The sequence below is a fragment of the Tinamus guttatus genome, unplaced genomic scaffold, assembly GCF_059628265.1.
Source record: "Tinamus guttatus ecotype Peru unplaced genomic scaffold, ASM5962826v1 Tinamus_guttatus_pri_ptg000050l, whole genome shotgun sequence".
In the NCBI taxonomy this organism is placed as follows: domain Eukaryota; kingdom Metazoa; phylum Chordata; class Aves; order Tinamiformes; family Tinamidae; genus Tinamus; species Tinamus guttatus.
Genome location: NW_028288584.1, coordinates 1 through 144,179, shown reverse-complemented (window position 1 = coordinate 144,179; position 144,179 = coordinate 1). Strand labels below are relative to the sequence as shown.

The window sequence follows — 144,179 nt, the reverse complement described above, 5'->3', positions numbered from 1 at the left end:
GTAAAATCCAAGCTTTTTCTGCAGCAGGAGCGCTCTGTCACTGCAAATCCCAGCCAAGGATGGGGCTCTGCCATGCTGCTCACTGCAAACACAGCCTGTCCCTCCTATGCAGTGTAAATAGACAATGTAGATGCTGAGTAGTGAGAGGGCAGGCGTTGCAGCAGCTTTCCTAGGGATGCATCAAGGATTCGTGAAGGCACCTGGACATGTGTGTTCTCTGCACATCATCTGTTTTCAGCAACCAGCAAAGAGTTTATTAACAAACGATGATAAAGACGAGATGGAGGAATTTCAGAAACAGCCAATTTATGATTAAAACCTCTTAGCAAGGCTGCACCTCGTTGTTTAGTCGTGATGGGTGCCAGACCAAAAGCTACCTTTCTTGATGGCATGCTCTTGTATGGCCACGGGGATGGGGGATGTCATCACGGCTGCTTTGGTGACGAGTGTCACCTGCAAAATGTTACAAAATGATGGTTAGCGCTGCACAACATGTTAGTGCATTTGGGTGCCCTCAGCTTCACACCGGACTGTAAAGGTATCAGCAGTACTGAGATAAAACTGGATATAGAGATAAAGTTGGTGGAAACTGCACAGTGATGAGGGAAAGAGCCTTTTGCTGGATAAATCTGATTTTGCGCTACACAATCTCCCTCCCAGGTTAAAGACATGCTGCCAATGTGTGGCCTGGCACACAAGGCCGGGTGTAGCAGAGACTGCATCTCTCTGCTCTGCAAGAGATGTCTTTTGAACAGGGTCTGCTCCTCTTCCCCTCTTGGCTTCTCCCTGGCATTCGTCCTACACTTAGGGAGCAATAATCTCATGGTATGTAGTTTCTCTTTTCATCCTGAGCAGCATGGCACTTAGCCAGATCTTAAGGAAACAGAGGTCCATAAAGTTCGAAATATGCTTCTATTTTTTGCACAGCCTTCTGTCCATTTCTGAAGATGGAGATAGGGAGATTAGCTGTATATGCCCCAGGGAAACACGTCAGTATCACATGAAACCTTGTATCCAAACTATGGGAGAAAATCTTCTTCTCTCAGCCTCAAGTCCCACCTTCACACCTTCGTGTATTCAGATGCTCACACGTAGGATCATTAGAATCTTTGCTAGAACATGCCTTGGGGTCCTGAGAGGCAACAAACCTCCTCCAGAAATGGCAGCAACCCTTGAAGAGGAAGATGGAAAGATGAATCCCTTCATTCTGAGGAGATCCTCCACTCCTAGACGTGGCTGACTGTATTTTCTGTTTTTTCCTCTCATTTCACTTCTCCAATGGCAGTTCAAAGTTCCTTACCTGTGAAAAACGGCCGTTTGAAAATCCTCAGAGCCCAATTATTTCCCGAGGTGCACTTGGCATTGCCTTTGCAGCATCCTGTGCTTGGTCAGACACGCTCCTGTTCCTGGAGGACCCCTCTGGGTGGAAGAGTCATCACGCCTGCTCAGTGTGCATCCTCCCGGACTGCTGTTCAAAACCACACAAATAATAACAATCATTTGTGCGAGGTGGCACCCCATCCTGCTCCTTTCAAAAGGCACATGCAGAAGTGTCAGCATGCGCTGCCGCTCTCATGGCTTAAACAGGCACCAATGCTACCACAGGATCCAGCAGCATCCAGCAGCATGTGGGCAGGATGGCTCATGGCAGGTCTGCAGCTTTAAATCTTCATTTAAAAGCCAGTTCTCAAGACAGTTTCTAATCAGCTGCAAAAGCATCCTCATGAGGATTGTGGCAATTATGAATTAATCTTTGTTTGAAACAGGAAAATATTTTCCACCAATGCATCAAAACCCGAATGTGAACTAGGCAGCAGGTGGAGGGATTTATTTTAATGACGTCTCCATTTCCATTTGCTCTTTGCAGGGTATAGCATCAAAGAAAATCATGATTCTATGAATCACACAATTTACAGCTACTATAGAAATTAAAATTTGCCTCCGCTATAGTGTAGACAAACAAGGGGGTGAAATGAATAACCGAAACTCTTCACCAGAGGTGTATTAAAGTATAAGAAAAGATATTGCTGGATTAGTGGGATCCAGAGAGGCACAAAAGCCTTCACCACAGTAGATCTCACAGACCATTTACCTTCTGCAGCTGAGATGTCATGTAACAGCAAGAACATAGCTACACTGATAGATAAAATGCCAACAAATATGTCCTTGGTAAGAATTAACAGGGAAAATGAGGCTTGTGCTAGTAAGTAAGTATATATGGCAAATTTCTCTCTCTACAACCTGCTACTGCCCAGAGAAATGTACTTATATTTAATCCAGCTCTGCTGCACAACAGAAACACTGCAGCTGTCAGTGATGTTATGTACTGCAGCCCCTACACATCCATTGTAAAACTGCTCATTATAAGGAGCAAAATACAGTACCTGATTCCTAACTGAAGTATTAATAATGAAAATGGATTATGTACATCCTGTTTGCTGAGCAATTATCCCAGGAATGACATTGATTTTAGATCTTGCCTCTGAAAGGCAGAGCACGACTAGACAGAGAGGTATTTGCAGAGGATCTCTGACCTGGAGAAAATGCCAGAAGTTTAATAAGTTTTAAAAAGAACTTCAAGTATTTTCTTTGTTTGTTTTAGATGCATGCAAATATTATCTGTTGTATGAACAATTTTATTTCTTAGAAAAAAATAAGCTGAGAAAATGTAAATGTAATACAACTTAATCAGAAACCTGTATAATCCGGAAAATTCTCTACGCTGGAATGTGGCACATTTTTGGATGTGCATCATTTTCAAGTCTGACGAGATCTTGTTGATAGGGCTGTGGATGAGAAACCTGACTCTTCACAACAGGCACAGGTTAAGGTGAGGTATTAGTGCCTGCTTTGACTCTATCCCTCTGAGTTTCAGTTGCAGCCTGCTTAAACCTCTAAGAAAATAAAAAAGAAAGAAAGAGAGAAAAATGCTTTTTTAGCCATTATGTGTGCAGAAATCTGTCTACTCCTATCTATGTCTGCCTCTGGATCTCCATCCAGCCTCTGGTATCAGAGAGGTGACAAGCTCCACGTATATCCCAGCTCAGCAGTGCCTCTCCATCAGCTGCTGCCTCGGGGTTAGGGGGCTGAGACTCTCTTTCTTGGGGTCAGCATCTCGGCCCATGAACAGGCAGCTGTAGCCATGGTGACAGGTGGTTCAGCTTCCAACTTTTCTGCACATAAAAAGGGGAATTACATTATTTCATACTTGATATAATGACTGTCTAGCTGGACACTTATGGCCGATAAATAATAAGCTTTGGGTCAAGTAACTCTTGGCAGTTAAGGGCCACCTGTGCAAAAGCTGTCAACGCCTGCAGTAATTCATCAAGTGTGATGCATGCCCTTTACACTGGTCACGGTGACATCAGTAGAAAAGTTTTGTTTCAAATGTAATTGGCTTTATTAGGCTAATGCCATTTCCGCACAAAGCAGCCTAAAAGGCACTATGACACACAGCCAAATTTACCTTTGGATGAAATGCAGTTTGTGTGAACGGTGCTCATAGAAATTAGTTACAGAGATGATTTTATTAGTCACAGAATATTATAAATAGTCATAGATATTCTCACAGTTTAGCTGACCACATTTTTCTACATGTAGGATCAATAGCCATCAGGAGTCCCAAATTTGGTGTATGTCAAAAGGTATCAATATTAGGATTTTAATGCATGCTTACTGTTCATTTCCATACACAACCTGTAAATATCTAATAATTTATATGCAAACTGCAAGTTGCAAAACAGAAGGGAGAGAAGAAAGATCATTCTCTACCTCTTTGTCACTTGGTGCCTCTTCTGCACCTTGGAAGTGTCCATGTTGACTGTTGGTGCTGGCCTGGAGCTCCGTTGTTCCATAGCACACTTTAAGTGAATCAGGGAGTTCTTGAATTGTTTTAGTTTGTTTCTGTTTTTGTTGTTTGCAAAATAAATATGTGCAAACTCACTCGTATTGTAGAAATTCCTCTTGGATTTACTAATTTCTGCGGGACTTTTTCAAAGTCTCTCATGTCATTGCCAGCAATGATGATTCCAGTCCCTGCAGCTTTTGAGATGGAAATGGGGTGAATGGTACATGAATTGCAGTGTCTTTCAAAGCCTGCTGAGAGCCTAAAGGAACAAAAAAACCTTACGAACTTCACCTAAAAGTGACAATCTCTACCTTGTTAAAAGTGAGGACAGCATAAAATTAGATAAAATATCCATAATTATGAGACTCACTGAGTGCATAAATACTCTATGGCAGTAGTTCTGCATCTTCTTCAGTGTTTTGCAGACTCCAGAAGTCCTTGAATGAAGGTAGAACTAGCTGAAAGTGGAGCATACTCAGACCTGGATGTTTTGCAATTACTGACAGATAATTTTCATCACTGCGTAATTTACTGCTCTGCTGTACTTAGGCTCACTGGAAATTGAAACCTAGAAGAAAAAAGTGGTCACATATTCATGCTTCTTGTCCCCTTTAAAATGATGTGCCACGTACCATTGCAGAGGCGTTTTAAAAAATCAAAGAAAAGCTACTCAGACTTGGCATCAGTCTTGATTTCTTCAGGCATAAAAAGGGACTTAAAAGATCATCTCACAGAGGCATAAATCATCCCATCAGAGACAAAAGTGATTGAAGAAAATTATAACAAAGTTATCACAAAAATCTGAGGTCAAGAAGTGTGAAAGTTGTGGAAATGGCTTCTGTGTGAGTCATTCAAAGGGAATTTCTTTTGTCTGAAACTATGGAAGGAATGTAAAATGCCAGGTTTGGTATGTTTTTCTTAAAACTTCTATAAGATACTTAGTTTTTAGCACAGATAACGAGTAATGTTTTACAAGAGGGAATATACAACTTTCCAACTTTTGTTCAAGAGAAATCACTAACAAATAAGGTGAGCAGTGATTTTAAAGCCATTAAAATGGTATTCCACAGAAAATCTTTACCTCTCCTTACCTCTTTTCACTCCTTTTTAAGTTCCTGTCTGTAATTTAGCTTTATCCACCTCCAGAGATCAAGCGAAAACCCAGTGAATGAACACATCTGATGAGAAGTAAATCAGCACATCTGCAAAAAAAAAAGACTATTATAAGATAAGGTGTTTGGATTAATTCCATATGAAGACAAGTCTGGCAGGCCCATCTGTGCTGGACAAATAAAAATTAATTCTCAGCAAATGAATCCTTAAATATTTTTAAAGAGGGAAGTCATATTTTGGAGACAAAAATGAATCCTATGCTACCTAATGGACATTTTGTGGTACGTAACTGGTAAAAATTGGAAGAGGTTTGAAATCTCCCAGGTCACTGCTCGTTGTTTTTAGTGTCAAGAAGTCCTTCTTTCTTATATCACTGTTATCACCAATTTCACAAAGAAATGTAATAAGAGTCATATTGGACAGTAGATAATGAAAGCATTGGTCTTGATTCTCACTTGTTCCAGAACCTCTTTGCACCATTTTGGGCGACGAAAGAGCCCTAAAAGCAGCACTTTGCCAGGTATTGAGCAACCGTAATGAACACGAAAATCAAACCCATTATACAAGAGAAGGCCTAATAAAGTGCCTGGCTGCCAATAACCCCTGTGCAGGTGCCTCACTGCCTGGGAGACCCAGCAAGAAAAACATCAAAGTAACTCGGAAATTGTTCCATTAGCTGCAGAGTCAGAAAAGGAATTGCTCCCAAGCAGGGCGATGCTGTGTCCTTGGAAAGAGGGAGAGCCTTTCTCTTACCATGCAGACAGTTTTACAGAGGGGAGGGAAAGAAAGAAGAAAAGAAAAAAAAAAAAAAGGGAAGGTTTACGTGAGGTCTTTCTAAAGTTTGAACGTCATTGGTCCTTTGAAGTGTCTACCAGCTTGGCAAGCGGATGCGCTTGGCAGAGAGACTCAGCTGAAGATACCTGGAGAGATGGGAGATTCTCCTTCTGCAGGATCCTTCCCTTGGTTTTTGCTGTGTAAGTGATATCGCCCCTGCCTGTAAAGGACAAGTGTTTAACAGGCCAGCTGCCCACGGTCTGCTCATGGCTTTGCTGTGTTCCAGGCAAAACAACATGTCCCACTGTATCTTTGGCTCCTTTTCCATCCTATCTATTCAAGAACTGTGCATGAGGTGTCAAAGTCTTGGTGCAAGAGGTTGGGACACAAACGGCTGCAAACTGGAGGGGAAGGACACGTATTTCTGAAATGGCAATAACCATTACTTTGCATAATGCCTGCCCGGCCCCAGGTTGATGTGGCAGATGGAGGAAGGGAAGCAAGTTACATGCCTGCAGTGTCAGGGCACTGTCACTGCCAACTGGCTCCGTGACTCTACACAACTTGGCACCCCTCTGCCAGAGCGGCTTCTTAAAGCACACGGAATCACATTTTAGCCTGTAATTTATGAGTGCTTTACGTTTGAGAAGAGCCTGCTGAAGCACAGCTCTAGCTGCAGGCATCAGCCCTTGGGTTACAAAAGAAACGGTTTTGCAAAGGCAAAACAAAATTCTTTATCCTTTGCGTAAAGAGAACAGTAAACCCTGATCTGAGTCTCCTGATAGGAAGCCTTTAGAAAAATCCTGCAGTCATGTTACTTGCCACTTTGTCATTTAAAACAAAGAAAATTCAAATCAGAATGTTTTACTTTCATTCCTCTGCAAGGGAAAGTCACCATCAAAGGTACAGGTGCCCAGGTGGTGTTCTCCTCCATTCTGCCAACGAGGGGAATGGACTCAAGGAGGAGAAGGCGAATATGGCAGCTTAACAACTGGCTGCGCCGCTGGACCTGGCAACAGGGTTTCGGCTTCTACGACCATGGGTCTCTGTTTGATGACCAACAGCTAGTGGGGAACGATGGTACTCATCTTAGCAAGAGGGGCACACGTCTCTTTGCAAAAAGGCTGGCCAACCTGGTTAGGAGGGCTTTAAACTAGGCAAGAAGGGGGAAGGGGAGTGGCACACTGACGCGGCAAGCAGTACCGCACAGCCCAGGTCAGATGGCATCCAGCGGGAGTATGGTAGTGGGGAAGTGAGGATAGGAAATGATCACAGAGGGTCCTCTTTCACCCCTCCTGGGAAACCTGTGGCCTCTGTTGCTTCCCTGAAATGCCTGTATACCAATGCGCGAAGCATGGGGAATAAGCAGGATGAACTGGAGATCTGTGTGCGGTCCCAGCGTCATGATCTCATCGGAATCACAGAGACGTGGTGGGATAGCTCGCACGACTGGAGCGCTGCCATGGAAGGCTATGTGCTCTTTAGGAAGGACAGGCTGGGAAGGCGAGGTGGTGGAGTTGCTCTTTATGTGAGAGAGCAACTGGAATGCATGGAGCTCAACCTGGGAGTCGAGGATGAGCGAGTTGAGAGCTTGTGGGTAAGGATTAGAGGGCAGGCTAATGTGGGAGACACTGTGGTGGGTGTCTGCTACCGGCCACCTGACCAGGACGAGGAGGTTGATGAGGCCTTCTATAGGCAGCTGGATGTTGCCTCACGGTCACAGGCCCTGGTTCTCATGGGGGACTTCAACTACCCCGACATCAACTGGGAGGACAACACAGCCAGGCATAAGCAGTCCTGGAGGTTCCTGCAGAGCGTCGACGATAACTTTTTGACGCAGGTTGTGGAGGAGCCGACGAGGAGAGGTGGGCTACTGGACCTCGTGCTATCAAATAGGGAGGGCCTAGTAGGAGATGTGAAGGTGGGGGGTAGCCTCGGCTGCAGTGACCATGAGTTGGTGGAGTTCAGGATTCAACGAGGAGGAGGAAGGGCTGTAAGTAGCCTTGCGACGATGGACTTCAGGAGGGCCAACTTTAGCCTCTTCAGAGACCTCCTTGGTAGAATCCCATGGGCTAGTGCTCTAGAAGGCAGGGGGGCCCAAGAGAGCTGGTTAGTTTTCAAGCGGCACTTCCTCCACGCCCAGCAACAGTGCATCCCTGTGTGTAGGAAGGGAGGCAGAGGGGGCAGGCAACCTGCGTGGATGAGCCGGGAGCTTGTGGCAATGCTCAAGCAGAAGGCAGCGGTATACAGAATGTGGAAAAAAGGACAGGCCCCCTGGGAGAAATACAGGAACGTAGTCAGGGAGTGCAGAGATGTGACAAGGAAAGCTAAGGCACGTCTGGAAGGCAAGCTGGCAAGGGACGTTAAAAATAACAAAAAAAAATTCTTCAAATACATTAACAGCAAAAGGAAGATCAGGGAAAACGTGGGTCCGCTGGAGGACGGGATGGGCACCTTGGTTACAAATAACACAGAAAAAGCAGAGTTGCTCAATGCCTTCTTTGCTTCGGTGTTTACCAAGGGCAGCCCTTTAGAGCCCCAGGCCCTAGAGGCAAGAGAAGAAGCTGGTGGAGAGGAAGACTTGCCCTGGGTAGAGGAAGATTGGGTCAGAGAGCACCTAAGGAACCTCGATACCCACAAATCCATGGGCCCTGATGGGATGCACCCCAGAGTGCTGCGGGAGCTGGCAGATGCCATAGCTAAGCCGCTCTCCATCATCTTTGAAAGATCCTGGAGAACGGGGGAGGTGCCGGAAGACTGGAAGAAGGCCAATGTCACGCCAGTCTTCAAAAAAGGCAAGAAGGAGGACCCAGGCAACTACAGGCCAGTCAGCCTCACCTCCGTCCCCGGAAAAGTGATGGAACGGCTCATACTGGCTGTTGTCTCCAGGCACATGGAGGACAAGAAGGTGCTCAAGAGTAGTCAGCATGGATTCACCAAGGGAAAATCTTGCCTGACTAACCTGATAGCCTTCTATGATGAAATGACCGGCTGGATAGACGAGGGGAGAGCGGTGGATGTCGTCTATCTCGACTTCACCAAGGCTTTTGACACCGTCCCTCACAACATCCTCCTGGGCAAGCTCCGGAAGTGTGGGATAGATGAGTGGACAGTGAGATGGATTAGGAACTGGCTGGATGGCAGAGCTCAGAGGGTGGTGATCAGCGGTGCAGAGTCTAGTTGGAGGCCTGTGGCTAGTGGGGTCCCCCAGGGGTCAGTCCTTGGTCCAGTCCTGTTCAATTTATTCATCAATGACCTGGATGAAGGCACAGAGTGCTCCCTCAGCAAGTTTGCTGATGATACCAAACTGGGAGGAGTAGCCGATACCCCAGAGGGCTGTGCTGCCATCCAGAGGGACCTGGACAGACTGGACAACTGGGCGGTGAAAAACCTCATGCAATTCAACAAGGCCAAGTGCAAGGTCCTGCACCTGGGGAGGAATAACCCCAGACACCAGTACAGGCTGGGAACCGACCTTCTGGAGAGCAGCTCTGCGGAGAAAGACCTGGGTGTCATGGTGGACGACAAGTTGACCATGAGGCAGCAGTGTGCCCTCGTGGCCAAGAAGGCCAATGGGATCCTGGGCTGCATTAAGAAGAGCGTCTCTAGCAGGTCGAGGGAGGTGATCCTGCCCCTCTACTCAGCCCTGGTGAGGCCACATCTGGAGTATTGTGTCCAGTTCTGGGCTCCACAGTACAAGAGGGATGTGGAGCTGCTGGAGAGAGTCCAGCGGAGGGCTACAAGGATGATCAGGGGCCTGGAACATCTGCCCTATGAGGAGAGGCTGAGGGAGCTGGGCCTGTTCAGCCTGGAGAAGAGAAGGCTGAGAGGGGATCTAATCAGTGTATATAAATACCTCAAGGGAGGGAGTGCAGAGGACGGGGATGGTCTCTTTTCAGTGGTGGCCACTGATAGGACTAGAGGAAATGGCCGGAAACTGAAACATCAAAAATTCCATAGGAACTTAAGGAAAAATTTCTTAACAGTGAGGGTGACAGAGCACTGGAACAGGCTGCCCAGAGAGGTTGTGGAGTCTCCTTCTCTGGAGATCTTCAAAACCCGCTTGGATGCAGTCCTGTGCCACGTGCTCTAGGTGTCCCTGCGTATGCAGGGGGGTTGGACTAGATGATCTCTAGAGGTCCCTTCCAACCCTAAGCATTCTATGATTCTATGATTCTATGATTTGCTATTTTGTGATTTCACAGGCTGTTTTATTCCCGACACCACGGTGCAGAACCGGCCAACCCAACTTCCTCTACTTAAAATCAGGTCTAAAGACTTTTGAAAGAGGGTGATAAATTCTTCTAAATCCATGCTTACTTAGGCATGTGCATAAAAAGATATTTTTCTAGTATTTTAATTTAAAAAATGTATTTTCCATTATATGATGGCAGATACATCAGCAGATAACTTTGTTTCAGAAATAGGTGTGAGGCGCCAAAACTGAGGGCTGAAGCTGCGTGAAAGAGACAGAAATGCAACCTGAGTTTACAGAATATTGGCCTAAATCATGATGATTTATACCTGATGGAGTCTGTATCTGAGCACGTAAAATTCACGCCTTTTAAAGGTGTGAAGTCTAACTAGCCAGAAACCAACAACCATTTTTAAATTGCACTACTCAGTGCATTTTCTAACAACAACAACAACAAAAAAGTCACTTGTATTCCAAACAGGCCTACACGCTGCTGCTAGGTGCTCTCTGCACCATCCTCCAGGACTTGTCTGTACCGCTGTGTGATGGAGCAAGGAACACAACATGTCCTGAGGCCCTGAATTTCTTAAAGGTTCAATGTGCCCTAAAAAGCCATATTTTTTCCGGTGCGTTTTGGAGGGATCAACACAGTTCGCACACCTTTAGCCAGCTGCCCGTTTAAGCAGCACAATCCTTTCGTGACATGATTTGAATCAGCACCAGAAAGGACCACATGCCTGTCCGGCACCTAAATCACTTCCCCACACTGGCAGGGGCTTTTGGCCAAGACCTGTGCCCACTTTGCCACTTCTCATTCCCCACAGAGGTAGACACAGGGGCTTGGAGGCTTTTTTGCCCATTTTATGAAGGATTTACAAGCCAGCGCTCATCACTTCTTTCTCCTGCTGCATTTCTCCACCTCTGCCACCGCTCCACACGATAGGACTGTAAAGATGATAAACTGTCACCCGCGGGACCACAGCTCAACCTTTTCATCTCGGTTAGTGACACAGTGTAGCCTTGCCACAGTCGCTGCTATTTCCCCCTCATTACTGTTGCCTTCTCTGATTCCCGTGTCGACTCTTTCATCAGTGTCACTGTCACCTTTGGTGACATGGTGCAGCCAGCAGCCTCCGCGGAGCTGGAGTGCATCCCAACCTCGGCTTCCCCAGTGTGTCGCTGTCGGGGGGCCACATGCAGAGGAAGCGGAGCTGCATCCGATCCCTTGCATGTGAGGGGACACCAGCAAGGGCTGCGACACCAGCTGGGGCTAAGCAGGCAGTTACAAGGAAGCAATGCACCTTGTCCTTGTCTTTGCACAGCCCATTTGGCTCCTTTGTGTATGTTCTGAAAACCTTTTAAAATGATTTATGTATATATGTGTGTGTTTATATTATACAAAATACATTAAAACACAAGACATACGTGGGCCCAGGCTTCTGCACTGTCACTGCAAAGCAGTAGGTTGCACTCTTTAATTCCCTTCCACCCGCTCGCCTGTGACGATGCAGCCAAATGGAGCTTTTCTGCTCGCCTGGTTCCTGCGGTCTGTTATTTGCCAAGGGTTCGACCACAGCTCTTTGGCTCGTGTCCCCGTCTTTGATGCTGGCGCGGCTCAAGCCTGGCTCTCAACAGGTCCTAGAGGAAAAGGGATCTCCCTGGGGCTTGCTTTGTTTTTGCAGAGGTGGATAAGAATCTTTGCTGATGTTCTAATGATTTTTTTTTCCTCGGGATCATGTATAATATTGGTGTTCGCATGCTTGAAGGTGCTTTTTTGAACAGGAAGATCAAACAGGGACATTTTAAAAGGCACGCTGCTGCAGCAAATGTATTAAATTATGAAAGGGTAAAAGAAATTTAAAGGGATTTTAAATTGTCTCCAAATAAAAGGATTTCACTGCAAACAGAGAAATACAAAAGAACCGACTGATATTTTTTGGCTGCATCCGCACCAGCATTTTAGTTTGGATCACAAGCGTACTTTAGAAGCAAAAAAATTCTCTGTCGTCTCTGCTTTGCTCTGCATCTCAGGAGCCTCAGAGGCCACAAGTCACGTTCCTCTTGGCCAGACTGGACGATGCTCCCTAGGGCTCCGGCCCCTGTGGGTGTTTGGTGTTTGATGGGGCACATATTGCTGCCTAGCTGGCACCGAGCCCACATTGCAGCACTGCTCAGGCCCTGCAAACTCATCGCTATCCCAAGCAGTGAGTTAAAAAGCCTGCTGAGGGATCCTGTGTTTGCAGAGGGAGCATGACAGGGGAGAGGTCACTGCTAGAGCCCCTGCCCCCCCAGACCAGGGGTGAATTGGGTCACGGGTGAAAAGCGACTTTGAGCTCACCCAGAGTCAAGGTCATCGCTAAAGCTGCAAATAATCCGGTGCAAACCAGGCCAGCCCTGAAAAGCAGAACTGCTGCAGGTCGGGGCAGATGCAGGGGCATCTCGCACAGCCTCCCGTCAACACTGTGCCTGTTTTGCACCAAACCCACCCACTTTCCAAAGCGCCCCATCCGCCCGCGGCAAAAACCCAAAGTCTTCAGCTTGCACGGGTGGATTTCCAAACGCCGTGTGCGAGCGGCACCGCAACGCACTGGAAGCAGATGGCAGGCACAGCTGACACGGCAGCAAGTGCAATAAGCTGCAAGTGCAATGGGAGCTGGCAGGGAGAAAGGGTGAGAAGCAGGGCTGGCTCCAGAAAGCAGCGTGTGGAAAGGAGCTCTCACTCTGGAAATGCAACCCAATGATGCAGGCAGGTAGGGAGGGTGTGGGGCGGTGGGAGAAAAGCATCTGCTCTGCTCTCCTTGGAAATAAACAGCAGTGGTCATTTCAGAAACTGAGCATCCAGCCCTGGGATAAAGGCACATGGCAAATCCCAGTTCCCTGGGACATCTCCTTACTTCTGGCTCAGGTGACAGAGTTCCCTAGCCGGACAAAAAGCTCATTTTTCCTAAGTCATGTCACAAAACTGAGTAGCTGGCATTTATTGGCTGCTCCTGGAGATGCTCCCTGAAATCATCACATCTGCACTGCAATTCTTGGGTGACACTTTCTTCATGAGGATGCACGGGGCAATGTGGAGCCATCCACAGTGCTAAATGTCCCTCCCAAATGCTTCCCTTCTCACACCCTGTGACAAAGAGAGATCATTTCCCTCCGTCCCTCATCTCAGGCTGCTCCTAAAGAGTTAACTCACAGAGAAGAAATCTCAAGAAAGACACTTAGTGCATCTCTTCTCTTCCTCTCCCCCCCCTCATTTTTTTTAAACATAGCATACATCAAAGTAAAAACTGACATGCGGTGCCCTGGAGCTCTCTGCAGCATCCTTTTAGTTTTGAAAATTTCATTTTCTACCTTGAGATGATTACATGAAAGAGGATGAAATGCTTGCTTTGAGGTTCGTTTTAGACAGAGATGTAATAAGTGTTGTGGCTTCCCGCTGCAAAGGACCAAATTCTTTCGCAGATGTGTTGCAGAGGGGAATATGTGGTTTAGTTTATATCTGAGTGCTCAGATATTAGTGGGGATGCAGTGTGGCGAGTATTTGGAAGAGGGAAAGAGGAGAGAGAGGAAAGAAAAGGAGGAACTTGTGTCTTGGCCCATGATGTACTTGTTTCTGCTCTGAATTCAATCAGTCCTAATTTGGTTTTTATCTTCATGGGCAACTGCTGTTCATAAGGAGCTACACTGAGGCCGATAAATTCGCCTTACTTTGGGGCTTCCAACTGCTATGCAGGAAAATAGCTCCATGTTGTCCTGATGTTCCCTTCCTACAGTCTATAAAAGGCTACAAATAGTCCACATCTCAGAGAGGTGCAAATCTGAGCAAAACCTCTGATTCCAGCATGCTTTCCTGACCCTGCTCAGCTTTACCTTTCACCATGGTGTATGTTGCTCCGGATCTCTCTCAGAAATATCTTTTGAAAGGCCAGTGTCCTACCACAAGCAGCAGGATTCATGGCAGGCTTGTTGTGACTACCAGGAGCTGCCATTCACCGAATGCTCTGCTGCATCTACTGCATGGGTCTGGTGGGCATCCATGTCAGCATCACCCAGGTATTGCGTTTGGTGAGAGGTATGGGTCAATCTCCCAGCCTATCCAGTTTATGAGACCTGTTTTTTGAGAGTTTAGTGGTATTTCTTGATGCGGTTTGGAGTGAACACATTGCACTTTCATTGTGCAGTTAGCACGCTCAGTCACAGCTTGAGGGTGGAGGAAAGACAGAAATAAAGCACATTTAAGACTGGATATATTTCTGTATTTCAGTAGTTATTGAGCAGGTAAATGAGTGAGTCTTCTATGTGAGCAGATCATCTTGGAAAGACCTTGTCAAGTGCAAAATGTCAGAGAGAAGGGTTTATTCGAAGGATAATTGACCTTTTTATCAGTTCTGCTGCAGCCTATGGTATCACCTTTTGAAGAATCACAACATACACTGATTATGGCAGAAAACTGAAACCATGGTTTCTACTCAGACAATTACACTGCAACACACAGAAAAAGGCAGCAAAGCTATTCTTGATGTCAGGATATCACAAGGTTTTAAACTCTGATCCCACAGTAGTTTGTTGCACATTAGGAAAAGTGGTGAGTTGCGTTTTGCCTGGGCTGCGTCTGATATGGGCCACAAACCATTGCAGTTCAGTTAAGTTTGTCTTGGAAATAAAAAATAAAAAAAATAAATAAAAAAATGAAGAGGTTAGCAGTTTACTTGACTGTAAACACTAACGAATCAGGAACAGTTTTACACACAGCTCAACTCTCCACAGAGCAGGAATGGGATGAGTAGCTGAAGAAGATCATCTCACCAGCCCCTGTGCTCATAAACGGTCCTTTCACACTATTCATCCTCAGCCCCTGTGTACACGCTCTATGTTCTGATTTTCTCATTTCAGTTGGGACAGTGATTTTTCTACAGAGACAGTTTAGTGAGTACAGCTTTTATATGGATTTTTTTTTCTTTATGATATGATGTAATAACTGTTTGGTCTGAAGCACCTTAACAGACTAATTTTCCTCCTCCCCAGCACAAGAATCCAAATTAAACATGTTTGCTTTTTTTCTGCCGGGGAGTAGGATGCACGCAATCTCAGCTGGCGGTGCACAGATAAACGATTCCACCTTCCTCACCTTAAGATTAATTTATCCACATTCCTTCCAAGAACAGGTACGTTCCGGCAGAGCAACATCCCCGGCAGGAGCGCTGGGCAGGTAGTGGAGTGATCTGCTCCGAGCTATGCCAAAGAGGCTCCGTGGCATATCTCTGCATTAGAACATGTTTGAAAAACAGACAACTGGTTGCAAAACAGAATATAACCTAGAGAGCTTGCTTTACAAATAAGCTGCTGCCTTTTTGAAGCATAGCGGCGTCTTATGAATGGAAAGGTTCTTCGAGTGCAAAGGCAGCCATGATCCAGGCAGTCATGAGCAGCCTTTTCATGACACTAACGCTTTAAGGAATCCAGACCTCAGCACAGCCATCATTTGAAAGATATTTCTGCTTTCCCTCTTACACTGACTTCCGCATCTCTTTTCAGATGCCGCAAAGCTTTCAGGGGGTTATAATTCAGTCCACACAATTGTTACAATGTCTTCAACTGTCGCCTTTTTTTGCTTTCAGCTACAGCTTGTGCTGTCAACTTCAAAGCTGTTTCTTCATTTTTGGAACTAGTTTTGCACCCTCTCCTAAAGATTTAATGTGGGCCATATTATGAGTAAAATACCTCAAATATGGGAAGAAGAAGAGCAGTTCAGTATGGTAACTAATCCTCTACATATTCCACCCTAATGCCACCATCTGACTCCCCTGCCTGGATCTCTCCTCACTCATTTCGAGTGCATAGGCCTGCTTCCTATTCAGATGCTAATGAAATTCAGTAACCTAGCAGTAATATATATATCCCTCTTTTGTCTGGAGAGCCTTCATCTAAAACCTAAAATGTTGAAGAACAGTAAATATTGAGTATTATATTCCCACTGTAGACCTGCTAGAGTCATTCATATCAGGGGGGAAAAAAAGGTAGAATTAGAAAAGCAAAGTTTATGGCTGACTAGTGTGTCTCCCCCCATTACCTCACCTTTACTCTGACACCATGAGGACAGTAATAGACTCTTCTTCTCCATTTTCTGTGTTTACCACTGCACAACAGTAGTATTCTTTTTTCCACACAGTCCCTATATATTGTATAGCGCAATGGAAGTAGTAATAAGGAAACACTACCTAACAATTTCCTGCTTCACTTAGAAGCTAATACTCACGCTAAATGCCTTGCAAGAAAGTAGAAAGGAAGTTCACACCTGATTTTTCCCTCTGTCAGGAATAAATGCATGAACAAGACAACTTTCACATTAACAGAAGATGGATACCTTCAGTGCTAAGAGAAATGTGGTGTTGTTTACTGCATTAATAATTTTTTCTCTCTTAAAATTATATCCAGAATTTCTAGTCAAAGTTATTCAGTATTGGAAATTAGCTGACGTGTTTGCTCATTAAAGTATCCCAAAGTATCTTCCCTACATTTCAGTCATATATGCACCTGTTATATGCCATTATATGCCACCCATGCAACTCATACACATAAACACACACTCATGTGTCCTTGAGACTGTCTATTTTAGATGCGAATACAAGGACCAGCCTAATCCATAGTTTTGTTTTTTGGGTTTTTTTTTTTGTTTTTTTTCACAAGTGAATTTTCCTAGTAACTTCAAGTGTTACATTATGTTCTTGTGCCAGGATGTGAGGAGCATAAATACGAAAGGAGTTCTTATTTGTAATAATGTGCTTGCAAGCTTTTTGAGTGTCCTTCCTGCATGTTGCTCATGTGCCTAATGGCCAGAATTTAATCATAAGGTTTTCTATCAAGGTAGGAATATTGCAAAGAGCCTTGCTTAGCTGAGTGCAGTCAAGCTCAGTCATTTAAGTTGATTCCTATTAGACACACCAGGCCTGGGACTTGAATTAAATCATCTCGATGATATAGGAATATCTGAAAAAGAAATTGCTATAAGGAGTCTATTGACATATTTCCTATGGAGTATGTGATTTCTGTATCGTGTTATTTCTGAGCCCAATACAGCAACAGCTATATTGAAATAATGCATAATGCACTGAAATGATGTAAATCCAAATCAATGCCAGTTATTTAAATATTTCCATTTAAATATGTTTTATTTAATTTTAAAGCAAAGAGAGAATACATCACTTTTAGAATATTTCACCAGCACTGCTTCCTATTTTGTCACAAGCTCCATGTTAGTCAGACATCTTTGCTGACAAATTCTTTCAAAACATACTTTTCTTATAGCAGAAATCCATGCCAAACAAACATCAGCACTGAAGCACAGGCCATTCAAGAAGTGTCTTCAGATGAAGAAACCGACCACAGGCAGTAGCTTTGGATACTGTGAAGTGCTGAAGCGTTTGCCGTTGGACTCGATGATCTTCAAGGTCTTTTCCAACCATAAAGTTCTATAATTCTATGTTAAAGGGAATCTGGGAACCAAAAGAGGAGTAGGTCATTTCAGATGTCTGTCAGTAGAGACTGATGGAGCGTCCAGCCCTCAGGAACATTTACTGAAACCATTTTTCAATCAGGAAGAATGAAGAAGAAAAAGTGATAGGAATATCAAAGAAAAGAATGTGATTTTCTGTTTCACTGATAGGAACTTACAAATCTTACTTATTTAAAATTCAGAAGGATCATAGCTTCGGCTCCTGGTTATTCCCTCTACAACATGCCCTCCAAACCTGCGTAGGCACCTTGCAACACTCCTTTGGACAAGTTTACAAAACATTCTCATCCCTAACATGGGTAAGAAGGTAAGGTGATTTCATCCATACCTTGTTCTTATACAGTTACAAATAACTACCAATGCCTTCATTTCTAAAATGCCTTTGATGAATTAAATCTTTTTCTGACATTGTGAATGTGCATGCTGTTCCCATACCTGAAAAGAATACAAGCTTTTTGCCAAATATTTTTGTCATCTGACTTTCATTTGCCTGGAACAGCACTGATTCTCCAAAGCTCATGCAAAGAGTAGGGTAGACATGGACCCTGAGAGTGCTCATTGCTATGCAGGCTGCTCTGAACAACGATGGACATCACTGGTTTGGTAATTTTTCCTCCATTTTGTCATTTCAATATGCCTCTGGTGTTGCCTGGAAAGCTCTACTTCTCAACTATATTTATGGCTCTTCTCAGCTGTTTGCAGTCATTGTGCAGATCTGATTAATACTTCCTTTTCTCTGACACAGAAGGAGCTGCATTCTAATACTGTCTTTATTATTTTCCAGCAGATTCCATACTTCTGCATTAAAAAAAAAAAGTGTAAATCAAGGAAGTAGTGTTGGAGGTCTATAAAATGTAAGACTATGAATATGTCATCACTGTACATTTTATTTTCCTGTCCACTTTGAATGTCCCAAATGTTGTTTGTTTATTTATGGCTGTATTGTTCATTGGGGATATCTTACTGTTAAGAGGGAATCTGGCCCAGACCTGCAGCTCCATTTTCATGTTTTAGATTATATTTGAAATGGTTGTTTCAATTTCCTTCTTCAGGTGCAAGCTCATGTCCATCTGTCAATCTCATTTGGAGACTTAAGTCATGCACTGAGTACTGTAATTTTGTTGACTCTCATGTCTAGTGAATTGACTTGCTACTATATCTGGGTTTCATTACTTCTATGTATTTTATTTTTCTTCAACAACCTGTGCTATTTCGCTTTGTCTAAAGTAGCCAGTAACAGGATTCTGTAGCAGACCTGGGCAAAGAAAATCACCTCATACAATTAATTTCAATTTCAGCCCTGTATGACTGATTCGTATTAATCAGCTTGCCCTGCAAAAAAAATGTAGCAACCATCACCATTTTTAATAGCAAAATTTATATCGATTAATGGCCAGAGAATCCTAATCTCCGCTTACTGGGAGGTTAGTTAACCTTCTCCAATTGTACCACAGAGTGCAATCAATATAAGGGCTCTAAACATAATTCTTCCTTCAGTTTGCAAAACTAATAGCAATTATACCTGTGCATTTCAGTAATAAAATAATATTGCTTTATATTCTATTATATTCAATGGTCCTGAGCTTAATAACAGCCTCTGGGACTTGTAATTTCTGCCTGTGAGTCCTTCTTCAGAGGTAGAAGAAATAATGCAAACCAATTCTAGGAGCTCTGTGACAATTCCATGTGCTGTTTTTAGCACTATTTTATTCAGATTTATGTTATCTTGTATATAAAAAGCAGTAACGCAGCTGCCTTCAAGGGGTATCACAGATTTATCATAGAAAGAAGAAAAGCAATTTTTGTCTGCTTCCAGCATGAGTGTGCGCTCTCTCAGGAGTGAATAGTAGAATATGTGTGTGCTAGTGTCAATGAAATACAAATAGGGTGTTGTGTACTTGGAAATCCTTCCCCAAGGCCCTGCCCCCTGCACAGGTGATGTGTTTTGTATATTTTGGTGGCAACTGTAGATGGGGAGGAAAATGAAGGGAACAATTAAATCAGATGGATAGAAGGTAGTCCTACCACGCTGCTCTTCAAGAGGTAGACGGACCCATTAATAAAGCACTCGAGCGATTCTTCAGAACCCATTTATTGAGATAGCCAACACAAATGTCACAGCTCATATCTAGCATTTGAAAAGTCAGACAAAATGAAATGATGGATTAATAAGGCCAAGGAAATAATAATAGAGAGAAAATATAATATAGAACATGATCCAAGTGGAAGAAAAAGAAGCAGGAATGGAAATACAAAGAAAACATATCATACAGTCCCAAACTTGAAGCATATCAGGGAGAATCTATCCTGCTGTTTACCATAAAAAATAGTGTTTCCTGAGTTCTTTGCTGGTGATAACAGTGCTTCATAGAATGTTATCTTCAGACAATTTGTGTTTTCTTTTGCTATCTGTTCTGTAATCTCTATTTTAGTAATAACTGATCAAACAACAAACAAAACATACTATATGACCCTCTATAACTATAGACTATAATATTCTGCATGCATTTATATCCTCCTTCCTCACTGTGGATATATGAAGTTAATCCTGCACTTTCTGCATGAACAGCTGTAACACACAAAACAACAGTAAATACATGATAAAGCATGAGTATGCTGACAGAAAATCTAGCATTGTAGAGTTTGTTTATAATGCTACCTCACATGGTGGGTGGTGTAACTATGGGAGAAATTGTGACACGGGTACTTGTCACACTGTCAGAGTCACGTCTGATCCAACACGCCGTGTCTGAACTGCAAGGAGTATAAAATAACAACGAGTCACCCTTTGAAAATCATAATAGAAAGGATATGAACGGGAAAGATTTGCATCATTACCTTAAAAAATAATCTGTGCCTTATTATTCACGGTGTCTTGACATCTCAAAATGCACGTTGTAGAAATGTCTAGAGAGGAACAAGCACTGCTGAACACAAGAACCACAGGACAGCAGCCAGGGCAGAACCGTCTGTTTTGCAGATGTGTAGGGCGAGAGGTGATGGGTAGGAGCAACGAGGAGAGAGGCCAGGCATCAGCACTTGGATTTTCCAAGAGTAAATATCTGCTGGCGACCCTGGCAATACCTCTGGCTCTCGGCATCCATGCTGTGCTGGAAGGGATTGCAGAAGCTCCGTGCACCTCGAGGCATGCTGGGCTGCAACGTAAACCTGCTCAGACGTTTAGGATCAGGCAAAGGAGACAGCTCATCCAGATGCGAGCTCCATCCACCAGTGTGGAGCACATTTGCACATTCTCCTGCAGGAGTGCTGTCTATGTGGGACTAATTTGGTGCCTTAGCATTAGCATTCAAGGAAAATGCCCTTGCTAGGCCAGCCTGCAATGCTTAATTTGGTGCATGGAAATATCTCAGATAGATACATCATGGCTGCACCCTTTCCAATGCCACCTACCTGAAGACAATTATCCTTCAGTTACGTCTGAAGCATAATGAGGACAACTGTATTTCATCATGTTCTTCCAACAACCTGAATCTTGCGAAGACAAGGAAGCACCTTCTATTTAGTGGAGCAGCAATCAAAACTACACAGCTTGGCTTGGAAGTCCTGAAATCTGACAGTCATTAGCTGCTTTTCTTGGTGACTCAGATTTCTCTGCTGGACTCCCTGATACCTTTGCCAGGTTTGCCAACATGCTAACCTTTTCTGGAAACACCTACTGAAACAGCCAAAAAGCATGGAAAACCTTTGTGTGCCCAATTCCTCATATCTGCTTCATGACCAATATTTGACAAAAAAAAAAAAGTAAATTAGAGAGAGATCCTGGAATGCCAAGTCGTGCCCTTGAATCTCATTTATAATCACAGCAGGGGACAAGATACCCATTGTTTAAGATGCCATCTTTGAGGATATTGTCTTCTCATTTTCTGTGTGTCATTGGTGTAGCAGCTTCTTCACAAGCAGGTCCAAAGAGCATACGCCTTAAGTCTCACTGGATGTGGGAGGATGTAAATGTACACTTTCAGTTAAACACATGCAGTGTCAAATCCATCACTTCTGTAAGCAAGTATGCCTTCATTATAATAAAATAGGTTTGCTTTCAATAAAGAGGGATTTGAAGCTGCAATTTGTGTTTCTAGTTCAAGGTGTTTTATAAAGAGTGACTGGTAAAAACCCTGCCATGCTGGAAGTGGCAGTGGCAGAAAGGGAGTAATAAAAAAGACCTGAATCTGTACTTACCGGCCACCATGCCTGGGGGGTGAATTCCAAGTTGGAAACTCTCATGAATGGGCACAGATTGGACACAAGTGCCTCAGCTGATCTATTGCAAAAAAAATCATGCAACATAACTCACGTAGGACTGTAATTTATTTATCTCCATTCAGCTGCACAGAGTCCTAGGATTATTTCTAATACTGTCTGATAAGTGGCAGTCTGAGTAACTGCACTCCACCACATCAAAATAGTCACCGGTATTAACCAACAAATGTCTTCAGCCACAAAGAGGCATTTCCCATACTCATTTTCTGCAGACCTAAGCTATTCATATTCCATCTTTGAGCATGTGGAAACGTGTATTTACCACACAGAGACAACCCAGTGTTACCAGCCTTCACATGCTGGTTTGACAGAACATGGAGCAGAGCACATTAATTCAAGGACGACAGAGGTGATGTGATTTCCCAGCTTTTCCGGGGAGAAAACAGTTAAATTTTAGTGTTCCCTGTGACAGAGTACACTCACGGTAAAGTGTTAATTGCCAAGCGTGTATCACAACAAGGTAAGCACTTAATAGGAAATGCTTCTTTAAACAGTGCTTTATTAAGGTAGGATTGCACTGTGGTTTGGCTTCTCTCCAGAACTGGTAGCACGTAGCTACATTTCATAATTTGATCAAATTTAGTGCTTGAGTCTTTAATAAATTACATCAAAAATATTTTACTTAAAGCTAAGTTAGTTGTATCCACTGATGCTGATACACGTTTTCTCTATCAAAGAGGAAGTAAATATTCAAAGACTCTAATAATGTGGATATCTTGGTGCCTTTCAAGATAGCAATCTGTTAGACATATAATAATTAAAAAAAAAAAACCACTACAGTGACAGATGATAGCAATGACTCAATAGACAAGGTTTCAAGCAAGCTCTTTTCTGAAGAAAAAAAAAGGTAAAATTGGTACTGATCACTGGATAAAAAAAGCTGATTGGAAAACATCAGTACAAAAGTAGTTCTGTAGATACACAAACTAAGATTTTCTTGTTTGTTTCAGTTGAATATTACAGAGTTTCTCCCTACCATCCTTTTCCTCAGAAGGTTTAATGTTCATCTCTTTTTTGAGGCCTCTTTTCAACAGACAATTTTCCTTTAGTAACTTCAAGCACAGGAGTAGAAATCAGTGGTTAGATTTATGAAATTAAGCATGTACACTGAGTTCTGCCTGGCAAGGGGCACAGTTGTACCAAGGATACATTTTCCTTAGCAGTGTATTTAATCCTGTATTTAATCCTTAGCAAGTACAGTTCTTGACATTGTAGCCATGTCCTGCAGAACAGAGTGGCTCTGGCTTTAAGAAAAGTTCATCAGAACAGCTTCTTATTGCAGGATCACATCCTTCAGGAAGGACCATTCTACAAATAACATTCCCTTCTTTCTTCACAGCATTTCAGGGGCATACCATTTCCTCCTGCAAATGATTTTGTACCCCAGATAAACAAAGTAAATATTCTGCATATTTGATATTCAAAATGATGCTTATTAAAATTTTCCCCCATTTTCATCCTTCTCTGACCAAGGAAGATAACTCTTTCGTGAAATGTGAAAACCACAGAAAGATATTAAAGCTTTTTATAGATGGGAAAGAGGACACGACAGATTTGAGACAAAGTGTGTTTGTACTGAAGACCATGGAGGGGTCTTCATCTCTCTTGACAGGTCCTATGTCAAGATAGTCGCAGGTTAAAGGCTGTCTTAACAGTCAACACTATCAAATAATGAAAAACAACGAAAAACAAGTGAAAGACTATAGGGACTACTTTACCCTCGGTGGTCCCCAAGCAACATGGGAATTCTCTCCACCTGTTCAACTGCACGTATTTTATATGAGTATTACGGCACGAAACTGACCCAGGAAAAAAGCACTTCAGCACCTGTTTAAATTCCACTATTTCAGGGGTTTTGAAACACACATCTAACGTGCTGTCCTGACAATGGATATTTACATAAATTACAGTTAAAACACTTAACATCAGTACCTATCCACTGCTAGATAATCCTGACTCTGGCCCACCTGGCAGATGCATGAATCCTTTCAGCAAGGTCATTCATAGCCACATTTCCACTGCTTTTGTATGCAACATTGTGAAAACATTTGCTCCCACAAAAGAGCCTCTTCTCTGTCTATGTGGTAACTACGAAATACACAGTTTTTGCAGTGAACAAATTTAGAATGCTTGGAAATATTGTTCTTGTATGGCATTGGCCTGCTTTCCTGAGTAGGTTCATGGACAGGCTCCATAAGGATTTACCATAATGGAGCCACTTCTAACCTTAACATCTTAATTAAACTGAAGTTACATATGCATCCTGTCTTCGGTTCACTTATCATAACTCTGACAAATAGTTTTAACTTGCCCAATTAAGTTCTGCCCAACAGCTTCTCCCTAAGTAATTTGCACTTGATAGGAAATATTCCACTGACCTGAAATAACAACTTCAGTCAGGGTGACGGTGTGCCAAACTCCTTTGAAGTCATTGGAGTTGCAGTAGCTTACACAGTCCCAAAAGCTTGACGTAGCACCTAGTATTTATCAAAATTTTCAAGATCTCAGTAGCTCTGGGCAACTGGATGGCTGAGGGGTTTGGGTTGCTCGCTGTCTATTTATAAATTGGCAGTTGCCATGGTATCTGAGCACCACTGGCAAGGCAGCCTGTTGCTGCAGGCCTGCAAACCAAACCCAGACCAGCTGAGATTACACAAGTACTGCCAAGCCTGTCCTGTTTAACACCATGTATGCACTGGACTAGAAAGAAAATGAGCGAATTTGAACTGCCCTCTGTAACCTGTCGTTTCAAACCTCCTGAAGTTCCTGAAAACTAAGAAGCTGGTTTCTTGTTTGCTGGGCAAGAGCTGTTGCAAAAAAAGACAGCTGTTACTCTGACCACTAGTCATGTTTAAGAACGAAAATGACTGCAGTCACTCTCATTCTGGATGATGCAATGACAGTGGAATGGACCCAGGCACAATTTTAGCACAGCCACAGTGTTGGGTCCTTTTGGAGATGAAGGCACTGTGTCACTTCCTGAGGAAATAATAAGTAATATACACGAGTGTGTGGGACCTGGTAGGATACACTTCGAAGCGTTAAGGGTGGTGGTCATGTGACTGGAAGGCCAATCTTGAAAGGTCATGGTGACTGGGAGATGCCACCTCCTATCTTCAAGAAAGGCAGAAAGGAGGATCTGGGCAACTTCAGGCTGCTCAGCCTGGGAAGGTGGTGGGGTAACTAACCCTGGAAACTATTTCCAAAATTGTTAAGAACAAGAGGGTGATTGGGAATATTTATCTTGAATTTATGACGGGGGAATAACACCTAACCAACCTCATAGTCTTTTACAGCAAGATGGCTGGCTTGATGGATTAGGAGAGATCCATGAATATTGTTTATCTTGCCTCTAACAAGCATTCTTTCTCATAACTTCCTTACAGACAAGCTGATGAAGTACAGAGTAGATAAGTGGACAGTGAGGTAGACTGAAGATTGACCAAACCGATAGACTTAGGAGGTTGTGACCAGCATCATGAAGTCCACTTGGAGGCCAGCTACTAGTGGTGAACCCCAGGACTGGCACTGGGGCCAATGCTGCTTACCAGTACCATTAGGGACCTGCTTACCACTACCATTAAGTCTAACAAGCTCTGCACTTGAATCTGTCAAAAGCTTAGCCGTTTTATGCATCATCTCTGGGAGCAGAACCTCCATGGATTATTTTTCCCTGCTAAGGAGGATTTTCAGCATGATGCATGCCCAATTTATGGCACTTGCAGGCTTGCCAGTATTTTACCTTACAACTTGTTTATGCGTGTTCCTTCCTCCAAGCACAGCCTAATCTGTCATAAACAATGGAAATAAGATGAAAGTCTGTATGTTTTCCTCTGCATAGTTTCCTAGCTCAATTTAAATAACCTCATGGCAGGGGAGGGAATCTTAATTTACCCTTGAAAATGTGGACATATGAATTCTGGTCAGCTTCAATTTCGAATCCAGAGCTTCCCAAGAAATTTTACTGCTAAGCTTCTGAGTATCTTTCTGGTGGCTGAGGTGAAACAGGTCACTTGGAAGATTTGTCAGTTTTTATGAATGGGTTACTTAAGGAAACATTAGAAATAATGTAAATGTAAGGGGAGAAGTGTAAAATCATTAGTCACGTGCCTACAAATAAGCCTGAGAGATAGCAGCACCAATAAGTCTAACAGCTAAGTGCTGGCAGAGATATCTAATTTTTAAAAGAAACTTTGGCCTCACCATTTTCGTCTTCTGGAAAGTCATTGTTTTGAATTGCTGAGAGAAGAGCGTATCAACCACAAGGTGCCTGGCTGCTGAACTCAGCCAAAAAGCTGTTAACTTCTCCAGCAGATGTTTCTGCTTTTTAAGCAATAGGATTCCGTTACCTCCCCCCTACACTCGTTCTTTTTTTTTTTTTTAGAATCAGACTGAATTCTAGAATTCTCTGTACCAGCTGTTACTGGGGTGAAAAAACACTAGCTAGTCAGTGGTCATACGACTTCTGTGCACAAAGACACATTGATAGCAAAATTTCATCCTAGGACTGTTATTTTAGCCAAGAAAACTCACATGGTGAAGAAGAATGTAAGGCCACATATTTTCATGACTAATAGTTTTCATTCCTAAAAAACGGTGATCTTGAATGTGAATATTAAAAAGATGGCTTAATTTAAATTTACTAGCTATTGTTGAGCACACGTCCATACATCTGACAACTTTCTCAGAAAATAGCATGTGTTCACTCAGGCTCACAACACAGTATCACTTCCTTTCTTTCAGGACCAGATGGTTTTTGATGCTCTGGCGTTCACAGCCTGGAATATTAGAAATGCACTGTATAAATACTGCCACTTCTCTACTCTGCGCAGCACTTAGTGTACAAAAAGCAAACTTTGACACCGCAACAGTCAGACACTTACTGTTAGCATTTTTGTGCTATTGTGAACCCAAAATCTTAAATTGAATCTCTGTTCTATGCTTTTTCTAGCAAGAAGGAGGAAAAAAAAGATTTAAAAAAATCTGTTTCCTCTTCTAGGAGTAGAGAGCTTAACAGACATTCTTTAAGCAAGTGATACTGACCAGAAAAATACAGGCATCAACATATTCATGTAAAAAATGAGTGTCGTACGCTTCATATGCTCAAACAAAGAAGCAGTGTTTGGATATTTCAAGAAACACCCCCAAAATGATTGATTGCTCACTCATTATGCATTCTGCTGTTATTTAAACAAAAAGAAAATAAGAATTATCCATGCTCAGTAGTACCTCAGAATTCACCAACCAAAGTGCTTGGACACAAGCAGGCTCATTTTATAATATTCTCCCAGAGGTGACAATTGCTAGGTTTTCAGTTTATTTTTCATATACATTTTCCTAAACTACACTTGCCACCTAATTCTCACCTGCCAAACTAAGTGAGCTTTGCATATTTGTCAGAAAAGATGCTAACCACGGAGGTGCATATCTGCTAGCAGAAATTGTGGGACTCGTAGCCTCAGCACCGCAGAAATGGCTGTTTTTTCTTTTTTCATAGATTCCTACAGAGCAAACTGTATTCAGATAGGTCCCAGTGCCATTAACCAAAGTCTTATGCAAATTAATATTCTTTGCCATGATCACACCAGCCCTAAAGCTTCAAAAAAAAAAAAAAGTATGCAGCTACAAAAACTTCTTTTTCCTGTGCAATAGCAGGTTCATCAGAAAAAAGGAGATAAATTTCATAGATTTCATAATGGACCAAGACCTACTACTTCAGACACATTCAGTTCTCTGATTCACTCAAAATGCTTAGGAAAAAGTTATGGGGAAAATACTAAGGGACCGAGAGTAGATAAAAATAGCATAGATAGAGATCTGTATCTCTAGTAGTGCTGGGAAGTGTAGTTTATACCTCAAAGTTGAAAAACCTTAATCTTTGAGAAAAATACAGCACAAGATATTACAATTTCTTACACAAGAGTGCAAATCCAGCTTTGAAGAAATAGGAATTTCAGGTTCTGGACAAACTCTGAACTTGTTAAACTACCTACACCATCTGCAAAGCATTTTTTGCTTTAAATAGTTATTTAAATAATTGTTTGTGAAAAATACTTAGCTGCAGTAACCACGAGATGCTGGAATTCATGATCCTGCGAGGAGGAAGCTGGACAAGAAGTAGGATTGCAACCCTGGACTTCAAAAGAGCTAACTTTGCTCCTTGGAGCAATCCCCTGGGCTCTTAGGATCTTAGAGGGAAAGGGGGTCCAGGAGAGCTGGCTAGTATTCAAACACCACTTCCTCCAAGCTCAGGATCGGTGCATTCCTACAAGAAAGAACTCAAGCTAGAAGGGCAGGAGGCCTGAGTGGATGGGCAAGGAGCTGTTGGGTAAACTTAACGAGAAAAAGAGCACATGCATAATGTGGAAGAAGGGCCAGGCCATACAGGAAGAGCATAGGAACACTGTCAGAGAATGCAGGGGTGCAGCAAGGAAGGCCAGGGCCCGTCTGGAATTAGAGTTAGCGAGAGATGTCAGGGACAACAGGAAGGGCTTCTATAAATACATCAGCAGCAAGAGGAAGGCTAGGGAAAATGTTAGTCTGCTGCTGAATGGGGAGGGTGCCTTCGTGGCGGAGGATGCAGAGAGGCAGAGTTACTAAATGCCTTCTTTGCTTCTGTCTTTACTACTAAGGCCAGGCCCCATGAACTACAGAGCCCGGAGACAAGAGAGGGAACCAGGAGAGAGGAGGACTTTCTGCTGGTCGAGGAGGATTTGGGTTAGGGCCTCTTTAGGCAAACTGGATACCCCTAAGTCTACGGGCCCAGATGGGATGCACCCAAGGCTGCTGAGGGAACTGGCAGGGGTTATTGCTCAGCCGCTCTCCATCAGGGGGTGCCAGAGGTGCCAGGGGACTGGAAGAAACCAGCGTCACTCCAGTCTTCAAAAAGGGCAAGAGGGAGGAGCCGGGAAACTGCAGGCTGGTCAGCCTCACCCCCATCTCTGGAAAGGTGAAGGGGCAGCTCATCCTAGAGACCATCTCTAGGTATGTCAAGGAAAAGAAGGTGATCAGGAGTAGTCAGCATGGATTCACCAAGGGAAAGTTGTGTTTGATGAACCTGATAGCCTTCTATGATGAGGCGACCGGCTGGATCATAGAATCAGAATAATAGAATCATAGATTGCTTAAGGTTTGAGCACAGGACTGTCTAAGCGGGTTTTGAAGATCTCCAGAGAAGGAGACTCCACAACCTCTTTGGGCAGCCTGTTCCAATGCTCTGTCACCCTCACTGTTAAGAAATTTTTCCTTAAGTTCCTGTGGAACTTTTGATGCTTCAGTTTGTGGCCATTACCTCTAGTTCTGTCGGTGGCCACCAGTGAAAAGAGGCCAGCACCATCCTCCTCACTGCGTCCCTTGAAGTACCTATAGACACTGATTAGATCTCCTCTCAGCCTTCTCTTCCCCAGGCTGAACAGGCCCAGCTCCCTCAGTCTCTCCTCATAGGGCAGATGTTCCAGGTCCCTGATCATCCTTTTAGCCCTGCGCTGGACTCTCTCCAGCAGCTCCACATCCCTGTTGTACTGTGGGGCCCAGAACTGGACATAATACCCCAGATGCGGCATGGATGGATGATGGGAGAGTCATGGATGTTGTCTACCTTGACTTCAGCAAGGTTTTCGAGACCATCTCCTGTAATATCCTCATAGGAAAGCTCTAGAAGTGTGGACTGGACAAATGGACAGTGAGGTAGATTGAGGACTGGCTGGATGGCAGAGCCCAGAGGCTGGTGATAAACGGGATCAAGTCTGATTGGAGGCCTGTGGCCAGTGGTGCCCCACAACGGTCAGTACTGGCCTGGTGCTCTTCAACTTGTTTATCAGTGACTTGGGCAAGGGCATAGAGTGCGCCCTCAGCAAGTTTGCAGATGACACCAAACTGGGAGGAGTGGCCGACACTCCTGAGGGCTGTGCTGCCATTCAGAGGGACCTAGACAGGTTGGAGAGTTGGCAGAGAGGAACTTGATGAGGTTCAGCAAGTACAAGTACAGGGTCCTGCACCTGTGGAGCAATAACCCCAGACACCAGGACAGATTAGGGGTTGATCTGCTGGAAAGCAGCTCCATAAAGAGGGATTTGGGAGTCCTGATTGACAACAAGTTAACCATGAGGCAGCAATGTGCCCTTGAGGCCAAGTAGACCAATGGGATCCTGGCCTGCATCAGGAGTGTTGTCAGCAGAGCGAGGGAGGGGATCCTGCCCCTGTCCTCAGCTCTGACAAGGCCATACCTGGAGTGTTGGGTGCAGTTATGGGCTCCCCAGGACAAGAAGGACATGGAGCTTCTAGAGAGGAGCCAGCGGAGAGCCACGAAGGTGATTAAGGAACCGGAGCGTCTGTTGTATCAGGAAAGACTAAACGAGCTGGGCCTGTTTAGCCTGGAGAAGAGAAGATTGAGAGATCTGATCAACACGTTCAAGCACCTGAGTGGTGAATATGGAGCCAAGCTCTTCTTGGTAGTGGCCAGTGACCAGGAGTAATGGGTACAAGTCGAAACACAGGCAGTTCCACCTCCATGTGAGGAAGAGCTTCTTTCCTGTGAGGGTGACAGAGCCCTGGAACAGGCTGCCCAGAGAGGCTGTGGAGTCTCCTTCTCTGGAGACCTTCCAAACCCGCCTGGGTGCTCTAGGTGCCCCTGAAGCAGGGGGTTGGACTAGATGATCTCTAGAGGTCCCTACCAAACTCAACCACTCCGTGATTCTGTGAAAAATCAACAGTAGTTCTATTTCACCAGTGCTTTGCCCTATATCACCTCAACAATATGCAGAGTATCACAGGCAGCCAAAAATCTGAAATAATCTGAAGCAAGCAACTTGTGCTTCCATCCACAGCTTTCATAAGGTGAAGGTACCATAAATGAAAAGGGGCTTACAGGTCAGCTATTAATATTTGATACATAAATACAGTTTCTGAAGATGTCAAAATCTATACAAGTACCCATCATGTATGAGAGGCACCTTCGACTTAACTGGTTGCATGTTTGCATTAAAAATGTAGCTACCTGATTTTCTTCTTTCAATTTTTTTGAAGATCAAAATAGGCAGGTTAAAATAGGCAGTACTTCTTCTAAATTCCAATGTTTTTTTCCGAATATTTTAGCATATTACTCAGAACTGTTTCAATTACAGTAGATGAGTAGCTGACTGAACTAAAAATAAATCAGTCAAAAACTCATACTGAAAATAATAAGTTAAATATAAAATTGATTATTTTATGATTAGATAGGATAATCACAGGAAGATTGACATCTCTTCCTATAGCATGTTAATTATACGCAGTTCCTCAGATCATATCTGTGTATTTTAAAAGAATATTGAGCTTTTATTCCAGCTGCATAAAGAGATTGCTTTTTACATCAGTCTTATTTATGAAAGCAAAGGAGAAAAACAAGATCTTCCATAACTTTGCCAAGAAATCATAGGAGGTTTCCCCAGCAATTTCCTATGTGTTGTCTGATTGTGCTCAATAAGCCAGTCCCCAACTATCCCTGCCTGTGGGAAGTCTCACATCTTTCTTGCCTGGACCTGTCGACAGGTTCTGAATCCTGATTACTCCATGAGTGCATCTATCAGCTAGGAAGAGGGATCTGAAGTATTGATTTCTTCATTCTTATTTCTAGAGAAATTGTGAGATAGAAGGCAGATGAACAAACGGGGAGTATTGTGAATAGCCAGACTTTAGCTGAATGTCAGGTATCTTTTGAAAAGAAACATTTGTTTGGGTGGTGCTAAATTCCATCCTTTCCAACAGGTCAAACACAACCACAGCCTCTGAGTAGGCAGTCCTTGATGAATTTCTGATGCACATACTTTACATTCATTAGACATCATTCTTCATTGCAGAATACACAGCCGAAACACTTTTGTCAGTGATCTCAAGGTCTCTCTACTGCGTGAGATTCAGCAAGTCTATTTGCACTTGAGTACTTTCAATAACATATAATAAATAAATCTGCCACATCATAGGCCAAACCCACCATGATGTCAATAGTACCATTATTCCTGTTCTCACTCATGACAAAAGGTGTCCCCTCGTTTCCTGAGAGCTCCTTATCCATCCTCATAATTCCTGCTTGCAATCTGTGTGTCAGGGGAGCGTTCTCAAAGGAACACCATGTAAATGTCAGCAACCAAAGTGGAATTCTCAACGCACTTGTCAGAATCAAAGCCGCTTGGCAATCATGGCCTTACGTCATTAATATACATCTCTTAAGCACTCTCTGGTATTAAGAGTCTACAAATGCTGGCAATTCATGGGTCAGTTTGTACAACCAGCTCTGAAAGGCCGTTCTTTTTATTGGGAATCAGCTGAAGAGTCACCTGCAAAAACTAAAGCAGGTGTTTAATACAGTCATCAGAAAAACAACGTTGTAGCACATTTTGTTGTTAGGTCAGACCTGCAGGTCAGACCTACAAGTATCTGCCTCCTTTCTGGCCACAACACCTCTGAATATAGGATGGCTGATCATATGTCTGACAAGAAATACCTTGTTTTAGAAACTACTTTAGTTTCTAAAACTAATAGTTCTTCCTAGTGAAAGGTAATAATTAACGTATGGTTTTAATATTGAGTGGCATTTGTTTTAGCTATATTTAGATGCCCAGAACTGGCTGTTCCTTGGCTGTATGACTGCAGGTTAACCTGCCCACGTAATTTGGCTGTGGCAAATCCACAAAGTAAAAGTACTTGGAATTCAGTCAACATGGGCAAACAATTCCTAAAAAAGGACACCTTTTCTTTTAGCTTGCAGATATCTGGAGTTAGATGAGGGGTTGCTCAAGCATACTTTTCATTATTTATCTCAACTAATAAACGAAAAGTAGGCTGGTGATATAACTAAGAAAATCCTTTAGACAATGCTTGTCTAAAGGATTGTATTATATTTTGCTCTGTTTTGATTTGCCAGCAGAGTTGCATCAAATGAGCATTTTCCGAAGACGGTATTTCAGGAAGCTCAGGTGTCTTTCTTTCTTTTTTTGAGAAGAATGCTCTCTAAAACAAAGAGGAAACTTTGCAAAAAAAGTGTTTTTAAACTGGTTGTTGATATTCATTTGGTTTAATGTACAAGCAAATTATACAAGCTTGGAAATGCTTACAGAGTGACAAGGAAGTACTAGAAAGTAAGTATAAAGCAGTCTGTTGCTATAAGATTTCGGCCTAAGCATGAGGAGATTTAAATTCTTCTTTTCCTCTATATTACATCTGTGCATGCTGCTCTTCAGATGGGCCTGCAGCTGAGTGTGTTGTCAGTAAAAATCACTGCTATGGTTGCTATGACAGGCAAGCCCATCCCCTCCTGGAAAGGCTTTTATTAATTTTGTGCTCTTGGCTGAGTAAGAGGCATTAGAAGTGTTAAAGGAGAGCGCTCGTGAGGGTTATGGTTGAGACATCATTAATTATCTCCTCTCTGTCACCTCGACTCTTGCGTTGCCTTGGCCTCTGACCTGCTTCTCCTCTCCTTTCCCCGGCACACCACGGACCAGACTTTGGTGACATCAGCGATACTGAGATCAGAAATTGGCTCCTTGCCTCTGTTATCCCCCCGTCTTCCCTCCAGTCTGCCCTTCCCGGCGTCTCTCGTTAAGCCTCTTTGCGGCAGCTCCCGGCGCTGTGCAGGTATCCTTGACTACAGCTCGCGCTCCCCGCGCTCCGGCCCGGCGGAGCAGCTCCCTGCTATGGTGTAAATGACATAAATCTGGAGCAGGTGGCCCATCGTCAAGCGAGCCGCTCGCTGGCACGAAACAGGGGTGACTCAGCCACTGTTTGGTCCCTTCTTTTCAGGCTGAGATTTGGCCAAAAGCAGTTGTGACAGCTTGAAGAGAGTGAGTCACGAGTGACAGTGAGAGGTACCAAATGGGGAGTAGAAATGGCTTTTCTGGAACTGGACGCATAGTCACAGATTGATCTAATCAGCAGTCCAAATGGAAAGCCAAACGGACACAGCTTGTTGCTGCAGCAGATTGGCAGTGTAGTTCGGAGATGGGACCACTAGAACTTTGTAATGCAAGAAATCTACATTCAGACAGACAGTGAAAATCCCATGGCATTGGAAAGAAAATTGCAAGGTACCTTAACAAACCTTTGGAGACGTTTATTGCATAATACTGCTGTTGTAGCATGAGGTTTGTATTCCGGCTACATAGAGCCCATCTCGAGTAGGTTCTAGGCATAAACAAAGCTGTTCTGTGCACAGCCATTTGAACATGTTTATAGAGCACTATTTGTATTTGAAGATAAAGGACATCCTCCTACAAACCATTACGCTTCTACAAAGTTACACAGCAAATTGCTTCAAGGATAACATAAGCCACCTGTTTATTTTCACTTTTATCTCAGAAGGCTTGTTTTTTAAAGATATTTTTATTAAATGATAATAGAATTTAAAAACACAGGTGTTTAAACATACCGGTGATAACTTTTGTTCACTTGTTTGAAGCAGTTTTATTACAGAATCCCCAAAAGATGTCTTTTTTCTTCCCATCAAGTAATTCATACAATTCTAGGAACTGAGAGGGAGAATTCACAATATCAAAGATTCAACATTTCCACCAACGGGATCGCAGAATAAAGAATTAACCTTTGTGTGCTACCCACATGTTTGCTACTAGATTACTATTTCTTTTAGGGAAGTTATTTACTTTCATCGTGCTTTTAAACTGAGGGACACCTACCTTGCAGCATTTGGGGTGCTCGGCCAAACTACACAGGTAACATGCGAGCGTTAGTATCTATAATACACTCACAAACATATCGAAATACTGGAGAAGGGCGGTGGAAAATTACCTCTGTGGACCTGCTGAGCCAAAAATTCCACCACCGTGTGTGAAAACGGCTCCGTAAGGCAGGTGTGCCAGGCAGGAAACCCGGTGCTGGGACTAGACAAACTCGGCCTGTTTGCAGACTGCCACTGCTGACGCCAGTGCCTCGTAGGGTTGATGGTCACAGTCACTTTCTCCACCAGTTTTCTGCTCTTCAGTGTCCAGTGAAAGCCAGGATGGTTCCTGAACAAGACTACCCTGTAATATGGAAGAAACAATCCAGCTGTAACTTGAACTAACATGCTTGAAAAACAGCGCTTTCTTATTGATTCAAATCTGAGACCTTCTCTGAAGGCTTATTTCCCCACGTCTCAGTCTATCTGTAAATTCTGCAGACGTCTGTAAATTCTCCAGAATCCCTGCTGTGTTCCTTTTTCCTGAAATTAGCTACCATTGCTCTTAATAGTAACAGAAAGCAACAAAGGCAGTACGTCAAGAGGGTTTCTTATTTACACACTCTGTGAAATTCATTTTATCCCTCAGGTGATGCTCTATCCGATACAGTTATAAGAGCCTCCCCATGAAGCCACTTATGCAGGATGTACCAAAAAGCACCTAAAAGATGAAGCAATGCATAGAATTCTAAGTATTACTACACCAGATGCCAGCAAAAGCAGTAATAGCTATGAGGAGACAAAAGCACTGGCTCAGTTGGATGCTCTTCCCTCTAGCTACCAGGAACCTTTCTTTTTCCTTCCTTCACCAGAATTTCTCCCAATGATTGCTGCTAACTCCAATACTTTTAGTCTCTATATGGCTTCTTTTGTTCTTAATTCCTCTCATCATCCTCATTGTCTTTCTTCTTTCCTCCAAAAGAGGAACAAAATCTTTGCTTTCTCTTAAATGCATGATACACAGTGGCTAAGAGCAGAGAAGCCAACTAATGGGCATCAAGTGCATATGAAGGGAGAGGAGAGGAGAGGAGAGGAGAGGAGAGGAGAGGAGAGGAGAGGAGAGGAGAGGAGAGGAGAGGAGAGGAGAGGAGAGGAGAGGAGAGGAGAGGAGAGGAGAGGAGAGGAGAGGAGAGGAGAGGAGAGGAGAGGAGAGGAGAGGAGAGGAGAGGAGAGGAGAGGAGAGGAGAGGAGAGGAGAGGAGAGGAGAGGAGAGGAGAGGAGAGGAGAGGAGGTCTCAAGGAAACCTCACTGGAGTTGCCAGAGACACAAACACGTCTGCGGGATGTTTTTCTGCAGTGGGTGATGATTACACAGCAGTGGGACACGCTCTCTCCAGTGTATTCGGGTTGTTCCTGGCGACTCTGTGAGCTTGTTAGCAGTTTTACTGCCAAGTTGTTCACTGACTGACATGTTTTGCTGCTGTTGTCTTTGCAGATGTGGGCAGATCCCTACCTCCCAAAATCCTTTAGGTGGTGCCAAATGCAGGTTTATGGCTCTGCTGCACAAGACAACTCGCTGAAGAGCATAAGTGGCTTCAGGTTAGTCCAGCAGCCAATTCATTTTCAAATGGGGAACTTCCATTTAACTTTTGGGATGGTTTCAGAATCTAACATGCTGCCAGGTTTCATTTTTTTCAGCTGCAATACATCCTACGTGACGATCTGAGCTCTCGGGGATGGCTTGTGAAAGTCTCTCATACACAGTTTTCAGAAGCACTGATGGCTGCAGGTTCTCTTTTCTTTTGAATTACTCTGAATTTAGCTCTTTCCTTGGCTCTAGGATTCGGTCTGTTCAAAGGTGAACAAAACTAGCTTTTTTGGCTTAGGCAAAACAAGCAGCAGCTCAAGGCAGCTGCCTATTTACTTTGTCTATGATAATAAGGCAGGAATCGGCTGCTTCAGCAACCTATGTAACCTGAAGAGTCAGTTTTCACCTCCTACTTGCATAACTCTCGCTGCTGCGGAAAACTCTGAGGGATGCAAGATGGCAGGAGAAACAGATACCAGCAACAAGGGTAGATAAATCTCCTCCTGCTCCTGGCTGTCTTGCACAACCCTTCATGCACAACAGAGGATGTTGTGAACTTCGTCCTTCTCACCAGCCTGCTGCGCGGGATGTCAGTGGGGGCAGGAAGGAGAAAGCTGAAAGAGGGAAGAGAAATGTTCTTCTAACCACAGACCCGAATCTTTTATTTTTTTCCTGCTGCAACTGCCCTTATCACTCCCTGCCAAGCAGGAAGAGAAGGTGAGGATCACAAATCCTAATTTATTAATTAACATTACTTACCACCCGTCTTTAAGTACAAAATAGCTTCACCTATTTACTATGGTGCAAGATAACAAATAGTGTGAAGGAGAGATTTCTGGAGATTTCTGTATCTTCTATGCCTACCTCAGGCACTCCAGATGCACTGTCACTGGTCTCACTAATCACACTTCACTTTGTCATTACTCATGATAAAGACAGGGTTGTATTAGGTTGTTTTCTGTAACTGGTGACAGTCCCTTGTTGTTGGGAGTCTCTCAAAACACGTTAGTACTGTTTTCCACTTGTGTTCTATATATCATCTTATATCTTCAGCTAATGTAGGGAGAGCTGCCTTTGCACCGCTTCATTGCAGACTGCTTACATCTACCCACTCAAAAATGTGTCCTCTTACTTCCTAATTTACTTTCAGTGCATCTAGTGCATTGAACCTTAATGGAAGGTCACTGTAAAAATGCAGCTTCTCTTTGCTTTTTCGAAGACTCTGAACTAATTGTGAAGTTTGACACAATCACCTACCTGTGCTGCTTAGCAGCTGGTGTGCTACCTGCAGTAACATTAAAAGTGAATCACAGAATGGACACGTCTGAACCCAAAACTCAGAGCATACTTATGCAGAGGCAATGTTTGCTCATAAAATGATAGCAATTTCTTTGAGTGTCCAGACCTCAAGCTGCTGCTGAAGCAGGCCATTCTACACAGTTTTTCATAGTATATACATACAAAAATCATTCTTCAGGCCGTTAGAGACAGGAGGCCTAGGCTTTTTCAAGAAATGGAAAACAGTCAGAAATTAAGGAAGTTTCATTAACTACATCTGCTTTATGCAGCCAAAAGGAAGTGAAAGAAACAAACCCCAAATCCTGTTTCTTATCTGTTTCTAATTGAAGTAGTTGAACACCATGAATGTTTTATTCTAGTCCAGCCTGTTACACAAAACTGAGCACCTGTAGTTCTTTTTTTATCTTTTTCTTTTTAATTAGACATGGGTCATTTTCAAGTTACTCAAAACCAGAATCCAGTTCTGCTCCCCTGTTCTCCACAAGCATAATAATTGGCTGTTGTAACTGTACTAATAAGATTTTTTTTCTTTTAAAATATAGCTCTGGCAATTCTCTGTGGGAGAAAAAATAAAGGTGGACCAGCGGCCAATGCTTTCATTGATATAATGAAATGCCTTCTCATATATATTACCTGAGGATTAAGAAGTGCCTGGAAGGAGATATAGGACTCTGGCGCACAGACATTGCTGCAAACAGCGGCAGCAGTTGAAGACTTCCCCAACACACAGACTGTTCTGCCTCCTGCCAGCCGCGACAACGGAGCGTCCCAGCCACCGTGGTGCCAAGTCTCTTTGGCAGGTTTCGTTTCCAGCTCAACAAAGAGCAGAGGGGCTTTGTGAAATGGGCAATAAAACAACTTCATCTTCGCGCCTGGCAGCACCGCTCTTTTATGCTTTTCAGAAGACTATTTTTTAGCTATAAAACTGTTGTGCCTATTCGTTTTTCTAAGTCTCCATCACATACATCCAGGTCCATCGCACGCTCAGCAAGACACCTATTTAAGTCCGTCAGCAGGATCTCATAAGTCTAATTGATCCTCAGAAAGAGCAGCCCTTCCACATCCTTGCTAGGATATCTTGGCTTGTTGTACATCCCCAGACATGCACGAAGCCCTGTGAGGGCTAGAGCTTTGCTCTAGAGCTTTGGTTCAGAAGCAGTGATCTAGTCCCTGGAATGAAAAACAGAACAAAACAAAACATCAGCTTTCCTCAGATTTGAAGGCAACACATAGCTACATCTGTTTGGAGAACTTTCTCTACCCTCAGCTATTTGCCCTTAGTTTTCTGACTTGCGGTTGTTTTGCAAGACAAACCATCAACATCCCACCTTCAAGCTTTCAAGCACATCATAATGATTTGTACAAGCAGGTTAGTCATGGAGACCAAAATATCTTGTATTAAAATAGCACTTCTCAAGTGTTTTTAAGTTTATGGAGTTTTAACAAGCATAGACCAAATGGTGAAGGCTGAACAGGTTCTATCTTATTGTCAGAGACAGAGAAGGGAAAGTTGTGAATTAGCATAAAAAAAAAACCCTTGTGAATCAACATAAAAAACCCCATACAAGCTACAGTGGCAGAATCTGCCTTGATACACAGGATACATGCATAAAGGTCGAACAACTCACAGGGTTCCCTGATTTATCCCTCATTGCCACCTTTCTTGTTAGGACAGCTCCAAGTTCTCTATGTTGGCCTGAAAATGGAGTCTGCAATGGCAACATCTGCTGGGCTGACTCACACTATTTACATTATCAGATAAAATTGATCCGATTTTCCTGAATCCCTGGCATTCAGGACTGATCCTACAAACTGCTCCATTGGCAGATCAGTGGCTGTTGCGAATGCAGTGAAAGACACGTGACAACATCCACGTTTGAAAGGACCCCTTTCCCCACCTCCCTTTTTCATATTGATTTTAATTATTATCATACTCCATTGGGATGACTTTTGGTAAAAATGTATTTTGAGATATGAAAGTTAACGAAAAATCTGCTTAATTCTGTACTTGGCTAGAACTCAGATGTTCTAGCTTCAGGTAGGAGGGAGTCTCAAATAAGCACATTTCTGCTACTTGTTGTAAAATAGTTTTTTAATTTGGTTGACCTATAACATACTCTTAAGTCTTATCTGATAAATCTTATATTTTGTTTGCTATCCTCTATTGAATCAGGCAAAATAAATAATAATAAAAAAGCGCCAGGACATGCAAAATGTAAATATATCCTACTCTCAAGGAAGACATTGGAAATGTACTGATGCAACCAGACGCTTGTTTGTGGTTTTGTCACTTCTTAGTCTCACTCCTGAGTACACATGAAGCACATCACAGCATTTCATAATAGTAAGTGAAAACAGGGGAGGAGACCAAAGGAAAAAAAAAGAAAAATATCAATGCATTTTTTCTTCAGACAGCAAGATTCAGATTTGGTTCTGCCTGTGATTAGGTTTTTTGCAGAATGCTAGGACAAGGATGTCCCATCATTGATGCTATGAAGTGAGATAAAATGCATGTTTAGCAAAAATACAAGTTGCGTTAGTGAATGCAGTTTGAGAAGATATTTAAAGAACCTTCCAATAAATCCTGTATTTACTCTGCAGAGTAGAAATTGTTTGACCATTTCCAGTGAAGATTTAGGGGTCAGAAATATTCCCAACGTGGAAATGGTGGATAATTCTGAAAACATAAGAAAAGATAACTGGCTGCTAAAACCAAAACTGTCGGGTATGCAGGAATCCTCAATAACTGAGGATATTTCAAAAAGAGTCCTAGAAAAATCCATTTGGGGTGTGCTTCTAGTCAATCTTGTTTTTAATGACACAGAACTAACGGGTTTTGGCAAACACTCTAGGGGGGAGGATTAGAACTGAAAAATAATGTTGAAAAATTGCAGAGAGGCTCTGAAACTAAGGTGAAATTCAATAAAAACAAATATAAAGTGATACTTTTGGAAAAACACATACATAGGACTGGGACCACCTGATTAGGCAGCAAAACAGCAGCCTGAAAAACAAAAAGGAGAAAAATATGATCGACAAAACAATTTCTTCTTCTCTCCCTTAGAACGAGAGATCAAATCCAGCTCTGCAATTTTGCACAGTACAAAAGCAGAATATTATTTTTTGGTCATCACACTCACATAAACACACCTTGAGAGTTTACAGCAAATCAGCTCCTTTGGAAGAATCCGTATTCTTAAACCCACAAGGAAAGCCAGATGTGTTTGTCTTTAGGAAAATAAAAAAAAGTGAAAAGAAAAAAGAAGACCAAGGTGTTCCAAACACAAAGGCAACAGTACACATTACAAATGTCATTTTAAAGCAGAAATGTTACATCAAAACTATTACAATTTATGGGGGGAGGGTGGAAATCATGACCTGCTGTACACCACTCAGCTGCACTGTTGCAAACTGTCATCCACCCTTTCAATGCAGTCTGTCAAACTCATAATATTACACATTAGAGATCCACAGAACGATGAGTAGGTAGGAATATCTGCACTTTAGGATGCATTTACTTTACGAAAGAAAAAAGCACACTCTTCCTGATGTATGATGTAAAGAGCATGAGAAGACTTTTGCAGAATTTATCTGGAAAACGGATACTTTCCAGGGTTTCTGATCTCGATGTCTACTGCCTTGAGTAACTAAGCCACGTGAACTTTCTTGATTTAAATGATAAGACATTTCCACTTTACTACAGGCGTCCTGATGGAGGTCAGTCCCATCTCCCCAGCAGATCATGATCTCAGTGAACTCCTGTCTCTGCAGATCTGAACTGTGTTGTCTTCCCCACATTTTCATCTTCGAGAGCTTGCATGACTTAGTCCAAACAAGTAGGTATGCTCTTCCTCTTCTTTTTCACTCAGAGCAGCAGTCGGCATAATCAGAAATGCTACCCATTTTCCTAAGCCAAGTCTTAAGTTCACTCATCTATCCCTTTCCTGTAGATATATATGTGTGTATATATATATATAAACCCAACCAAGCAGTCATGCTCCTGCAGTGTTTTAGTGCAAGCCCATTTTCACTGCCCAGTCAAGTTAAGGAACCAGACCTTGCCAGGAACTGTCAGAGACACTAGAAGTTGCTCCTTTCTGCCTCTTCACATGGTGCTACTTTTACCTATTCTGAAAATTTCCCGTTCAATTGCACTGCTGATGGCAGCACCCAGGCTATTTTCTCTCTGTGTCCTTCCTACCAAAGGGAACATCCGTTTGGTTGGAGTCCTGCAGGGCCCAAGCAGCAAGCGAGCTGTCTGGTGAGTAACCGTCCCCCTTGTTTCTCTCCTCTCTGACTTTATGAGAGTTATGGTACAAAAAGAGAGAGTTATCACACAAAAAAACAACCCCTCTCACCTATATCACCCTTCCTCCAGAACGCTTGCTGCCTTCCTTTCTCCAGATTTAAAGACAGGCTTTAAAGCTATGGTTTAAGATGCAAAGGCAAAAGCAGAACTCTAGATCATTTGCAGATTAAGTATCGTTGTCTCGACCAGTTTTAATTGGCTCTTTCTGGCGGACAGATTGTATATATTCGTATCTAGGATGTATTCACCACTTTCTTCAATTTTGCTCCTAAGTGCTTTGGTGAACTCAATATGTAGCCTTAGGAAAAACGACAACAACAACAACGCATTACCTGGTACTGGGAACTGTCCAGTGTCAACACTGACTCTTGAGCACTCTCTTTCTGCATTTTTGGTACTCAATATTTAGCTCACAAGACAAAGCCGGTGGCAAGCGGAAAAAAAAAAATCATGGAAAAAAAAATACAGAATGAGCATAAGTAGCATATAACATGGATAAGCAGCAATACAACAGGGTAGTTATTGATCGGAATTCTACCACACAAAAAGGCTCAAAAAACAAACCATGTAAGTAATACATCACTTAATGTCTGCACAGAGCACTTGGTGCTCCCAGCATTTCTCCAGCTATTCTTTAAATCCATTTTAACTTCATTTTAACCACTGTCACGCAGATGTGTTAATTTGGCACTGAGAAGTCTCTTAGTTGGAAAATTTTACTTTATGGTGAAAAAATGTAGTTTTTAACAAGAACAATCCAAGCTATAGTGTGTTTGCTGTATCCACCATGCCTACGGAAAAAAAAGAAAAAAGAGGAAAAAACAAGAAAAAAGAGGAAAAAGGAAAAAAAAGGAAAGGAGAGAGGGAAGGGGAGAAGGGGAGAGGAAGAGGGAAGAAAAGGAAGGAAAAGAAAGGAAAAGGAAAGGAAAAGGAAAGAAAAAGAAAAAGGAAAGAAAGGGAAAAAAGAAAGAAAAGGGAAAAAGGAAAAAAGAAGAAAGGAAAAGAGGAAAGGAAAAAAGTATGAAAGAAAGGAAAAAGGGAAGAACAAAAATAGGGAAAAAAGAAAAAAAAAGGAGAAAAGTAAAAAAGGAAAATTAGGAAAAAATGGGAAAAAGGAGGGGAAAAGGAGGGGAAAAGGAGGGGAAAAGGAGGGGAAAAGAGCAAAACCCAGGTCAGGTCGCGGCCGCCCGCGCCTTCCAGCACCTTCCCCACCTGCCCCACAGCCGCCGCCGCCCGGCCCCACGGCGCGCCGCGCCCCGCCCCCTGCTCGGAGCGACGGCGCCGTGACCCAATGGGACGGGGGCGCCGGCGCGGCCGGGGGCGGGGCGTGCCGGCGGCGGGCCAATGGCGGCGCGGCGGCGGGGGCGGCGGGCCAATGGCGGCGGCGGGCGGGGCGCGCTGTCAGCGGCGCGGTCACGCCGGGCGCGGGGCCGCGCTGCGCTGCGCTGCGGGCGGCTCGCGCGGGGCGCCGGGGCCAGGCCGCGCTCCGCTCCGCTCCGCTCGGCCGGAGGTGAGTGCGGCCCCCGCGGCCACTGCGCGCTGCCCCGCTCCGCCGCGTGCTGCCGGGGCGCTTTGTTGTTGGTCCCGCGCGCTGGCACCTCCTGCGCCGCCACGAAATCAGTGTAAATAAATTAAACCCCGCCGCCGCGCGCTGGCCCCGGGGAAGGGGGGTGTTACGCGACCTCCGCGCTTGGCCGCCGTGCAGCGTCCCCTGCGGAGGTAGCGCTGTGCTCCCGCGGCGGGCGCGGGGAAGAAAAGTTTTGCTGGGGTATTTCTGCGGTCACCGTAACGCGGAGGCGCCGCGCGAGGGGAGCAAGGGGGAAAGGAGAGCGAGCGGCCGCTGCCGCCGCCGCCGTGTGAGTCAGCGGCGCTGGCGGCGGGAGGCCGGAGGCGGCGGAGCCGGGCGTGTTGGGGTTCGTCTGCGCGCGGCTCGTCCGCGCCTCTCGCTGCGTGTCCGTGCGCGCAGGCCGAGCCGAGGGGCCGCCGCTCGGGCCTCCCGCTCGCCGAGGCAGCGGAGCGGAGCCGGGCCGCCACGCCGAGCAGGCGCCTGCAGCTTTATAATCGCCTTCCGAACCATATATATATATTCGGGCGTGCGCGGATTTTTTTTCCTTATGCGATGGGACCGAGGAAGGCAGCCGCGCCGCAGGTAGAGGCGGGTGGCGCGGAGGGTCGACCCCGAGAAAACTTGGCCGCCCGGGGGAGGCGGCTGGGCGGGCGGGCTCTCCGCTTCCTGCTTGCGCGCCGGGCGGCCGCCCGCCCCGCCGCTGCTGCTCGCCCACCTGCCGGCCAGGCCGCGCGGCGGCTCCTCGGCGGGGGCGAAAAACTTTCTAGAAGGGCGGGCGGGGAGACGCGGGCCCGGCCGCCTGCGCCCGCGGGGGGAGGCGCCGCTGAGGCCTGCGCGTCCCCGGCGCTGCCGGAAGAGCCGCGCGGGCGCGGCCGCCCGTTAACGGTCGCGCCGTGGCGGGGGAACGGCCGTTAACGCTCGGGCGGCGCGGCGGGCAGCGGCCGTTAACGGCCCCGCCGTGAGCGGTGGCGAAGGAGCGGGCGTTAACGGTCGCGCCGTGAGGGGACGAGGGGGTAACGGCCGTTTAGATTCGCCCGTCGCTGAAGGCCCCGCTACCCGCCCGCGATCCTGAGAGCCTGCAAAGAGAAGAAAAAAACCCAACAACCCCAAAGTTCCCGCTCCTAACTGCTTTATTTATTTATTTTTTACTCGTGAAGTGTGCGTTGTTCTCGAGTAAAGGCCACAGCTGACTGTCGGTGCCCCCCCGGGATGCCTCGTTGTGGGCGCTGAAGCTGCCCGGAGTTAGGTGAGCTGCTTTCTTTCCGGGTGCCTTTCGACGGATGTTTTTAAATAAGTAAGCAGTTACCTACCTAAGAGTTGCAGGTATGTTTATGTGTGAAAGGCGCATTTCACCTCTTGCTGTATTAAGTGCTACGCCTGCTTTCTGTTAGAAAATGACGTGGGATCCGTGCCGTTTACTTGGGTTTCTGCCGCGTTTCTTGGTTTGAGCCGTGGCCCCTAGGACCTCGGCAAAAGAGCGTTGTACCGGGGTTTAATTCCTGTAGTGATAGACGGGTTGCGTTGTCTTTGCTGTCTAAGTTTGGGTATTGTTGTGCAAATAAAGGCACACTTTCTCTTTGGGGAACTAATGGCTCTGTAATGCTCCTTGACTTCTGTTTCTTTTGTTCCTTTGTTTCTCTAAGGAAAAAAGCGATGTAGCTAAAAGAGTAGGATTAGAGACAGGTATGAGTTTTTGTGTCCATGTGTAATAATATATCAGTAATCGGAGGCAAAAAGATTGTATGGATCGTGAGCATTTTAAAGTAAGCTTAAAGTTGGGTGCCATGTAGCACCAAACAACCATGTGAAACATGACAGAGATGAGGGTAAAGCATCTTTAAATGCAGTGTTTACAGAGGTCGCAAGAGTGCTGTCTGAGCTTTTAGTACTTGTATTTCTGTGGTGCTTCGTAGAACACAAGCACCATCAGAGTGTGTTCAGGACAGGCCTAAGTCTTTTGTTCCAAAGTGCCCTGTCAAGTCCGAAATGTGCCAGCACCTGAGGCTTGAAATTGATGAGAAAAAGGAGGTCCAGCTACTATTCTCACATTAGATATATTTTGGCAATTAATAGTAAAATACCTGCAGATGTATTTTCTCTGCTTTTATTGAACTTCGAAGCTAAGGTCAGAGTGTGCACACTAACAACTCTTAAGAAAAAAGTCTACACTTCTTCCTCAAATCTTGTGGATTTGATCTTGATTATGAACCTGATAACGTTGATATGATCTAGGGATCCTTTTCAGAATGAGATTTCTCAGAATTAGAATATTTTTACAAATCATTAAACTAAAATGCTTTTTTTTTTGTTTCCTCTGTGGTAGTTCAAGATCTCAGCGTATACAAAATGCTTCCTTGACCTCCATCTCTTGTCCAAACCATCAGTTTAGTTTTTTTTGTTTGCCTGATCCTCGAGTGGAGTAGTAAACACAATGTTACGACATAGAGATCCCTTGCAATAAAAATGGTAGTGCCAGAGAAGTTTATTCTGTATTTTACAAAATAAAATAACTGAGTATGAATAAGAGAAAGAAGTAAGCCCTCCTTTAAGTGCAGCTTCAGTAGCTTGCAAGTACAGCAGGATAAGAGATTGAGACTCAAAACTTTTGTTTTTTTACTGACATATTTTAAATCGTCACTTTTTATATATAAACATTTTTATTTCTGCTTCCACTTGAGATAAATTTTTGTATTTCTTGCTGTAGGCTATGAGCACAGATTGAGAAATTATTTTTTCCTTTAGGAAAAATAAATGTTAAGAGTAAGTTTGTTGTCCTGAAAATTATGCTATTGTATCATCTTCAGTGATATTTTAAGTAACCTGCTTTAAGAAAAAACTTTTCTGTCTCTGTCCTCTAAGTAAAGACAAGCCTTGTCAGTAGTACAATTAATTTATTTCTTTCTACCCACCCCTAATTACAGCTTTTGTTTTTCAGAATCTAATGTAAAGATGATGTTCAATAACTGTGATTAATGCAGTAGAAAAGGTCACAGCATGGAAACTTAATCCATAACCAGTCAGCACTCTCATGAGTCAGTTTTGTGTCCCTAAATGTACAGTAGGTTCTGCATGCGTGGCACTGAGCAGTGCCAATCCAAACGTGGGCTTGATTTTAGGCACGGGTAGCTCATGTGTGGTGAGCATGGCTATGGGGTTGAAAAGCAGCTCGCTGAACCCACCAGCTGCAGCGCTCTGCTCTGGCCTGTCCTGGAGACTGCAGCTTCCTGAGGGGTTTGTGTGCCTATGCTTCGGCTCCCTTTGGGAAAGGTTGGGTTGCGTCTAACTTCTGTGGACTCTGACTTGCGAGGAATTCCCTTAGAGTTACCACAGTAGATCCAGCCCCCAGGTTTTCCTTGGCACTGGCTTTAGTCTTAGGTACTAGAACTGTACAAAAGTAAAAGCTGTCTTGGCGTGCGATTGCATTACATGACTCTGCGCAGAGATGCCTGGTGCCAGCACAGCCCGTGCTGTGCTGTGGGGGAGGGCAGCAGAGTTTGGCAGAGGGCTCGAGAAACCCATGGGGCTGTGCCCAGAGTTTGTTGTTGCTGTGGTTTGACTGCAAGCCATCTTCCAAAAGGAATCTTGAAGTTATAGTGGAGTTACATGCCTGGATATGTGAGGGCAGATCCACAGCTCTTAGTGTGTTCCACTTCTTTTATGTAAGTTGAATAGCACTGGTTTATGTCAGCTGAGAATCTGACTTCTCTGCTTTGTGGATTTTTATGTTGTTTTATATAAACTTGTTGATTGACTAAATCATTGTTTGATGAAATGTCAGTAATGAAGCCCTAATAAATATTAATACACATGTCCTATGGGACTGTAAAATACGGAGCAGAGACTTGCTTGTAAATAATTATAAGTTATTTGTTTTAATTATAATGAGCCGTGGTATTGATCAGTTCTTAAACTTTCCACGTCTTCGTTTAGTTATTTTCTGCAAATAAAGCAAGCCCCACAGATCACTGCCAGTGTCATTCTGTGTTTCCTGTGGTAGCCTGAGAAAGGTAACCCGGAGTTACCCCCTTCCCAGGAGTGTGCTTTCACAATGTTTCTTTTCAAAACCATCTGTGACTCATGACTAGTTGGTAACAGGAGGGGGGAAGTGGACTGTAGTTAACTGTCTTCCGGCAGAGGTACAGTTGTGGGGAGGTGGTCTGCTCTGCACTGTGCTAACGGCATCTGGCTGATGCTTGGGTCAGCATTGTTCTTCAGCAAATTTAAATGGTGCAGTTTTCTTGCTTTCCACTGCCTGTCCAAAACTGAGGATCTGGCTGAAAACGCACTGGTCTCAACTCAGTGTGGGTTGACTCAGTCTGGAAAAGGGAGAAGTTATATTGGGTGGTGAAGGGACGCAACTACAAGAATTATAAATACTGCACCATCTGTTCCTAGTGTAACTACCCTGTGCCAAAGCAGTCCACAGTCTCTGGAACTTTTGGAGTGTTCAGCTTGTCTTGAACTCCTGAGTAGTGGTGGTAGATTATTGCCTCTTCTGTTTTGGATCTCCTGATGTTGCATACTTTCTCCCACATGATGGAAATCCATGCCTTTGTTTACCTTGGAGTTTATAGCAGTATTATACTGAAGTATGTGCAGCATGCTTGGATACTGTGGGCACCAAAGTATCTACACAACTTAGTGTGTATAAAGGGAGAGTAGAGAGTGCTTGTGCTTAAGGAGTACCCTGGCATCCTAGTTATAATAGCATAGTCAAAATCTTTGTAATGCAGCTTTGTAATGCAGGATTCACAACCCTGAATATTTTTCTCCAGAGTAGCTGAGAATTGTGGGCAGATACTACATCTCTTTAGTTTTTCATGTTGAGGCTCTTTTGTCTGGCTAAACAACCTTTACAGTGTTGTGAGATATATATTTATCTATATGCATACCAGATTTACTGGAAATATATATATATATATATATATATATATATTTTACTTTCTGAGCTCTGTATGTCCAAAGGAGGTAGGGGAGATTTTGGGGGGGCCTCAGGAAGAACTGCATGATTCGCCACAACTGCCTGAGTCCATGCTTGTTCCCTGGCATGGCCCCAGGAAATAAAACGGTTTGTTTTGAAAACATATTCTACCTCCAGAAAGAGCTGCCAAATGGGGGGCCAAATAAAAGAGAAAATAAAAGGAATGATATATAGTAGGTATCTTTGCTCAAAGCGAAGAGAAGAGGATGGTGCCTTTGAGGCTATTCGCAACAGAAATGTGGTGATGCTGATGTATGTAAATCTAGGCAGTTTTTGTACTTGCAAGCTAAGAGTTACCTCTTTTTGGAAGTCATGTAGACTCTCCCGTGAGTTGTGAGGAAATTGAAGGATTGGACACTTAAGAAACAATTAGACAACATATACATAATACTTCTGAGAATCTGGGTCAGCAGGAGCATCATTTGGGACAATGTGATGGAAATTAGTGTTTTCATTTTGTTACAATCCATAAAAGCATGCTATATGTGTTTACACTTTTTTTTTTCATGATTCTGAATGAGCGGTCAGTAACTCAGTACTCCAGGCATCTGACTTGTGTGGAGAAGTGCTTATGTATTGCTTATTTGAATACTGGCACCAGAATTTACTAAAGCTATGTGAATATTTAGAGCCTGGCCACCACTGCATCTGGATTCTGTTGGTAGACTTTTGCCGTTTTTTTTGTAAGGGCCTAAAGGAATTAGGTATCTGATGCTTACCAGTTGTCTAATTTCTGCAGATGTTCTGTATAATCTAAGTCATAAGCTTTTTTCAGCAATTCTGCTTTGTAAATAGATCCTGAGTTGGGAGAGTTATGTGCCTGGTTTATGGCAGTGGCTTTTCCTTTTGCCTGATAAAACCACCTACTATCTTTAAATCTTTGAATGTTCTTGGGCAGGACTTGTGGGCAGGTGTTCAGGTAATATATTCTAATATTTTCTATTGCCTTGAATACATTTTTTTAATAAAAAAATATTTCTTTGACAAAATCTTGGAATACAAATCTGTTTAAGAAGATTCACAGTGTTCTCATAAAATTGGGGGAATTTTCCTTCTTCTAACAGAAAAGGAAAAAAAGGACTTGATCAGGAGTAAGGAGTGCAGCATTCCCCTCCAGTGATGGTTTTTTGAATTTTACAGCTTGGGCTCTCACAAGCCCATTACCCTGTAAAAGGAGTTTTAAATCTTTAAAACTTGCTTACTGTAACTTTTTAATGTATACAAAAATTGCAACCAGTGAAGTGGAAATTGAGAACAATACATTTTTCTGAGAATCACAAGTTAAGTTTGAAGTAAGGGTATGCATCGAAGGTGGGATTTTGCTACCATTTTATTTAGGCAAGATTGTTTTATAGAATACCCTTACACTCTTATTTGTAAAATACATTGTGTGATGTTGTGCAGTGATAGCAGTTATTGTACTTAAAAACTGATTGCATTCTGTAATCTTTTTTTCTTTATAGTGGTATTTTTGGTGCTAGGTCCTGTGCGGTTAAACTGACTGAATAAGCTATAGAGAGATTCCACTGTGAGAGTGCAGTTTTAGTGTACTCTGTGTTCTGTGACACAGTAATCATCTCTTATAAAAACGCCTTGTTTGGTGGAAATATCTGTTGTCCTACATGGAGTGAAATTGCTAATCTGTTAGACGAAGGCATAGAATGAGGTATGCATAGAATGAGGTATGAAGTCATGATGATAATTTAAAAACTTGATTCCTTTTGTGATGGTGTTGTGGGATTGTGGGGGCTAATTAGTGACTTGTTGTCTTGTGTTTTGAACAGAGAAAACTCAAACATACCGCCCTGCCGTACCTTGTGATGGTACAGGATCCCAAGGTAGTTTATTTTAGGTGAGGGCATTATATTTTGAGTGATTTAAAGAGCCGTTGTTGTAGTTCGTTGTCTTGAATCAGGGGAGAGTAGCAGCTATTAAAACATAACAAGAGGGAATTTATAAGCAAGTGATATTAAACATTTTTTTTTTTATTTTGACAGGACATGTGGGTAAGTGGGGGAAAATAAACAAAAATAGTCTTGATGTAGTAGCGTTTTGTCTGCTCATTTGTTCTGATATTTATATACTCTTTTTCTCATGGAAGAAAATGAGTCGTCAGTTCTGTAGAATTTAAACTGCCTGACTGCCAGTAATAGGCACCAATACTTTTTTTTTTTCCCCGATGTTATTTTTTTTTCTTCTCTGTTTTGCTTTGCAAATAGACCTCTTTTTTGCCTTGATAGGAATGTTGGGATCTGTGCTTTATTTTTCTTAAGCGTTGCTCTCTTAGTTTGACTCCTACTAGCCAAGATGTTGGCAGGGTTACAGTGTGGGTTCATACAAGTTGTCACATAGCAGAATTTATGCTACGCACTCTTATCAGAAAGTAACTATTGCTAACTATGCATAGTGGTAAACCCAGAAGACAAAAGTGAAACATTTTCTTTTACTCTAAGTTCTGTAAGAAGAGAAGTTGCGTTTGGGGAGATCTCTTAGGTCTTACAGAATGTACTCTCAAAATATTGCAGAACAGAACGCTTTTTAAAAATACTTCATTTTCATTCTGCTTGCTTTGTTATTTTGAGACAAGTACCATGGGCAGGTACGCCTTATTATAAAACTACACTTAAGGCAAATTAAAAAAAACGATAGTCTGAGCCTGCCTAATGGTCAGCTGCTTCTGGTTATGGCGAACCAGCTTGTTTTCTTGTACCGTCACTGAGACTTCTGTGTCCTAACAGAAAGTCAGTTTAGAAATCTAAATGAGCCGGGATTCTTTATTTGTTTGTTTTTAATAAGGTTATTTACCTGCTGCTTTGGCTCCTCATATAATGAGATCATTGTATGATCAAACACATCAAAATGCTGCTGCTGGAATTAGGGATTACTGAGAAACATGGCTGGTTTTGTTGATAACAGCAGACCATGGTTTTTGTGAAAACTATGGCAGATCTGTTACTGTGTTGCTATACAGACACCAATGATAGAACCTGCTAAAAGTTTTCAGAAGGTTGGAGAAAATTAGTGTTACAGATCTGTAGCTTACCTCAATTTGCTCTTCTAAGAATGCAGAAATAAAAAACAGTAAGAGCTGTGTCTTTCTTCCCAGTCTATAATTCATTATCTGAGCTTGTACCATTTTACAAGCCACTCAAACTGCATTCTTATGGCTTGTGACATCAGCTACACCCCTCAAGTGAATTACAACTGGGTTCAGTCCAAAGCAATTTTTTGTCTTTTCCATTGTCGTCTTCATTCGTGTTTGTGATTGTATGTAGCGATAACCAGGGAGGTCCTAAATTAAATATTTAATTTTTAAAGAGTCATAAAGGATTCTTAGAAACATTTTTAATACTTGTTGTGGTATATTGCTATGCATTTTATAAATAAGAATTTCACTATATCTGATTATTTGGGCAGAGATTTCAGAATGAGCGTATGTAAGTGAAGATGCCCAACAGTCTCTGCGCCCTTAGGAGTACTGTGCTTGACGCCTTGGGATACAGTTTGATTGCAATTCAGCTGAATTCGTATCCTCTGGTAGATGCTTCTCTTAGCCTAGAAGCTACTTTGTTATGTGGATGATGTGTAAGCATTCAGAAATGGACTGAAATGGTAACTTCCTTGATCCATCTAGGGGGCTTTTTAAAGCATGGGCATACTAATGCGTCATGTTAAGTATCACTTAAGCATTTTCTGCTGATGACAGATTGCAAGTGTGTGTGTGTGTGTAATGCTTACCAGCAGATTTTCTTCATTACATTTTTTTTTTTTAGTGCCCCTAATGTCAGATAGAAATTCTGTTTTCATTTTGTTTTGTTATTAGAGCTATTCTGCTATCTGAGAAGGAGACAGAAAATAGATGTCCACGCCTACAGACTCTGGCGCCATGCCTCATCCAGGTCCTTCCCCTGGACCAGGACCTTCCCCTGGACCGATTCTAGGACCTAGCCCAGGACCAGGGCCATCTCCTGGCTCAGTGCACAGCATGATGGGGCCAAGTCCTGGTCCACCCAGTGTCCCGCACCCAATGCCAACAATGGGGCCTGCTGATTATCCACAGGAAGGCATGCATCAAATGCATAAGGTAATAATAGCTTTTTTACAAGTGGACCTTTCTCTCCTAAAGTTTTTTCCCTTGATAAAAAGCATACTTATACAGTGTTCAGACCTGTGTAAGATCTACTCTGCTTCATGTATCACCTGCAAAAATGAAGCCACAATCTAATATAGTCCTTTCTTTATTACTAGAGCTAGTGTATATATCAGACTAAACACAGCTTGCTTGTTTTTAGTAAACTAGTTTGAACTGCAGAGTTAGCAGTTTTACAAGTCTCCAGTTGTCAACCGTGCACTTTTCAAAAGGGTATTCTTGCCAGAGAATATGTTTGTAGTACTGTAACAACAGTTACAGTCTAACAACTGTTTTTATAATTAAATGAATGTTCTTTTAAGTTTCTTTTTTTTTCTTTCTTGTGGTCTGTTTTGAAACATCTTGATACCATATTGCATGTTTTTCTGGTTTTTTTGTTTGTTTTGCATGAAATTTCATCTTTTAAAAATTATTTTAACTCTTAAAAAATCCTTGTGTTTATGAATCTGTTTAATCTTCTCAACTGATGGAAAAGTTTGTTTCCAAAGTTAATTTGCATATGCTCCATCTTGACAAAGAATTTTAAACTATGTAATTTAGAACATATGAATAATCTGGCTGTAGGCATTGTTGTTAAATGCTTAAAGTTACTTAGATAATCGTCAGTGTCTTTTGCTTTGAGGAAGTACTTTTCTGCCTGGAATATTTATTTGAGAACATTCTATAAATATTCATGTTTTTATATGATTATGAAGCAAAGCTTTATGAAATATGATATTTTCACTGAAAAAACATGCAATAACAACTTGTAAAACCAAGCTATTAGTTCATAGCATTTCTGTTACTAGTGTCGTTGCTGTTTGGTATTGTTATGAACACATGTTGAAACTTCAAATAATAATAAAAATGAACTTTAAAATATGCCTTTTTTAAGTTATGAAAGCATTTTTATTTTTCTTCTGTATTTTTCTCTTCAAGCTGCCACTTTCATGTCCACATTAGTTTGTTAATAAAACAATGGTAGTTGTGTCCTGTCAGTGACAGATTCAATAGTATCATCATCTTCATGAAAAACTGCATTAGAACTTGTGATAGTACAAGACAGCTGAGGTGATGGGTAACCATGGCAGCTCCTGCAATCTGAAAAGTCAGCACATTCATTACTTAAAATTTTGATATGAATCTTCATGCATCTAGTTTATCTCTAGCCGTATTGGACATTTGCATTCGTTGTTTATGCGTTCAGTTACAGTCCAAGTTGCCAGTAGTCTGGTGAGTTCCTAAGACTTCAGAGACAACCAGGATACAGTATACCTCCTTCACCTCTCTCAGTTCCTTCTGGTTCGAGAGATTCTAAGGTGCATGAAAGGAAGGCAGCACCATGAACAGTAGAACAGATGAATATTTGGTACAGTAAATCTTGAACTGCTGTATCCTATCTTACCTTGTGTGTTCCTTAGCTGACGTATGCTCTGTCAGGATTAGAATAAGAATAACTAATAACATCCTGCAAAGTTCTTCTAGAAAGTGTAGGAATATCTGAGACAGTCTAGTAGTTCTCTCATCACAATATAGTAAGGCGTCTACAAATTTTGAAAAACATTGTAGGTTTGAAGAGTCTGGATAGGTGACTCGAAAGGTGAGCAAAACTACTCCCCTTGTTTTCTCCTGTGATTGTGAGAATGGGGTTAATGCTGATGTAATTGCAAAAGTTTTCAGTAGCAATGTTAGTTTGAATGCTCTTGTTCTCCTTTGGGCACCAGCTTCATTTGTTCCTGTGTATGTGTGTGAGAGGGAGAGAGAACGAGTGTGTGCAAAGCACAGAGTAAGTCCGTTGAATTTTTTTTTTTTTTTTCCTGTGTAGCGCCACAAGTAGGGTGTTGAAAGAGCTGAGGGAAGGACAAGGGGAATGGTTTAAGAACTGCTGTCAAAGCATAGCTGTAGAATATTTTGCAGATAGTCTCCAGTGTTGTTTCATGTAATTCAAAAAATGGTCAGCCCACTGCAGTTTACAGTTTGATTAGGTAATTATTTTCTTTCTGACTAGTGTTATGTAAAACAGGTTGAGTTTCAAGTCATGATGCAAGACTGTACACTTTGTTTCTAACAAGAACAAACAACAGACGTGGGAGACTGGGCAAAGTGTGCTTCAGTTATATAACTACTTGTAGGATGTATATGTATCTTTGCAAACATATGCAATGGGATGTGGCTCTCCTGTTAAAACGCACAAGCTAAATAGGAGAGAGGCTTTCATTTTATATTGGATATTTGACTAGATTGCAGAAAATAATATATGTATAGAATTAAAAGAAATGCAGAAGTATAAAGGTGAGCTAAGACAAGTTCGTATTAGTAAATCGTAACTCCCAGAGTTTAACGACATTCAGTAATCCTGATGACAGTAATCAGATGACAACCAGAAAGCTGGTTCATGGGAAAATTTGCTATTTGTTTATACAGCATTTGCAGTTATGACAGAAGCAATAAATTGACTATCTTTCTTGCTACTTTCTGAAGTAATCTTTTAAGTTTACCTATCAAGCTGCAAGACAGCTTGCCTGGTTCAAGGAGATATACTTAGAAGTCTGGTGGGAGAGAACAAACCAGAACAGCCTAAAGGTCTTCTAAGCTGAAGATACTTGGAAACTGCAAAGATAGTTGAGGGGAGCATTTTTATGTGGTTGATCCAGCCTTACTCTTCATGAGTATCCACTTACAGGACCACTTGCAGGAGTCATACTGTAAAGATAGATAGCTTTAGTGTGAACTGCTTTAGTTGTCTGTATGTACTTACACAGCTGGACCACATGAGTTTAAGTAATTAACTGTTTTAGTTATGACAACAATACATCTATCTAATTTGCATAGTTTGAGAGGTTGGAAAGAGCTCTGTGGGCTGTGAGTTTATTTTCTATTTAATCATAACCTGAAACATTGATTTTCGTGAAGTTATAATTGAGTGTACTGTAAATGATTACTGGCTCTGGGAAAATGGTTTTGATATCACAGACAGTGTTCTTATTTTGTCAGAATTGAGTGACAGAAAAAGTTTTCATACAAAAATGTGAGTTTTTGTCACTTTTTATTGTATTATTTGTTCTTTCAAATGTTCCATTAATAGAGAAAGGTGATGTTTTTCACTTTCTTGGTTGGTTCATAGGTCTGTGCCTGAGCCCGTTAGACATGCTTTAAGGAACTGTTTTGGTCATCAAAATAGCACCTTTCAGTTTGCCAAATATGCTCTGTACCTTACCTCTGTTTCATTTATTTACTTTGTTGAGAGAATAAATAAATAAATAAATAAGGTATTGCTTTCAGCCTTGGAAAGTTAGCAGTGCCCTAGAAAAAGAGAAGGAAAAAAAAAAAACCTCAACATATTTTAGTGATTTATGTATAACAGACAGAACTGTTCGCTAAGTCTCTACCATAAGGGCAACCAGAGTCAGTCCCACTGTCCATTCAGTTTGTCCTTCAGTTATACTGTGTAGTTATGCGGCAATAGACTGCTGTATGTTCCGCTTTCTTGTTTGTTTATATATAAATATGTACACAATGTTTTGTTGTTTATATAGAGAATGCATGATCTAGAAGAAGTCTAGCTTTATACTTAGCACTTGGTCTCTGATACCAGTGTCAGTGGTCAGTGGAGGCTGGAAACAGGAAACAGACATCTTAATCTGATAGTTTTCCTAGAAGTAGATCAAATAGTGATTTAATGCAGTTTGTGAAAAAAACTTAGTTTCTTAATGAAGAGAAAAAGTGGTTTAGATAAGAGCTTCCTAAAGTCTCTGTTCTTTTCTGGAAGAACCATTGCATTTGAAGTCTGTTCTGCACCAATTCTTGTTTACATGGAACAAGGAAATATAGTAATGCATGCTCAAGGTTGAGTATGTCTCAACTTTGTATTTCACTTCTGTTCTATGATAATATCAGAAGAAAAGAAACTTTTGGTGATGTTTTGGTGTTAAAGATTATATTTCTTATGCCAGTGTCTTTGTCAAGGCATCGTTATTTTAATAATTCATGCAGGATTGAAGGATTTACAGAATTTGCATAGACATAAGGTCCGTTCTGTATGCTTGCATTTTTTTAACAAGTATGTAGATTTAATGTTACCATGCAGCTCTATAACTATACAATGATTCAAAGAGGTTATGAAAAATAATAATTTCTCAATTTTTATAGTCCTCTGCTATTTTTTTCGTCTATGTAATAGAGTTTTGCTATGAACAGCAAAGATGCTTTCAGGTTAAAAACACACTTGAAAGCACAAAGCCTTCAGCATAAATTAGCAGTACTATAATGATTGAAACTAATTTTATCCTGATATGGAAAAATTTATGCCATTTTTATCTTTCATAGCTTTGCCAATAAAAACAGATTAATAATTTACCTTTTCTGATCTGTTTCTTTCACTTTTGGTTTCTCACAGTATAATTTCTGCAAACGAATGGAAGCAAACCCTTTTTTGCTGTATTTAGGCTCCCTTCCATTAGGCTTTTAAATCTTTCTCTTGAAAAAACCCTTTTCTTAAGCGTAACTCTTTCCATAGAAGCATTTCTCCATTGGAAGTTCTGTGTATCACCACAGAATCACCACACATTGTCCTTTACTTTTTTTTTTTCTTCCTTTTTTTTTTTTTTTTTTTGTCTTTAATCCTGTGTTTTGAAAAGGCAAGTCTTCTGTATTTGCTTCCTTCCTCACTGCTGCTCTTTGGTAATGTCAGCCCCATCCCCTGCCCAGGGTGCTAGAACTCTGGTGCCCTGGCTCTGTGCGCTGTATCTTAGTCTGTTCAGAGCTGCTACCTGAATGGAGGCTTTGCTGCTGCCATCCATCAGTGCAGTGACCTCTGAGAGTCCTGCACTCAGGAAAGGAGACCTGATCTTCTGCACAATCTCTTCCGCTTTTTGGAGGATCTAAAGATTCGGTCCTGGAGATGTACTGTGATGAGATAAGGTACAGCTCCTGCTTTACAGGCATTCTGTTCCTTAGCTCTTGGCATCTAGCTTGGCGGTGTCCTGTCAAATGTATGTGCAGTGCTGATTGTAAGCAATGGTGAAGGGAGAGGGAGTGGTCGTCTTGTTTCAGAAAAAAGCATTGAGTTCAGAAAAGAGCATTGAGTTTTGCTTGCTCTGCTTTCCATGTGTAAATTAATAATCTATCTCTACATCTCTACTCCATACCCCAAGTTTTTGTAATCAAAAAATAGCTTCTCAAATAGCAGATTTATTTTTTATTTATTTTTACTGGTAAAAGCTTTTTTCCTAAGTGTTTCTTTTAGTTGTCTTATTTAAATGGTTTGGTGAAAAACAAGAAATGTATGTTACTTTCGTATAACTTATCTCCTTTTAGCCTAGAGTTTCTGATAATCAGTGAAATCTTTAAGAAGGAATTATAAACCAATGAAAGAAATTAAAATAGGAAAATTGTATGAAGGATTTATAATTTAAAATACAGAATTATTTTTCCCTATTTGTGCATAGAAAGAATGGCCAGTGTTTAGTTCTATATAAATTAATTTGTGCATAACAGATTGCACAAACAGAAGAAATGCAAAGTCTGTTTTTATAAATTCATCTAGCTTCTTTTACGTACTGTCTATTAATTTTGTTTTCTATTGTAAAATTTTTCCCAATTCTCTTTTTTTTTTCCCAAATAGTTCTCAATAAATAGATATAGTAGTCTGTGTTCATAGGAAGGCTTGAAAGATCAGTTAGTATTTGGTATACGTGCATATATGTATTACAAAGAAGGGCAGAATTACAGATTTTAGGAGCGAGAAGCAAAGTGAGTCTTGTCAGCATTTTTCTTTCCTATACAGAGCCTTGCAAGCCTTTTAAGTCAGCTGTTAATGGGCAGAATCTCTCATGTTTAGGGACTTGACCGAATTTTTGCTTTCAGGTAAACATTTTTTGGTTTAAGACCTCCTTTCCTTCTCATGATATTTTTCACCTATTTTCATATTCATATCCCTGCAGTTTCTGTTAGGAGCCTTTTCCAGTGCCCTTGCTTTTAGAATGTTTTTCTGACCCTACATTCTCCTCTCTTTACTTTCCTAGGGAGGCACTTGGGCCTGTTTCACTTTTGAAATACGATTTAGATTGTCATTTTTGAGTAGTAAATTAGGTGAGAGGAACCGTAGGAGAGGTGAGTGTTCCAACGGAACTAAGTCTTTTTTCCAGTGCCTTTCCCTGTTATTTTATTTTATTTTTTTCCCCACAAGGAGTGCCTCCTGCAATGGAACCATCATTTTCGAAGAGAAACAGTGTTTGGAATGTTTCAGTAGAACAGTGACTGAAGGGCAAAGTTTGGGTTAAAAATAGCTTGGGCAAAGCCACAAGCTGTACTTTCATGAGTTGGTATGGGTTACACTATTTTGTAATGTGAGGCCAGTATGGTTTATGTGTTTGTATTTGGACAGTTTGCCTCTTTGGCATTGATCAAAGCACATAAGGAGAGTAAGGGGAGAAAAAAAAAAAAAAAAAAGAGTGGCCAGCCTTGCAGTCCTTTGCTTTCCAAAATGTCTGATCTTAGAGGTAAAGTTTCAAATTGTATTTGCTTTGAAAGTGTTAAGAGATGTTTGTACATTTTTGTATGTACATGTGTAAATTGTATTAGTCTCTTAGATTTCTAAGTGCCTTCTCTGTACAAATACGTGTTTTGTTTTCACAGACAATTGATGGTTTGCATGAAAAAGGAATGGTTGAAGACGTTCATTGTAGCTCCATGAAGAGTATGCGACCTCCTCACCCTGGAATGGGCCCACCTCAGAGTCCAATGGACCAGCATAGTCAAGGTTGATACATACTATGCATGCAATATGATTTTGAGTCCTTTTTGTGCCATAAAGTGTTAAAAGTAACATGGAACAATTTTCCTGTAATTTTATTTCTGCCTTGTTTGGAAAGGATAACCTGCAATATCAGAGGGTGAAGGGAGTAACTTAATCCCCTTGCTATCTAGTGTGCTCATCAGTCATAGACTAGAGAAAAGCTAATCCTTTTGGATCTAAGCCTACGTCTTGGCAAATAAGCAGATATAGGTTGCAATTCACATCTATAAAATATTTTTTCTGATACTATGTGGCTGTCATAAATATTGAAGTATTACAATATCACCTCTTTTAAGTGTATTTGTGAGTGTATGGTGAAAGAATTGTAGAAGACAAGAATCCAGTCAAACCTGGATTGGCTACCTTAAATGTTAATCATGTTTGACCAAGAGCTAAAAAAAGTTCTTGCCAAAAATTTTTATTCCAGAAAATAGAAACTCATTTCATCAGAATTCTGCATGTCTTCTTTATGCCACTTAGCTTGCCACATAAAAGGATGTGCATTCTTTAAACAGCTCAATATTTTGGAGGTTTAAGTGGACTGGTAACCTGCTAATATTAGTTAGCCGAGCAAGTAAGGTTTTGTGTATTATATAGTTACTCACTTTATGCCAATACCTGAAGATACCAACAAAAAAAAGGATCTAGTTTGCATCTCTCTCTACAAATTTATTGATAGATGGCAACTATTTGATGTTTCTATGTGTTTATAAGACTGAAAAAGAGAAATGATGGGCAAGAGAATACAGATACACATTAGCAGAATCACGTTACCTGACTTGTGTGACTTTTCAATATCAATTAAGTGAAACAGAATTGATTTGAAGGGGCAAATTTTTCAGATAAAACTTTTATCACCGATTACAGTGGTAAGCATAAGTAGTCATCTGAGAGCAAGATTTTAACTGACTTTTCATTGAGAGGCACAGGTTTTCTCATTTCTTAGATCAAGTAGAACAAAACTGATGAAAACTGAGGAAAACTGGTCTGGTTTAAACATAATTTGCTGTTAATACAAGAATGCCAGTTGCATATGCTTCCGATACTGATAGCTCCATTCTTTCGTGTGTTTGCTGAGACCCAGCTTTGTAATTGTCTTGCTTTGCAACAAATAATATTAGAAACAGCTGTAGCGGGCTGAAGACTGCAGATCTTTGCTCTCCTTTTAGTGTATGTCGGGAACTGTTACAAGGTAAACAGAGAATCTTGGAGCTATAATGTAAGCAGTCTTTTTAAAAAGAAGTGGTAAAAATATATGTAATTTATGTATTTCACTTCTTACTGTGGTGGAACTACCTTGGTTGATTTGCCCTTAGGCTTCCTATTTGTTTCCTGCTTATCTTCTCAAAAGAGAGGGTGGGCAGAAGAGGCTTCTTCTGAATGTATTGAAGAAGGTCTCGTCTGTTTACCTAGTAACTTCTGTAACTTCTCGTAAGTGTATTTTTCCAAGATAAAAAGCTTGTTTTCTTAAAAGCCTTTTAAATTATTGGATACTTTCAGTCTGATTTACCAGGGGATTATGGGTCTAACACAATCATACTCCTGCAAATTTTGAGCAAATAGGCAACATAGTAAAAGAGAGTGATCATGTCAATGCTTATACCGGGAGGAAAAAGCCAATATGAGTTTTCTGAATATTCATTTTGATCTCCTAATCTTGAAGAAATTTCCTAAGCATTTGATTCATGATTACAAATCAAAACTTAGTATAAAATTACTTTCCTTGTAGATTCTGTGATATCTGATGGTTATGTTTACATTGCAGATATATAAATATAAATATATAAATATGCATATTATATATAAAATTTTAAATTATACAAGTCATTGGATAAGTTATATCTTATTAGTTATTATCTTATTAATTGTATTATATCTTATTAGTTCTGGGTCTCTAAAAGTTTTTTGTTAATCGTCTATTTTTTTTATAGGACTTGAATTGAAGGAGGTAAATACATTCAGTGGAACAGGTTGCCAAGAGAGGTTGTGGAGTCTCCTTCTCTGGAGAGGAGGAGACCAAACCAGCCTGGACACAATCCTGTGCCACATGCTCTGTGTGACCCTGTGTATGCAGTGGGGTTGGACTAGATGACCTCTAGAGGTCCCTTCTGACTTTTAGAGAATTCTATGATTCTATTCACTAGTTAAACCTGTTGTATTCAAAAGTTCATTGGAAGGTAGCTGAGGAAGTTCAGAACCCCAGAGAATGGATGTTCCTATTTTTGCACCATTATTTTGAAAGTGTAAACAATGTCCACAGGCCAAGAAATGACTGTCAGCATAACTGAGCTGATTTCTTACAGTGTTATTTTGTGTATTTGTACAGTGCTTATGAGAGTGGCTCAAACATGGGACCTCTCTATGCTAGATTACCTCTCAGTGCTAATATTAGTATTGATAGACACAACTTTGTCTCCCAAGTAGACTTGCAAAAGGCACTTGGCTTGCATCTGTATGACATTTCAATTTAGGAGAAAAGTAATACTAAGTAAAAACAATATAATCTATACTAAACAGATTCAGTTTAAGTGGCAGATTATAAACAATGTAAATAAAGGATGGACATCTGTTATATTTCTAGGTAGACTCTATTTTAGGTAGAATTGTATTCTTGGTTCGGTGTTATTCAGTATATTTAGTAGGGAAGAACAGAGCATTGCTTATCAAATTTGCAGGTAGCACTGAGGTTTACCATAAATAACAAACAGCTGAATTACAGATGCTGGTCAGGATGCTCAGTAGAGTGGGTTTGTTTTACAAGATGTATTTTTTAAAACAGGGAATAACATCATATGTCTAGAAACAATGTTTGTGTAGGTAATATGAGATTCAAAGCAGTATTCCTGAAGGGAGCTTGTCATGTCGAACTTAAGTGTGAGTTGTCATATACTTTAGCCATGAGATGGAATGTACTACCTGCATTCATAACCAGGGTTTTATTAAACGAAAAGCTGTACTACCTTTATTAGTGAATTAGTTGAGAGCTTTGTGGTAGTATTGTATTCTATTCTTATGTCTGCACTTTAGGAAGGTATTTGAAAATTGTGCTCTGTTTAGAAGGCCCATATATGAGTGATTTGCAACTTGGAAGATGCGTGCTCTTTACTCGAGAATGTTAAATTCAAGTATTTATTCTGTCAGTGAGAGTACTAAAAGATCTTTGTAATCAGTTGCCACATTCTCAGTAGCTAAAAAGACTTGTAATAGATGGCTTCTATATCTAGCAAAAAAGTGCAGCGAGTTTTTATGCCTGCAAGTTTAAATCAGGCAAATTCAGACCAATTCAGATATCTATATCTGACAAAATGAAGATAGTTAACCTTTGGGACAGGGATTACCTGAACATTTGGGATATCTTTTCTACCACTTGACATTTAACACAATACTAATTATCTTTCAAAATTATTCGTTGTAAAAAGTAAAGCTCTTTGGTCTCTTTGAGCAACTTATATAGACTGTAGTAATTGTGGTGATCTCTTACTACAAAAAAAAAAAAAGGAATCTGTAAAGATTGAGACCCTGACAAGCAGTAAGCTAGAGAAGGACAGAATGTTTTGAATTTTTGGATACTGGAAGATGATCAGTCTTCAGGAAATGCTGTCTCTGATTAGAACGTTTGTGATGCATACGCAGCCAATAGTCCATCTACATGTAGTTTACAATTAAAAGTGGGCAGAAAAATCATTTTAAATGTTGAATGTTCTAATAATGTAATCTTTTTGGTATTTTTCTTTCACTCGTACAAAAAGGTCTTGCGAAAGTGTGTTTCTACATAATGACATTTTTAAATAAAAAAAGAATATCAGAAAATGTAGTAATAAGTTATGGATGTAAAACACATGCTTATGATTGTAGGTGAGTAATTAGAAATGATTAGACCAATTGCTCATACTGATGTGGATTTAATCTATATAAAGTGCACACAGAATTATGTTGAATGGTCTTGAAGATAGGCAAACTTCCTAGCTGGAAAAGAGTATTTTCAAGGAAAACTGATGCAGGATTCAGAGTAATGATTCTTGCAGTCTGTAATAAGAAACAGTAAGCTGACACTTTTTGTGGTGGTGGGGCTTACTTTGATCAGCAAATCAAAGGCAGGCAATAGAAGCTAAATCTGCAATTACTTTGTCATTCTGCTGGTAGATGTGTGTGTGTGTGTGTGTGTGTGTGTGTGCTGTCTCAGTAGCAGTAACTCTTCTGAGATTATTTCTTTTTTTAGCTGAAGATGATTACTAAAATAAGCTGTGTGGCTTTATTACTTAGATATTTTTTCCCTTTATATTCAGTAGTATGCTAGTCATGCAGAAGATTTCTCTCAAACTAGTTGAGGCACTGTTACATTTTTAATGCAGCCCTAAGCTGACAGAATGGTTTTACAAACATCTGACGTTGATTTGTGGAGGGAAAAACTCATGAATTGGTATCTGTCTCCTCAGCAGTTCTTCCTTTCCTCTTTAGCAGTCAGATTGAACATTGGGTGATATTTCTGACTACTTCAAGTGACCAGTTGTCTTTTCTTGAGCTCATGCACAGTGATTCTTTTTAGTCTTACTACCTTTCTTTCCATATTAGCAGTTTAATTAGAAAGGAGAACCTGTTGCTCTAAGTTCATATTTAGCTATTTAAATAATAATCTTACTATATTTAACTGAATTTGGACTGCATTAGAAACAGTGTTCATCTTCTATAAAAGAACTGTGCTGAAAATACCTGTATCGATGTCAGATATATGGAGTTTACTGCTATTTTCTAGACTGCTAAGAAAAGTTATCCTGAAAATGAAATTATATTTAGCTTTGTTATTAAGTGGAACGGGAGGAAATTACAGAGACAGGATCCTGAGCCACTTGATAAGGCTTGGTCTTTGAGGCCTTAACATCTTAGCATTCAGTGTTTTTGCTGTCTTCTATTTCACAGACTGAATGGGCTATGCAGAATTAAAATCAAGATGTTATGTTGAAAATCTAGAGGAGAGAAGTTTTTTTTTTCTGAGCAATTATTGAACTTTGTCTTTAAATATTTGCAGAATTGAGGGAATTTCTATATGTAACAAAAAACAGATCTAAAGTATTTCATGGTAGCAAAATTAAGAAAGAAGGCTGGATTCTCCTTGTCTGTTATCTTAAACACTATTAAGCTTTTTCTTTTCCTTTTTTTTCCTCTTTTTTTCCTTTGACATATATTGCTTAGTGTCTTTCTTCATAATTGCATGTTCTTATTCAGATGCTTTGTTGCATTCTTACCTCTTAGAGGATCTTTTCTCATAAATATGGAAAAAACAAGTTATGTAGAGACTTTATTAGGACTGGTTTGTGGCTGTATGTCATATGGATAAGCCTTCTGAAAAGATTTGCGCTTAAGGAAAACTTTCATATAGCATCACACAATTTAGATTCTTTAAAATGCCAGTTTTAATCTGCGTAAGTTGGAGCAACTCTGCAAAAATAAAAGTTGGATACTGTTGTTTGTGTGCTGGAGATTACTGGCAAAGAGGGCCTCTATAAATGAACGGGTGTTCCTTGAAGTGTGTATATCAAAATAATGCACAGTATTAAACTCTAAAATAGTTAGATTTCATTGCATGTGTTTTGTTATGAAATATTTGTCTGATACGCTAGTGAATCAGATAATGATACCCTATCTTGGTATTTCTGGGTACTGTCCTTCATGCTTTAACTTGTTTTCTAAATCTGGTGGCAGTAGTTATTTTTAGAAATTATTGGACGATATGGTCATAGTTCTTTACAAATAATAGCCCATGTAGCTATCTTAATATTCCAAGAAGTTTAGATAACATTTCTCTTCTTGCAGAAAATACTTCAGCTATCCTAAATTGATAGACATTTTTACATTGCAAGTTGTGTTAAAGAAAACTAATGGAATTTGGATATGACTAATATGAAGCTAAGCTTGCGATCCTCTTCTCTATTCTAGGTTATATGTCTCCACACCCATCTCCCCTAGGAGCCCCTGAGCACGTGTCCAGTCCAATGTCTGGGGGTGGTCCAACTCCACCACAGATGACTCCCAGTCAGCCAGGACCCATAATGCAAGGAGACCCACCAGTTATGAGCCAGCCTAACAGAGGTCCTTCACCCTTCAGCCCTGTGCAGCTGCATCAGCTCCGAGCTCAGATTCTAGCCTACAAAATGTTAGCTAGAGGTCAGCCTTTACCAGAAAACCTCCAGCTTGCTGTTCAGGGAAAGAGGACTCTGCCTGGCATTCAACAGCAACAGGCTCCCATTGCCTTCAACAGGCAGTCTGGTAAGTAATTCTGACACTGTGTCATTGCCCAGGTAATTCTTTAAATTGTGTCCACGAAAAATTATAGAAATGTGTGGTGTGAAAGTATATAATTTGAGACTGTATTCTGGCATATGTGTGAACAGGGGTCTTTGGTTTTAAGCTCGTGAAAATGAATAAAACGAGCATATTACTAATAGAGTATTGTCAAAAATGAAATAAAAGCGATTTTACTGTGATACACAATGTCCACCCTGATTATGCCTGACTTCTTTTGAATGTTCATCATACTTCACCAGTTAAAATCTCAGTGTTTTTTTTTTTTTTTTTTGGACAGGATTTTCAGTCCCCTCCTGCTATGTAGAAATTGGATATGGAATCTAGAGCAAGTTGACTGATTATGCAGGTTGTGGAAAGTAAAGCAAACTAGATATAGTGGGCTGACAAGTACATAACATAGGGAAAAGGGTTCTTACTAGTAAAAGTATTCTTACTTGGTTTCTCCTGGTGGTAGTAGATATTATGGTATAGTAGGCAGACACACCATGGTCTTAAGAAAACTGTGTTGCAAATACTCTGTACGTGCTGTGTTGTCTGAACACTTCCCATACTGAGTTAATATTAGGTATCGGGCATTAAGTTGATCCTGTTGTGGAATCTGCTTCTCTGGAGAGATTTCACCTGTACACGATGCTGTACAAGGTGCTCTAGGTGTCCCTGCTTGTGCAGGAGATTGGACTAGATGATCTCTAGAGGTCCCCTCTAATCTCAGTTAGCCTGTGATTTTGTGATTCTTGATAATATTGGCTTTAATGATGCAGACTGGTCACTCCAATGCGCATACTTTTGCTACAAAGTGGAGGGTTTGTTCTTGGGATGACATTATTTTAATATGCTTCATTATTTTTGACAGTAGAACACAGAAGTACTGCTTGTCTAAAAGGAGTAGAATGCTGGAAAGCAGTGATTTTTGTGTACTTAGAAATGCTTTGTATCTTAAGTTTCTTTCCTCTGTCAAATTGCTGGTATTGGGTTACATGCAGTAAGTGGTCCTGTAACTGGGCCAGGGCCAGCTCCAGGAATTCCTGGACATATATCTGCCATTATCCCTAAAACTTGGGCTGAAGCTAGAGGGGAGTATAATGCTAATTTTGTATTATTCTTAGAGTTATGGATAAACTGTGTGGGTAGGGATTCGGAAAGAAAGAAGCAGGGAGAAGGATTGGGAAGTAAAAAGGCATAGAGGAGAAATAGTGTGACTTAAATATCAAGGAGTTTCTTACCATTTATTCAGCCATAAGCGACTTGACCAGATGAAATTATTGCAGCTGCTATGCAGCCTGAACATGCAGCACCTCTCCACAATCAGAGTGAAATGATCGTTGGCTGAGACATATGTTATGTCCTGAGCATGCTTAATTCGGCAAGCTTGCCTTTCTACTGTATTTTTACTGTAAATAAATTTGCATAGCCTGGTAGAATGAGACTAGTTTTTATTGTCTTGCCTTTGAAAGCACAGTGTAGTCTTTGAGGTGTAATAAACAGCGTAACTTTTTTTTCTTCCTTTAATATTTTTTGAATCAGATCATCCACATGTGGATTTACAAGTTAATATTGTTATTGAAAGGAAATTGAAGTTTCTAACACATTTTTGTTTGAAAGTTTTTCTTTAGAGCCATTTAAAAGTAGATACAGTATCACCAGCTTGCAGATAGCACAAATCCCTCATACTGTAAAGATCTTGTACTGTATTAATGTTTGGGAGTAACACAGTAACTGATCACTGTCATATTTGGTGTCATCAAATTCTTTGTTGTCAGCAATTTGCAACAATATAAAAAGAATAGTAGTGTGTGGTAAGTTGTGGAGTTGCATTTCTTGGAGTACTCCAGCAAATGGTTAACATTTAAATAGGATAATGAGAAGGAAAAGTGTTTCTTGAGAGATTGCATGTGTGAGTTTGCTGGCCTTGGTGTCTCCTAGCTCAAATGCTGTTACTTGGAAATGCTGGCAAGAGTACAGAATTACTAGATGGATGGTTTTATCTGAATAATCCATTATGGCATAATAATACATCTGTCATTTTCAATTATAAGCAGCTTACTGCTTGGCTGTTTTCATTGCTGTTTTTAATAAGAAAATTTGTCCGTTATTGATGTATGTTTTTGCAGGTTTTATTTGGTGTATTTTTAAAAAGACTATGCTGATATCTTTATTTTTCTTTCGTTTTGAACTTTTTCTTCATAATGTTGGTCTTGTAGGACAATCTGAATGATTTCTGGAAAAATAGGACAACACAGTCTTTTGGTGGGCTTTCTTTTCCTTTTTTTTAATAATATGAAATGGTGCTAAACAGATTTCAAAGTTTGTGCTTGTGGTTCCTTTTCTGTAGTTCATTGCAGATGTGTGAATGACAAATGATGGTCTCTGGACAACAGGAATCTTTCGACCTAGATTTCAGGATGTTGGATTTGAAGTAAAGTTGTAAAAAAGAACGCAGGCATGCTTTGTAGTTGTTTTTCCTAATATTTACTTATTGCGACTGCATAGACGATTAAATGATATCTTTATTTTGCAATGTCTTTTTTTGTTTTCCACAACAGTTTTTCTCTGTATCTGTGTGCATTGGGTGCCTTGTTGACTTAATAGGATACTGAAATCTGTGACCCTTGGTATCTGTAGCTGATGGATGCTATAATCATGTCAACTGAGGAGCTAATTTATTTTCAAACTGATTAGAATCTTCCAAGATACATGAGCAATCAAATGCCTGGTATTTGAAACATTTAAATGCGATTAATTAGCAGTTGGGGACAAAAGAGGCTATTCATATTTAACAGGTACTTTTAAGTACCATCATAAGAATTTTAATATGACTGTCTGGTTCTCACAGAGCTCTAGAGGCAGAGATATTCGTGCTTGCAGTGAGGTTGTGATTATAGATAGATTCTTTTAAGTTTTAAGCAAAGTTTAAGCTCTCCATGAAAAATGTCAGTAATTAAAAGTTTAATGTGTTTCTGGATGGCTTCCTGCACTATTTCAGTGTGTTTTTTTAATAGTGAAGTCTATCTTGTCTTTTTTTTTTTTTCTCCCCTCCTCTGGTAATTTTGAATGTTTGTCTTAGCTTCATGTTCTGTCTTGAAAAGCCGCCTCGAACGACTTGCTGTGTTTCATATTTCATGTTACGAAACCAGTGTTGTTTTTCTGGTGCAGGCCAAGGCGCGGACATGAGCGTTCCCAGCGCGCCACAGAAACTCGCCGCGCCGCCTCCCAGCGGGAGGCCTTCTCCTGCTCCCCCTGCCGCACAGCCCACGGCTGCCATGCCTGGCCCTTCTGTGCCGCAGCCACCGCCTGGACAACCTTCACCCATCGTGCAGCTGCAGCAGAAGCAGAATCGCATCAGTCCTATCCAGAAGCCACAAGGACTGGATCCAGTTGAAATACTCCAAGAGCGTGAATATAGGTAAAAGGAAAAAATAAAAAGGTTCAAATGCTTATGAATTGTTACTTCTTACTTTCTCCACGATACTCTGTGCAGTTAAAAGTGATATTGAAATGGCCGTAGTTCAGTGTTTCCAGAAAGAGACCATGTTAAAAACAAAAACAGAAACCTCTACCTGTAAACTATGATTTAATTCCAGACCAAGTTATGAACTGGCAGAGTACATTGGCAGTGTATTTGCAAACAGCCTTAAGTTTAGAACAGGTTAAAGGATTTTGCTGGATTAATGTCTTACTTGGATAAAAATCAGGAAACCATAATCCTTTTAACGTACACAGAAACCACTTTAGTGCAGAAATCTTTCAAAATGATGAACACAAAGGGTAGTAAGAAGGGAAGACTGGAAGCCCAAAGACTGATGAGCTGACAACCAAGGTGAAGACAGGATTTAATCATTCTTTTTCTATGAAGTTGTTCTTCCTTTTAAGATGCAGTAGGGAACGTAAGTGGTATGGACTTTGGTAACATACAGGGTGTTCTAGGATCTAGCGCCATGTCCAGAGTCCAGACCATAATCCATGTAAAGCTCTCACACTTTTGTCAGATCATCCTTAAGTGATTTCATGGCGTACGGTTGTGGTCCTTCAGTTTGTTGCAGTGTGTTTATGTAGGGCTGAATGGCCACAGCTGTTTCAGTGTGAGCAGCCACTGTGATCTGACAGCTTTTAAAGAAAATTTGAGACACATACCACCATACGTTTTCACTGGTTCTCCGAGTGAAAGGATTTATACCATTAACCTGAGCCAGAAATCATGTGGCCTAGTATAGCATAACCATTGCTGCATCCATTAACCTCAGTCTGCTCCATGCATCCTTGTTGCCAGGCGGTTATAATCTAGAATGCATAGATGGATGGAAGTGAAGGTTTGAATAAAATAGTTGTGGTATATATACTAATGTGTAGAATGGGTTACAGCTTCTCTAGAGTCTAAATAATCTAGGGTTTAAATAGCCTGAGCTTCTTGACAGAATAAATAAGGTAGACATTTCACAGGGATCTGGTAATAGGAGGCTAATACGTAGTGTTGAATATTGCTGGAATTTGTTGAATATTGCTGGAATTTGGCCAGAATTCTTGGAACTTCTGGAGGTGTTCCCCCCCCCCATTATTTCAAACTGTGAATAAAACCAAAAAGAAACCGGGGTGGTGAGGGGGAAGCATGACTTTATTTGAACTTTGGATGGTACTACACTTTGTATAAGAAGTTTTAGTGTAGCAGCATAAAGTATTTACCCTTTCCTAGCCATCCTAGTAAAATGGTAACAGAAGGAAATTAATAAAAACATTTGCATCCTGATCAACCTGTAAAGTTAATGATAACTTTATGGAACAGTTGTCTCTGTGCTGTTAGCAGTAGTTTATTTTTAAAAAAAGAACTTTATACTGTGAAATACTCAGAAAACTGGCTGAATTATTCATCTCTTCATGAAAAGACAGAAGTATCACATGACTATTTGACAGTTTCTCAGTTCAGGCATATAGACACAAAAGGTAAAGTGTTTGTATATTGCCTCATTATGAGAAATCTGATCAAATTAGGAATTTTTGAAGATGGCAATCTGTGTTTGCTCTGTAGCTTTAAGCATGGTGTTTCTTGACTAAAGATGTAAAGCATGTTATTGAGGACCCCATCTCTCAGTTACTTCTGATTTATCTGCTGCACAATAAGAAGCTACTTGATGGATTAGTTGGCTCTTTCTTTCAGTGTAAATAATTAATACTTAGTAGTTGTCTATGGGGGGGAAAGATAAAATTTTGATATACAACTCTTTTTTTTTTTTTTTTGAATAACCTGCATGATTTGTTTATTAGACTATATCATAAAGGTGAAATACTTAACTTTTTGTTGTTACACTGAAGAAATTGCATCTTTCTTTTTCCAGTGTCAAAGCTCCTTTTTCTTTATACCTCCTGCTATCAGGAAGTTACATAGGTTGATGAGATAGGCTGGTAAATGCATGGTATAGAATCTTATCTATTAATGGTGCGTAAAATAGACCACTGCATAGGAAGAAGTAGTAATGGAGCTACTAATACATGCCTTTGTCTGAAAAAGTTGTGAATCTGATGACACAGTCATAGACTAATTTTTCTTGAAAATCTTCTTTCTTATTATAGAAAAGGTCTTTGGAATAAATTAACACTGAGAAAAAACAACAAGAAAATGAATGTTGCTGTCAAATTCACATGGTTGTGCCTAGTAGCTAGTGACAGCATATGTTGTTTTGAGGTGGGATTATATGATAATTGTTCTTAATTTCTATGTGACTAAATGTGGGTGATTAAAAACCTTACATATTTAAATGTTTTACTGTTTTAAGAAGTTTATTTCTATTTGGAGAACTTTTCAACTTCCTGTGCATCTTAAAATCTGGCCAAAGTGGTCAGTGGCTTATGCTCATAGCATTCTACTCTTACAAAATTTTCCTTAACACTTTCTTGAAACTAAGCTATTGCTTTTTAATCGTAATAAATGTGCTATATAATTTAATGTCATTCCAGTATATGGAAAGATTTTTCCCAACTTCTCTAATCCAAAAAAAAAAAAAAAAAAAAAAAAAACCATCCCGTATAGTGTCAGTTCTTTTTGTTCTCTGAAAAGTTGCCTTTTATATAGGTTTATTGCTTGCTTCTTACCATCCATGCTACAAAAGTTCAATTATGAAAAAGCATAACCTATGTAGCTGACTGAAGTTAAAGAGGAGATAGATGTTCCTTGGTTATTTTGCAAAGGGATCTATGTCTTTCACTATAAATGCACTAGCTACTTTCTGCATGGATGAAAATAAATTGCTGAATTGCAGAGATTGATTAGATGTATCCTTTAAACAGGATTGGATTATATCTTTCAGGTGACTGTAAAAAGCATCTAGAAAATCTTCTTCTTTGGATTCTGTGTGATTTATGTAACAGCTATTAGTATCTTTCCATGAAGATAAGAATAGTCCAGCAAGTTGGCTTTAAAGATTAGAAAACAACTATAGTTTTAGAATGCCTTAAGTGATTGCACTCATGTGAGGTGGGATTTCTGTAAAGAAATTCTTTTAAAAATACTATTACTACTGAAGAAAATAAATAGTACTGTGAAAGTCTGAAATAAAGCTGCCGGATCTGTTACTATTCTTTTGTAATTTTTTATGTGCGAGTCATCTGTCTGCCACATCTCATTCTCTCTGTCAGTATTTAAGCAGTGGATTTGTTTGAGAAAGTGATGGAGTTTTTTGAGCATTTACTGAGGCAGTGTCTGTACTGATTTGTACTGTTGTCTTTCTACTTCTTTCTTGTGGCTAGAGGGAAAGGGGAATTAAAAGAGGAATTAAAAACTTTGTGTTCAGCTGCCTCATTAAGTCCACAGTGCACAGAAGAACCTTGGGAAAGTTGAGACTGCTCCCCTCAAGTGTTTCATTAACTTCAGTGAAACTGTGATTTGCCCTTAACTGTTCTGTAGCTGGATCACTTAAAAGAAGCATCAGAGCTATTTGGAAATCTACATAGATAGAAAATCACAGTTGTGGTCTGCGTTTACATCCGTATATGAAGAAGCAAAATGGCAGAGCAGCCATTTACAATTTAGAACAATATTCTCATTGTACGTCACAGCCATGTTTTCTGTGTGTAGTTATGATAGTAAACCTGATCTTCAAGGAAATTCCTAGAATTTTGTATCTCTAGTTGCACTAAGATCTCAGTCACTGGGCAGTCCAGTTAGGGCTGAAATTTTACAAAATGCAATTTTGTAAAGGAAACAGTGTCCTGTTCTCTTCAGGACACTAAATGAGCCTTCTGTGGTTACATCTTTTTTTGATGTTTTGATGTTTCAGAAGCCTTTCAAGGAAGGCTGAAAATTAGTAGCTGGGAGATCTTGGAAAGAGTGCTGTTACAGAACAGATACTGCATGCAACTTTAATTCTAGTTTTCTTTTAGATGATGCATGCATTATTATGCGTATAGTTGCTGTGAGCCACTAATATTCTGATCTGTTAGCAAGTTATTTATCAGAATTTCTTGATATTCTTTTATGCAATTAGTAGGTTTCTTTCATCTGTTCTGCCATGGTGGAATGATGGTCTGACTGTGAACTTGTCTGTAAACATGAATTGTATCAAGCCACTCAATTCTCATACTAAATTCCTAAATTCCATGAGGAATTTATTTTTTTGTATGCATACGTGGATTAGAACTTGTGTTTTCAGAACCAAAGTTGTGTGTTTATTGTCTCGCTATAGCATCTCTGTGTTCTGCATCTGGTGGTTCTGGTAGTATGCTGTGATCAGAGAAAAAGTGTCTTTCACTCGAGCTCCTTTCAGCATGGGTACCGCTGTGAGGAACAAGTCTTTGTAATTGCTGCTCTCTCTGCACGCTTAGCAGATTAAGTGTATTTTGTTGTATCTTGCCTCACTCAACACGTTCAGACCCTTTGTCTGATTTGTAACCGACCTTTCAGCTGCAGGACTGACATGTTCACTCTTTTATCCGATGTGTTAGAGGGAGAATTGGGGGACCACTAAGTGCAAAGAAGCCCAGTGAAGACTGTTTTTCTTCTGCCTTCAGGCTAGTTCCAAAGTTCTTGCTGCGGGAGAGCAGCAGCAGACACCCACTCCTGATGAGGTCTGATGTTCTATGTGCTCTGAAAGTAAAAATGGAGGCTGTAGGTCATACAAAGTGTAGGGAGATGAGCCCTTCTTCGGCCTTTAACTTGGGGAGAGGGGGAGAACTTTCATTTTTCTTCTCTTTTTTTTCCACTCTCTTTTATTTTTTAAGGTGTGTGAGAAATAGAGGGGTCTCATTTAGCTGAACTTAATATGTAGCACTTAGATAACTTAAATTTTGGAACTCTCACTGTAATGCCTTATCAAAATTTGCTGTCTACCAAAATACTTGTTTGTGAATAAAAAGGCTTACCAAAGCTAGCCTACTTTCAGCTATATGATCTTGGTTTTCATTGAAAAAAAAATAAAACAAGTTCTTTCTGGCTTGTACATTACTGTTTTGATTTGAATGGGCTTGATTTAGAATCCTGTAAAGGAAGAGAGAGGTAGATCTAATTTACAGTGTAAAGGCTATATTAGTGCTAACAAATCTTTCAATAAAATAATTTAGCAGAATTATCAATGTTGAGAGGGAAGGGATTTGCTATACCAGAAACTTTTTGTATTGTGCTTGGTGGCTGGCTACGCTTCTCATAAAATAAAACTCATCAAGAAGCCTAAAGCGAGAAGTCCTTTATATAATTAAAATAAAACGGAAAGCTTGCTTTTTACATATACTTATAGCCAAAATTCAAATAGGAGAGAAGAGAATTTTTATTATTTGGCAATTTATTCTCTAAATGGAAAACTACATCTAATTTTGTCCCCGTCTAGGCAAAAGCCTCTTAGTTCAGAAGCAAGTAATAAAAGATGAATAGCTGAGATAAATAGCCTGTTTTTACTATGCAAGTGTAATAACAGTGATAACCTCTCACAGACTTATCCTGGTCTCTTTTCTGATACTGTGTTTATTTAGGCTTCAGGCTCGAATTGCCCATAGAATCCAGGAACTGGAGAACTTGCCGGGCTCTTTGCCTCCTGATCTGCGAACCAAAGCTACGGTGGAGTTGAAGGCACTTAGGCTGCTGAACTTCCAGCGCCAGGTAATGCCTTTTGCGTCAGGAAGTTTTATTGTCAAATGTGGGGGTGTGCCAATGGATGAATTGGCAAGAAAGTTTACAGGAGCAATGAGCCTCACCAGGAAATTTTTGCATGAGTTGATGATAAGAAGCATTTTACAGAACTTACTGTTTAACTTGATCTTCATTTTGTTTATTTATTGGAAATACATGTCTTCTCCTTCTCCTGCTATATCCTCCTGTATAAAGTACAACCCTAGAATTGTGCATTTTGTGTAGATAATGGCAGTAACACAAAGAGAAGAGCAGCATAGGCTGCAAGCCAATTTTCTTCACCAGAGACAATATACACCTCTTTCTGGATATTCTGTGTAATGGCTCTTCTTGTTTTGGAAGAGTTGAATGCTGTTGTTGTTTGTCTTAATTCTTCGTGACCTAAGATTTTTTGCTGTGGCACGTTTTTAAAATCAGGGTTAACAAGATCATGTCTAAATGATGGTATCATTTGGATGTTGAGTGTATGTATAAACATATGAATTTCAGAAAGGTGACACAGCGTCAGACACTTTTGGGCCCCTTGCCATTGGTTTTCCTAGCTAACCTGAAGGAACAAAGATGTGATTTGGCAGGTCAAGCAAAAACAGATCCTGACATTTGGCATCACTTGTGTTACGCTCTGTGATCCTGCCCTCCCACTCCCTGGTACTGCTTTGTAGTGAGGTTTTGTCGAAGGTCATATGAAAAACAAGAGGCTCCCCTGCTGCACCTCTGGGACTCTAGTTAGACTGTTGAAGCCTTCACCATTTCCTACTCCCTGCTGTCTCTTGTGCAGCTGACAGTGAAGACAGTTGTCAGCTGCATTTAGCACCAACTCTGCAGAAGTGTGTTGTGTCTGTTGTTTACTCATGCTTTTTTTGGATGGCATGACATCTTGCCTAGTCTCTTGTATTTCAGCGGAATAGTCATTTTTTCCTCAGTATCTTGTAAGGAAAGAATGTGTGATATACCTCCAGTGATTGGCCATTCTGTGGAGACTTGAAATTTTCTTAGGGAGGGAGGCAGGCCTGCACTGCAACTGTGAAGCTATGGAATATGTATTAGCGGAACAGGAAAAGGAGACTGGGGCATCTCTTAGATTGTTACCATTTTACTGCATCACATTAATGATTAAAAGTGTTTCATATATTTTTTTTTAAGTGGTTCTTTTTCTCACTGGTAGCTAAGACAAGAGGTAGTCGCCTGCATGCGTCGTGACACAACGCTGGAGACGGCGCTCAACTCCAAAGCCTACAAGCGAAGCAAGCGCCAGACCCTCAGGGAGGCCCGAATGACAGAAAAACTCGAGAAACAACAGAAGATAGAACAGGAGAGGAAGCGTAGACAGAAGCATCAGGTATTCCAACTTACTGGCTGTTTGCCCAGCAACGGAAATGTGCCTTGCTTTGTTGTGCCAGTCTTCTCTGTTACATGTTTTGTCACCTTTGGACTTTATAAATACAAAAAATGTCAAAACACATAATAAGCAATCAGACCACACTAAAATTCAAAGTTGGGTGCTTCTGATTTGAAATCCTGTGCCTTGTCAAATGTCTGCACTATTTCTTTTTTTTTTTTTTTTTTTTTTTTTTTTTTTTTAGGAGTACCTAAACAGTATATTACAGCATGCTAAAGATTTTAAAGAGTACCACCGGTCAGTGGCTGGGAAAATTCAGAAGCTTTCTAAAGCTGTGGCAACTTGGCATGCCAACACTGAGCGTGAGCAGAAGAAGGAAACGGAGAGAATTGAGAAAGAAAGAATGAGAAGACTGATGGTAAGGAGTAGAGGAAGGGGTTTTGTTTTAGCTAAAGTCATAAGACTATTTTTTTTAATATCTAATACAGATTTTCAGGTGTCCATGTGTTTCCTAAATGAATAAAGCCTCTTCAATCCCCAAAGTACAAATCTAAAATTGCTGCAGTTTGGATGTGGGGATTTCTGTCATTGATAGTGAATTTGACTATTCACTTCAAGCCATAGCTGTTACTCATTTCTAAGTTTTGCTATAAGGTTGTTTTATCTACCAGCCTAAAAACTTTTCACAGGCTTTTATGTATAATACCACTTGGTTTTATTTCATATATTAACATTTTTACAAAAATGTAGGAATATTTGCTTTTCTTACAAATATGGTATTTTACTTCTAGCTTTTAAAGTTTTGGAGACTGCATCTAATCAACTGGTCTGTGTTAGACAGCCCTAGAACTGTTAAGCAACTGCTGAGGACACTGCTGCTCCACATTTAGCCTTCTAAGCTGAAGATTTCACCAGCCTGCTCTGTAGCCAGGGACTCCTCTTTTTGAGGACTCTGTGTTGGTTCTTCGAGGACTTTGTGTTGTTTCTTGTCACCTCAGTCCACCTGCCTGTCTGAGTCTTTTTGAAGTGCAGCCATACCAATCTAGCTGGTCCCCAGTTATGTAGTATCTGCAAACTGGACAAGTGCCCTTTGTCCCTTCCTTCTGGGTCACTGAGAGAGATGTTAAACAGGACAGGTCCCGAGATAGGTGCCTATGGTACCCTCCTTGTTATCAGCCTCAAGATGAGTCTTACCAGTTAACACACATGTATGACTCCCAGGACTGATACTCCAATTTTTTTTTTGACAAATTATTTTTCTTCCCGCACAGATCTTAACACCTCAACTGAGGTGGCATGTGATTATTGAGACAGGAGTTTAGATGCTTCTTCTGAAGCATTTCTGTCATGGCTGATGTTTGTTTTGTATTGCTAGGCTGAAGATGAGGAAGGCTACCGTAAGCTGATTGACCAAAAGAAAGACAGACGCCTGGCCTACCTGTTGCAGCAAACAGATGAGTATGTGGCTAACCTGACTAATCTGGTGTGGGAGCACAAACAGGCACAAGCAGCCAAAGAGAAGAAGAAGAGGAGAAGGAGAAAGAAGGCAAGTCATTAGAGTTCTAGGCTGTCTTGCCTACAAATGTGATTTTACGTTGGTTTGTAGTCATCTCCAGTTGTCTTGATATGATAATGCCTAGTCATCTACACTGACACATTCTTAACACTAGGCGAAACCCCTTTCCCCCACCGAAATCTCTAAGAAACCTGCTAGCATTTATTCCAAAGGGATCAAGAAGGAGGTGGGAATAGAAAACTGTGAACTGATAACATTGGATCGATGCTGATAAGCTTTACATAGGCAGCCTCCTCCAGCCTCCTCTTCAGCTAGTCTCACACATCTTTGTAGCACTCATGAATGGAAAAGTATACACCAGACAAACTTTTCAAATAATAGGCTAGTTTAACTTGCTGTGCGACCTTTCACCTTTTAAGAGTTTTTATTGTCATTTTACTAAGCATCAAGAAATTGTAGGCTCCTGCTTCTTTAAAACTGATATGTCCTCATGCATATAAGAAATCTTAGCATCGCTAAAACACTAGTGTAAGCGAATCTACTGTTATTTACACTTGCCTTCTTTTAAAGTATGTTTTATGGTTTCCGAAATCTTTATTGACTGTAGATTGTAAATGCTTATGTTCTCACAGCAGCAGCTGATCATTGCACCGTGAACAGCAGTAAGCCTTAATGCTTGTTTGTTTGTGGTTCTGTGTTTGTTTTTTAAGCATTTTTCTAATGACTGTGGTTGTAAAACTTGTGTTGCATTACAGAACATTTTTATCTACAAGGGGATGGGTCCTGTTCGGACTTGATGGACTTCTAATAAAAAAAAACTATCCTGGAGGTAGCCTCTTCATATGAGGCTCAGTCTAGATCTGTGCTGTCCTGAATTACTCTGCCCCTCTATTTGTAAAAGCTCTCTAGTTCTGGCACAGCGCCATCAGCAGATGTACTTTCTGCGCAGCAATCCTGAAACAAGAAGCTTTCTAGCTCATATGGATGACTTTCTTGATGGAGCACCAGCTGTTTGTGCATTGAATAGGATCTGTGATATCTCTGTAGCATGCTATAGTGTTTATAAGCCTCTCAATCAAGTTATTTTATATATACCAAGGAAAATTGTAGTTAAATATTCTACACTTTTCTGGAATTCTCCTTTTGCTCAAGCTAGCGGAAGGGAGCTGAATAGAGACAATCAGGCAAGTGTCCTAAAGAACTAATATAACAGAAATGAAGATAATTTTTTAATGTTATATTGAACCATGTCTCATCCTGCACAGTCATCTGGAATTCATGCCTTTGGAAATGGATTTGAAGGGCCATTTTGGGGAAGGGATGCAGTGGTTGAGTGGAAGCAGATACTAAGGATCATCTTAGTATTCAGAAACGCTGCTATTTCTGCAGTATACTTTTTAAATAGCAAACTATGTTACCTAATTTTTTCACACTCATTAAATGATCCTTGAAAGTTGTTTTATCTATAAGCAAAATTTAGAAGGTTGCTTATGTTTTCAGTCCAATCTATTTACATTTGTAACCAAAATAAAATCATGCTGTAATACATCAAGTCCAGTGCTGGGACAGGAGCAGAAGCTGATTTCTAGCCTTTCTAGTCTTTCTTGCTCATTAACACACTTGTTAGCGAAGTTTCAATTTGGATGCAAATGAAGATTTCCATTATTCTCATGTTGTCCTGATGTTTTAAAATAGAATAAGATTTGACAAAGAGACTGCTTATTACTGGGAGTGGCATCTGGGAAGAAAAAAAAAATCAGGTTATTTTGGGAAGTTTTTGTTCCTGTCAGCTGAGCCCCAGGGGTCTTTTGGTTTGCAGCTTGAACAACAGTGGTCTGGAAATAATTGAGCAAAGAGCTTCAGTGCCACTCACAGATAGCTCTGAGGCCAGAACTGAGTTGTGTATGTAACTGGAATAAAAATGCCTGCACAAACATAGAATCTGTGATACTTGGTGAGATCTTGTGAAATGAGATTAAGGCAATGTAGAGAGAATTAATAGTAAGTCAGATTAAAATTATTTACTGTTATATGTGTACTATCGCAACAGGAACTAGCATTTGAAAACTGAGGCTCCGCATATGACCTATAAGTTTGGTAGGGAAGTCACTTTCTAGGCCCAGATTTCTTAGCATGTTTATAGATGTTGTAATGTGCGCCATTCATGCTGCTAAGTGCTTTGTATTGGCAGAGGTGACTCTGTGCTCTTAATAACTTCCCACAACTTTAACTGTATTGCTTTCAGACTGTGTAGGAATGGAATGAAATCCTGTTTATGATTCAAAATGTTTACTTCATATAAAGTACCCCCTTATACTAACAAACTGTCTGATATTTTTCACATCTTGATTTGTTGCAGAAGGCTGAAGAAAATGCAGAAGGAATGGCATCTGGTCTTGGTCCTGATGGAGAGGTAAGAATTTTACAAGTTGCTTTTAATTTTTTTTCCCTTAATATTGTTACAAGTGGTGTGTCATTGCCACAGCTTAAAAGAAAACAAAAAATCACAACTGTAAATGTTATAAGAAAACTTGCTGTTCATAACCAGCATAAAACTTTTCCAGATTAATGTCCGTGATGACTTGTTTAGAGACCTGAAGACTAAAACAAAGGTGCATTGAATCTGTCACTGATTATACTGAGAATTCCCTTTCATCTTTGGTGGACGCTTAGAAGTAATCTCTGTGTGTGTGTTATTCATGTGTAGAAATGTAAAAAAATTAAAATCCCGTGACTGTATTGAATTAGTATGTATGTGGCTGCAATAATGAAACTTAACCGCTTGTTCAGGTTATTTTTTTTTCAGGTGCTATTAGTTCTTTTTATTATAGATGACGAACAAGCTCAATGATCCTATACTGTAATGTATCATTTGAACTTTTAGCCCATAGATGAAAGCAGTCAAATGAGTGACCTTCCAGTTAAAGTAACTCATACTGAAACTGGCAAAGTTCTTCTTGGACCAGAAGCACCAAAAGCAAGTCAGCTGGATGCATGGCTGGAAATGAACCCTGGGTAAGTAGCTAGTGTACATGTAACTGGTGTGCTTTGTGTTTTTGGTGGGTTTTTTTGTTTGTTCAGACTGGTATTTCCCATGGATTCTCTCCTTTTTTTTTTTTTTTTTTTCCCTCCCTTTTTTTACGTATTCCATTCTCCCTTAAATTTACTCTTTTTAAAACTTACTCCTTTTTAAATTTGTCTCCTTTAAGTTTATTCTACTCTCCTTTAAATTTTCCAATCTTCTTAAATATGCATGTAAACATAGTAGGAGTTGTTCTGAACCTACTCGCTTCCCCCTTCTGTATCCCTAATTCGTATACTTTTTGTCTACTCTGTGCAGCTATGAAGTTGCTCCCAGGTCAGACAGTGAAGATGAAAGTGGCTCTGAGTATGAGGAGGAGGTATGTATCCTCTTAAAATAACAAAACAAAAAAAACTACACAGAAAAACAAAAAAGAGGCCAACACCTCTGTGTCAGATGAGTAGACAAATAAAACAAGTTCATATCCCATGTGACATTTTCCTCTTTTTCATAAGGAAGGAAGGAAATGCAGTAGCAAATATCTAATCGTTTTAAGTATAATACCAACAGGAAAAATCTTTTTTGTCGGATTGTTCAGTTCATAGAAGTTGTCCTTTGTGGCAAATGCTAGGTAATCTTGGTAAGGAAGAGCAAAAGTTTTACGCTGGTCATTAATAATCTTAACCCAGAGTATGTAAGAATTGTCCTCTGTTGAAATACACCTTAGGAAAAGACACACAGTGACTTTCTGCTACAGAAAGTTAACTTTAATCCTTTGCAATCCTTCTATATACATTATTTAATATTTTTCAGTGGAAAGCACTAGTTTGTTAGCGTTGGCACAGAAGCATTGCCAGTTGAGGTGATGAGACAAATTTTATTGATTGTGGTGTACTTCTGACTCAGGTGGTGTTAGAAATTCAAAAAGTTCATTAGGATCATGTGTTAGAAAACATGTACTGAGAACCTAATTTGCCCAAGTGCATGCCAGTTTTTCAGAGATTTCGGGATATCTTTTTTTCCTTCATAATTCTTCAGTGGAGGCATGAGACTTTTAGGGGAAGAGGGTGTGTGAAGTGGGCCAGTGCTATAAGACCTTCTTATATACATTGATTTGTCCGCTTATCTCACAGCTTCTTATATGTGTTTCAGGGCAAGAATATACATATTGAGGCTTATTTTACTTTTGAGCATAGAGACAAATTTATTTTACATAGATTGGTATTTTAAATTAAAGTAAAGCTTTTTGGGTATATATTGGTGGTGGAAATGCTCAAGACGGTAGGATGTGCTTATGTAGTAAAGTAGCTATTTTGAATGACAGTATTGTTATATCTTATGCTAATTAAAATGTTAGGGGTTATGTCAAGGCCTAGGCTTAAACTATTAAACCTAGGCTTATTTGATTCAGTATTTTATAGCTGTTGAAATACTTTATAATAAAAGTTCTAACAGAATCTTAAACTAATTTAAAAAAAGAACAAAAAAACACTGAGGTGACCTGTGTCGAGTCATAATATTAGATAGTCCCAATAATCAATGCCGATAGGTGACAGAGCATTTTTCAGCAGCGCACTTTCTAAAGGAGTGAAAGACTGAGTACTGGAGAAGAGTGAAGTTGTTGGGTTTTTTTTTTTTTTTTTTTTTTTTTTTTAGCATTGGTTCTTTAGAGCTGGGGAAATCATTATGAGAAAAATGCACCAGCAGAAGTAAGCACTGTTTTGTTCTGCTTTTGTTGATGAGAGTTTAAGCTGTTGAACAGTACACTTTTCTTCAAGTGGTTCAGGTGCTGTTGAAGAGCCCTCAATAGAAGGCAAAATTTATTCACTTGTCATACATTGCAATTGTACCAGAAGACAAACAGTTTAAAAGGAAGTAATGACGTAATTATTTTCAAAAAGCTAAACCAAAAGGCTAAAGCGGCAACTTGTGACAGTTTTCTATGCTGTATTAAAGTATGGCACATCTAGAATGTGATATAAACATAAACACACACACAAAACAAGAGGAAATACTTTCTTTTTCCCTCCAAAATACTGTCACTTGCTCTTCGTTAGCCTATATAAATAGAATATCTTTATGTTGTGTTGCAGCACGATTTTGTTGCAGGATAGGTGTCAGCTGAACTTTGGTTTTGGTTCCTATCGTCACAAAACATTCACCAATGAGAGCTACCCACAAATACGTGGATGCCGGTTGAAGGTATCCTTTAGGAAGATGGTGTACTCTCCAACTCTCCTGTGTTTTTTTTTTTTTTGTTTCCTTTGTAGGATGATGAAGAAGAATCAAGCAGGTTAGAAGCAGATGAGAAGATACTTCTGGATCCTAACAGTGAGGAAGTTTCTGAGAAAGATGCCAAGCAAATCATTGAGTGAGTGTTCTTTAGTTGCTGCTTTTTGTTAGAAATTAATATTTCTTACAATGGGATTTCCCAAAAATGATCTCTGAGTTGTAGTAGCTTCTCTGACATGAACATCTGCAGGAGAAGGAAGATGATAATTTGGTGTTAGCTGTGTATTGCTTAAAAAGTAGCTTTCATGCTCTAGACATGCTCACCACAGCTGGGGATTTCCACCTTTTTTTTCCATTTAAAAATGTGTGGTCAAAAATACATGTGTGTGTTTGTGGAAATTTACTTTAGTTCTTTGTGTGATTTCCAGGACAGCCAAACAAGATGTGGATGATGAATATAGTATGCAGTATAGTGCTAGAGGATCTCAGTCCTACTACACTGTTGCTCATGCAATCACAGAAAGGGTGGAGAAACAGTCTTCTCTTCTTATAAATGGCACACTAAAACATTATCAGGTAAGAAATCTACTTGGAATTAACTTCAAAATTTGCACCTCCATTTCTACAGATGCCTCTTGTGTAGCAATGTTAGGCTCCTGGTAATATGTCTTTCATAGAGTAAAACATGTTAAAATATCCAAATGCTAAAATATCTAAAATGAGTGTATTGCTAAACATTTCAGTGTGGTATGTCAAAACCTGTGATAAATTGAAAATTTTTTGAGAGACTGCAGATTCTCTAGTAGGTTAGAAATATGGAATTAAATGGACAAAGTGATGATGCTTATCTGTGATATTATCAATGATAATATTTCTTTCATGCTATGTGAATAATACTGGCAACTTTTTACTTATACCTATAGCATTTTTTTCATTGCAGGCTAACTGCTGTCCTTTTTGACCTAGGCTTTAAATTTTGCTTATTGTTTTTATTTCTAGAGGTTTCTTAATGATATATTTCTTCTTTAAACTTGTAGGATTTTGGTTTTGAAATAAAATCGTGGTATTTCAGTACACTGAGAAAACATTTTACTATGAAAGCTGATATCTTGTACTCTTTAGAGACTTGCAGTAGGTTTAGCAGCTACGAGCTTTTGTCTTCTGACGTAAGTTAAGATTGTACATCACTGAGAATGGTCTTAGTACCTTCTTTCAACACTTCTGCGGTTCTCTAACTTTCTAGGAAGTCACTGTGACCTGCAGCGTTTCAGTGTCTTTTCACTAGTCAGGACAATAAGTTACTTCCACATGAGAGAAAAAAAAAATCTTTCACTAACATGATGTAAAGATAGGTTTCTATTTGTACTTGCAGGGAACTAGGAGTGCTTTTTAATCATGCAGAACGTTAATGATTACAGCTGCTGCTTTCTCAGTTCTTCAGCACTGGCTTTTATTACAGTAGCTTGTTAAATCAATTAACATTCAGGAGTTATGCTGATTTTTTTCAAAGCACTTCCTTATTTTTATATCAGGCTCTTCAGAGTGATGCACAGCGGGAGGATAAGAGACAATGAGCATAAGTTTAAACAAGAAGGATCAGTCTGGATATGGAGGAAAACATTTTTTTTAATACTATAGATGTGCAGTGTTTCTCCCCTGCTTCTTAGTTAATCAGACCTCTCAATTTACTTCTGTCTCCACATGAGACTCTTAATTTACTTCACTACACATGAGACTTACCAAGCACTTGAGTCTTAAAAGCATAAATGTGTCCTAGGCTGTACTTGTATGTGTAATGTAGTAAAGTACGTATGTAGAAAGCTGCATTACAGGGGAATTGTGTCAATACTAGAATGCAGTGGAGAGAGCATGCACTGCCTTGAGTTTGTAGCTCAGCTATGTATATATCCCTTGGCTACAGTTCTCTGGCTTCTTTCTAGCTCTGGGATTTTATACACATGGTGTAGCTGGACAGAGGGTATCTTCTCCGGCATGTGGAGTAATCAGAGAATCACAGAATGCTTAAGGTTGGAAGGGACCTCTAGAGATCATCTACTCCAACCCCCTGCACACGCAGGGTCACCTAGAGCACGTGGCACAGGACTGCGTCCAAGAGGGTTTGGAAGATCTCCAGAGAAGGAGACTCCACAACCTCTCTGGGCAGCCTGTTCCAGTGCTCTGTCACCCTCACTGGTAATAAATTTTTCCTTAAGTTCCTGTGGAACTTTTGGTGCTTCTGTTTGTGGCCGTTTCCTCTAGCTCTGTCAGTGGCCACCACTGAAAAGAGGCCAGCACCATCCTCACTGCCTCCCTTGAGGTACTTATAGACACTGATCAGATCCCCTCTCAGCCTTCTCTTCTCCAGGCTGAACAGGCCCAGCTCCCTCAGCCTCTCCTCATAGGGCAGATGTTCCAGGCCCCTCATCATCCTCATAATGGGCGGTAAACACTGAACAGAAGTTAATGGTACGGCTTATATAGTTGCGGAGTGTAAGGTGGACCAAAGTGTGAGAGGCAGAGACCTGAAAGGTTTATTATGGGAAGTTTTGGTGGAGTAGGTAAGTGTCATGAAATATATTCAAGATTTTTTTATTTGACAGTGTTTAAATTGAAGAACATGCTCCTGTAGTGACAAATGTTAAGCAACCCTAAGTATCAGTGCCTGTGCTTGTTTGTGTACAGTACAAAAAACTCTTCTCTATGTATAAACTGTGACTTTGTATTAGGGGCTCTACCACCCCTAGTATGAGCAGTGATTTTCATGTTGCTCTTATTAGAAATAGCTTTGTTTTCGTTGTGGAGTGGTAGTTGATTTTTTTTTTTTGATTATTTATTTATTTTGTGGCAATGTTATGGAATCACCAGATCCATGTGAACTTTTGAAGAAAATCCAACATCTAAGTAGGTAGGGGCATGAGAAGCTCATTTCTGTGGTATTAACTGGTATTAACTACTTGTGTGGCTTTTACATAACTGATATTATTTTCAATTTCAGCTCCAGGGCCTGGAATGGATGGTTTCACTCTATAATAATAATTTGAATGGAATTTTAGCGGATGAAATGGGCCTAGGAAAAACTATACAAACCATTGCACTTATCACGTACCTGATGGAGCACAAAAGACTTAATGGCCCTTATCTCATTATTGTACCCCTTTCGTAAGTAGAGCATCTCATTCTATTGCTATCCTTCTAAGCATTGTAGATTGGCTTTTTAGCAGCACACATTTGTTTTTTTCACTTAATGGCAAAAGAGGTATCTGGTGGGTTTATACTAAGCCTATTTTCAGTGGTTTTTTTTGATCACTACCTCCCAACTGATTGTCTGGCTTGGGAAGGGTGGCCAGATGGCTGTGAAAAGCTCTTGACTTCATCAGTTTCACTGGCCCATCTTTTGGCAAACTGTGTCATGTATTTACTGTTGGACTTAGTCCACACATAAAACACAAGTGTGTTATCATATTTTTTCATGTTGCACATATACAGTTTTCTCCATTGAACTTTTAAGTGTGATATTAAAAATCAATTTTTTTAGTTCTTCCATCAAACATTAATTAATCATGGTTTAATGATATTGTATAATCTTTCAAGTACTGTGTAAGTACTCCTCGAGGTAGAAATGTCTGTGATAGTCACACTTCAGTGTCAAAAATCTATCCAGGTTATGATTATTTGTCATGCTTGCTGTTCCATTTTCCTTTTCCCTGTTTTTCCAAGATACAGCTTCTTTTATATTTTTAAATATAAAAATCTTATGCGAATAAGATGTGAATATTAGCTCTTTGAAATGCTGTGGTTTAAATGGATGCTGTCAAGCAGAGTAAAACTGATTCAGGGTTTGTAGGGTTTGTTTTGTTTCCTTATTTCCGTGTGTCTGTAGTGTCTTGCATTTGTGTGGAAATTCTCTGCCTTTTAGTTAGATAATTCATCTACCAATCTTACAATCAACCAACTGTGCGTAGTTTGTGGATGCACAGTACAAATGTATGTAATTTATTAATGGTCATTTATTAAAATTACTTTTGAGATATTGTGCCTTCTGGCTCCGCTACAGTAGTTGCTGACTAACTAACACAAATACCAGAGCTATCCCTAATAGTTTAAGTAAGGTGATGAGCTCTAGTGTTAGAAGAAATGGATGGGGAAACCCTTTTAATTAAAACAAAGTTAAAAAGTAAAGGCAGAGTGTTACTAAGTCCCAGATTTCCTAGGAGTACAATGGAAAGCTTTTTTCAAGTAATCTGTGATGTTCTTGCCTATGTTTCCACAAGAAAACAACTGAAACTTAAGCCCTTAGGCATTTTAACATACTTCTTCCTTTGCCCACTCCTTTCCCCAGCATTATTACAGGTTACTGCTGCTGTCACAGGATGAGTGAGCTTAGAAATGAAAAGGGTATTTTCTGCTTCTCTTTCCTACCAGCCAGCTTAGCCATTTTAAAAAGTGTTGTGATCACACTGGCAGAATAAAGCTGCAAAGGGGCACTGGGTGTCCATATTGTATCATTACAGCAGAACACAAATGAATTCTGTTGAGGCTATATCCAAAAAACATGTGGTCTCATCTTACGGGAGATGGGTCGCTAAAAATAACATACAAGTCTTTTTCAGTGCAGTGCATTTTCCTTCATATGTCTGAAAATATAAGAGTGTATGTAAAGCACTCTTCTGAATTGGTTGCAAAGAGGCCCCTGAATATGAGGTGAAGGATGTTTTTCCCATTTCTTTCTGCTTCTCCTCTAAAACATACAAATATTTTGTTACAACATATTAAGTTCTTTTTAATATGGTGTTAATTGAGCGTTGTTTTTGTGAAATAAATTGAAAATTCAGCAACCACTGGGAAATGTGGCGTATGCATAAAGTTTAATGTGCTTATACTGAGCAAATAATGAAATATATTCTTTTCTTAACAATTTCCTTAGGACCTTATCAAATTGGACATATGAATTTGACAAATGGGCTCCTTCTGTGGTGAAAATATCTTACAAGGTTTGATTCGTTGTTGTATATGAGTAAAAGGGAAGGAATGAGAAGCCTACTTCTCTGTGTTTATACGTGTTTGTAAGCTGTTTGCTTGTAAAGTTTTGTCATGTATATCGTACTAAACGCTGAGAGTTAATCTTACTAAGATGATCACTGTAATAGGCTGTAATTACTTTAAGATAATGAGATGTAGAAGAAAACTCTCAATGATCACATTACAAGACTTCTGGCTAGTCTAGTATGGATGATAAATACTTCATGTTTGTACATAGTTGAATGTCTTGCTGTTTAGCTACTGTAGTTTTAGTAAGGCAAACTAATCACTAAGGAGACTAGACTGCCTCATAAAAAGAACTTAACAGTTCAAGAGCAGTGGGGGAAATCAGTCTGGGGTATATTAATATCTTGTACGTTCATGTTCTTCCTCTGCAAATTTGTGATTGTAAAGATACATACATTTGCATATACATGTATTTATTCACTTCTTACCTGTTTAGGGCACACCTGCAATGCGCCGCTCACTTGTTCCTCAGCTTCGAAGTGGAAAATTCAATGTTCTTTTAACTACATATGAGTACATAATAAAGGACAAGCATATTCTTGCTAAGGTAATAATGAATGTTAAGTCTTAAAAACAACACCTTTGAGGTGCCATTAAATAATGCAGATCACAAAACATAGGTTGTTGCTATAGAGAGAAGGCCTGTATTAATTGTTTTGTTTTCCTATGAAAATTAGTCTTTCATGGACTTTTCTATTCTTCTCTGTGTAATTGTGCTTCTCAGTTACCATTTTTCCTGAAGACACCAAGATTCTGCAGAATATGGCTAGTGGGCTACTTTTTTTTTTTTTTTTTTTTTTTAATGCTGTAGAACCCTCTGCCTTAAAAATGGGAGTTTTTGTGTCAGATGAGTTTTAGAGTTCTTCTGCTCTTTTTCAAGCCTGTTAAAATGTATTCTCATCTTGAAAAGCCAGTCACCTGCATTCCTCCCCAGAAATGGGAGGAATCAAGTATTTATTGTTGTCAGTCACAGATGCAACCTAACTATTTTTATTCCTGTTTTTGTTGCATGTGAGGCACTGATGCTTCGATACTGCCTAGTCAGTTTTTTCTCATAAATGAGAATGACACATGTTTCAAGTTTCAAATTTTCCTGTTTTAAACATGTTGGGAGTAATACAAATCTGTCCTGCTCAGACTTTACCAATTCTTCTTCCTCCAGATTCGATGGAAATACATGATAGTAGATGAAGGCCATCGAATGAAGAACCATCACTGCAAGCTGACTCAGGTCTTGAACACTCACTATGTGGCTCCTAGGCGGATACTGCTGACTGGGACTCCATTGCAGAACAAATTGCCTGAACTTTGGGCTCTTCTCAACTTCCTCCTTCCCACCATATTCAAGAGCTGTAGCACGTTTGAACAGTGGTTCAATGCTCCGTTTGCCATGACTGGAGAACGGGTACTGTGCCTGGTTTTAAAAGCATAAAACAAAAAATAGTTTTGAAAAATAAAAGATGAGTTTACACTTAAAAAGTAGTGTTTGAAATCCCCCCTTGTGCATAGGGCATAACTAAAAGCTACTTTCATAATGTTTATAGAGCTTAATTAAACTATCTTTTTTGCCACTGAGTAAGTTTGTATGAATAATTATTGCAAAAGCTTGTCTTTCGTATGAGACAAGACATTACATAATACTCTGACTTGAGTAACTTTTATGCTCTTCTGTAGGTGGACTTAAATGAAGAAGAAACTATTCTCATCATCCGTCGTCTACACAAAGTTCTTCGACCTTTCTTGCTGAGAAGATTGAAGAAAGAGGTTGAATCTCAACTGCCAGAAAAGGTTTGCAATGGGAGAAGTTATGGAAACAGTTTAATACTTATTTTAAAAAAATATATTATGATGCTTCTTTTTCTGGCAAGTTTCAGGAGAACTGAAATTTCTGCAGCCTGAGGTTTCCTCTTCATTCCTACAACTTTTAATTCTCCTTCTTGTCATCATGCTGTAAGACACAGAATTTATTTCCATAGTGTTTGGTTTTGAGAGGTAACTGAGTTAGCTGTACACTGAGAGCTAGATTTTGTCTCTCCTACTTGTGGTGAATACAATCCTTGCTGCCTGAATTATTTCACAGAAACTCCTGCAGGGCTATTTGATACTATTAGCAGGCAGAATTTGGTCCTCAGTTGACATTGCAGGAGTTTTGAGTTCTGTGTTCTGTGGAAATTCTACATTTTAACTAGTGGCTGCATCTTAGATCATAAAATTTATCTTTGATTTGAAAGATTGCCACTTCTCATCTTTGTGCAAATCATCCTGTCGCAGTTCATTGATTATTAAGTTTTGTTCTCATCATTATAATCTGGTGAACTTCATGATGGTTGAGACTTTCTGTACCTTCAAAGGTCAAAATCATGGTACCTTCCTATACAGTAATGATTTCAGAACAAAACATACTTAAATTTGTATATATTACTGTAATTGATATTCAAATTTCTGCCAACTGGAAGATACTCTATTTCTTAAATCAATCGATAGGTATTGGACGAAAAGGACTTACAAGTCCCATAGTTATCTAGTAGACTGTATTACATTCATTTCTGTACTTTGCTTAGAAAAAAATATTAGTCGAAGCAAGATTATGGAATTGACCAAAGCCTGATAGTGAATTCCATCTGATCTGAAAAGTCCTGATAAAGAATCCATTAAATTAATACACACACTTCTCTGAGCGTTCTCCTGTCTTTCTGTAAAAATAGTAACAAATTGTTCAGGTTGTTTGTTAAACATTAGGCAGTTTTTTTAAATCGACATTGGCAAAATGTCCAGCTATTAATCTGTCTATATTATGTCATTATTTTACATTATTTATACTCTACCTTTATATAGAGAATAATTGTAATCTGGAAATGAGGTAATAGAAAAAAAAAATTCTTAGTGGGATGTGAAATCTTTATATTACTGGGTTTAAGGACAGTGTGCGGTTAATACCCGCTGCAGCAAATACGTTTGTATCAAGCTGAACAACAGCTACTGTACTGAGTACTGTAACTGTACTGAGTTACAGTACTTACTGTAACTTACTGAGCTGGGGGGTTATATACCAGTTCATTAATTCCCCTTATTTGGTATTGATATGGAGATGATACTGATATTGAGAAAATAGCATTTTTCCACTCTGCTTTTAAACATTCAGGGATTTTTTAATTGCATAGTAAGCATTTCGCTTGAACATTAAACATGAAAATAAAATATTTTGTTAAAATTATAGAAAGCAATACAAAATACTTGTGTGTAGCATAAGAACATCAAATCTGCAGTCATCTTAGAATTCAAATATCTTGTAGTAACTGCGGTTCTCATATCTCTCTAGTAGCTACACGTTGCTTTGCTAGCTGTGTTTCTGCTCGCAGAAATCAAAGGTGCTGTCAGGATACAGATAAAAGGTCTTTTTGTTTCCTGTTGCTTGATGAAAAGAACTTGCAGTTAGATCCTACCAATATTATGACATCATCGCAAAATTTTACAGCTTATTTATGTATTGTTTTTTACTCTAGGTGGAATATGTGATCAAATGTGATATGTCAGCTCTTCAGAAGATTCTGTACCGTCACATGCAAGCCAAGGGAATCCTTCTCACAGATGGTTCTGAGAAAGACAAGAAGGTAAAAAGGGAAGGCTGGAAGACCTGGGAAACAGTATGATATGATTACAGGTTAAGTGTATGTTTTCCATACACGTTATAAAATTGGTATGTAGGTTCTTACAGTAGATATCTCTCATGGGAAAAGAATCTCCTCTATCAGATACGCCTTTTGTTTTTAAAAATGGCAGTTTGTGATCTGTATTCACGAGGAAACAATATTGCTTGTATGTGCTGTGATTACAATGCAGAGAACAATGCTGAGAACAAACAGTGCTTGAAACAGCAGCGTTTATTTTGCCTGAGTTTAATCTATTAAGCAACCCAAGTAATGATGATTGTGGCAGTATTGAAGCAATGCTGGAGGTTATCCATTGTGTCTTTCAGAATTATTAGCTAAGTATAAATCTTGTTTCAGCCAGACAGAGCATTTTCCCTGCCTTCACATATTCTTATAAGATCTGTTGATAAAAAGGTCTTCAAAGTGAACAACAACGTTCAAAGTCACATAGTCAGATATTAGATCTCGCCAAAATAAATGCTGATTACATCACTGTGGTGTTTGATTTATATCTGGTATTTGCTTAAGCCTAATGTAGAGAAAACAAGCTCCTATTCATCACCTTATGCGTTTATACACATTTAGCCTGGGAGACAGCCTGAATCCACTGTGAGAGTTCTTAAAGTAAGGACACACGGACAAGCAGAACAGCTTGTCTTTGTGATAGGCCCTTAATACCAGCCCCATTCTGTTTGTATGAATCCTACAACATAATCAAGACCTTTTCCTGATGAGAATCTTTATCCATTTTAACTTCATTTTGTGCAGTCAGTTGTTCTGTCTGCTGTTGGTTATTCAAACTGATCAAAGCTAGTGCTTTTCTCTCTTTTTCACACTTACCCCTGTAGTCTGAGTACTTTGTAAGCATTAATTTACCTTATTTTGTTGCAGTTTTAATGTAACTTGGTAGCTGCCCTTCCAATTTCATTTTGCATTCCAGAATGCTGCTTGTCTGGTCTCTTCCTGCTCACTACCTCAAAATCTTCTATTTTTCCTTACTTGCTCCTCCAGCTGGGTGAATCAGACCTCATTGTCTCCACTGTCTTCAGGACACCTCTGTCTCCAGACTAGAGATTTAAAATTTTTGCATCCTCCCACTTTCTTTTTCTTAAAGTGTTTTTTGTTTTTTTGTTTGTTTGTTTGTTTTCCCCCTTTCTGTATATCTATTTCATCACCCTCTCTTATGCGTGCTATCTGGTGCCAGCAGAGGGGGGTGGAGGTTGCTAAGCATTCTTGGCTTCAACTGTGCAACAGCTACGCTGTTAGGAAGAAAATCTTGTCATTCTGTAGCTGGCCTGGAACCAACTCAGACAAGTGAGATTTCAGTAAGCTGCGGAGCCCTACGAGTTCTCCTTTTTGCATTTTGGAGCGTATTGGAGGGATTTTTGAAAATAAAAACACTGTTTAGATGTGTAGACTCTTCAATGTGGCAGTCCTTTGCAGAGAATAAAATATTGCTAGCGTACAATATGAAAAAATAGTGTACTTCCCCTAGTTTTACCCTTAGAAATTGCTGAATTATATTGGCTGAGATTTTAAAAGGATATTTTAATGATTCAGATACAATAAGCTTGGAAAATTTTAGTCACTCTAATTTCCTGGTGTTACAACAAATAAAAATGGCATCTGAAGGATACAAATCTGTATGGTTACAATATAATTATCACTAGCAGAATCTGATCTGGTAACACCATATTACTAACTTTGGCAAACCACAGTCAAATGCCTAGTTTATTGTTTTAAGATGGCACAAGATTGACCATTGTCTGAACTCAATCCTGCATCCAAATTTATTTCACTCCAGAGTAGGTTTTGAGTGTTTTTTTTTTTTTTTTTCCTCTCTTAGTTAAATATCAAGATGATTCATGTGGTGTGATCATTTCTGCCTACCTAGAGCTCTGTGTTTTACTTGTCCTGGAAAGAAAATCCCATGCATTCGGTTAACTGCTGGGAGAAAATACTAGAGAATTGAAAGGCATCTGGTTAGTATCATTCCCTGCTAGGAGTATTCAGGTCCAGTGCAGTTTATATGGCTTCATACTAAGCTGTATAAATATGCAGTAAGCAGGATGCACGCACTATTCTTCCCACTGTGACTATGGAAAGTCGATACGTGACACTTTGCACTTAAGCTGCTGTTTGCAGGTCTTCATATTCTTTTTCTTTGTGTGCCATCTTCGTAGTAGGTGAATTTGCTCAGCAAGATAACTACTGTATTATACAGCTTCTGGTATTCCTTTCTGGGTATTTTTATTCTGTTCTATGAAAATGTTTTTTTAAAGTTTCATTTATGAACTAGGAAAATGGATTAGTTGAATTTGCTGTGTTTATTCCCCCAGGGAAAAGGTGGGGCAAAGACCCTTATGAATACAATCATGCAATTGAGGAAGATATGCAACCATCCGTACATGTTCCAGCACATTGAAGTAAGACTGCCATTTCTAATTGTAGGAATCTGGTTTTGTTTGCTTGTTTTCAAATAGTTAATATAATAGAAAACTAATGGAATTTATATTTGTGAAAGGGTATATATCTGTCCAGATTATCTGTGCAGGAAATGAAACATTTGGAAAATGTAGTCCTTGCAGTCCTTTATATTAAGGAGGAAATGGAGCTGCAAGTGAATTATTATAGTCAAGATGGAGTTTATTTTTAAAATGTTTATTCTTTTTGAGGCATTGGGTTTAGAGAAGGAGGATTTTTGGATAAAAGATATTCCAGAGAAACTTTCCACTTCCTGTTGATAATTATAAACCTGTATTAAACCTGATTTTGCAAGAGCTATTATTTCAGAATTCAGTGTAGCAGAACCTTGCAGACTAGTAGAATGCTGATCTTTTAGAATATCTATTATGTTTTTTGTTAGTTCTGTTAAATGTCAATTCATGGAATTAAGTAATTTGCAAATGGATGTTCCGCTGATTATTATAAATTAATTTGCCTCTACAGTATTTTTAATCTAGTAAAATGCATGCTGAGAGAACCTATAAACAAAGAAGAGCACTCATGCTACAAGGCAGATTCTAAGGCTAGAAGCATCATGAAACTCCAACACTTAGTATTTAACTGATGAAATCATGTATAATCAGTGGCCACCATACAGTCTATCTCCAATAATCTTTTTATTTTTATTTTTTTTTGATAACTCTACAGGAGTCCTTTGCTGAACACCTAGGCTACTCAAATGGTGTCATCAATGGGTAACTCTTACTATTTTTCTCCTTTTTGCATGTGTTCTGTTGAAGTGTTGAAATTACCATATCGCATACTGCTTCTGGATAGTACATGCTACCAGATTTATGCAGTTTTTAAGATACATGTAATCAGTCCTAGAAATGCCATGCTTTAAAATAAGCCCAATCAATTTAAAGCTATTGCTCTAAACCTCTAGTCTAAGAGGGTGCCTATACTTGAAGCTGTATTTCCTCTGACTTAGCAACTTAATGTTGTTACCATCTTCGTGGTTAACCAGGATCACCTGGTATCTCCCTTTGAATGATGCCAGATCTGTGTTGTTTCGCTAATTTCTGAGCAAGAAAGTTGGTTGGCTGGCTGATGTGAAGGAATCCAGCATTAATATTCAGATAAAGCAGATAACGATTAGGAGAACTTAGAAAGATACTGAGTGATTTTCATCAGCATCAGACTAGTGATTTGTATGTTGTGCTTTCAGAGAAAGTACAGTTCTTGGAACTAGATTGAACATGGTTTCAACCATGTTCATGGTCTCATCCATGAAAAATGGTTGAAGCAGGTGCTTATTGCCCCTTTCTGCTGGAAAGAGCTGGACACTCAACATGCTAGTCTTTGCCAAACTGCAGACATTCACAGACACAAATGTAATATTTTACCTTAGAAGCACTCCCGCAAACTTAACATTAGATCCCACTGGTGCTACCAGATACACCACGATCATCCAGTGTCTCTTTTCCATAGAGGATTGCTGTGTCAGGGTAACATTAGCTGAAGGGAGATGGCTATTTCAGTGGATTTTTTCCATGATTACATTATCCGCATCCATATTTTACTGCCTTGTTCCCTATCTACTCTGTTTAGTCCCTGCATTGCCTTTGAAATTTTAGTAAATATTTCAGTTAGGAGAATGGTTTGTTATTTCCTTATTCTGAAGAAGGAAAAGAGTATGTTCTTCCAGCCTGAATCCAAATGCATATTTCATCCTCAGTGCTTTATTACAATATTTGTCTCCCTCATTCTCTCCAAACGCATCACTTTGGTCTTGACCTGCACAAACAATCTCCATTTCTTTTGTTAAAGGAGATTTTTTTGTATTTTCTGTACAAATTGGTCAGTATCAGGATATCTGCTTGAGCATTCTCCCCACTGTTACAAGTTCTCAGAGTGACATGCTGTAATGACACAGAAAGCAATGGCAGAACTCATATCTGAATTACCTGCTGATCAGAGGCAATTGACAGCCTTGTATTTATATCATCATTTTCAAACATCTTCTCTGCTGTGGGCTCCAGTCTGTGAAGAAACCCAAGGAGAATTCCCAATCATGTTATCCTTTACGTGCTTTTGTAGGAAAGCAGCGGCAGCACAGGACACAAACCTGAAGCCAGAGATTCAGTATTAAAAACGTTACATAAAGGTTTTATGACCCTCTGTTCCCTGAAGGAGATGAAAAGATGATGGTTAACTGATGTGTTACTTTCACCTTGTTTTAAAACATCATAGATACTGTAAAAGTGGAAATAGACTTAAATTTGTTCATGGCACTTTTTTTGTAAAACGCTCTAGAAATGGATTCTTTCTAGCTGGAATAAGAGGTGAAAAGGTTGTGTGGGGATTTGATCTTCTGACCTGATTCCCTCTTTCTTGAAGTATTAATGTAGTAATGTCACTTTGTTTTGTTTTAATTAAAACTCTCAGTGTACTAGACCCTCCATCTCTAAAAGAGTTTTGCCCATTCCTGAGCATTCGTGCATGCACATCAGAAAGCCATGTATGTTTTGGACTAAGTACATAGAGACTAATGGTAAATTATATTTTCCTGGTACAGAGTCAGGATTAGAGGAAAGTTATATGAAATTAATTTTTTTCTAAATCATGTAACTGTCTTGCTGATTTACTCATCCTGGTTACTGCTGTTCTTTTTCTCAGTTATGAATAAACTTAAATGCTATGAGTATTTGTATGAGTATCTGTAGCACAGAAAAGAGAAGTAGTAATCAGACCAGTGCTGGACTGCCAACTGTATGTGATTAGACTACATCCTCTGTCAAAATCTCTGTGTATTGGCCTAGTTGTGATTTTCATGTGCATAGTAGTTGAATGGAAAGGATGTTGATTTTAATAAGTGCCTGATGAAAACTTATAGCTGCAGTAAATACCATTTCACAGCAAAACCAGCAGGTGAATGTCTTAACTGAAAAAGTGCTTATCTATTTCAGCAATAATGCTCATTTTGATAAATAATGAAACAGAAAGCTGGTTTCACAAAGGAAGATATTATGTGTGGTTGGGTGTCAACAGGGTTTATAAATTTTTCAAAAAATCTTACTGACAAAAGGCTGCACACAAGTAATTTATGTGGGTTTTTATCTTCTTATTTTAACGAACAGAAACAATTTTAAAGAGTGGAGAGTGCTAGTAGTCTTATTTTCCTTGGGTAGATTAAGTTTCCTATATTTATATTCTGATGTGATAATGGCTAAAAACCCTTCTAAATACAGGCTCATTTTGGCATTTACAGTGTTTTTTCTCTTCAACAGAGCCGAACTATATCGGGCCTCAGGGAAGTTTGAGCTACTTGATCGTATTTTACCAAAGTTACGAGCCACTAACCATCGTGTGCTTCTTTTCTGTCAAATGACGTCACTCATGACCATTATGGAAGACTACTTTGCCTTTCGAAATTTCCTTTACCTGCGTCTTGATGGTAAGCTAAGTGAAAACAAAGCATAAAAATATGCTGGAATGCAGCATGCTTCATTAGCTTGCTAGTATTTTCCTCATTTCCTACGGACAAGATACTCCCTACAGTGTGCCTATCTCAATAGCGCTGATTTTAAATATTTCTTTGTCTCCTTTTTGGCCTTTTTTTTTTTTTTAGTATGTTTAACCTGTAAACTGTGCTAGAGTAACTATTTTGGTAGACAGTGAGGTCTGTTCCTGGAATGCAGATATTCTAGAGATTTGTGGGCAGATCACTTCTTTCTCAAGAGTGTTGACAATATTCTTCTGACTACTGATGTTGGTAGTGTTTTTGCCAAATTCCAATGAAATAATGCATTCTTAGCTATTTTAAGTCCCACTGCAGTTCTCCACAGGATAGCTGTATGTCAGTGACATGTGAAGAGCCTATAGAGTTTTGCCTAAATTTCACACGTAGCTCAGTTGCCTCCATTAGTGTATGTGTGTTTTATTATCTTTGAATGAAAAGATTATTTAGAAAAATAATGAAAGGAGATATATAGGAAAAAGATCTAAATGCAAAAACAGACTGAAATGTCTATGCTCAGTGTTTTATTCTGTGTTACGGAGAATGGGGCTGCAGTGGCAAAGAACAAGTGAGCTATAATTTCCCTTCAAACTGACATTGTGTCCAGATTATTTCAGTTAGGATATCTGTTATAAATCATAATTTTCTTTTGATTTCTTCACAGGTACAACAAAATCGGAAGATCGAGCTGCTCTGCTGAAGAAGTTTAATGAACCTGGATCACAATATTTTATCTTCTTGCTGAGTACAAGGGCTGGAGGCCTAGGCCTGAATCTCCAAGCTGCTGACACGGTTATAATCTTTGATAGTGACTGGAATCCTCACCAGGTTATCCTTGTTTACTGGTCTTCATATAATACGCAGTGAATTTGTTGTGCTCTTTTTGGTTGCTTTTTACATAGAGTTAGACTGAAGTGAAAGGAACAGATCTTGGTATATTATAAAGTGCTGCTTTGAGAGACACTAGTAAGAGAAAGTGATACAATCCAGTGACATTTTTCTTTGGAATAGTAATTTTTTGTCTCTGCATATGTTTAGCCTCAGTGTAAGGGAATTGTCAGAGTTACAGCCCTACAGACCTGTGTCAGTGGTATAACTGTATGTGTCCTATAACATCAGGGCACTACTCAGTGACTCTCCATTTTGAAGCTTTAAATAGGTTACAGTGTTTTAGTAAAGGCATTGCCTACTAAAAGAGCATTGCCTGTCTTAAGAACTCAGTGTTTATGTAGCAGTCTTGGCCTGAATCAGTGTACTTGCAGTGTTGCTATAGGTGGATAGTAATGTCTACAGGAAATGATCACCAGCAAAGAAGATATCAAACCATGTGGACTTAGCCAAAAAAAGACAAAATAGGTCATTGCAGTCTGTCGCTTCGCACTTTAACATATATATATTTATAGGAGGGAGGGGACACGTGGCAGTACATTTGTTTTCAGTTATTGTGGAAATACATGCACAGCACCCGGTAGTCAGTTGCCACATACAAAGCTAAAGAAAGTGAGACCAAAAGTCCAAGACAGCACTCCCATAGGTGCCATGATGACCAGAAAAATGTCAGATTTAGGAAATTTGGAGCAATTATGTATGGGGATTTTAAAATTAGCTCAGAAGGCACTTTACTGTTTTAGGTTTTCTTTAGGTTGCTTTTACAGACCTTTTTAATGCAATGTATTGTATATTCAACATCTGGAGAGGAATAAATCCTTGTAGAAAAAAAATAAATCCTTGTAGAAAAACAAACAAACAAAAAACAGAATATTTTCTGGAGGACCCAGTGAGCAGAGTTGTAAAATATACTCACTTTTTCGTCTTTTTTTTTTTGGGATAAGAGTGATTGGTAAATTTATAATGAGATAGGAAAAGAGGAGACTTTCTTTGCACTTAAAACATTTCCAGAAATAAAAATTTTCATTTTCTCAGTTTACCATTTCCTGTGCTCATGCCCATAATTTTATAAACAGAATTAATATTGTAGCTTCATCTTCACTGTTAATCAAGTAGCAGTAAAACAGCTGTGTAATACTTGGGAATGTGGCAGTGGGAGGAAGGAGCCGTTTTTGTTTGTTCCCCTGTCATCTCAGCCTGTGGTAAAAGAGTTTGTATCTTTATGAGAAGGCATAAAACTGTGATAGCATTTTTAGGTTAACTGCCCTACATTATCTTACTATATTGAAATACAGTTGTATGATTTTTAAGCAGCACATGGCTTTTTATTTTTCATTTCTTTGTGAAAGAAAATTGTGCTTACAAATAACAGATAAAAAATGCTTCAGGTCAGAAGTGAAGAACTTTTCATAAATGTAAAATCCTATCCTATTTTCTTTGACCTGACACCTGATCAAAAGAGAATTTCAGTGATTCAGAGTCTTCTGAAAATGAATTTAAGTTTCATATTAATCAAGGTCATGTTTAAATATTTTTAAATTAAAAGCCTATGCAAAAGATCAAATGATTTTTAGTTAACATTTAAATATATCTATGCAGATTTATAACTGATCTACGTATCTAAACATATCTAGTTAACATATCTAGCGACTTACTTTAGCTGTACAAGTTTGTATCTGGCTTTTGTACTGCTACTCCTGTTTCCTTTTTGTCCAGGAGCGGAGACCTGTTTTCCTTTGGGGTTCTTTGTCTTGGAAGTCTGAGCTTAGAGCAGGAAGGTAGATCCTTCAGCCCTTCTCAGTCACTTACTGCGCATATTTGCAGGAAGTGTTTGGCTTTCTGTATTTACACCGTACAGATCATGTCTGCATTTTTTTTCCCCTTCAGTTTTCCCATTGCCTGGTTCTGATGAGGTCAGGAATGAGCAACATGAGTTGTGGTGGGGCTTAGGCTGGATTTTTATGCCAGAAAGAGTTTGGCTTTATACTATCCAACAAATAAGCTCATAGGACACATGTTACAAATCGCCATCTCTGTTCTTTGCCTAATAGGACTTGCAGGCCCAAGACAGAGCTCACCGCATTGGCCAACAGAATGAAGTTCGAGTCCTGCGACTGTGCACTGTGAACAGTGTGGAAGAGAAGATACTTGCTGCTGCAAAGTATAAGCTGAATGTGGATCAGAAGGTTATTCAGGCTGGAATGTTTGATCAGAAGTCTTCAAGCCATGAAAGGAGGGCTTTTCTACAGGCCATACTGGAGCATGAAGAAGAAAATGAGGTAAGATGATTAGAAATGATCAAAAAGGAGATCTTTCAGGATGGGCCTACTCTTATTTTTCATCAGTATCAGAGAATGTCATCTCTTTCAAAATCTTCGAATAAGTTACTCTTATTATACTGTCAAAGAAACAATCTCATTTATCTCCCTTTGGCCATATTAATACCTGTATTGTTTATGATCAGACCTTAGTGTAGAATTAGGTATTTTAAACTGGACTCATTCTACTCTTCCGTAAGTTAAGCAAAAATTCGTTCTTCAAAGATTATTCCAAAACAGATTGTTAAACTATTCCCAAATCCTGACAGATACTCAGAAATGCTAAATAACCTGCACTGTCTAGGATCAGTCATGAAAGACTTTGTTCTCTTGCTGCTTCAGAGGAGTCTGTGGTTGAATTTAAGGTTTGCCTTCATGTGCTTTGGGCTTAGGGCCAACCAGCAAAATGACTTTCTCTGTGATTGTGTGTCCAACCAGGATTCCTAGTTACTTCCTCTTGAAGAAACAATTAGCTGTTTCAAAACAGCTGTTAAACATTTCTTTAATGATGTACAAGGTTACGGATTCACCATTTATCTGTGTCTTTCCATTGTGTTGTTCTCTGGAACTGCTGTCTTTGAGTGAGGAGCCCTTTCTTTCGCCTGTCCCTGCAGATTGTTCTCTTCATGTAAACAGATCTCCTCATTTGGATAAATTCTGCATGAGAGAGAGAGAGAGAGAGAGAGACCATGTTAAAGATGGACAAAAACATCTATTCTCTAATGACGTCCTTTCACATTAAGAATATATCCCATAGAGTGAAAGAATGGAGAGATTGAAATTTAAAGTCTGTTTTTTCTCTGAATATTCTGTAGGTCTTGAACATGGTGTGCACTAAAAGCAAAAGAGGTTTTGCAGGCTATGTTTTACAAATATCCTTACTATTGTTTTGCTTTTAGAAAAAAGTAGTACCTCTTCAGTAAGGTACTTGTTATTTTACATTGCTGTTTTAGTGTTTTTTTTTTTAATCAGAAGTGGAAGAAATATCATAAGATGGCTGTTTTATAGGGAAGGATGTTTTATTTAGGTGGTAAGCTCTGAATTGTAGTCATCATTATGCACCATTTTAGGTGAGGCAAAACTGGAGGTCTGACCTAGGCAGCACCATCTACGTGAGCAGGTGAATCAGCTTGAAACCAACAGAAATCTTTCTCAGGCAGCTTTTGGATTTGCTTTGGAAATTCAGAGCATTCTGTCAGGTTTTCAAAGCCCGCTGAAATGTTTACTTGAACATGCTTCAAAGGCCTAGAGCTTAAGCTGAGGCTTAGTTAGCATGCTTCATTTGATAGGTGATGTTGGAGGAATCTGCTTTCTGTACTTCACTGAAGTACTCTTGAGGTGCTGTCCTGAAGCATGCCCCGACTTAGTCAGTTCCCTTGCCATAACCCAGTGTCAGTCTTTAAAGCAAACAGTGGTGCTATAATCCGACTCCTGGTGAAAAGTACATGTAGTAATACTGTACCAGACACAGTAAACAGGTTGTCTATGTATATTTCAAAAGATAACTTCCAGTAATATTAAAGTGTGGCCGAGGAGATAGGTAACATTCATAAAGGCAATTTTTGTGGGTGTTTACAAAATCCATTCCTGCCAAAGGCACCTGTTTTGCAGCGTGATTATTCAGACTAACCACAGGTGGTCAGCCTCTTCTGTTATAGTTTCTGCTGTGGGATCCCTTTTATTTTTAGGTTAGAAGTTGCACTGTTTGAAGTGATGGAAAGCTTGTGAAACTTCCATGAGGTAACATTATTTGCTGATTATAAGAAATGCCAACCAGAGCTCTATTCTTTGTTCTGTGTGTGTGTTTGTGTGTTTAAGAATGTAACTTCTTGTATGTTGAAGAAGCACTGACTAGGGTGGGAAGAAGTAACTCTCCTTTTGCCAGCAGCATGTCATGATTCGGTTAAAATTGTATGTACATTTAGTTACACAGGTCTTAATTAGGAATTGTAACAGTAAGAACCCATCCTTTATGCAGTGCAAATCTTACAAATGGAGTGAAAATAGTATATATGGATATAAATGCAGGAATTATAATACATGGATATAATACATGGTAAATGTTGTGGATATAAATAATCCTTTGATTATTTAGGAAACAAAAGGCTGCAGAGAGTTTTGAGGCAGTATATGCAGCATTCTACGTTTTTGAATTTTCATGAAAAAGTAGAGGTCAGCAGTATTATGTAACATAAATTCAGTCTTTTAGACTGCTAGGAACCAGTCAGTAGTTTGTGGATTTTGCTGGACTTGTTCTGTGGTCAGATTTAGAGTGCCTTGTGTTTTCAAAATATTTTGGAAAGGGAAGCTGAGCACTGTGCAAACTGGTCATGTTAAAAAGGGCATTAATTTCAGCATTATTATTTCTAAATTGAATTCTAGAGTTATAGTTTGTTTTTCCAATTAATGTATTTTTTTATAACTTCTTTTCTGAGAAAACAGAGGTTCAAATCTCAGTTTGTTAGCAGAAAATGGTCTAGGCAAAGTGGGATTCAGCAGGCATCACTTCCACTATAGCTTTTTTTTCCCCTCCCTCATGTCCTTTAAAAAAAAAAAAAAGACCTTATTTATTTATTTATTTTTTCTATATGAAGGATCTCATAATGCAGAATGGTATTTCTGGGGAGGTACTATAGAAAAGCAGAACGGAAATGCATACATTTTAACTGAAAAATGATCTGAAAACAGACTGTGCTTGTGACCCAGGAAAACCACAAGCCAGCATTTCATGGTTGCATGTTTGCTCATTTCCTCATTCTCAATTTATGAAGCTGATGATAAGTCCCAGTTGTCTCTCTGATGGAAGCCTATTCTGCCTTATTACTTGAATCACACTCTAAACCCTTGTATGGTCTGAATGTTTCACATGTGCCTGGATAGAAGGAAGTTCAGTGCAACATTGACCTCATGCAGGCTGTTGCTGTAGGTTAGATACTGCTTTTTTCCTTCTAACGCCTTTATCTATCTTTGTAACTAGGAAGAAGATGAAGTTCCGGATGACGAGACGCTGAATCAGATGATTGCTCGACGTGAGGAGGAATTTGATCTCTTCATGGTAAGGCCTGAAAGATCATAAGTAGAATATTCCTTTTAATAAAGGCATTAACCTCATGTGATTCAAATGCTGGAAAACTCTGCTGGGAGAGTGGGCTTCATTTACTCACATTGTTAATCTGAGTAAAGAGCAGCAATCTATTTAAAGACAGGGTTCATCACGTGACACTGACTTCAGAGAGCCTTTGAGACTACACAGTGAAACCGTGCCAAGCTAGAGGAAGAGGTGGCTAGAGGAATTTAGACAGTGGAAAATTGGTAATTACGGGCTGGCTTGCTACTTTGACAGCATTCTTTCATTTTTAATATTTCTTCTGATTCTGCACTGTGTTGTTTAGCTACTTAAACTTAACCAGATAGTGAGGTGGTAGACAGATAGTGCTCTTTTCTTTGGGAGTTAACTTGGGTTTGTGATTGTTTTGTCAAGGGTGCAGTTAGCTGCATCTGTACTGCTAGAACTGCTGAACAGTTGGCAGAACTACTTATTCAATTGTGAGCAATTCATTTACATTACTGCTTCCTTTCTTATTAATACTGGTTACAAAATTGTAGAATAATTACTTAAATGTCAGTATATAAACATGGCTCGCCTTTTAGCAAGTGTGCACTACGAAGATTGCTGGAGGACCTTTAAGAATCACTGGAACAGTCAAAGAAAACACTTAAATAGTTGTTGAGGGGAAACCTCCATCCCCTCTCATTCTGAAGAAACGTTTTTGTTCTGCAAGATAAACAGCACTGACATTGTCATAGGTGCTTGAATATGAAAGTATATCAGGAAGTACTTACAGAGAAGGTCGTTATTAGGACCTCTAGTATTTAGTCTCACACCATCTCCTGCTTAAGGATTTTATACCTCACCTTTATACAAGTGAACATAAGCCCTTTTTCTGCAAGTGGAAAAAAAATAAGGTGGACGATTGGCAAAGGCCTTATGTTATTGCTGATTTGCCAGTATAATCATTCTGTGCTTTTGTGTTTTATTTGATGTTGTCTGAAAATACCTCCAATTCCCACAGAAACAGCATTTCATGCAGCTGTATCCATCTTCCCTAGCTGAGAGTACAAGAGGTATAGTGATCATTGTGAGTGCTTTTGTATCAAAAATTATGGCTCGACTGAAATGCTTAGTTTTGTGAATGCAGATTGGCTGCTTGAAACATCATTTTAGTGTTGTTCCTTCAGACTTAGAAGGAAAAAAACAGTCCTTGAAAAAAATAGTTGAATTTATGGTTATTTTCCATAAATTTGTTAAATTTTGTCTTTCCAGATTAAGTTTGAAGATTATAAAAGCCAATTAGTAAAACAGTTGAGCTTAGAGGCAAGATAGTTTTATATTGTTTGTGATTAATTTATATTTCTTGGATTAATCTATTTGAAGGTTTCTGAGCAAGAGTAAGGAGCTGATAAGATGTTGGGAAAAAAAAAAACAGAGTAATTGTGCTATGAATCCAGGGATATGTGAAAACATTTTATCTAGAAATGATGATGTATATTAATAGCTAATATATTTTAATTGTTAGTAAACAAACTGTAATTGTTAATAAAGAAATTTATTTTTCATATATTAGTGAACTCACCGAAAGAGAGCCTAAAAAATAGGTTTTGAATTCAGTTATTTCTCTTCCTTTTCTTAATATTATAGGCCTCATATAGGCAATTAAAGTGTGCAGAAGGGTTGTATTCTCAAACCTTGTGCATTTCAGTTTGGTTCTAGAGAAGACAAGAAGGATTTTTCACTTAAGCTAAGATGCAGCATCATTCCTTAATTGTTAAGGTTGTCCAGATGTAATCAAAATCAACAAAATATCAACAAAATATTCACTAATATTCAAGAAAAAGTAGTGCTTGGCCTGTTGTTTTAGCTTGTGTTAAAAAATGTAAAAGTATTTAGTCTGTTGTCTAAAGTGCTTCCAGAGCAGTAGCCAGGAGAACAGGATGGTCCCTTAAGATGCTGTCTTGTGGTTGGACATGGCCAAGGATCATAAAATCATAGAGTCATTATGGTCGGAAGAGACCTTCAAGATCACAAAGTCCAACCGTAAGCCCTTCAACACCCTGCCTGCTAAACCCTGTCTCTAAGTGCCTCAGAAGGAGGAGGATCTGAGGAGCTACGGGCTGAAGATGATGGAGCAAGTAATTCTGGAAACCCTTTCCAGAGATGTGAAGGACAAGAGGATGACCAAGAAAAGTCAGCATGCTTTTTTAAATCATGCCTAACCAAACAGATTGCCCTCTACAAGGAGAGGACTGGCTTAGTGTATAAGGGGAGAGTGGTAGGTGTCTTTCATTTCTGCTTTGGTGAAGCTCTTATGTCATCCTTGTAGGAAGGCTCTTTCAGATTCTTCAGTTTACCAGAATTTAAAATTTCTGCAGCAAAAAGGTAAAGAACTTAAAGGAAATGAGATTTTTTTTTTCAGTTTTTACTTTTCTTGCTGCAAGTAATTCAGAAAAAATAGCATCCAACTTTGAGTTTAGGAGCTGAAGCAACAAGGAAATACCCAAAATATTCTGTCTGATTTGGTGTGGTCCTATTCCCATTTACTACTGCACATTCTGACTGATGTTATTTCCCCTAACTCCAATCTTCTGCCTACTTTTTCACCATTGCTGTGATATCTCTGCATATGTCAAAGTAATTAATATGAAAAAAATTGGATAGCCCCAATCTCAGCTGGTTTGAGTTTTCTGTTTATTGCAAATAGTGTCACTTCTATTTTTTTCTTCCTAATCCTAAACAAGCGCAGACATAATCCAGAGTGGGAAATGACTGTTTCACTGTGATTTCAACATTTTTTAATAATGTGCTTCAGTGAATGTTACATTTAAGATTAATAAGCAAGAAAGAAAACTTTGAAGTTATTTTTATTTTATTATCATGATTTTTTCTCATATAAAAACTGACATGGAATTGTTGTTATAGGCCTCCCAGGAATATGGGAACCAGTACTTCAGCTATCCTAATATATTTTTTCTTCTTGAATACAAAATAGCAATGCAGAAGCAATTCACTGCATAAGTCAGTGGTTTTAAACTAAAGTGTTTTGTTTCTTTTTTGTTCTAAAGATTCTTGTAAGTTTTGTAGTAGCACTAAATTATGTAGTAGTAATAAATTATGTAGCTGAGAAATGAAGATAACTACTCAGAGTTCAGTAGTACTGTGTGTACTATGTATTGTATTCTGGGATTTTTGACAGTAATTTTGCTCTTTGCTTGCATGTAACCAGTTGTGGCAGAATGCTTTTTAATTTCTGGTATTTGTGCCTAACAGGATACTGGAAAAATCATTGCTATACTAGCTACAGTAAGATAAGACAGGTTTACAAACACAAGTTTTGCTAGCACAAGGAAAGATGGGACCAGAGCTTTCCCAGATATAAAATGGGTTTGAATAATGTCTTCAGGAAAACTAAATGCCTATTTGCTCTGCCTGATTTGGGATACCTTTAATTTCCTTGTTAAAAACCTCTTCCATTTCGGTCTTGTCTGAGTGCAACTTGCTGGCTGTCAAGATGTCGATAAGGCAGACCATGTATGCATCCAGTTTGAATGAGCTGTGCTTTAAAAGGCAAGGTACAGGAAGGCATTGTAAAAACAAAAGATTTCATTGTTGACTGAGGTAATGAGGATGGGGGGGAAAAAAATTACCATTGGTCGTAGAACTCTGTGAGGTCACATCTCACATTCTGCTTGTCAGTTCTAGGGGAACTAAAAACACTCACTGGTGACTGCATCATTCGTTTCTGAGGTTTATCATGTGGCTTCAACATTCATGTCTTTTTAGTGCAGCGTGGTTTGCTCACCAAACTTGAAATTAATGACCATGTTGATTATCTCTTCTAAGAATCTTAATATATCATTATCTAACTAATATTCTTAACACTGTACCGTATCTTATCTGATATATGCTTTCATTTATGCATAGTATAGCAGTTAGACCAGTTAAGCTGATTGGCTTTCTGGCACTGAATGAGCAAGCTCTGGTCTGTCTGTTGATTCCTTTTTGCTAATACAAGCTTTTAGAATTCTTCCTTCCAATACTCAGATTCCCATAATTAGTGTGGTTTAAGTTACTCTTTTTAATTGCATAAGTAATAACAACATATGGGCATGTTGTTAGGAAAGGATTGATTTTTGCAAATCATGTTCATGAATATGAAGAAGACATAAAAATTATATAAGAAGAAAAACAGTTGTTTAATCAACAGCTACCCCTGCCTTTTCATAACCTGATTTGTTTTATTTAGGTGCTGTCCATCTAGTACTTTCAGTACCTTCAGTGAAATTTAATTACGGAGAACTCGACAAAGATCAACAATTAAGAGCAGATACTCCCTTTTATTGTTGTATTTTAGAAGTATTGGTCTGGAGGAAGGAATATACCACCAAAGGATGAGATTTGAAGTGTCAAGCAAAATTAAATAGTCAGGAGATCCCATGGTTTATTTAGTAGTGGCCCTTACAACAGTTGTGTCCTTTCCCTTCTGCCTTTGCAGCGCATGGATATGGACCGTCGTAGGGAGGACGCCAGAAACCCCAAGCGCAAGCCCCGCCTAATGGAAGAGGATGAATTGCCATCCTGGATTATTAAGGATGATGCTGAAGTTGAAAGACTCACATGTGAAGAAGAGGAAGAGAAAATATTTGGAAGAGGGTCCCGTCAACGCAGGGATGTGGACTATAGTGATGCTCTCACAGAAAAACAGTGGTTACGGGTAGGTACTGATTTTTTTCTTCTTTACAGTTGTGTTTGTTTATTTGGTGTGGAGTTTTTTTGGTTTTCTTTGGAGTTTTTTTTTTTTTTTTTTAATTCTTTGAAGACTACACTGTGGTACCGGGGAAAGCACCATGTAACAGTGAAAGCCCAGTTTCATGTCTTACAATTGTACGCAAGGCACAAGTTAAAATTTAAAAGCTATAAAAAAAGCTATACTGCTGAAACTTAAGTCGTACTTGGTAGATGCTGAATCAGAATGCTACTTCTTTCTTTCACAATATTTTTTTTGGCGTTGTTCTTAACATAATTCACCTTTTGTTTTTTGGATGGCATTTAGTATTATATTTAAGATGTACTTTGTTTTAACAGTAGAACAGACCAGTGATTAGTACATATATTAGATTTTATGTGATACCTTTAAAAAAAAAAAAAAAAAAAAGAAAGATGTGCACACAAAATTAACCCTTTTAAAGGAAATTTTTAAATTTAAATTAGATTTTTTGTGGAAGTCTTCTCTCATGCCTTTTCATTTGCAGTTGCCTTAGTGTTACTTTCCTTTGCTGAGATCAAAAACCTTGATAAGTGAAAGTAAAGATGGAAAACTTACTCATAGCACATCTATGACTTCACTGCACTTGTCACTTACCTTGTAATTCCTTTAACAAAAAAACCTCTTTTAGTGAATACTAAGGCGTGTTCCTTCTCAGAATGTTAATAGCAAGAGTGGCAAGGGGATGAGGATTTATTTTTGCAAAACATTTTCAAAATCAAGACATTTCGTGGGAGAATAATCAGATGTACATCAGCATTAATGTACAATGCAATTTTTGTGTATGCTTCACTAAAGATATGCTGAGAACCTGGATAGGCAGAGAGCTACTTAAGTTACAAAAGAGATGTTAGTTACAGAAGACTGCAGTTAAGGCATAGTAATACTACCTTGTGAGAATATATGGTGAGGAAGGAGGTTAAGGGCTGATCCAGATTGAACTGCTGTTAAGTTCAGGAGGTGAATGAAAGTTACACATCATCTGTAAATCTCAACAAATGGAGCAGACTAGAGGAGTTTGATACCTATGTTATTAAGTGGTCAGTGGGAGAGAAAGACCTTGAGACAAAAACTGTGCCTAAATTCTCCTATGTGTGTGTTTCTCTACTGCAAAAATGCTTGCAGCACAGCATACATCACTCAAGATCATTTCAAACCAGTTATCTTCAGAACTGAAGTAGTCTGGCTGTTGCAACATACGGTTCGTTTGAACTTACATAACCTGCATCTCAGGTTTTGTTAATTATGCTAAACTCTGTCAAAAAATGACAGGCCTGAAAGTCATCTGATCCCTCTTCCTACCATGTGGCAGTATCAACCAATCCTTTGTCAAATCCTATGTCATTCATGATTGATAATCACCCATTTTGCTCTTAAAACACTTGACAAGCAGAGGAATTTGAACTCTCTAAGCAAATTAACCTTAGTGCTTAATTTTCTGTAATATTTTATCTGAATTTCCTTGCTAAATTTTAAACCTGTTACTTCTTGCTCAAGTCACTGTGGTTGTGTATAACAGGCTGTTCCCTTCCTTTTAACACCATAGAATCAGAGAAAGATTGAGGTTGGAAGGGACCTCTGTAGATCATCTAGTCATCTAAGTATGTTGCCCAGGATCACATCCAGGCGGGTTTTTAACAGCTCCAGAAAAAGAGACCTCACAATCTCTGCGCAATCTGTGCCATTTTTTCCTCATATTCAGAGTGAACTTCCTGTGAACTTCCTCTTGGCCTATGGCTGATTGCCACGGAAGAGAGACAGGTCCCATCCTCTCAACTTCCTCCCTTTAGATGCTTGTGTCCCCTGGTAAGACCCTCCTCTCAGTCCTCTCTGCTCAGGCTGAGCAGCCCCAGCGCTCTCAGCCTCTCCTCACAGCAGAGCTGCTCCAGGGCCCTCCCCAGCTTCGCAGCCCTGCGCTGGCCTCTCTCCAGTAGCTCCGTGTCCCTCTTGTCCTGGGGAGCCCAGGGCACGCGCAGGACTCCAGACGTGGCCTCCCCAGGCTGAGCAGAGGGTCAGGGCCACCTCCCTCCCCCCGCTGGCCGCCCTCTTCCTCCTGCAGCCCAGGACACCACTGGCCTGGTGGCCACAAGGGCCCCTTGCTGCCTCCTGCTGGGTCTGTTGTCCCACAGGAGCCCCAGGGCCTCCTCTGCAGAGCTGCTCTCCAGCAGGTCACCCCAGTGTGTGCTGATGCCTGGGGTGGTTCCTCCCTCGGGGGACAACCCTGCACTTGCCTCTGTTCGACTCCATGAGGTTCCTGTTTGCCCAACTCTCCAGCCTTTTATGCTGTGGAAGACACCATATCCCTGTTCACACAATTCTTCTTAAAGCTAAATTCTTCATAAACTTTAAAAAGTGGTGCCAGATCACTGCACATTCAGACTTTTCCAATAGAAACTCTTTTCTGCATGTCTTAATTTTATTTTCATTGTGTTTTCCTAGCTATCATTCGTGTAGCTGATGTCTTTATGTAGATCTGGTCAAAAGCTAGCCACCAGTTCCAGGTTTAGCCTCATTTCAATGAAGAGGAGTTATTTTACATAACTTCTGTCTTGTTTACATCCCCATGATGTAGCATTTCTTTTCTTGACAGTAAAGATTGTAACGTCTGTGGTATACAATTTGAGATCCAGTGTAAGCTCTTAATCCTTTTCTGTGGATATACTCCCTACCCAGTTGTTCGATATCCTGTTTCGTATAGTTGATCTTCCTTTCCTTGTAAGAGGATTTAGCATATGTCCTTGTTGAAAAATATATAGGTTTTCTGAGTTCACAGCACCAGTTCAACAAAATGATTTTATTTTTTTTCGTTGTCCTCAGGTGGTCTTGTGCTATCAGGTGTTTTTTTGCAGCTTTAGTAGCTGTAAGCTTTCTCTTCCATCTTCCAGATCATCAAGAACACTGAATAGCATTGGACTACATGGAACATTACTCCCACAATCCCTTCCACTTGCTAAAGCACCATTAAGCATTGCTAAGCACCAGAATGTGAATATAATTTCTGACCAGTTTACCATGTACTGGGCAGTATTTTTTTCTAGTTAGTGTTTTCATTGTTTGTGGGTCTGTTGTGTGAAATGAAGTCTTGCTAAAGTTAAGATGTAACATGTGGTACTGCTTTTTGGATGTTGTTTGTTTTCTTACTGAAGAAAACCCACGATTTCTCTCCTGTTCCTCTATTGAGTTGTTAAGCATGTTCTCTAATGAGCTAAGTTACAGCTAAGTCACAGTGCATTGTAGGCACCTCTGTGACTCTTGTATACATATTTTCAGATGACAGCTGTATACTGAAGTGTGCTGAGCAAATACAAATGTTGCAACTACTGATAGTTTTCAAACTTTTTTTTCTGATGAATTAGATTTACCCTGTAACACTGCCTATGCAGATTCAGAAAAGAAATCCTCTTCATGCATGCTAAAAACGTAAATCATAGTTTTGACTCTGCTACTGACACCCTAATGCCAAAAGGACTAGTTAAGATGCATTAAAGTCTAATCTCTTCAAAAAAAAGTTCTGGACTTCCAGGTGCTGGCTAGTCCCTAATGCCTGTTTTCACTTTCATGAGTTAAGGGTACGTGGCAAATCCCTAAAGAAAACAGAGTGCCTGGGCACACATGCACATATACCAACGAAAGCATGCCAGCTTGCTCAGATGCCTGAATTTGGAAGCAGAATACAAACAAATTCCAGAAGGTGAAAGGGCAGACTCATGCTATGTCTATGAGATTGTGCAGCTGCCCTGAACAACCTGTGACTGAGTAACAGCTAGCCTCCCTGGGAAGACATAACACAAGAACAGACTTTATCACTAGCTGTCGCTGCAGACTGATGTTTTGTAATGGTTGGCATGGCAACTGTATTTTCATTAAAAAAAAAAAAAAAAGTGGGGGGGAAGCAGAGGAAGAATTCACTCTTCAGGGTATTTATGCTGTCTCTATTTCCATTTTGGCTGCATTGACTGGGGCATAGATACCAAGACCACCCTTACTTGATTAAGACAGTTCATCTTGTTCTGCTGCTCTTTATTTTGTTGTCCAAACAGTTGCTCTAAATCTCTGTTGACAATTGAAATACGTTATATTTAGATTCAGCTTCTCCTTCAGCTTGTATTTTGACTGGTTGTTCAGATTGAATTCAAAGTAGTTTTGTGTTGGACAGTGAAACACATTTGAGATCAAAATGTGGTGATCTGAGATTCTGTGAAAGAGCAGAAAAAGTATTTGTGGAACTCACTAAAAAGAACTATGTGTACGTTCATGCTTAAAATTTTTTCCTACTTGTTTTTTCTGTCTTCACTATTCCTCTATATCCTGCAAAGTTCCCTGAGGTGCTGCTGAACCTACATAATAGCTGAATAAGTGAATATATGCCCCACTTGAAGAAAATTGTATTCTAATCCAAACTATGTGCTCAGTAGTACAGAATTGCAGATCATATTGAATTTTTAAGTTTTAGGGGAGAAAATTTACTTCAAAAACTTTGTTACTCTGTGCTTAAAAAGTCCATGCATTCCAGGATGTTGACCATTTCATGACCAATGATAGTAGGATTTCCCAACCACTGGTACCATTTTCTAATGTGCAAGGTGATGCTGATCAGTTCTATACCTGTAAAAGCTTATTTCCTGAAGGACGGGGAAGTTAGTCAGGACATTGCTCCTTACCAGCAGGAGATGTTAAAGTTGTGCCTTTTGCCGTGCTATGATTTTGCTGTCAGGGTGTTGAGGAAGGCCTTGCTGATCCACTTTAACCATGTGGAGCCAAGCTGTTTTTGTATATTCCGTGTACAATATTGTTTGTCTTTGGTATCCCTTTCAGAAAACACAGTTAATAACCTATTTAAGAAAAGAAAAAAGGAGAAAAAAAAAACAAAAAAGACTGAGGCTTTTGCAACTACTTTTAAAGCACAGTGAAATTGAAACCAATGAAGAAGGGTATTTTTCTTGTCTTTAGATATGAGTGGCAATTAGAATGCATCTATCTTATACTTTCCATTCTCCTTTCTGGCAGAGTTCAAATCTGATTTATATTCTAATTATTTTTGTCATTGAGAATCTGGAATTAGACTTGAGAATATCACTACCAGAGTCTATCAAAATCCTTTGAAATACTTCTTCTGTATTTGAAAATTAAATAGTTTAGTAAAATTGGTGTTCCAGAAATTGTTGTTCTTTGTAGAAGACCCAAACACAGGAAAACTGAACAAATATTGCAGAAAAATAGCAATCAGTAAAACATTATGTCATAATTTTGTAGGATTTTTTTCTTTAGAAAACATTAAAATAATGATATTATGTAAACATCATTTTCTATATTTAGAAAATGTTACCGTATTACTGAGAACATTAAAGTAAATTGCATCCTTTGAAATGTCTATACTTATTTAACACACCAAATTTAGTATAGGGATAACATGATACATAAAACTTTGGGTTTCAGATGCTAATTATTTTACTATTGTTATTTTTGCATGCAGAATTTTGTATGAAACAGACACTGCTGTTAAGATGCCTTCTGCTATTCTTAGTGTGGAGAGGGATCTTCAAACGCTTTTCAGACTTCTGAATAGCAGCTACAAAGTTTCCTATGCTGATTTGCATTTACAACATGAATAAAAGATTGCCCATACCTCTAAGCATCTGCCTCATACTTGGCATTTTGGCCAAAGTACTCACCGCTCTGGAAGGAAACAAAAAGTTAGTGGTTTGGGGTTTTTTGTTTTGTTTTCTTTGTTTTTTCTTATCCCTGTCATCAGGAGCAAATTCTGAGACTGCTAATTTGAAGTGCCATCTCTTGTTGGCGGACCAGAATAGGTATGACGAATCTTCACATCCTTTGTTCTCTGTGTAGTAGGTATGACAGACAGAGGTACCCATTTTGATGGATCCTTGTCATACAGAGCCATTCTGCTGGCTCTACACACAACCACAACAATTTGAATAAAGGCAATGTTTGTCTCTTCTAATATGTAAGCAAGAAAAGAACTACTATGTTATCAAGAATCAAAAACAGTTAACCAGTTTCAGACTGGACATCTGTCACAGAACGAGTAGTGTTGGGGGTGAGTGACACAATGCACTTCACTCGTGCGAAAGAAACAGTAGTAGGTGTTACTGATATGGACAGTGGTTCACTGGATTCTATGGCAAGGTCACTTATTTACTGCATGGGGACAAGAAATACACAAAATGATCAAGGACACCCTCCTGTTGAGTCAGGGGGTTCAGATTGGACCCCCTTGCTTTCCAGACTCTTCCTGAAAGGTGCGGCTGGATCCAGTCCTAGTCCCAGACCTGGTCAACGGTTTATGTTTGAGGGATTTGTGCACAGTTTCAAAGTAAAGTTTGCAAGTTCAGAGAGAGAAGCGTGCTATAGTAAGTTACCATGAATCTGCCGTGGGAAGGATCTCTTAACCCTGAGGAGTATCCTTGAGAGGCGTCCCTGCTCAAGGGGAGATCCTGGCGTGCAGCCCCCTGCCGTGCAAGGAGAGCTCAGTGGGCCCTCAGGCTGTCCCCATGTTTATGGGATAAGATGACTGACTTACAGTCACTCTTTCAATTCAGAAATGACTGGTGGCTGGTGTATGCGCAGTTAGTCTTATCTTCCCATTGGGATGCAGCCATCAGGACTGTTATTGATGATTAATGTCCAAGTACGGGAAGGAATCGGGGAGACAACTACCAGGTCACTGGTAGTTAATGCCTGAATAGGGCTGCATGTGGAAAGTCAGGTTGAGCTGGGGAAGGAGCACATCCATCACAACATCTCCAAAATGACTGAACCCCTCTTTAGGCCTCTCATAGGTGGAAAGCCTTAGGCAATCAGCTTCTTGATCCCTCCTATTCTGCTCCATGAATAGAGTGCTGTGTTAATGTAGGAATAGATTTCTTTTTTAAAAAATGGAAGAAGACTTTAAAGCTTTCTAGGAGTCATAATCCTGTGGTTTCATCCTTTTGAAGTGCTAAATTTAGAATGTTACAGACTATGGATTAGTGTACTGGATATCCATTTCGGTTGCATCTCATAACTTAATAAAATCGTCAGCTGGATTTTGCACTCAGAGTCACAGTACTTTATTGATGCTTGGTCTCACTGCAGTTTTTCATATATGTACTTATATTGTATTCTCTGTTGTTCTGCAGAGAAACTTGTAAACCTTTATGCTTTTACAAGAAATTTCTTTGTGTTTTTTTTGGTGAGAACTGCTGGCATAGTAGTGTTTACTCTTTGGACTATATAATTTATTCTAGAAACCAAGGTCATCATCTACACAAGTACTGTTCCTGTCAGCTTTTTACCTTTTACCTCTACCTGCTGTAACATTCCCATTAAAGGATCAAAATGTACTTTAAATTCTGCCATTGCCTAATGACTCTGTAATTTTAGCAGCAGCCTGAAAACAGGAAGGTCACTGCATGAAGCTCATCGACAGAAACTAGCCTTGCAAAATACTGTTTGAGTGTTAAGTACACTAAGAATATAAGCTTTTTTCTTCTCTAAATTTACTTAACATATTTTTTCCCAGCGGCTTGTTCAAAGTATGACTTAGTTTTAGTTCATACTATTATCTTTTCATAAATTCCTCAAAGTTTAAAAATTCTGTTGGGATTCTCTTACAATGCAACCTCTGACTTGCTAGTATTTGTTGAACTTACTGAACACAACTCCATTTCTTGAAGTTAAAATTTTTCTGTCTTTCTACACAGGGAGTGAATAATCATACTTTTGCTATACATTTCCTCATTTCACACTCTTATATTGCATTTCCATTATTAGCTGCTTCAAATACCATTAATCATTGGTGTATCAACAGATGTATCATACTACTGCAAAAATTCCTAGACCAGTTTTTCTAAATAAGCGGAAGCAAGAGATCCTTATGCACCTTCAGTGAAAAATAAAATGAAAACATAAAAGTTTCTGAAACCTGTTCATTTTTAAATTATATTTCTTTTTGTTCTAAATACCTTATATTTTGTTTTTAATCTTTCCTTTTGCTTCCCTTTGGTTATCTTGCACATTTTAAATTTGGAAATAAAAAATGCTTGTTTGAGAAGAGGTTAATGTGCCCAAATGGGAGTAAGAAGCAGAAGATATGAAAGGAAATACATAATGGCATCCTCCTGTTAGCAGAAGTTGAGTTTAGTTTGACAGTGCGGGAAAGTGCCACACCTTACAGCACAGTGTCCTATGCATGTCCTGTATTGTACTGTTAAAAAGACTGATAATGTTTTGGCGTGCTTAAAAAAATTGTGCCCACCTGTAGCTCATTTTGTAAGGTGAGAAAGTACTTTTAATAGCTTTTTGAACATTTAGGTAGTGTCAGTGGATAGCTAAATAATTCAGTTTATTCTAAGGCTAGAGGTGAGCCAACAAATGAGTGTTTTCCCATTGGTAATTATTGCTTTGTGCTGTTGTGTTGTCCTCAGTTGTGCTCTTTCCACAGTAAAATAAAACACAACTTATTCTTTATTAGGAAACTGCCTATTAGGACATGATATGCGGTTGTTTTGTGTGCTACAGAACCAGATTTGGTACTGTGTAGTTAACCTTTGGTTTTGAAAATTCAAAACGCTGAATAAAAGTATTTTTGCTATAGATGTGGCAACTGTTACAGAAAATATGCTACTTTCTTTCTCTGAAGTTAGCCCTTCCATAGCCAAATCCTTGAAAGGTGCATTGCGGACAAATATTGTCCAGGAAAGAGCAAAGACTGCAAGTTCTTTCTAAGGGTTGGAGATGGTAAGAGTATATCTTCTAATTTAATTAGTAAAGGAAGGCTAATTCCTGAAGACTTGATAACAACAAATTAAAAATCATCCGGTAATTCTCAGTCTGAAGGAATGAATTTTGAAAATTTATTCATAAGGAAACAGTAAAACATGAAAAATCTGTCTCCACTTAATGGTGTATAAAGTGCTAGACATGCTGCCGGTCTGCCAGGGCAAGTAATATTGCAGTGGGAAGATTTCACTCTTTTTCTCCTAGAAAAGGCATATTTCACTTTTGGTAAATGAAGCAAAATAAATATTTAATGGGGGAAAGGAAACAAAGATTTCCATTAGTATGGAAACCATTAGGTAAAGCAATTGCAACATTATATTGTGAAAGATGTGTTGAATTGCAAGAGAAAATGCTTATTTCAAGACTGGGAAGAGAAGACATCCTGCAAAAATATTTAATAGTAACCACATGAGTTTCTGTTTTTATATATGGTTTCCCATGTAAAGCAAACTAAGTCTTGTCTGACTAGTGAATCTTGTAGAATTTCTATCTCAGGGAATCATCTAGTCTTTATTGTAGAGTCTCTTCATAATTTCAGTGGGGTTTGTTACTCCTTGCTTGGAGATATTTGTTGGTGAGCCTGAATAGTCATTACCAGAAATGCTATTAAACTACTTTAAACATTTTTCTTGAGTCCTAAACTAATTAAACTATTGGCAAAACACTAAAAATTGGAAGAATATATATATGTGTGTGTGTGTGTGTGTGTCTGAAGGACAGCAGGACAAATATATCCTATCAGTAAGAGATATATTTTAGAGGTAATATATTCCAAAGAAAGAAAGAATTGAAAGAGGAATCCACAGTAGAAGCTGAGCCAAAACCACCTCTCTTCATTCTTCAAAGCTGTAAAATTCCAAGAACAAACCATCATCTGTTCTGTAACACAGGAGAGTTCTACTGCTAACTGTATTCCATTTTTATTATTCCAAAGAAATTTTGGAAAAATGAGAACCGTAATCCCTCCCTCTCTCCCCCGAAAGGTAATCTTCTCAAGGAATTGATTTTCCTTGCTCCTTCTGCTAGGAAAGATAATATACTTGGTCAAGAATAAAAGGATGACTGTGTTCTGTATTATAGACCATCCTGCAACACTTTTGTCAGTGTTATCTGTTCTGCGTTGCTAAAATATATATATATATATATATATATATATATATTCTGAATCAGAACTGTGACTACGTCAGAGGGAAAATGCTGATAAAAGCAGAAGGGATTAAAAAAAAATACTTCCTCTGAAAATACAAGGAGTAAACGCATCCAGAATCCTGTCTGTGCAACAAACATGCGTTTCTGTCGTACTGAACAAGATGAATGAGAGAAAATTAGGTATTTCAAATACATTAGATTTTCTTCAAGATTGATTGCCTGTGAAACTGAAGCCAGAAAGCATGTATCTTCCATCAGCTCTTTTTCTATGCTGGCTGAAAATCACATGTAATGGATGATTCCCTAAGAAAAATACTGTAACAGACAGCCAGAAAAGCTTTTCTATAGACAAACCAGAGCCATTTTGCTCAAACAGGAGCTCTCTTCATGTGAAGTAAGAGGCTCCCTACTTGAAGGCATGTCAGAGGGTTTCCTGCTATCCATTTCTACTGCAGAAAATCTTTCCTGTACAAAGTCATGAAAATACCATAAGCATATGCTGTGCTTATTAAGCCTGTTGGGAGATTAAAACTCTATGCTGGGCTTCAGGCCAGTGTAAGTAAAGAAGGAAAAAATGTACAGATGCTCCTGACTTACAAGTGCTAGTTTTAAGTCTTGAGCTAATGAACTAATTGCCATAAAAATGGCAGTTTATGAACTGATTACTCTTTTCGCGCAGGCACATATGTAATTGTGTAATTTTCTTTGCACAACACAGAAAAAATGCATGGAAAATATTTTATATAATAATGCTTTCAAAAAAATCACTATTTTTCTCGGTTATTTCCTGTTTTGTCATCATTTAATACTTCAAAATTAGAATTGCAAACTGAAATTAATTTTTAACACTTCATTTCAGTCAATCTTAAAGATAGCTTGAGTGAGGCAAAAACTATTCCTTTACGATGTACAGTCTGTAAATGGTGAACTTAACTATTTTCTAATAAGTTTGTGTGTGATGTTTGCATAAATGCTAGTGTTGCATTGTAGATCTTAACTTAGTTATGCCTCAGGCAGTCTAAAAATTTTCCTTCTAATTATACTTCCAAAGTTTCTACAACCATTTCCACTGCCAGTCTGTTTAACAGATGTCAGTTACACCCTGAGTCATCACTGTAGTGGTAGATTCTGAACTGCCCTGTAGGATGGCATCTACTTCACAACAACAGTTAAAACACTGCTTTCAGAAAGTTGTGTTTATCATTTACCAGCTTTCATGTGCAATATTCCACAAGTCCGTTACATATCCCCTGCAGTTTCGAATAAGAGATTGCAGTCATTGTGTTTAGAAACAATGTATTTTCCAAAGTCATAAGAATCATAGAGTCATAGAATCACAGAATGCTTAAGGTTGGAAGGGACCTCTAGAGATCATCTAGTCCAACCCCCCTGCACACTCAGGGTCACCTAGAGCACGTGGCACAGGACTGCGTCCAAGCGGGTTTTGAAGATCTCCAGAGGAGACTCCACAACCTCTCTGGGCAGCCTGTTCCAGGGCTCTGTCACCCTCACTGGTAAGAATTTTTTCCTTAAGTTCCTGTGGAACTTTTGGTGCTTCTGTTTGTGGCCATTACCTCTAACTTTGTCAGTGGCCACCAGTGAAAAGAGGCCAGCACCATCCTCCTCACTGCCTCCCTTGAGGTACTTCTAGACACTGCTCAGGTCCCCTCTCAGCCTTCTCTTCTCCAGGCTGAACAGGCCCAGCTCCCTCAGCCTCTCCTCATAGGGCAGATGTTCCAGGCCCCTGATCATCCTTGTAGCCCTGCGCTGGACTCTCTCCAGCAGCTCCACATCCCTCTTGTACTGTGGAGCCCAGAACTGGACACAATACTCCAGATGTGGCCTCACCAGGGCTGAGTAGAGGGGCAGGATCACCTCCCTCCAGCTGCTGGAGATGCTCTTCTTAATGCACCCCAGGATCCCATTGCCCTTCTTGGCCACGAGGGCACACTGCTGCCTCATGGTCAACTTGTCACCCACCATGACACCCAGGTCCTTCTCTGCAGAGCTGCTCTCCAGAAGGTCGGTCCCCAGCCTGTACTGGTGTCTGGGGTTATTCCTCCCCAGGTGCAGAACCTTGCACTTGGCCTTGTTGAATTGCATGAGGTTTTTCACTGCCCAGTTGTCCAGTCTGTCCAGGTCCCTCTGGATGGCAGCGCAGCCCTCTGGGGTATCGGCTACTCCTCCCAGTTTGGTGTCATCAGCAAACTTGCTGAGGGAGCACTCTGTGCCTTCATCCAGGTCATTGATGAATAAATTGAACAGGACTGGACCAAGGACTGACCCCTGGGGGACCCCGCTAGCTACAGGCCTCCAACTAGACTCTGCACCGCTGATCACCACTCTCTGGGCCCTGCCATCCAGCCAGTTCCTAATCCACCTCACTGTGCACTCATCTATCCCACCCTTCCGGAGCTTGCCCATAGAATTGTGCCGTATTTAATCTATGTTTTTTAAAAGGGGCAGAGAATTTAAAAAGACCATTCAGTGATGAACAGCAAGAAGCTGATATTCCTAATTTCTGCTTTGTTTCTTTGTTCCACTTTCTCCTGCTGCCAGTTTAGTTTGGATTGGGTCAAGAAGTTGTTTGTTCAAATGACGACTTCCTAGCAAGACAAAAAGCACAAATATACTTAAAGTGGGAGCAGTGAATCACACTTAGGTTTGAAAACCTTCAGAAGACCCTTACAGTTGGTTCTTTAGATATTTATGAATGTGAATGAGCAGCTGTTGAACCGCACAGTAATTATGATTTCTGTAGTTGAACATTGATTGTCTCAATGTCGTGAGTACTTTTTCTTGGGTTGGCAACGCGAAGCATCTTCACATTGAGTCTGATAAACTACTACTACTACTTCTCCTTATTCTCACCCACTTTCTGCCTTTTGCTCTACCTTTTCTTGTACTTCTTTGACAGTCAGTGGGTTCCAATATATCTGATTATTTTGCCCTTTGGTCTTTCCGTCCCAGTTTACAAGAAGCTCCTAGTTGCAAAATGAGGTTTGACTGATCCATGTAGAATCATTGCTTACCTTTTGGAAGTTGATTTTTAACAAGGTTTCACTTTTTGGATGAAAGAAAATGTATGTTGTTGCAAAGATAATTTTACTCTAATTCAGATGAAATTTTTCCATTGATTGCTCAAGGCGATGCTTTTTCTTAATTATCATTATCACATTAAATAGATACTTTATCTGAAATATTTGTCCCAAGCCAGAAATAACATACTGAAGATTAAAATTTTGATCCTCTAAATATTTTACATAGTTAACTACATTTTATAATGCAATCTGCTGCCTTGGATGATTATGTGCTTGCATTGTACTGACAGATTTTGTCATCAGCCTTGAAATCAAAATGCATGGAAAAAGTGTTCCTAATTTCCATTGTTATTATTGTTAATATACAACAAAAATAGGGACCTTGAGGTTCTTTTCTAATACTTAGTTAGGAAAATCAGTCACATAATTGTGGGATACTCTCCAACAAGAAAAGGAAAGTCAGTGACCTTGACCAATCTGACCTTGGGTTTATCTTGAGATGTTTAGTCATTGCACTGTCGATAAAGAATCTTGTCTTTGTGTCATCAGGTTTTCCTTATATGCAGTGTGTTACTATTTTTCTTCTTCAGAAAGTACACTGTCTTCATCGATGGTGTGCTTACGTATACGCTATAGCATAGGGAAAGCTATTCTGTTACAGAGCAGGGGAAGTAGCTGTAGCAAGTCAGCAAATTATACAGTTGTGTGGAAGGTATAAACAGACATGGATATCAAGAGTCAGTGCTGAAAAAATGAGCAGGATAATTAGTTATTAAAGAGAAAGATGAAGATTTTTTGGAAAAGATGAGCTTCAGCTTGGATCAATCACCAGAAGTTTTTGAAACATCTGTGGAGGACTTGGAAGATGCTGAAGAGAGATGTTGGTGATAGCAGTTAGAAGATGACATTTTAGTGCTTTTGTTGTTTATTTTTAGAATTTTCCAGAGTTCTTTTACTCCTTTCTTTTCTTCCAGACTGGTAAATAGGAACTTCATTTTATAAAGCAGCCACTTGTTATTCTGTTTTGCATTGATGACATGTTTTTGATTAAGTGCTTAATAGATGTAAAATTATCTGTTCTTCTCAGCCAGATAATTGTTTACCAGTGTAGGGCCCTAATAAGATTCTCTTTGTCCCAGACAAAGTCTGTACTTAAGGAAAGTCTGCATTGTTGGGTTCGTTTTTATATATAGGATACTAGGAAGCTTTTTTGTTTGTTTGCCTGTTTTTCTTACACCATCCGCGGAAGCACTCAGTGTTGTAATTAGCAAATCTCTCCACAGAAGATTGGAAAATCTGTGTGTTTTTAGAGTTTGGAGAGACACTGGGCATTGGTGTCCGAACAGAAGCGGATGTAAAAAGCTTATCCTCAAGAAAAGGCTAAGAATTTTCTTTTTATGGTGAGGAAAATCTAATTGCAAGCAGAATAGGAAAGTCTACTGTCTCAGAAGCAACTTTTACTTGACTTCTGAAGAATCCACTTTTGTTAGTGCTTGGGTCGAACATCTGTTTGGAGAAGAGAGGCTTGTTTTCTTTATTTCATGGTCAACAGTATCGCTAAAATTCTGGCGCCATCAGAACCCTGTATGTCCTTCAGTATTTAGCAAAACATACGCATGTACATGAACTAAAACACAGCAGCCAGAGTCTAGAGAGCAGCAGGATTTTGTCAGGACTGAACGTTAAGTCTTCGCACTTGTTTCCTTGAAAATTGAGGATATCCTACTCCTTTTGTGAGTATCTCAAAGCTTTCACAGCTCTTTCAAACTAAAAAAAAATCCAAATTTTACTGTAGTTTTTTTGAATTGTTCTTATGTAGAAGGAAAATGTTAACATTTCATTTATATGCTGTTTTCCTTGAAACTCTTGCAGGGGTCCAAGCTTGGGAGATGTCTGTGTTATATCTTGCACACTTGGGCACCTTGTTATCTGTTAAGAACAGGAGATTTGCCCCTGAGATTTATATAATTTATCTTACTGTCAACTTCTTAGTGTAGCACCATAGTAAGTGTCTACCAGAGTAAGTTTTTTTACCAAAGGCCTTAGACAGATTAATTAATTTAATAAGTGTTTTGCCATTCATATAGACACGTTTATATGTTTGTAGATATATAAATAGAAGTTTAATATCTCTGCTGATATTTGATTTGTTTGAAGTAGCTTAATTCATCTTAAGGGGTTGAATAAACTGTAAGTTTGGTATTAAATATTTCTGTTCATATCGAAGAAAGAAATTTAGCATTTGAGAACTTAAGTTAGTCACATTAACAAGTTTTTTGGCTGCTGTTTGTGTAATGCTGGTTTTCTAGTGCTGACACTAAACTTTTAAGGGAAGAAGAATTTACTTGCATGCACATAAACTTTGAAATAGTATATGCCAGACTATATTTTAGTTTTCTATTTGCTTAATTTTATTTTTCATTTTTACTATGTTCATGAATGTAGTACGTAAAAATTTCTTTGTACGTTACCATTTCTCTCTGTCTTGTCCCACAAGATAGTATATACCCCAGGCAGGAATTGTATACAGTATATCTCAAAGGAGGTATTAGCACCCTTTGGTGACAACACTTTTGCAGGGCAGGGGGAAGGAATTTGGCAAGAAAACAAAATTGTAAATGTATTTTAATTGAATGAATACTGATTTTCTGAACGAAAAACCCATCAAAATCATAATTTTTTTTTATTTCTCTTCAATGTGAGTAGCTTAACATATTCAGTAACCAAAACTTGATCTGTTCACTACAGAACAATTTGTTTTCTGTAATAAACATTTTTTTATTGCTTGCAATCTATTTTGCTTCCAAAAGCATACATAAAATTTTCTTCTTTTGATCTTATAATAATAATTCTAACAAGAATCAATAACTGTCCTGTAAAAATTCTGAGTTGGATGCCTGGAATAATAAGGGGAGAAATATGATAAGTAGTTGTCAATATTAAAGCTGTCTGAAGGAGGAAGGCTTGGGGCCTTGTAGTAGGTAGAATGAAACAGCAGATTTGAGAAGCCACAATCCTTTCAGTATTAAATTTTCAGTAAAATAAAATTACTCGTATATGAAAACATAGCCTTTCCTCAGCTCTCTTTTTTTTCCTGATCAGCTGATGAAGAGACTAGCAGCTCGCTGCTTTGCTGGCTTGTTAATTTTATCCCCACTAACTGTGATTTCCGATAGCCGGCCTGCTGATAGTGGTAAGGTAAATATCCTTTTTCATTGCCGTCTTGAAGATTCAGTAGAGCAACATCACAGGCATGTGTAGGTGTGTAACACATAAAAAGCTGGTGTTCTCCGTATTTCTGTGTACAACTGAGTGCTTAAGGAGAGCTATGACATTAACTGTTGACAGCCTTGCATGCTGTATTTATTGTTAGGATTTCTAGCTTCCAAGATTTGCAGCGAAATTTCCTTTTCTTAATCTTTGCTAGCTGCAGTGGTGTGCAGTGGGTGTCCTGCTTTAGCCAGATGAATATTAATGAATTTGTGTGCAGATTTTTTTTTTCCTTTTCCTCCTAACTCATCAGATCTCAAGCCTCCTTTCATAGTGGTTGTCTGAATGCTGTGGAAGCATGATGGAAATTGTCTTTTGATTATTAAGGCCTAGTTTCGGGCTATCCCTCAGGATTCTGTGTTCGTGTTTGTTCTGTGGATTTGCACATCGGAGAATGCATAGGAAACAGATTTTTAAATCCCACTGGTGTTTTTAACATGCCAGGTTGTTTTGTGCTGTGCACCAGGTTTTTGCACAAACTGTTTTTCGCGAGACATTGTACACAATTGAAAGAAATTATGTCTGCGCTGTAATCACTCTTTTTACATAGATTGTTATACTCACATGATCATAAATATTAGCCATGTTTGATGCTGTGGAGAAATGAAGGTAATTGCCTTATGATTAGAGCGCTTTCAGCTACGAGAAAGGATTGATTAGCATTTGCATGTACTCAAGGCAATATTGAGAGGCGAAAGGACAAATATCAACATCAGTTAGATTCTGAGTAGGCATTAATCAGAAAGTCTGATTTTTTTTTTCTTTTTAATTTCAGTTCTCTTATTACCAGTATTTTTTTTTTCTTTTGTTGGTTTTCCCAAAGCAGGAAAAGTTCAGCCTCTTGGTTTATCGCATGGATATGATAGTCAGTGTATGAACAGGTTCCCTTTATTCCTGGTTTGTTTATGTAGAGATTTTACTATCCCTCTGCATAGTGCTGCTGGGTCTGGTTAAAAGTGCACGTTTGCAGGTAATTGGAACTAGTGTTCATTGTTTGTGACTCTGTGGTTTTTTGTTTTGTTTTGTTTCATCCCATGAGTGCCTTTTACTGTAAAATGCTGTATTGTTAGTGCCTCTGCCTCTTTGTTAGTTGCTATTCTGAAAGAAAATATCTGATTTTAGAGATCATTTTAATGATCAGGCGATTTGTAAGTCATTTCAGCTATGTGGAAGAGAAACTGAGTCTTCTCTTCCTGTGTCTGCCAGATAAATTGTCCATGTGTTTGTGTTCAAAAAGAGCTGTATGTGATCTCTTACTGCAAGTCAAGCCGTGTTGTGAAAGCGTGCGAGTCAGTTTTGTATTTCACATGTATCTACATTCTTAAGAACTGCCACTGATATCAACAAATTAACATGTGTTGTATGTACTTTCTGATACAGGCCCTCATTGTATGTGAAATTTTGACTTGGTATGGAATCTAAGATTCCAAAGAATATGTAGTGGAATTCTTAGAAATAATGGAAGTCTAGTGGCTGTTTGATTGCCAGCACCCCAAAATTTGTTGAACTCTTATTTGTAAAACATTTGGGATTGGATTATCTACATCCTGCTGAGTTCTGTTTTTGTTGTTGTTAAATATAAATTGTTATTTCTCTTTGCAGACTTACTCTGTTTAAAATGCCATTTTTGAATTTTTGATTGTCAGGCAATTGAAGACGGAAATTTGGAAGAAATGGAAGAGGAAGTCCGGCTTAAAAAACGGAAGAGACGAAGAAATGTGGATAAGGATTCTGGGAAAGAAGATGGAGAGAAAGCAAAGAAAAGAAGAGGCAGACCTCCTGCAGAGAAGTTGTCACCCAACCCACCTAAACTGACAAAACAGATGAGTGCTATTATTGACACTGTGATAAACTATAAAGACAGGTAAGCATAGGTTGTTCTCTTCTGTTTCTCATTTTCCTCTTTCTCTTTTTCTTCTCTGTTTCTTTCTCCCTCTCTGTTGCCCTTCCTATCCCTTTCTGTCTGTTTTGATCTCCTTATATCCCTGTAGCCCTTGCTGTCTGTCTGTCTTGGCCTCTCTCTCTCTCCTCACCCCAGCCTTAGCCTTTTTCCCTTCTTGCCCTTTCTCTCCCTCCATTTCTTGCCCTTTCTTTTGCCCTTTCTTTCTCTCTTTTTCTCTCGTGTCCTTTTCACCCATGTACAGGTGCGCCCCTTCTCTCACACACCTCCTTTTCAGTCTCATACATGCCCCTTCTCTCTCATGCATGCATTCTCTCGTGTCTGTCCTCTCTCTCTTGTGCATGCCTCCTCTGTCTCTCTCACTCCTTCTCTTGACTCTGTCTCTCAATTCTTCTCTCTCTCACCTCCTCTCTTGTCTTTGCCCTCTCACCCTTGCCTCTCTATCACTTTCCCACCTTTTCTCTCTCGCTTTTGCCCTTTCTTACTTTCTGTCACCCTTTCTTGCTCTTTATTACCCTTATTCTCTCTCTCACTGTTTCCCATTCTCAGCTGCTGTCTCTCTGCCTCTTTCCTTCTCTGTCTCTCGCCCTCACTCCCCATCTTTCTCTCTCTCTCCTGCTTTCCTTCTCTCTCTGTCTCTCTCTCTCCACCTCCAACCTTTCTCTGGCTCTCTCGACATTTCTTCCATGCATGCCCTTTCTCTGTCACTCTCTCTTTTGCCCTAAGTCCTGATCATCTCTCCCTCACACGGCCTGGTTCTCTCCCTCTCTTTCTTACCTTCTTACTCTCCCAATTACTCTCTGTTGCCCTTTCTCACTCTCTGTTGCTCTTAACTCCCTTTCTGTTACCCGTTCTCTGCCTTTATTTCTCAGCCTCTCTCCTTCTTTCTCTCTCTTGCCCTCCTCCCCATCCCCGCTTTTTCCTATCCTACCTCTCATTCCACACCCCACTCTCTCTTCCCTTCTCGTCTCTTGCCAACCCTTTCTCTCGCCCTGCTGTCCTTCTTTGCCCTTCCCTTTCTCTCACCCCACTACTCACCCTCTCTCACTCCCTTGCTCTCATCCCTTTATCTCTCTTGTCCCGCTCTCTCATCTCTTTCTCTCACTCATCCCCCTCTCTCATTCCCTTTGTGATCCCCCATCTTCTCTCTTCTGCTCCCCATCTCGCACCTCTCTCTCGCACTCCATCTCTCTTTCACTCCCATTACCCCCCACCTCCTTTCCATTTCTTGCCCTCCCTTTCTCTTATGCTCTTTCGCCTCCTCCCTCATCCTTTTGCTCTAGACCCCCTTGCTCTTTGCCCTTGCTGCCTTGCCCTCACACCCTCCCATTTATTTCTTAAGCTTACTCTCACTATCTTGCCTTTCTGTTTCCCTGCTGCCCTTTCACTCGTGCTCTCCCCCTCGCCCTTTCTATCTTGTGCACTTCCCATCACGCTTTCTCTCGCACGTTCCCATTGCCATTTCTCTCTTGCGCGTGTGCACTCCGCATTGCCCTCTCTCTCTCACATCTGCTTCCCTTAGCCCTTTCTCTTCCTCAAGCAGATGCTCCCTGTCACCCTTTCTCTCTCACACATGTGCCAGGTCCTCATCACCCTTTATATTACACTGGCTGCCCATCACTCTGCCTGACCCCCATTCCTTCTCTCTCCCTCTCTCTGTTGCCATTTCTTTCTCTTTCTCCTTCTCTCTCTCTATAGCCCTTTTGCTCTCTGTCTTTCTCTTGGCCTTTCTCCTGTCTCCCTGAAGCCGTTTCTCTGTCGCTCTGTTATACTTTCACTCCCTCTATCTCTTTTAGTGCTTTCTTTCTTTTTCTTATCTGCTGTATTGCTCTTTCTCTCCTTCACTCTGTTGCCTTTTCTCTCGCACACTCTGTAGCCCTTTCTGTCTTGCTCTCTGTTATCCTTTTTCTCTGCTGCCCTTCCTTGCTCTCTCCTGTTCTCTGTTGCCATTCCTCTCTTGCCCTCTCTCTCTCTGTGTAGCCCTTCTTCCATCTTTTATCAAATGCAGGGTCCTGTACCTGGGGAGGAATAACCCCAGGCACCAGGACAGATTAGGGGTTGACCTGCTGAAAAGCAGCTCAGCAGAGAGGGATTTGAGAGTTCTGATTGACAACATGAGGCAGTGATGTGCCCTTGTGGCCAAGAAGGTCAATGGGATCCTGGCTGCATCAGGAGGAGCGTTGCCAGCAGGTTGAGGGAGGGGATCCTGCCCCTCTGCTCAGCTCTGGGAAGGCCACACCTGGACTGTTGTGTGCAGTTCTGGGCTCCTCAGTACAAGAAGGACATGGAGCTTCTAGAGAGGGTCCAGCAGAGAGCCACAAAGATGATTTGTCATATGAGGGAAAACAAAGCGAGCTGGGCCAGTTTAGCCTGGAGAAAAGAAGACTGAGAGGAGATTTGATTAACATGTTCAAGTATCTAGGGGGTGACTGTAGGGAGGATGGGGCCAGGCTCTTCTCTGTGGTGTCCGGTGACAGGACAAGGGGTAATGGGTGTACGTTGAAACACAGGCAGTTCCACCTCCATGTGAGGAAGAACTTCTTTCCTGTGAGGGTGACAGAGCCCTGGCACAGGCTGCCCAGAGTGGCTGTGGAGTCTCCTTCTCTGGAGATCTTCCAAACCCGCCTGGATGCCACCCTGTGCCACGTGCTCTGGGTGTCCCTGCTGGAGCAGGGGGTTGGACTAGATGATCTCTAGTGGTCCCTTCCAGCCCTAGGCATTCTGTGATTCTGTGATCTTTTTCGCTCCATGTTGGACTTTTCTCGTGCATGCATCCACCTCTGTTTCACTTTTGCATATGCACCTCTCTGTTGTCCTTTCTCTCTTCTACATGCTCTGTGGCCCTCTGTCTCTCTGTGTACGGTTATTTCTCTCTTTCTGCCTCTCTCTCTCCCCAGCATCGCCCTTCCTTTCCCATGTTTGTTCTTAATTGTTATTTCCCTCTCTCTCCCTCTGTTGCCCTTTTCCTCTTTTATTCTCTGTTGCCTTTTCTCTGTCATGCGCTCCCTGCGTCCTTTCCCTTTCGCACCCTTTGTTTTACTTTATCTCTCTCCCCCACTCCTTCTTTCTTGATTACTCTCACGTACTCCTGGTTTTTCTTTGTCTCGCACACATGCTGCATGTTGTCCTTTCTCCCTCTTCCTCCCTGTTGCTGTCTCTCGCTTGCTATCTCTGATGCGTGATCCCTGCCCTCGTTTTCACATGCCTTCTCTTTCATGCCCCTTTCCCTTGCATTTTCTCTTGTGCACTCTCCGTGACTGTTTGTCTCTGGCACATGCTCCCCCTTGTTGTTTTTCTTGTGTGTGACTCCTCTTTCCCTTTCTCTCTCTGTTGCCCTCTCCCTCCTTCTCTGTTATCCTTTCTCTCTCACATATATGCTCTGTGGCCCTCTCTCTCTCTCTCTCTCACGCGCGCTTTCTCTCCCTGCTGTGCTTTATATTTCTCTCTCTCTCCCCACCCTGTTGCCCTTTCACTCTTTCCCTGTTGCCCTTTCTTGAGCACTCTGTTGGCCTTTTTCACATGCTCTCTGTTGCTCTTCTATCTCTCGCTCACTCTGTTGCCTTTTCTCTTCCTCTCCCTTTCTTTTTGTCTCTGCTGCATTTTCCCTCTCCCTGTTGTGCTTTATCTCTTTCTCCCCATTGCCCTTTTTCTCTCTTTTCCATTTTTCTCCCATGTGTGCTCTCAGTTGCCTTTTTTCTGTCATGCATGCTCTTTGCTGCACTTTCTTTCTCATATGTGTCTTTTGTTGCCCTTTCTCTCCTGCACGTGCTCGCTGTTGCCCTTCATCTTTGTCATGTGCATGCTGTTGCTCTTCCGTGCACTCCTTCTTGAACATGCTTCTCTCATGTGCTTTCCCTCTTACCCTTTATTTCTTGCGTGCTCTCTGTTGCCCTCTCTGTCTGGCTCTCTGTTACCTTTTCTCTCATTTTCTCTCTCTTGCTATTGTGTTCTCTCTCTCCCAGCTGCGCTTTCTCTCTTCCTCCTGTTGCCTTTTCTAGCATGAGCTTTGTGTAGCCTTTTCTCTCTCTATCTCTCTGTTGTCTTTTCTTGCTCTCTCTCTCTCTCTTCTGCCCTTTCTGTTTAATATGTGCTTCCTGTTGTCCTTTCGGTCTCAAAGATGCTCCTTCTTGCTGTCTCTCTCACTTGCTGTTGCCCTTTCTCTCCCTTTCTCTCTTTTGCTGTTGTGTTCATTCTCTCTGTCTCCCTATTGCCCTTTCTCTTGCACAAACTTTCTTCTACCCTGTCTTCCGTGCATTGTTGTCCTTTCTCTCTCTCTCTCTTTTACCCTTGCTCTTTGTTGCCCTTTTTCTCTCCCATTGTCTTTTACTCACATCTGTTGCCCCCGTTTCTCTCCCCATCATTTCCTTCTCTTTCTGCCTGTTGCCTTCTCTCTCTGTCTCTCTGTTGCTCTTTCTCTCTCTCTCACACGTGCGTGCTCACGCCCTCTCTTGCTCATAGTGTCCATTGCATGTGGGCATTTGCCCCCCATTTCTCCTTCTCTTTGTCTCTCTTTCCCGCCAGCTCCCCTTCTGTCACCTCTCATTTACCCTCACTCCACTCTCTGAATCATACTCCCTTGCTTTCTCCTTCACTCAAATTCACTCTTTTGCTAGCACTCATGCTCTCTCCTGCACTTGCCTTTTCCTCTTTGTTTCACCATTTCTCCCTATTTATGTTGCCTTTCTCTCTCTCTCCCCCCCCCCTTCCCCCCACATTCTGTCTTTTCCACTCACTTTTTCTTCTGTCCTGTTTCCTGACTCTTTCTCTCCCTGTCCCGCATTGGCCTTTAAGATTTCACATATATGCGTGCTCTCTCTCTTTCTCTCTCTCTCTCTCTCTGTTCCTCTCTCACATACTTTTTCTTCTTGTTTATTTTTCTGGCTTTTCCCTCCTTTGCTCCTTCTTTTACTTCCCCTCTCTTGTTCATTCTTTCTGCTCCCTTGCTCCTTCTCTCACCTCCTTCCTCACTTTCTCCCCACCCTTGCTTGCTCCTTCTCCTCCTCCGCCTGCAGTTGCTCTTTTCCCCCTTCCTCCTCTTTCTTTTCTGATTTCCACCTTTCTCATTCTTTGTCTCTTGCTCCCTCTCTCGTTCGCCTCCTTTCTCATTCTTTCTGTCCCCATGCTCTCTCCTCCCTCTACTTTCCTCCCTCCTCTTTTTCTCTCCACCCTCTGCTTGCGCTTGCGCCCGCCACTTTGCTCTCTTTTTCCCCCTCCTGCCTTACTTCCCCCCCACTGGCTCACTCTCTCCACCCCTTGCTCTTTCACCTCCCCCTTTCTCGTTCTTTCTTCCCCCTCCACTGCTTGCTGATGCTCTCCCCTCCCACCTCATTTCTCCCCGCCTCACTCACTCTTTCCACCCCTTGCTCGCTCTTTGTCTTCTCCCCCTTTCTCCTCCTCCTTTCTTGTTCTTTCTCTCCCCTCCCCTGCTTGCTCGCTCTCCTCCCCTTGCTCTTTCCCCCACTTGCTCTTTTTCTGCCCCATTCGCTCACTCTTACTCTCCCCTCCCACCTCGCTCACTTTTTTCCCGCCCCGCTCGCTCTTTCCACCCCTTGCTTGCTCTTTGTCTCCTCCCTCTTTCTCGATGTTTCTGTCCCCTTCCCTGCTCTCTCTCTCTCCTCCCCTTGTTCTTCTCCTCACTTGCTCTCACTCTCCCCTGCCACCTCACTCATTTCTCCCCACCTTGCTCGCTCTTTCCACCCCTTGCTCGCTCTTTCCACCCCTCACTCGCTCTTTGTTTCCCCCTCCTTTCTTGTTCTTTCTCTCCCCCACTCGGTCACTCTTACTCTCTCCTCCCACCTGATTTCTCCCCGCCTTGCTCGCTCTTTTTCTCCACCCCTTACTCTGTCGCCTCCCCCTTTCTCGTTCTTTCTTTCCCCTCCACGGTTTGCTCATACTCTCCCCTCCCACTTCTTCCATTTCTTCCCCCCTCGCTCGCTCTTTTTCCCTCCCTCCCTCACTCTCTTTCCCTCCCACCTCACTCACTTTCTCCCCGCCTTGCTCGCTCTTTCCACCCCTTGCTCGTTCTTTGTCTCTTCCCCCTTTCTCGCTCTTTCTCTCTCCTCCCCTCGTTCTTCCCCCACTTTTTCGTTCTCTATCACCATTCGCTTGCTCTTACTCTCTCCTCCCATCTGATTTCTCCCTGCCTGCTCGCTCTTTCTTCCTCCCTCGCTCTCCCCTCCCACCTCACTCACTTTCTCCCCGCCTTGCTCGCTCTTTGTCTCTTCCCCCTTTCTCGCTCTTTCTCTCTCCTCCCCGTTCGCTCTCTCCTCCCCCCGTTCTTCCCCCACTTGTTCGTTCTCTATCACCATTCGCTCGCTCTTACTCTCTCCTCCCACCTGATTTCTCCCTGCCTGCTCGCTCTTTCTCCCTCCCTCCTTCGCTCTCCCCTCCCACCTCGCTCACTTTCTCCCCGCCTTGCTCGCTCTTTCCACCCCTCGCTCGCTCTTTGTTTCCTCCTTCTTTCTTGTTCTTTCTCTCCCCCACTCGGTCACTCATACTCTCTCCTCCCACCTGATTTCTCCCCACCTTGCTCGCTCCTTCTCTCCGCCCTCGCTCACTCTGTCTCCCCTCCCACATCATTTCTCCCCGCCTTGCTCGCTCTTTTTCTCCACCCCTTACTCTGTCGCCTCCCCCTTTCTCGTTCTTTCTTTCCCCTCCACGGTTTGCTCATACTCTCCCCTCCCACTTCTTCCATTCTTCCCCCCTCGCTCGCTCTTTTTCCCTCCCTCCCTCACTCTCCCCTCCCACCTCACTCACTTTCTCCCCGCCTTGCTCACTCTTTCCACCCCTTGCTCGCTCTTTGTCTCTTCCCCCTTTCTCGCTCTTTCTCTCTCCTCCCCGTTCGCTCTCTCCTCCCCTCGTTCTTCCCCCACTTGTTCGTTCTGTATCACCATTCGCTCGCTCTTACTCTCTCCTCCCACCTGATTTCTCCCTGCCTTCTTGTTCTTTCCCTCCTCCCTCACTCTCCCCCCCCACCTCACTCACTTTCTCCCCGCCTTGCTCGCTCTTTCCGCCCCTCGCTCGCTCTTTGTCTCCTCCCCCTTTCTCGCTCTTTCTCTCCCCTCCCCTGCTCCCTCACCCTTCTCCCCACATTCTTCCCCCCAACTTGCTTTTTCTCTACCCCCATTTGCTCGCTCTTACTTTCCCCTCCCACCTCACTTCCCCCCGCTCGTTCTTTCTCTCCTCCCTCGCTCGCTCTTTCTCCCTCCCAACTCACTTTCTCTCCGCCTTGCTCACTCTTTCCGCCCCTTTCTTGCTCTCTGTCTCCTCCTTTTTTCTCGTTCTTTCTCTCTCTCTTTCTCAGTCTCTTCTCCCCTCACTCATCCCCCCTTGCTCTCTCCTCCTACCTCACTCGTTTCGCCCCGCCTCACTCGCTCTGTCTCTGAAGCCCTTGCTTACTTTTCATCTCCTCCCCCTTTCTCGTTCTTTCTCTCTCCTGCTCTCTCTTCCCTTTGCTTGTTCTTACTCTCCCTCCCACATCACTCATGTTCTCCCCACCTCACTCACTCTTCCCCGCTCGCTCTTTCCCCCCTTTGCCCTGCCCTGCTCACCCCCCCCATTTGCTCGCTCTTCCCTTTCTTCCTGCTCACTTTCAGCCCCACTCACTCTTCCCAGCTCACTCTGCCCCTTGCTCATTCTTCCCCCTCCCCCCTGCTCTCTTGCTCATTTGGTGTTTTGTGCTTGCTCTGTTTCTCCTTTCTCTCCCCCCCTTGCTCCCTCTTCCACCCGCCCTGATTCTCGCTCCCTACTTCCCTTCCCTTGCTTTCCCTTCCCTGCTTTTTCGCCTTCCCCTTTCTCTTCCTCCCTTTCTTTCACCTTCCCTCTTCTTCCCCTCTTCCCTCATTGTTTTCCCACTTTTCACCTCCACCCATTTTACCTTTTTTTTACATCTTTTTTCTTTCCTTTTTTTTTAACTGCCTCATTTTGGTTCTCAATCTTTAAACAAATTTTGTGATTCTGAAATAAAATTCCATTCAGAACCTTATCGCAAAGGTCTCCATCTGTGTAGAAAACCTTTTAGAGACCAATTGATAGGAGGTTATTGAAGTAAAAATTAAAAGTGAGCATAGTTTTCCACCTTACAAATGTCATTGTCCTGCTCAAGAATTGTATTTCAGAACATTTACCTTCAGAAGGGCTTTCCTTTAGGTTAATTGCACATCCCATGTTAGTACTATAAGTCTTTTTCAAATACCTGACTTTGGATTTGTTGAAGTTCTCCCTGTGACCAGTAAAATTAATTAGGATCATATCGTGAGTCCTTCTTGCAGAAGGAAAACTGTAGGAAATACTGAGCATAATATATTTCCAGTAGATGAGATAAAAGCCTCTCGTGAAAAGCCGATTTTCAGCCTAGCAATGTTTTAGATACTTCCACCTTAGTAGGAGGTGTAAGTAGTATAACATCTAATCCAAGATATAGTTTGGAGACTTATATTTTGCAGGTTTACAAAGTCATCATTGTTTGATGAAGCAGGTTGGGAAACTGCCCATCCTTGGTCCGTTAGCTAATAGCATCTTTGAATCAGACTTCCTTTTTGTGAAAAAGTTGCACTGTTCCAATAATCAGTGGTGCATATCCTTGCTTTTCCCTGCACACAGGCCAGATAAAGAGCAGGTATAAGCTAAATGAACACCAAATGCATTCAGAGGTAATGAAGGGGTGTTTGTATTAGGTGACGTGCACCAGTGTCACCTGCTGGTTGTATGGACTTGTCAGAGTGTGTGACCCCAAATGTCAAGCTGCAATGCTTTCTTTCCCAGCTACACCCAGTGCAGGGTGTGCTTGCACATGCTTAAGTTGGGCTCTGTCCAGTGATGGGGACAAAGCCTTGGTGCCTTGCCCTTTTCAGCACGTAATGCTAAGGTGGAGCTTTTGTCTGTGCTTTGAGCTTAGGATCTGTGAGAACTCTGCAGGGTACACTGAACAATGTGTTGTGTCTGAATGGGATCCACAGCAATGGGCATGATGATCAAGGAGCTAATGAAAAACTCAGCCCGTTCAGCTCACTGTGACATCCAACTAAAAGGGAACGTGAGAAATATTCAGAATTCAGATATTCCCATCAGAAATGCAAGAGTCTCCTTCTGTTTTGGTCCTTGAGCCTCAAAACTTTGATAGAAGCCAAGCAATTCTGATGATGAGGGCCTCCCATGAAAGCTAAGTGCAAACTAAGTCACTTCCAGTGCATCCACTGTGTCGTAAAACAGTAATGGGGGAAACAAAAGATTTTTGCCATTTGTTTTTGGCTCAGGAAATTGAATTCGATATGTTTCTTCAATGTAACGTCTGTGCAGTTGTACAGAGAAAAAAGATTCTCTTTCCCTCTTCCAGGACAGATATAATTTTTTGAAAGATATAATTGGTTCCCACAGTAAATATTTATTAGGGACTGAAAATGTGTGTTATACTGAACTCTTAAATGGAATGAATTAAATAGAGGTATTCTGAGATCTTGTATTCTGATATTGTCTGAGCTAGCATCAAATCACTTGATCCTCTTAGGCCTAGGACAGCACAAAATTGCTAATTTTGACTCGAGAGAATTTTAATTTCTAAATAAATACATATATTGGAAGTTAAGACTAGTTTAGGTTTGGAAGAACAGTCTGAGGATTCGCAGATTTAGAATAAATTGTGTTTTAGGCATTTGAGCCTTTGGTTTTGGTGGGGGACTTTCTTTTTCACATCTTTGTGCTTCTGGGTGTGTGAAGGCAATTGGGGCAAGTGCAGAGGGATAGGTTAATTTGAAGGAAAGTAGGCCATGTGCTCCATTTGGGGAAAGAAAGGGTTTTCTCGTATGTTTAGTATTTGACTGCTTGGAAGCATTCTTATCTTCAGCATAAATTTTTAGTGCTAATAAATGTTTCATCTCTACTTTGTGATAAAATCTGGAGGGATAGACCACAAGGAGTTGGATTTGTCCCAAAAGGTGAGCAGCCACGTGGAGTCTTACTGGGCAGAGCAGTAAGTCTAAGTGTTTTAATAAGTTTTATTACAGTTGATAAACCAGGAGAAGGAAAATTAAAGGAATACATTGCTAAGACTAAACTATGAAGTATTTGTGATTTCTTTTATGTCTCCTCTAGTATTCAAGGAGAAAATGGTATAAGTACTTACAGAGCCACTTCTCTCTTCTGTTTAAAATTGTTCTTTTAAAAAGTTCCTTTTTCCATGATGCTTAAAAAAGTCAGAGGTACATGTTGGCTGCTTATGTGTAGATGATGTGTGTAGTGTTGCTAAAAGGAAGCAGTCTCCGTGTACCTTGTTCTCCTGTGTTTGAGTTCTGTTCTAGACCTTTCTGGGCCTGAGCAACTTAGTCCTTTCTTCTTGAAAAAGTACTCCAAAAATGAGCTGTGTTGCCTATGTTTAGCAAATCTAGAGGCTGCAATAACGTAGGTAGCATGCACTACTGCGCTGAAGTTTCAGTTATGCAATTATTAAATTAAAGTAAAATGAGGCTTGAATAAATCAGCAATCTTTGGGGTAAGTGTTCAGTGGCATGAAAAGCAGCATACGGTTCTTTCAAATGCTACAGAATAAAATACACAACTATATATCCAGCTAGTTGTATACCCAGATAAAGAACTTTTCCAAGGCACTGTAAATTAACACTGAAGTCAAATTGCTCTTTATTTTGGTCTTGTCCTCAGTAGAACTTCAAGTTTTTTCCATTAATTCCTATACGTTACTTGATGTAATATAACAGCCCTGGTATTTCACTTCATTCCTGTCCTGCTCCCCAACACAAGATTCTAAGCAAACATTCCAGGAATCAGGAGTTCAGTAGTTTTCACAGATCAATTTATAGCCACCTGATTTTTCTTCTACAGAACGAGAACATACTCACTGAAGGAGAGAAAAGCTTTAATGTTTAGGTACTATTTGAGTTTTCTGGCAGTCTATTTCTTGATATTTGGATTGATATTCTTGGCATGTAGGGACTCCTCCATCTAATAACAGAATAGTAAAGGAACAAAAAAATCAAAAGCAAGGCAGTGTTTAAATGTTTAGCATTAACATTTTGACTCCTTTGATATGAGAGCTTGGGGATCCTTGTCAAGTTGACACTACTTGAATTTTGCAGGCTGCTCTGCTTTCGATGCCAGTGTTGTGTTATAAGTTTTGAGCTCTTAGCCTTGTTCTGCTGACCTGTGGGATCAGCGCTCCACCCAAATCCCTCTGTAGTGAGGAGAGTGGGTGGCGTTCGCTGCTACGCGGTCAGCCCGCACCGGCACTGCAGGGGGCAGCGTCCTCCTCGCCTTGGAGTGTCACACCACAGAATGTGCCACCAGCTGCAGATACAGAGCAGTGCCCCTCTCTCTTCTGCACTGTCCATAGCAAAGGTAATGAAGCTGTGTGTATTCAAAAAATCAAAAAGTTGAGGCTCTGAAACTCTGCCCTGTTAGCTGTTAGCTAACTTCGAAAATCCCTGAGGACAGAGAAGCTCTGTGCCCGTTTTCAGACAAACTGCCTTTGGAGGAGTGTGAGAACAGTAGATAGAGTATTTTATTTTCGGCATGATGCATTGGATTTTTGTGCATTTAGTGACTGGAACAGTAACTGTGTTTACATCCACACTCTAGGAACAAAATGCACAAATTATTTCATGTTAATACATTGTACAACTCTCTTTGGAAGGAGTAAACCAAAGACAACAGAAAGTCTCTTGCTTTGAAAGGCCATTTTTGAAATATATATTATTAATAAAAGTATCCAGAATACCAAGAGGAGAACATACTTTTCTATTAAACCACAAAATGGAGTACAAAAACACTTTCCTGCAATTATTTCTATTTGTTTTAGGCCTCATATTACCTCATTTAGACCTCATGACTTAAAATATGTGAAGAGAATTAAAAGTGCTTGAAGGAATGTATAAAAAACAAGGACTTCTATCTCAAAAAGTATGAAATGTATTCCTTTCCCTTTTCTTCCTTACTGTCTACCAGCTATTGACAGCTTTTAAGTTTTGTGTGGTGAGGCCTGGATATTTTTACATTATTCTATTCTCTTTATGAATTAAAAATGCCTAAGCTTCATCCATGATGGCTTAATTGAGAATAAATCTGGAATTCAACGGAGGTAAGGTAGGAAAGGTGGTCGAAATCCTCTGACTTCAAGGGAGAAATATCTTAAGTAGTTTTTGACAGAGAAAGAGAGTTGTAGATGTTTTTGAATTATGTTAGCCTTTATGTCTCCCTTCTTTTCGTTGACGTAGCATCTCGCACTATGAAATGTGGCTGTGGAAAACAATTTTGGATTAAGTGATCAAGTTTATTCAGTGTAAGTTAGGTGGAAATCTTATGAAAATAATAAAAGCAAGCTTTGATAAACCAAGGAGAGTAGCTCAATAACTGAGGAACACAGAAATTTGAGCGTGGGTGAGGTCTGAAATTTCTTAAGATAGAACTAAAATCATGTGGTATTTTTATCTAATGGAAGACATCCACTTCGTGGGAAAATCTTGAAAAGTGTCTTACTGGAGCTCCCACTCTAGGGGCATTTAGTAAGGCCTAAGTCGGAGGCAGAGTTGTGTCCTGGCCAGTGTCCTGCTTGAGCAGGCAGCTTCCCCTGTCTGTGACATCTAGTATTTTGACCACTGCATAATTAAAGCTAAAATGACAATGTAGTATCCTGTAGTATCCTAATATTGTCAGGGCCTAGCTGTTAGTAATTTAACTAGCAGTTAATTTTTTCACTGGGTGTTGTTAAATCATCAGAGATGCACAGCAAATAATTCTTAGATAATCAAATCAGAGTTGTGGACTAAGCAGTCATATATCAAAAAAAGAAATTACTATTTCTACCCACTTCCATTTCAATAATACGGAGATGTCCACAACACATTACTGAAGTCGACTGCAAAAAGGGAGAAATATTTAAACACCTTTGAGGCGGAAAAAAGGAATAATTTCATTCCAATATTTTTCTTCAAAGCAAAAGTCTCTTAAAAAGGAGCGGTAATCCTGGATGAGTCCTGGCCTATGCCCTGTGTAATTCTACGTGCATGAACACACGTAAGACTAACGCAGAGCTAGTGCTCACAGGGAGCTGCCACGGTTCTTTCACAGTCAACTCCCGATTTATTCCGGTCCTCCCTCCCTCCCGCATGGATCCTGCTAGTTGCCCAGCAACTGTGGTTTGCTGCGCATGCCTTTTACATGGTAGTTGTTGTGGTTATGATTTTTTAATTGCAAAAGTGAGGAAAAGGATTAAAATCAGTGTTGCATTAGTAATTGTTAATTTGATCCTTTGGTACCAATAATACAGTGATATGGATTATGTAAGAAGAGAACATATTCATTTACTGTGTAGATGCACATATACAAGGGGAACAGAAGATAATATGCTTTGTGGGAGGAGGTTCTATAAAAATGGTAAAACAATAAGAAGTTATTGATCTGTGTAGAAAAGATCAAACTGTGGTCTTCTGTCTGTTGCATATTTCATGCCCTTAATGCTTTTTTTTTCACAACCTTAAATGATTCTGAGTAAGTAATGATAGCAAGCTAAAGCTTGCAGGATTTTAAGATATTTTTGATTTAATATAATGTGTGAGCAAGCCACAGCTGGCAAAATTCCACCTCAAAGAATAGGTTATAGTTTTTAAATAATTTACTGCTGTTACATTTTTAATGAAATATAAAATTTAAGTTATATATTCATATACTTGTATGTATTTATACATATTTACAAATACATACATACATGAGATTTAAAGCTATGTAGTCAAGGGCTTTTTTAATAGGACAAACATACTTACGTGCTTTAAAAAATGGTTACACTTAGGAGATAATTAGTAGCTGTTTTCTTTGTAGCTAAATAATAACATTATTTCTTCTACTTGTAGTTAGACTCCAAAGTATAGCTGGGGCCACGCCAGCATCAGAGCAGTCTGTTATTTCTTTTTTGCCCCAGTCTTTTTCTTCTCAAGTAGATATATGTGTTTGAAGAAAGGTACGGAAATTTTAAGTATAGCAGAGATAATTTAGTTCTTCTACATAGCAAATTGAAAATTTACACTGCGCGAAGAATTTTGAATTTAATTTTTGGTCCTTTTTAACAGATTAGCTTACATGTAATCTTATACGTGCATATTGCAGAGATTGCTATTAAAAGAACATTATTAAGTTTGTAAAGGCAAGCACTCAGAAAACAAGATGTGACAGAGAAAAGTTGCAAGTCTAATGTGATTCCTTCAGGAACGTGCATTACAATATGTCTACAAAAGCGTAACAGCAAACTGCTTTGCTTTGCTTTTTGAAAGGATATGTTCCTTACAAACTCAAGGTGGACACTGATCACTTACTGAAAAGCTTAGTTCTCCCTGGCCTTCCTTGTGGTGCTTTTCTGTGTAAAGTGTCTGAATGATTTGCAAATATTTCACAACACCTCTATAAACATTATTCTTATTTTACAAAGGAAGAGTAGATACCAGCTGGGCAGCAGAGAGCTGCATTTTTCAGGGTATCCGTGGTTCTCTGTGTCCTGAAACAGCTTTAACTGACCTCAGGTCAGCTGTGAGTACTCGATACTTTCCTTTATTAGCAAAAAAGATCATCTTCAAATTAGAGAAAAATGGAAACACTTTTAACATAATAAGCAATACAGGATGTTTTAATGAATTGCTTTTGTTTGTGACTTCCTGTTTTTATCTGAGAGGACACTCTGAGATGATAACAAGTTTATCACCTTTTTTTCTCACACAAGATTGGTGCTTTAAATGCCTCCGCTTTGACAAGGGATGTGGGAAAGCCAAGTATTGGTGTCTCCTGTGTGAATCATTGCTCAAGGGAATTAGAGGCAGCATGGCCTAACATTTTCATAATTATTTACTGGCAGTAGAAAAATACTAAGAATTGGGAGGACATTTATCTGGCCCATTTATCATTCCTTCTATTTCAGTATCAAGATGCTTCTCAGGTAAATTAGATCTGTCTGGAAAGGTAGCTAGTAAATTTAAGAATCTTAGCTATTTTTTCTCATGTGTGGAGCAGGCCTCAACAACAGCCTGGGTGGATCTACATTCAGAACACTTCAGTTTCTCCTTTTTTGAGGAAGTTGCTCAGTCATCTTTCTTATCTGACTGTGCAGCAGCAGCAGCTGGAAGTGTATTCCTGCACCTTCCACAAGCTAAGAGGCAGTCTGGCAGTTGGTGCTAAGCAGCAGAAGGCAGTGGCTGCTGCAGGTCAGACCAGAGTTATCCTGGTGAGGCAGAGGCATGTGGCTTTTAGGTTTGCAGTGGAAGGGAAAACACTCCAGATGCAAGGTTTGTCCCACTGGACACTGAGTAGTAAACTGCTCAGAATATTTATATTACTATCCTGCTTTCTGATGCACAGCATATAAGAAGCAATAACGTGTTAAGAAATCTTGGATTAGGTGAGAAAAAGCTGCCTAGGAAATGAGGAGACTATTTGTTACTCTTCATTGGCTTGACAGGTCCATTTTCAAAATAGTATCCTCTCAAATCCTGATCCCATCTCAGACCTTAAGAGATGTCTAAGGTAGAAAAAGCATCCATGACATTCATAAAAGAACTGACCTGTGCCTTTCATCATCCTTTCTGCATGATAGAATTGCTCCTGTGAATTTTTTTTTAATGTTTGAATTGCCATCCAAAGCTGGAAGTGAGAAAACAGACCAACTTTGACCAAGTTGTGAAAAAAGAAAGTATGTGACTATGGTTTGGAAAACGCTTGTGAATGCTGCCTGTTTGCAATGGGTTACAGTTACTGTCTTCCTCAAATGCCTTCTTCTGCTACTTGTGAAATAAACAGGAAAAAAAGTCACGAACGTATGTGTTTCTCCAAATAACTTGCAGTCAGCTGTTATTCAGGAAACCCCAAAAGGGAAAATAAGGACCCTCCTCAGACTTTGGAAGTTTTAAAAATGCTATTAATAAAGGATGAATGGTAGTAAATCTGGAAGTCCTAGACTCTGCCAGTAAATCATAGGAAATGTTCTTATAATATGAAAGGATTTTAGATAACCCATTACTTTCTTTTGGCTAACTGAAGAAATGCAGTCTGCTATACTGTTCCACAGTGTTCTGACTGTAGGAAGCATCTGGTTGGGAACCATTATGAACAGGTAGCTTGCTGAGATCAGGAGCTGAAAAAGTAGATATTAAATAACTCTATAAACTAGTAACATAGGGCAGATACTTGCTAAAAATTATGTAACATAATAAAGAATAAGACTGCATTTTGAAAAAGCACTACAGAATTGAAATTCCATTCCTAGTGCTATAATGAGCCTGACATTTTAAGACAACAGCATAGAGTGCGTGTGTTAAATTGTAAATTAATTATTTGTACCAAATTTGTAAGATAACTCAGAGCAGAGTTCACCTTCTGAGCCTTTGAAAGAAAAGAAAAATATATAAAGTTTCTGTTATTGGTTTGTATACATTTGTTTTGAGAGAAAGTTGTGGTAATACTTTGTGTTGTGGGATTATTTTTCTCAACAGTTCAGGACGGCAGCTAAGCGAAGTCTTCATTCAGCTCCCATCCAGGAAAGAATTACCAGAGTATTATGAGTTGATTAGAAAACCAGTGGACTTCAAAAAAATAAAGGTAAGAGCCTTGTACTGAAGTGGATTTTTTTTTATATCTATATGGAAAGGTGAACATTAAGTCATCATTAAAATTACAATGACATGAATATTACATTTACATGTGTGTGGCTTAGCTTTAGACAGTGTTATACACATTGTTAGGAATTTGTTTAATGTATATTGCATTATATTTTTCTTGAAGAGCAAGCAACATATCTGTAAGCATATGTTAAGTAAAAATGTAGTGCTTCTCATAAATATACAGTAATAGGTAAATGGAATAATCCCTAAACTAGAATCATATTTTGAGGTACCCAGACCAAGTCCAAATACAGTGGACACATGAGAATTAAGCTGCCTGTTGTACCTTAGATATTGTCTTAAATCTATATCCTTTATTCTGTTGCTACATTGAGAAGAGAAACTGGAAACTTCTCTCAACCAAAGAGAACATTTTCTGTTATTTTTGGCCCTCTGTTCATGTAGCAATTATATAATTTTTATTTTATCTCTAGAGGTCCCTTCCAACCTCAACCGTTCTGTGACTCTGTAGTGTGTATTTGGTCAGGAGTATGTTGACAATAGGTTTTGTTTTAAATCAGTTTGTTTTAAAAGGATACTTGTCATGATGCTTGAGTGAAATTGTTAAAGAGAGCGTATTTTAATACACTGAAATGTCATATTAACTAAATGTTCTTTCTGCTCTTTTTCTTTACACATCTCTACCCTTCCATACATCTCATTTTCTCAATAAATGCAACAGGAAAGAATTCGTAATCATAAATACCGGAGTCTTGGGGATTTGGAGAAAGATGTCATGTTGCTGTGTCACAATGCTCAGACATTCAACTTGGAGGGATCACAGGTCTGACTGAACTGCCTTGTGTTAAACATGTTTCCACTGCATAATGTTTTCAGTACTTGATTACTATAATTATGTATATAAACTTGTATTTGTTTTTGAACAAATGTAGCAGTTCAAAGCTGCTGCAGCACTGTCTAACTCAATGGTAAATGGCTTTGTTGTAGAGGCATATGCCATTTGGGGCTTACTAGAGTGCGTGGCAAAAACAACAGTCGTAAAAGCCTAGTTTAGGACCATGTGATAAGGAAGTGTTCAGCAGTAAACTCCACTTCTGCTAATAAAAGACACAAGCTTAAAATTAAGGTTTGTCCACAAGCAGAGCTTTTTCTGTATGGTTCACAGTCTTTGAATACTGTGGTGAATATTATTTTT

General features: G+C 40.1%; 1 protein-coding gene across 1 annotated transcript; it reads left to right on the top strand.

Moving 5' to 3' along the window:
• The first annotated feature begins 51,915 nt into the window (after positions 1 to 51,915).
• SMARCA2 (SWI/SNF related BAF chromatin remodeling complex subunit ATPase 2) lies at positions 51,916 to 143,824 on the top strand. Its single transcript, XM_088539843.1, is given in 32 exon segments — positions 51,916 to 52,193; positions 58,875 to 58,998; positions 64,969 to 65,298; positions 66,279 to 66,397; positions 66,757 to 66,766; positions 68,424 to 68,482; positions 68,484 to 68,740; positions 74,287 to 74,413; positions 75,609 to 75,782; positions 76,027 to 76,200; positions 77,158 to 77,328; positions 79,658 to 79,711; positions 80,183 to 80,313; positions 80,639 to 80,699; positions 82,591 to 82,691; positions 82,981 to 83,128; positions 85,548 to 85,711; positions 87,477 to 87,543; positions 88,035 to 88,145; positions 88,761 to 89,003; positions 89,273 to 89,386; positions 91,102 to 91,209; positions 93,588 to 93,674; positions 94,402 to 94,448; positions 96,984 to 97,150; positions 97,878 to 98,041; positions 100,153 to 100,380; positions 103,397 to 103,474; positions 107,970 to 108,188; positions 126,127 to 126,344; positions 142,856 to 142,961; positions 143,706 to 143,824. Coding segments are annotated over 32 exon segments (4,494 nt in total). The 5' UTR covers positions 51,916 to 51,968; the 3' UTR covers positions 143,814 to 143,824.
• The last annotated feature ends 355 nt before the right edge of the window (positions 143,825 to 144,179 follow it).